This window comes from Balaenoptera physalus (genome assembly GCF_965194825.1).
Source record: "Balaenoptera physalus genome assembly, chromosome: X".
In the NCBI taxonomy this organism is placed as follows: Eukaryota; Metazoa; Chordata; class Mammalia; order Artiodactyla; family Balaenopteridae; genus Balaenoptera; species Balaenoptera physalus.
The window spans coordinates 48,290,257-48,434,435 of record NC_138903.1 but is presented as its reverse complement, the minus strand read 5'-3'; the positions used below and the strand labels follow the sequence as shown (position 1 = coordinate 48,434,435).

At 42.3% G+C, this 144,179-nt stretch overlaps 2 protein-coding genes and 1 pseudogene across 7 annotated transcripts; 1 reads left to right on the top strand and 2 right to left on the bottom strand.

Annotated features, from left to right (window-relative positions):
* Positions 1–35,226: 35,226 nt before the first annotated feature.
* On the bottom strand, positions 35,227–70,273 carry ITIH6 (inter-alpha-trypsin inhibitor heavy chain family member 6; the record flags this gene model as incomplete). The annotated part of the gene is given in 16 exon segments (XM_082445676.1): positions 35,227–39,015; positions 40,361–40,676; positions 40,678–40,729; position 40,732; positions 41,714–41,826; positions 52,429–52,464; positions 53,587–53,679; positions 55,915–56,559; positions 56,562–56,790; positions 56,794–57,004; positions 57,006–57,232; positions 57,236–57,760; positions 57,762–57,955; positions 58,685–58,856; positions 64,899–65,015; positions 70,040–70,273. Coding segments are annotated over 16 exon segments (3,375 nt in total), but the record flags the coding sequence as incomplete, so codon positions are not given.
* Positions 70,274–79,004: 8,731 nt separating this feature from the next.
* Positions 79,005–87,335, bottom strand: MAGED2 (MAGE family member D2). Of its 5 annotated transcripts, none has more exons than XM_082445176.1 (13): positions 87,190–87,335; positions 85,609–85,682; positions 84,751–85,242; positions 83,869–84,177; positions 83,685–83,748; positions 83,346–83,425; positions 82,615–82,709; positions 81,845–81,924; positions 81,709–81,751; positions 81,302–81,364; positions 80,105–80,219; positions 79,326–79,732; positions 79,005–79,139 (listed from the first exon to the last, which is right to left on the bottom strand). In XM_082445176.1, the coding sequence occupies exons 2-12, from the start codon at positions 85,651–85,653 to the stop codon at positions 79,334–79,336; spliced, it is 1,785 nt and encodes a 594-aa protein (XP_082301302.1). In that variant the 5' UTR covers positions 85,654–85,682; positions 87,190–87,335; the 3' UTR covers positions 79,005–79,139; positions 79,326–79,333. The 5 variants fall into 5 exon arrangements, with proteins under 5 accessions (XP_082301302.1, XP_082301305.1, XP_082301303.1 ...); XM_082445179.1 differs by lacking the exon at positions 87,190–87,335 and adding an exon at positions 87,123–87,147; XM_082445177.1 differs by lacking the exon at positions 87,190–87,335 and adding an exon at positions 86,558–86,634.
* Positions 87,336–91,338: 4,003 nt separating this feature from the next.
* LOC309652155 (inter-alpha-trypsin inhibitor heavy chain H6-like) lies at positions 91,339–138,149 on the top strand (annotated as a pseudogene). Its single transcript, XR_014268757.1, has 6 exons — positions 91,339–102,737; positions 103,334–103,344; positions 103,597–103,830; positions 105,946–106,178; positions 111,205–111,321; positions 128,748–138,149. The product of XR_014268757.1 is annotated as an inter-alpha-trypsin inhibitor heavy chain H6-like (transcript).
* The last annotated feature ends 6,030 nt before the right edge of the window (positions 138,150–144,179 follow it).

Here is a 144,179-nt window from a genome sequence, read left to right as displayed (position 1 = left end):
CCCTCTCTGTGAACTTTGGGATTTTTTGTTCTTCTTTCTCTAATTGCTTTAGGTGTATGGTTAGGTTGTTTACTTGAGATTTTTCTTGTTTCTTTTTTTTTAACATCTTTATTGGAGTATAATTGCTTTACAATGGTGTGTTAGTTTCTGCTGTATAATAAAGTGAATCAGCTATACATATACATATATCCCCATATCTCCTTCCTCTTGCATCTCCTTCCCACCCTCCTTATCCCACCCCTCTAGGTGGTCACAAAGCACGAAGCTGATCTCCCTGTGATATGTGCCTGCTTCCCACTAGCTATCTATTTTACACTTGGTAGTATATATAAGTCCAAGCCACTCTCTCACTTCGTCCCAGCTTACCCTTTCCCCTCCTCGTGTCCTCAAGTCCATTCTCTATGTCTGTGTCTTTATTCCTGTCCTGCCCCTAGATTCTTCAGAACATTTTTTTTAAGATTCTATATATATGTGTTGGCATACGGTATTTGTTTTTCTCTTTATGACTTACTTCACTCTGTATGACAGACTCTAGGTCCATCCACCTCACTACAAATAACTCAATTTCATTTCTTTTTATGGCTGAGTAATATTCCATTGTATATTTGTGCCATATCTTCTTTATCCATTCATCTGTTGATGAACACTTAGGTCACTTAACTGTTTTTCTGCCTCAGTTATTCTGTTATTGATTCCTTCTAGAGAACTTTTACTTTTATTTATTGTGTTGTTCATCATTGTTTGTTTTCTCTTTAGTTCTTCTAGGTCCTTGTTAAACGTTTCATGTATTTTCTCCATTCTATTTCCAGGATTTTGGATCATCTTTAGTATCATTACTCTGAATTCTTTTTCAGGTAGACTGCCTATTTCCTCTTCATTTGTTTAGTCTGGTGGGTTTTTATCTTGCTCCTTCATCTGTTGCCTATTTCTCTGTCTTCTCATTTTGTTTAACTTACAGTGTTTGTGGTCTCCTTTTTGCAGCCTGCAGGTTTGTAGTTCCCGTTGTTTTTGGTGTCTGCCCCCAGTGGGTGAGGTTGGTTCAGTGCCTTGTGTAGGCTTCCTGGTGGAGGGGTCTGGTTCTTGTGTTCTGGTGGGTGGGGCTGGTTCTTGTCTTTCTGGTGGGCAAGGCTGTGTCCGGTGGTGTGCTTTGGGGTGTCTGTGAACTTAGTTTGATTTTAGGCAGCCTCTCTGCTAATGGGTGGGTTTGTGTTCCTGTCTTGCTGGTTGTTTGGCATGGGGCATCCAGCCCTGGAGTTGCTGGCCGTTCGGTGGAGCTGGGTCTTAGTGTTGAGATGGAGATCTCTGGTAGAGCTCTCACTGATTGATATTATGTGGTGCTGGGAGGTCTCTGGTGATCTAATGTCCTGATCTCGGCTCTCCCACCTCAATGTCTCAGTCCTGACACCCGGCCAGAGCACCAAGTCCCTGTCAGTCACACAGCTCAGAAGAAAAGGGAGAAAAAAAGAAAGAAAAAAAAAGAAAAATTATTAAAAAAATAAAAAATAATAATAATAAAAAAGAAGAGGGGAACCAAACCAATAAACAAATCCACCAATGATAACAAGCACTAAAAACTAAACTACGATAAACATAAAAATCAGAAACAAATCAGTTGCAGACAGCAAACCCCAAGTCTGCAGTTGCTCCCAAAGTCCACTGTCACAATTTTGGGATGATTCATTTTATATTCAGGTATTCCACAGATGCAGGGTACATCAAGTTGTTTGGGGGGATTTAATCCACTGCTTTTGAGGCTGCATGGAGAAATTTCCCTTTCTCTTCTTTGTTCACACAATTCCTGGGGTTCAGCCTTGGTTTTGACCCCACCTCTGCATGTAGGTCACCCTCAGTCATCTGTTCCCTATCCAGACGGGGGGTGGGGTTAAAGCAACGGCTGATTAAGGGGCTCTTGCTCATGCAGGCCGGGGGGAGGGAGGGGTACCGTAGATATAATTGGAATGTGCAGTGAGCCTATGGTGGCAGAGGCCAGTGTGACATTGCAACAGCCTGGGGCACACTGTGTGTTCTCCCGGGGAAGTTGTCCCTGGATCACAGGACCCTGGCAGTGGCGGGTTGCACAGGCTCCCGGGGTGGGGGTGGGGTTGTCGATAGTGACCTGTGCTTGCACACAGGATTCTTGGTGGCTGCAGCAGCAGCCTTAGCATTTCATGACCATCTCTGGGGTCTGAGCCGATAGCCATGGCTCACGCCTGTTTATGAAGCTCGTTTAGGCGGTGCTCTGAATCCCCTTTCCTCCTGCACCCTGAAATAATGGTCTCTTGCCTCTTATACAGGTCCAGACTTTTTCCTGTACTCCCTCCTGGCTAGCTGTGGTGCACTAGCTCTCTTCAGGCTGTGTTCATGCAGCTAATCCCAGTCCTCTCCCTGGGATCTGACCTCCGAAGCCCGAGCCTCAGCTCCCAGCCCCCACCTGCCCCAGTGTGTGAGCAAACAAGCCTCTCAAGGTGGTGAGTGCTGGTCGACACTGATCATCCATGTGGGAATCTCTCCGCCTTGCCCTCTGCACCCCTGTTGCTGTGCTGTCCTCCATGTTTCTGAAGCTTCCCCCCTGCCCATGCTTGGTCTCTGCCAGTGAAGGGGCTTCCTAGTGTGTGGAAACGTTTCCTCCTTCACAGCTCCCTCCCAGAGGTGCAGGTCCCATCCCTATTCTTTTGTCACTGTTTTTTTCTTTTTTCTTTTGCCCCAACCAGGTATGTTGGGATTTTCTTGCCTTTTGGGAAGTCTGAGGTCTTCTGCCAGCGTTCAGTAGGTGTTCTGTAGGAGTTGTTCCACATGTAGATGTAGTTTTGATGTATTTCTGATGAGGAAGGTGATTTTCACGTCTTACTCCTCCGCCATCTTGAAGGTCCCCCTCTTTATCCTATAATATTTTCTCCATAATGTCTATTAGTCTCTGAAATTAATTATTTTTTTCTTAGGTTTATTGTCTGTTCTCCTCCCCTAATAGCTCCATGAGAGCAAGAACTTCTTTCTGTCTAGTTCACTGTCCTATCTCCAGAGGCTAACACAGTGTCCAGAACATAATAGGAGTCTCCAGGCTTGTCTCCTCCAATCTGTCTTCTACAGCAGCCCCCAGAGAGCATTTCCTAATGTGCAAATTGTGAACATATCAATCTTTTTTTTCTACTTTTTAAATTAAAGTATAGTTGATTTACAAACTTGTGCCAATCTCTGCTGTACAGCAAAGTGACTCACTCTTACACTCTTTTTAAAATATTCTTTTCCATTATGGTTTATCCCAAGAGATTGAATGCAGTTCCCTGTGCTATACAGTAAGACCTTGTTGTTTATCCATTCTAAATGTAATGGTTCGTATCTATCATCCCCAAATTCCCAGTCCATCCCTCTCCCTACCCTCCTCCCCCTTGGCAACCACAAGTCTGATCTCTATGTCTGTGAATCTGTTTCTGTTTTGTAGATTTGTTCATTTGTGCCATATTTTAGATGCCACATATAAGTTATATCATATGGTATTTGGCTTTCTCTTTCTGACTCACTTCACTTAGTATGAAAATCTCCAGTTGCATCCATGTTACTGCAAATGCCATTATATTGTTATTATTTTATGGCTGAGTAGTATTCCATTGTATATATGTACTACTACATCTTCTTTATCCATTCAACTGTTGATGGACATTTAGGTTGTTTCCATGTTTTGGCTATTGTGAATAGTGCTGCTATGAACATAGGGGTGCATGTATCTTTTTGAATTATAGTTTTGTCCAGGTATATGCCCAAGAGTGGGATTGCTGGATCATATGGTAATACTTTTTTTAGTTTTCTGAGGAATCTCCATACTGTTTTCCATAGTGGCTGCACCAACTTACATTCCCACCAACAGTGTAGGAGGTTTCCCTTTTCTCCACACCCTCTCCAGCATTTATTGTTTGTAGACATTTTGTTTTGTTTTGTTTTGTTTTTTGTATTTTTTGCAGACAGGGAGTTTTATTTTTTCCATTCAAGCTTTATCAAATGGACTGTTCAAAAAGCATATACAAGAGCAAAAAATTTCATGCAAAAATCAAACGTGTTTTGTCTTACAGTCACTGGTTTTCTTTTGGAAAATAATCCACATTTGAGTAAATAGCCTAATTCAAACATTTCCCAGTTGTTTCCATTTCATTTCCTTCTTTAAAGTGAGCAACAGTAGATACATTTTAAGTAGCTGATTGTCATCTTTCTCATCTTTATTCTACTGAAATAATATAAAGCTTACAAAATGAAACCATATACTGTCCAGAAATCTGAAAAGATTCATTTACATAATAAATTCCAAAACATAAGAAATCATATACAACTGATATTTTGCAAAATGGATAAAAATTAGAATAAGCTATCTGAAAGCAAACATAAACAGTAATAATTTCTTATCTAAATAATTTTAATCAAATGAATAATATATTCATCTGGTAATAGCCTCTATCTTTCAGAATATAAAGAAAGTGCTCAGATTACATTTAAAAAAATAAGATAACAAAAATCTCACAGAACTGAAATAATTTAAATAAAGATGACAGCATGGGGGATCTCTATTACATTTTTGCTCCCAAGACAGGGAGGCAGGTATAAATTTATCTGAAATCAGAAAGGGACTACAGCACTAAGATTGTAAATGCAAAGCCTCCAGCCTTGAAAAGATATAAACTATCTTTGAAAGGTTCTCATGCATCCTTCTTTAGATGAAAGCCACTAATGTAAAATCAGATTTCTCAGCTAGACTGCTTGTCACCTGACTGAGCCAAGTCACTTTCCATGATTGTCCTTTTCTAGCCCACTATCAACATTCACTCAGCAGGGCTCAAAAGAACAAATAATTGTCTTTTGAAGACACTTTGTTCATTAGGATCAATACACTGTCGACTCTCAGAAAAACAACACACGAAAATAGCAACCGAGTAGAAGAATCTTCGTGCCCACCTCTCTCTGGAGCTTCAGTGGAGCCAACCTAGAATGCCACACACAGGGACAGCACCACGGTTCCTGATAGGGGTCTGAATCCTTTTCCTCTGAAGGAACCCTAAACTGAATTCTGCAGGAAAAAACCAGAGTTGTGGTAAGAAGTAAGATTCAAGCTTCCTCTTCATCTGATACTTGAGTTGTGATCTTAATGAATTCCATTCTACACACTAATCACTAAGACGAAAGTTGGTATAACGCACCTGATGACATCAACCTGGACATTCCAATGCCAAGGGTACCAGGTTTGGACCTATCCTACTTATTTTAATAATACTGAGATTACTCACAACGCTTCTGAAGTTCTATTTTGAAATTTCTTTCAACTCAATATGATTTCAGGTCATTCTTACTTTCTTATTTATGCTTTTCTTAATGTTTACTTGCTTAAAGTATCATTTTCATAAATCATTAAAAAATTAAGCTATCTTCACTTTAGAGGGAAATATTTTTTTATATGTTCTACAGATTCTGAAGGCAGTTCTAAATAGGAGTCTATCAAATGCTCTTGGGAGACTATTTTGAAGGACAAAATTCCAGAGAATGCAAAATCCATGTCATCACTACTCTATCCCCAGTTAGCTAAGTACCTGCTCATGGTAGGTGTTACACACATACACACACTCTCTCTCTGTGGGAAGCATGCAGTCTTAGCTGGAGGTAACTCCTGGAGGAGACAGTATGTTTCTCACAGAAAGCAAAGCCCTTACCCTTGACTTGGAATGCACTCTTTTTCCCAGGCCTGAGGAATGTAAAAGAGGTTAGCAAAGCTATCTCAAGCCAGGAGACCTCAGGGAACTGAGAGTCCTGGTTGTTCCTTATGGCTGGGGACTGTGTGTGTGCCTGGATAGGGGAAGATAATAGTCAAGGATAGTTGTTGTAAACTTGTTGACGTCCATGGTGGCGACTGAACTGAGACGATAAGCAATTCTATGAGTTCATTGTCTAATAATGAGTTCCTCTTCTGTCTATATTAGATTCAGTAAATTCTAAATAAAGTGCCTTGCAACCATCAGTTGTCTTGGTCCTTCTGACCCCATACTCGCGGTGCTATTCAGTCCTTTGCCCCTCTCCGTCGGGACCTGGAAGACCCCCTGTGGTGGCTGGACCGTTGCATCTCTCTCTGAATGAATAAATACAATTTATTTGGATGTTGAACTTCTAGACATCTGATTTTTAAAACCATTGTTGTATGATCCTTCCTTTCATTCTAGCTAGCTGAAATTATTTTCTAATGTTTTATACCTAAACTCAGTGAATTTAAGAGAAAAGTTTAAAAATCGGTAGTGGGATTCAAGCCACTAAGTTTTATAACACGGTTTTTTAAAAGATCAATCAACAGAAAATGAAAAAATGGGCAAAATGGGAAATGAAAAGGACTCAGTGGCCAAGCAGGTGGCAGCAGGTGGTGGTCAGCTGAGAAAGAGCACAGGAAAGTAAGCCTCCTCTGTCCCTCACCACCTCCAGCACAGCTCGACTCGACATAACCATGAGCTGACTTGCCTGCCCCCCTCCAACCTCCTGGCACAGTGCCTGCCACCTTGAAGGTGGGGGACAAGGGACATCTGCTGAATGAGTGAAGGACCAACTAAGAGAAGGGAGAGGGAAAGAAGGACCCGCTTCTGCTGCAGACTAGTAAGTGTGGTGTCTCCTCTCTGGCTCCCAAATCAAAGGGCAAGAACCGGGTGGTTTCACCTCCTGCCCTGGAACAGAGGTCAAGATGATTCCTACTTCACTTAAATGCAATGCGTAGCACAGCTATAAAAGTAGTCAGATAGAAACTAATTTTTAATCAATAACCAAAAACAAGTGTCCTGAGTTCTAAGGAAATAAAAATTAGTCTATATTTACCTTTGATGGGGCTTAGGTCAAGGCAGGAGCCAACAACTTTCTAAAAAAAACTGCACTTCTTAGATTTTGAGAAATAATGCAAAGTATCCCAGTTTTGACAATATAATATATAGCTAAGGTAATCACATAGTTTATTGTCCAAAGTGGAATATTTTGGAGAGTAAAAGGGAGCACGACTAATAATTATTCTAGGAAAAATAACTGTGCCAAGACAGCAGACACGAATAGGACTGTCCTGGGTAAAGAGACATCTGATGTTAACACAACATCCTTTTTTGGAAGTTTGTACTATTTCCTTTTTTTCAAGTTTTCTATTAAACTACATAATATAACATTTGGCAGTAATATAATATTGAACAATGAGTAACAGCTCAGTTTTGTTCCCTTGAGAAGACATTTTCTAAGTGATGAAACAGTATTCCCACCTTCTTCCCCACACCTAAGGTCTTTCAGCATAAACTAATGTTTTAAATGATTCTAAGGAAACAGTTTGTCTTAATATTAACAAGAGAAGTTTACTGTCTCTTGTTCATAAAACAGACTTCCTAAATGATAAACCCCAATTATGAGTCTCGGTCATAATATATTTTAAAAATCTTTATATTAACCATGAAATTCTCACAAATACATTGCCACAAAATATTTTAGAAAAGCTATATAACCATCAAAATTGAAAAGTCTAATCTGCAGATGGTTACAGAGTTTCCCCTGGGTAATGAACTTGCACTGCGGCACACATCAGCAGCACAATGCTGGCAGGAGTGCCCAGGCAGAGAGGCAAATGAGCTGATTCAGTTTCTGAAGAGCAGCATCCGCTCGGAGCACGTCTGCCCCACCAGGCTTGCGTACTGCAGCACGGCGGCCGCCTCGCTCGGGTCTCTCTGTTGCTTCTTATACACACCGTAAGGCATTATGGCCTTCTTGTAAAACACCTGCAGGCGGTCAGGTTCCTTACTGCGACCTTCATCCACTGCTTCTGGGTCCTGGTGGAAACGGCAGTACTTGGAGTTCTCAAGTGAAGGCAGGCACTGCTCATTGGGTACCCAAACATATGTCTCAGGGCACAGCAAATCAGAAGGTGTATACTGACCCTGCTAGTGTTGGAGGGTCTCCTGCAGAGGCAAGGGGTGGCTGTGGCTCACCGTGAGGACAAGGACACTGGCAGCAGAAGTTCTGGGAAGTACTCTTTGGCGTGAGCCCTCCCAGAGTCCTCCATTAGCCCCACCGAAGACCGGGTAGGCTCCAGTGCTCTGTAGACGTTTTAAAGATGGCCATTCTGACTGGTGTGAGGTGATACCTCACTGTAGTTTTGATTTGTCTATTTAGGTCTTCTGCCCATTTTTGGATTGGGTTGTTTGATTTTTGCTATTGAGCTGCATGACCTGCTTGTATATTTTGGAGATTAATCCTTTGCTAGTTGCTTCATTTGCCAATATTTTCTTCCATTCTGAGGGTTGTCTTTTCATCTTGTTTAAGGTTTACTTTGCTGTGCAAAAGCTTTTAAGTTTCATTAGGTCCCATTTGTTTATTTTTGTTTCTATTTCCATTTCTCTAGGAGGTGGGTCAAAAAGGATCTTGCTGTGATTTATGTCATAGAGTGTTCTGCTTCTGTTTTCCTCAAGAGTTTGATAGTGTTTGGCCTTACATTTAGGTCTTTAATACATTTTGAGTTTCCTTTTGTGTATGGTGTTAGGGAGTGTTCTAATTTCATTCTTTTACATGTAGCTGTCCAGTTTTCCCAGCACCACTTATTGAAGAGGCTGTCTTTTCTCCAGTGTATATTCTTGCCTCCTTTATCAAAGATAAGGTGACCATATGTGTGTGGGTTTACCTCTGGGCTTTCTATCCTGTTCCATTAGTCTATATTTCTGTTTTTGTGCCAGTACCATACTGTCTTGATTACTGTAGCTTTGTGGTATAGTCTGAAGTCTGGGAGCCTGCTTCCTCCAGCTCCGTTTTTCTTTCTCAAGATTGCTTTGGTTATTCGGGGTCTTTTGTGTTTCCACACAAATTGTGAATTTTTTTGTTCTAGTTCTGTGGAAAATGCCATTGGTAGTTTGATAGGGATTGCATTGGGTAGTATAGTCATTTTCACAATGTTGATTCTTCCAATCCAAGAACATGGTATATCTTTCCATCTGTTTGTGTCATCTTTGATTTCTTTCATCAGTGTCATATAGTTTACAGAGTACAGTTCTTTTGCCTCCTTAGGTAGGTTTATTCATTGGTATTTTATTTTGTTTGTTGCAATGGTAAATAGGATTGTTTCCTTAATTTCTCTTTCTGATCTTTCATTGTTAGTGTATAGGGATGCAAGAGATTTCTGTGTATCAATTTTGTATCCTGCAACTTTACCAAAGTCATTGATGAACTCTAGTAGCTTTCTGCTAGCATCTTTAGGATTTGTTTTTTAAAATTTTTTTAATAGCAGCCATCCTTGTGGGTGTGAAATAGTATCTCATTGTGGTTTGGATTTGTATTTCCTTAATTATTAGAGATGTTGAGCATATTTTCACGTGATTATTTTTTTTAATGTTTATTTATTTACTTATTTGGCTGCTCCATGTCTTAGTTGCAGCACTCGGGATCTTTAGTTGTGGTAGGCATGCAGGATCTAGTTCCCTGAACGGGTATCCAACCTGTGCCCCCTGCATTGGGAATGTAGAGTCTTTTTTTTTTTAATCAGTCATCAATTTTATACATATCACTTTATACATGGCAATCCCAATCGCCCAATTCAGCACACCACCATACCCACCCCACCGCAGTTTTCCCCCCTTGGTGTCCATACGTTTGTTCTCTACATCTGTGTCTCAACTTCTGCCCTGCAACCTGGTTCATCTGTACCATTTTTCTAGGTTCTACATACATGCATTAATATATGATATTTGTTTTTCTCTTTCTGACTTACTTCACTCTGTATGACAGTCTCTAGATCCATCCACGTCTCAACAAATGACTCAATTTTGTTCCTTTTTATGGCTGAATAATATTCCATTGTATATATGTACCATGTCTTCTTTATCCATTCGTCTGTTGATGGGCATTTAGGTTGCTTCCATGACCTGGCTATTGTAAATAGTGCTGCAATGAACATTCGGGTGCATGTGTCTTTTTGAACTACGGTTTTCTCTGGGAATATGCCCAGTAGTGGGATTGCTGGGTCATATGGTAATTCTATTTTTAGTTTTTTAAGGAACCTCCATATTGTTCTCCATAGTGGCTGTATCCATTTACATTCCCACCAACAGTGCAAGAGGGTTCCCTTTTCTTCACACCCTCTCCAGCATTTGTTGTTTGTAGATTTTCTGATGATGCCCATTCTAACTGGTGTGAGGTGATACCTCATTGTAGTTTTGATTTGCATTTGTCTAATAATTAGTGATGTTGAGCATCTTTTCATGTGCTTCGTGGCCGTCTGTATGTCTTCTTTGGAGAAATGTCTATTTAGGTCTTCTACCCATTTTTGGATTGGGGTGTTTGTTTCTTTGATATTGAGCTTAATGAGCTGTTTATATATTTTGGAGATTAATCCTTTGTCCGTTGATTCATTTGCAAATATTTTCTCCCATTCTGAGGGTTGTCTTTTCGTCTTGTTTATGGTTTCCTTTGCTGTGCAAAAGCTTTGAAGTTTCATTAGGTCCCATTTGTTTATTTTTGTTTTTATTTCCATTACTCTAGGAGGTGGATCAAAAAAGATCTTGCTGTGATTTATGTCAAAGAGTGTTCTTCCTAAGTTTTCCTCTAAGAGTTTTATAGTGTCCAGTCTTACATTTAGGTCTCTAATGCATTTTGAGTTTATTTTTGTGTATGGTGTTAGGGAGTATTCTAATTTCATTCTTTTACATGTAGCTGTCCAGTTTTCCCAGCACCACTTACTGAAGAGACTGTCTTTTCTCCATTGTATATCTTTGCCTCCTTTGTCATAGATTAGTTGACCATAGGTGCGTGGGTTTATCTTTGGGCTTTCTATCTTGTTCCATTGATCTATGTTTCTGTTTTTGTGCCAGTACCATATTGTCTTGATTACTGTAGCTTTGTAGTATAGTCTGAAGTAAGGGAGTCTGATTCCTCCAGCTCCGTTTTTTTCCTTCAAGATTGCTTTGGCTATTCGGGGTCTTTTGTGTCTCCATACAAATTTTAAGGTGATTTGTTCTAGTTCCGTAAAAAATGCCATTGGTAATTTGATAGGGATTGCATTGAATCTGTAGATTGCTTTGGGTAGTATAGTCATTTTCACAATGTTGATTCTTCCAATCCAAGAACATGGTATATCTCTCCATCTGTTGGTATCATCTTTAATTTCTTTCATCAGTGTCTTATAGTTTTCTGCATACAGGTCTTTTGTCTCCCTAGGTAGGTTTATTCTTAGGTATTTTATTTTTTTGCTGCAGTGGTAAATGTGAGTGTTTCCTTAATTTCTCTTTCAGATTTTTCATCATTAGTGTATAGGAATGCAAGAGATTCCTGTGCATTAATTTTGTATCCTGCAACTTTACCAAATTCATTATTTAGCTCTAGCAGTTTTCTGGTGGCAGTTTTAGGATTCTCTATGTAGAGTATCATGTCATCTGCAAACAGTGACAGTTTTACTTCTTCTTTTCCAATTTGTATTCCTTTTATTTATTTTTCTTCTCTGATTGCCGTGGCTAGGACTTCCAGAACTATGTTGAATAACAGTGGTGAGAGCGGACATCCTTGTCTCGTTCCTGATCTTAGAAGAAATGCTTTCAGTTTTTCACCATTGAGAATGATGTATGCTGTGGGTTTGTCGTATATTGCCTTTATTATGTTGAGGTAGGTTCCCTCTATGCCCACTTTCTGGAGAGTTTTTATGATAAATGGGTGTTGAATTTTGTCAAAAGCTTTTTCTGCATCTATTGAGATGATCATATGGATTTTATTCTTCAGTTTGTTAATATGGTGTATCACATTGATTGATTTACGTATATTGAAGAATCCTTGCATCCCTGGGATAAATCCCACTTGATCGTGGTGTATGATCCTTTTAATGTGTTGTTGGATTCTGTTTGCTAGTACTTTGTTGAGGATTTTTGCATCTATATTCGTCAGTGATAATGGTCTGTAATTTTCTTTTTTTGTAAACATGATGATGATGATGGTGGCCCCATTGAATGAGTTTGGGAGTGTTCCTTCCTCTGCCTTTTTTTGGAAGAGTTTGAGAAGGATAGGTGTTAGCTCTTCTCTAAATGTTTGATACAATTCACCTGTGAAGCCATCTGGTCCTGGACTTTTGTTTGTTGGAAGATTTTTAATCACAGTTTCAATTTCATTACTTGTGATTGGTCTGTTCATATTTTCTGTTTCTTCCTGGTTCAGTCTTGGAAGGTTATACCTTTCTAAGAATTTGTCCATTTCTTCCAGGTTGTCCATTTTATTGGCATAGAGTTGCTTGTAGTAGTCTCTTAGGATGCTTTGTATTTCTGCAGTGTCTGTTGTAACTTCTCCTTTTTCATTTCTGATTTTATTGATGTGTCCTCTCCCTCTTTTTCTTGATGAGTCTGGCTAATGGCTTATCAATTTTGTTTATCTTCTCAAAGAACCAACTTTTAGTTTTATTGATCTTTGCTATTGTTTACTTTGTTTCTATTTCATTTATTTCTGCTCTGATCTTTATGATTTATTTCCTTCTGCCAACTTTGGGTTTTGTTTGTTCTTCTTTCTCTAGTTTCTTTAGGTGTAAGGTTAGATTGTTTACTTGAGATTTTTCTTGTTTCTTTAGGTAGGCTTGTATAGCTATAAACTTCCCTCTTAGAACTGCTTTTGCTGCATCCCATAGGTTTTGGGTCATCGTGGTTTCATTGTCATTTGTCTCTAGGTATTTTTTGATTTCCTCTTTTATTTCTTCAGTGATCTCTTGGTCATTTAGTAACGTATTGTTTAGCCTCCATGTGTTTGTCTTTTTTACGTTTTTTTCCCTGTAATTCATTTCTAATCTCACAGCGTTGTGGTCAGAAAAGATGCTTGATATGATTTCAATTTCTTAAATTTACTGAGGCTTGATTTGTGACCCAAGATGTGATCTATCCTGGAGAATGTTCCGTGCACACTTGAGAAGAACGTGTAATCTACTGTTTTTGGATGGAATGTCCTATAAATATCAATTAAGTCTATCTGGTCTATTGTGTCATTTAAAGTTTCTGTTTCCTTATTTATTTTCACTTTGGATGATCTGTCCATTGGTGTAAGTGAGGTGTTAAAGTCCCCCACTATTATTGTGTTACTGTCGATTTCCTCTTTTAGAGCTGTTAGCAATTGCCTTATGTATTGAGGTGCTCCTATGTTGGGTGCATATATATTTATAATTGTTATATCTTCTTCTTGGATTGATCCCTTGATCATTATGTAGTGTCCTTCCTTGTCTCTTGTAACATTCTTTATTTTAAAGTCTATTTTATCTGATATGAGTATAGCTACTCCAGCTTTCTTTTGATTTCCATTTGCATGGAATATCATTTTCCATCCCTCAGTTTCAGTCTGTATGTGTCCCTAGGTCTAAAGTGGGTCTCTTCTAGACAGCATATATATGGGTCTTGTTTTTGTATCCATTCAGCAAGCCTGTGTCTTTTGGTTGGAGCATTTAATCCATTCACGTTTAAGGTAATTATCGATATGTATGTTCCTATGACCATTTTCTTAATTGTTTTGGGTTTGTTTTTGTAGGTCCTTTTCTTCTCTTGTGTTTCCCACTTAGAGAAGATCCTTTAGCATTTGTTGTAGAGCTGGTTTGGTGGTGCTGAATTCTCTTAGCTTTTGCTTGTCTGTAAAGCTTTTGATTTCTCCATCAAATCTAAATGAGATCCTTGCCGGGTAGAGTAATCTTGGTTGTAGGTTCTTCCCTTTCATCACTTTAAGTATATCATGCCACTCCCTTCTGGCTTGTAGAGTTTCTGCTGAGAAATCAGCTGTTAACCTTATGGGAGTTCCCTTGTATGTTATTTGTCATTTTTCCCTTGCTGCTTTCAATAATTTTTCTTTGTCTTTAATTTTTGCCACTTTCATTACTATCTGTCTTGGTGTGTTTTTCCTTGGGTTTATCCTGTATGGGACTCTTCGTGCTTCCTGGACTTGGGTGGGTATTTCCTTTCCCATGTTAGGGAAGTTTTCGATTCTAATCTCTTCAAATATTTTCTCGGGTCCTTTCTCTCTCTCTTCTCCTTCTGGGACCCCTATAATACGAATGCTGTTGTGTTTAATGTTGTCCCAGAGGTCTCTCAGGCTGTCTTCATTTCTTTTCATTCTTTATTCTTTAGTCTGTTCCGCAGCAGTGAATTCCACCATTCTGTCTTCCAGGTCACTTATCCGTTCTTCTGCCTCAATTATTCTGCTATTGATTCTTTCTAGTGTAGTTTTCATTTCAGTTATTGTATTGGTCATCTCTGTTTGTTTGTTCTTTAATTCTTCTAGGTCTTTGTTAATCATTTCTTGCATCTTCTCAATGTTTGCCTCCATTCTTTTTCCGAGGTCCTGGATCATCTTCACTATCATTATTCTGAATTCTTTTTCTGGAAGGTTGCCTATCTCCACTTGATTTAGTTGTTTTTCTGGGTTTTTTTCTTGTTCCTTCATCTGGTATATAGTCCTCTGCCTTTTCATCTTGTCTATCTTTCTGTAAATGTGGTTTTTGTTCCACAGGCTGCAGGATTGTAGTTTTTCTTGCTTCTGCTGTCTGCCCTCTGGTGGTTGAGGCTATTTAAGAGGCTTGATGGGAGGCTCTGGTCGTGGGTAGAGCTGATTGTTGCTGTGGCGGTCAGAGCTGGGTAAAACTTTAATCCACTTGACTGTTGATGGGTGGGGCTGGGTTCCCTCCCTGTTGGTTGTTTTGCCTGAGGCAACCCAACACTGGAGCCTACCTGGGCTCTTTGGTGGGGCTAATGGCAGACTCTGGGAAGGCTCACACCAAGGAGTACTTCCCAGAACTTCTGCTGCCAGTGTCCTTGTCCCCACGGTGAAACAGAGCCATCCCCCGCCTCTGCAGGAAACCCTCCAACACTAGCAGGTAGGTCTGGTTCAGTCTCCCCCAGGGTCCCTGCTCCTTCCCCTGGGTCTCGATGCGCACACTAGTCCATGTGTGCCCTCCAAGAGTGAGGTCTCTGTTTCCCCAAGTCCTGTCAAAGTCCTGCAATCAATTCCCACTAGGTTTCAAAGTCTGATTCTCTAAGAATTCCTCCTCCCGTTGCCGAACCCCCAGGTTGGGAAGCCTGACGTGGGGCTCAGAACCTTCACTCCAGTGAGTGGAGTTCTGTGGTATAAGTGTTCGCCAGTCTGTTAGTCACCCACCCAGCAGTTATGGGATTTCATTTTACTCTGATTGTGCCCCCCCCTACAGTCTCACTGTAGCTTCTCCTCTGTCCTTGGACGTGGGGTATCCTCCTTGGTGAAGTCCAGTGTCTTCCTGTCGATGATTGTCCAGCAGCCAGTTGTGATTCTGGTGTTCTCGCAAGAGGGAGTGAGAGCACGTCCTTCTACTCCGTCATCTTGGTTAATCTCTTCATGTGATTATTGGTTATTTGTATATCTATTCAAGTCTTTTGCCCATTTTGAAATTGGCTGTTTTTTTCCTTTATTTTATTTTATAATGTTACCAGTCCAAGCTTGCTCTGTTTGATGTACAACAGGCCAATAAATTGGGAGACAAGGTGTTTAGGCAAAGAATACGACTTTATTTGGAAAGCTGGCAGACAAATGTCTCCAAAAAACCATCTAATCGGGGTTTGGATGCCAGTTTATTTTATAGAATAGAGGTGGGGGGAGGTGGGGAAGTCAAATAGAAAGGCCGTAAGTCTTCCAAATATTTCCTGGAATGGCCAGCCTCAGGGAGGGGATGTGTTAATTTCTTCTTGCTTGCAGCCATTCACAGCTGGACAGGGAAAATTGGGTTGTTTGCTTTGAAATGTGTGTGTTTTTTTTTAAACTTTTAAACTATTTTGGCAATTTCTCATATTTATTTCTATTACTTATTTCTAAGTTAATTTAGTTGTTGTCAGAGCACACTTCCTTTTAAATTTACCAAGAGTTGTTTTATGGACTAGAATATGGTCTGTCTTGAAGAATGTTCCACATGTGCTTGAAAAGAATGTGCATTTTTGCATATGTTTGGGATTGATGAATAGATAGATAGGTATGTAGATATCAATAGATATAGATAAGTAGATATATATCTAGACATCTATCTATTTATACCAAATGCACACATGCATATGTATATATTCACTCTCCCTTCTCCTTTTTGTTATTTTTTCATATCTACTACATTTACATATGTTATAAACCCAATAATATAGTGTCACAGTTATTGCTTCCATCAGTCTTAAAATTTTTAGAAGTTAATAGAATAAATGAGCAAAAACAATATTATAGGGTTTTATATATTTACCTATGTATTTATCAATTCTTCTTGTAGTTTTTTCATCTGGTGTCGTTCCTTTCAGCTTGAAGCACTTCTTTTAATATTTCTGGCATGGCTGGTTAGATATTCACAAATTTTCTCAGTATTTATCTGGGAGTGTCTTTATTTCACCATCATTTTTAATAATTCTAGTTTTTATTCCACCACTTTTAGTTGTGTCATTCTACTACATTCTGCTCTCCATTATTTCTGATGAGAAGTCAGTCATTAATATTGACTTACACCTGTACATGATCTATCTTTCTTTCTTTCTTTCTTTCTTTCTTTCTTTCTTTCTTTCTTTCTTTCTTTCTTTCTTTCTTTCTTTCTTTCTCTCTCTCTCTCTCTTTCTTCCTTTCTTTTGTTGACCATGCCATGTGGCTTACAGGATCTCAGTACCCTGACCAGGGATTGAACCCAGACCATGGCAGTGAAAGCCTGGAATCCTAACCACTAGGCAACCAGGGAGCTCCCTACATGATGTTTCTTTCTTTTTTATTGCTGCTTTCTTGATTTTCTATCTTTGGCCTTCAGAAGTTTGACCAAGATGCATTTGTGGATCTCTTTGTTTTTACCTTACTTGGAATTTGTTGAGCTTCTTAAATCTATAGATTAATGATGTTTGTTGAATTTGTGAAATTTTCAGTATTTCTTCTTTTCTGCCACTGTCTTTCTCTCTTCTTCTTCTGGGGCTCCTATTATATATGTCTTAGAATGCTTGATGTTGGCTCACAGGTTTCAGAGGATCTGTTCATTATTCTTCAATAAATTATTTTCTCTGTTCTTCAAATTGTATATCTATTGGTCTATCTTTAGATTCACTGATTCTTTCTTCCAGCTTGAATTTACTTTGAAATTCCTCTAGTGAATTCTTCATAACTGTTATTGTTCTCTTTAATGACAGTTTCCATATGATTCTTAAAAAATTTTTTGTAGCAGTTCTAGTTTATGATACTTTCTCCCTGAAAATTATTATTGTTGCAGCTTTTTAAAAATTTGTTTCTTTGTTTAGTAACTTTTCTCCCCTGTGGTATGCAGCCAGTGATATGTCTGTTTTCTTTTTAAAATATTCCTGTAAGTCTGGCTTCTTAGTGGTTGCTTCTGTTTCTGCATAGCTTATTGGCCAGTCAGTAATTGGACTCAGGTTGTGCTCAATTACCTTGAGCCAGTAAGGCTTCCATTCTTTGCCAATGGATCTGTATGGGGGTAGGGGTGTGAATTCAAAGTTTGGGCTGTTTCCAAATCTGCTCCAAGTTTTACTTTCTCTTTTGAGTCACCTATGTGTATGTGCACAGCTTCAGAGTTGGCCAGGAGCCTTATGACTTATATAGCTCTCCCCAGGAATATGTTTGCCCCAAGCATGACTACAACTTCAAGAAAAAGCCTGAGCTTGTAGGTTCTCACCCACTTTCCCACTGTTAAGCAGTGGCTTCCACTGACAGTGCTGCTGGCCAGTGGCGTCAATCACTGCCCCAAATAGAGTGAGTCCCCTTTACAGTGGTAGAGAAAGTTCTGGTGCTCATGGCCTGCACTACCCTGGCAGAACTTCCTCAATTCTCTAGCTGAGGGATGAGGATGGGAGCAGCTCCAGGCAAGAATGCTATAGATTTCTCCGTGTTCTTTATTTTTTTTCATCTTTATTGGAGTATAATTGCTTTACAATGTTGTGTTAGTTTCTGCTGTATAACAAAGGGAATCAGCTATATGTATACATATATCCCCATATCCCCTCCTTCTTGCACCTCCCTCCCTGTTTTTATTCCAAGTTCAGCAGTTTTAAATTTTAAACACTTCTTAGATTGTTGTATGCCTTTGAGCTCTGATATAATTGTTGGTTTTTTTTTTAATTAAATTTGTCTGCTTTAGGGTTACTTTTTGAGGGAATGATTTGTTGATCTCCTCACTCAGCCATAGCTGGAAATCTCTCAAAATTATTTTCATCACACTTTACATAAGATTGAGAAACTGCAGTTATCCATATCAAAGAACATTGTCATTCGATTTATTTGGGGTGGATGTAGAGGGGTTAACGCAGTTTATAGGAGGAAAGGCTAATATCTCCCAAAGGCACCTATTAGTCCCTTGACTACCTGGCACAAACACAAATCTTTATGTTTTGTTTGCTTGTTTGCAATTGTCTTTGTTTATAACCCCTTCTTTTCTGGTCTTGGAATATCTCAGGGGCAGGGACCAAGTCAGAGAGCTCTCTAGTTCTTAAGCTTGTCCAGCAATAACCTGGCATAGATAAGATTTCTATAAATCTTAGAAGAATGAATCCTCCAACTGGGGAAGAAAGGCCAACACCCACTGGAGGGGTGACCCATTGATTTATCCCCACAATGGATTGTCACCAACATGACTTAGCTAGACAAGGTGAAAAACAGCCTTGGAGGAGTTGGGAAGAACAGATTCTAGTTTTTCTCTGCCAGTAACTTGCTGTGTGATCCCAGGCAAAGTTTTTTCCCTTTCCGCGAAACTACTCCAACTGAGAAATGAGTGCTGGAGTGGGTAATTTTGAAAGTTCCTTCTACCTTTGACTTTTTGTGAGGAACAATAATAATATCAAGTACCATTTATGTGTCAGGCCTTAGCTGGGCACTAAAAATGTGTGTATATGGGCATGTAAATACATACATACATACATACATACATGTGTATATTCTTTTATTTCAACCTAATAGCCCTGGAAAATAGGATTGATTCTCTCCATTTTACAGAGCAGAGACTGAGACTTAGAGGGAAGAAGTGACCAACTTGAGGTCACATAGCAGCAGATAAGGAAATGGTGTGTGTGATTACCTATCTGAGTAAGTGACAGTGGAGGAGTCCATTGCTGGACCTCATTTGGTCTGCACCATCCAGTCATTTGTACCATGCATCTTTGCTGCTGGACCCAGAGTGGTCCTTGAGCTCTAGTCCTGGGACTTGAGAGGCACTGGTAATGGTCAACTATCCTCTAGGCATCCTAAGGGTTTTCTGGCTCCAATGTGAACAGGTATTCAGATAGCCACTGACCAGTAGGGACCAGATAAGGGGATTAAGGGAGGAGACTTGATACAATCCTCTCTTCCTCTTCTTTTTCTCTCTGAAGTCTACCCATCTTCGAAGGTCCAGATCAAGTCTCACTTCCTCTGGAAGCCCTCCCAGTCTTAAATATTGTTTTAGAGTATTTGTTGTTAGTTGCCAAAGGGTTCCTATGTGGATGGAACACTCCAACCAGCCTGGGAGGAGACAGGGAGGACAACCCTCTCCATAAGTCTATATTTTCCTCCTAGTGTTGCTAGCTTAGGAAATGCTTATTGAGTAACTAGTTGCAGAATGAGTGGCTCCATTGTAGAAGCCCTGGGTAGGGTGCCATTAAGCCAGGTACAGTGGGTATTTACCACTATTGTCAGTTACAATTTCCTTTCCTGTGCTTGGTAATCCCCTGCCTGATGAGCCCACCTGCCACTACAGAAGCTGAAAAGGCCACCTACTCACTTGCTCAGCCTCTTGCAACTAATGGGCTTGGACACATCACTAGACTCCACCAATTAGATTAACTTATCCTAGACTTGTAATCAGAAGTTAACGCCTAAGGTAGCAGGGACTTCATGGAATCCATTCTGATGCTTGGTGAATGCATCTGAAGCAGCTACATCTTGTTCTTAGAGGAAGTGGAAGGTTTGTAGGGTAGGAACTGCAAATTGTGGCATCTAGTTTCTGGCAGTGTCATGAGCGGTGTCTCCTCTGGGAAAATTCTGAGGTGGTGGGATTCTGGGCATCGTTCCTGGCTATATTGTCTTTGTCTCTGGTTTTCCAACTCTCCCAGACTCTGTGAGCTATCTAGTACTTGTTTAACAAATTCCTTTCTTCTTAAATCAGCCAGAGTTTCTCTCTATTGCTTACAGCTAAGACACAATGAGGGCTCTAGTCCTGGATCTGCCATCGACTTGCTTTGTCCTCCAAAGTAAGTCATGCACCCTCTCTTGACCTCACTTTTATTTTCTGTTAATAGCAGCATTGTCAAATTGCTGATTCTACCCAACTTATATAAAAGATAGAGGGGATTGTGACTGCTATGACAGCAGTCATTTGCTACTATGAAGAAACAGCTACATGAAGATCAGAGGTCATCACTGTGTTGTCATTTTGTGCCATGGCTTCTAAGAGGCTCAAGATTTTTGGTTGCATTGTAGTAGCTTTATCCTGCATGGGTCTTCTGATGCAATTACTATTCCATCATTAGTAGGTACTTATTCATTTGACCTAGTTTACAGTGTTTATTATAGACAAACCATTTATTCTAATGTAGTGACATTCTTGGTGGTCTATCCAGCATCCACTTCACACCTCACCCAATATGTAGAAGCCATGTGGTTGGGTGGGGCCGACCCAATCTTTACATCCAAGAATGGACTCAGATTTGGCCTAAGCCAGTTAGCATAATATTATATCCCAGGACACAATGATTGGTTCTAAAGTAAACTTGTACCCAAATTAGAGTGAAACCTGGGACTTTTGTTCAGTGGTTGTTGCTGCTGGCAGTCACCCTGTGATTAGGTGATTCAAGCTTAGGATAGATTGACTCTGTGGAAGGCAGAGTGGAGAGATAGAAAGAAGCTGGATGGGGCTTCCCTGGTGGCACAGTGGTTGAGAATCTGCCTGCCAATGCAGGGGACACGGGTTCGAGCCCTGGTCCAGGAAGATCTCACATGCCACGGAGCAACTAAGCCCATGTACCACAACTACTGAGCCTGCACTCTAGAGCCCACGAGCCACAACTACTGAGCCCAAGTGCTGCAACTACCGAAGCCCATGTGCCTAGAGCCCATGCTCCACAGCAAGAGAAGCCACTGCAATGAGAAGCCCACGCACCGCAATGAAGAATAGCCCCTGCTTGCTGCAACTAGAGAAAGCCCATGCACAGCAACAAAGACCCAATGCAGCCAAAAATAAATAAATAAATTTATAAAAAAGAAAGAAAGAAAGAAAGAAAGAAAGAAAGAAAGAAAGAAAGAAAGAAAGAAAGAAAGAAAGAAAGAAGCTGGATGTCACCTTGGTGACATCATTGAGCAACTATACTGGTTCAGCATTCATCTGAAACCCACCCTACTTCTGAATTTTTTTCAGTTACTCAAGACAATAAATTTCCTTTATTAAAACAGTTTGAGTTGTATTTTCTCTTACTTTCAACCAAGATCACCCTAACAAAGAAATCTATTAAATCTCAAGATGTTTGGTGAAAGAGGTGAGATTAATTAATGAATAAATATTTTGGGAGGCCCACAGACACCTTAAACTAATGTGGCCCCCTACTGAGCCTACCTCTTCTCCTATGTTCCTCGATCTTAGGAAATGTCTCCATCATTTACCCAGTTGCTCAAGCTAGAAATAAACATGGAAATCATGCTAGACTCCTTTCTCTTTCTCACCTTCAATCAACTCAGTCATCATAAAATTTCCCTTCTATCTCTTTATTATCTCTGCAATATACACTCATCTCTCCAACCCATAGCCACTGCCCTAGTCCCAATACCATGACCCACAAGAACCTTCATGATCTGGCTCCTGCCATTCTCTTACATCTCATCTGATTTTCCTCACCCCCATCCACTACCTTGATCTCTATACTGAGCTGTTTCCTGCACAAATTTGGCAATTTCTTCCTTTCCCTTGTAGAAAGTAAGCTCCATGAGTACATAGACCATGTCCAGTTATTTACTTCTGAATTCTCAGCATAGTGCTTTGTATATACTAGGTGATCAATAATGTTAGTGGAATTAATGAATGAATTAAAAAAAAAAGAATGACTCTTTCAGCCTTTGCTTAAGATAACCCCTATGTGTGAAGTGTTCTTCCCCAACACTGCCTCCTCTTTGACTAATTTTTTCTTTGTACTTCTAGATGAGGCATGGGTATTGCCTCCTCTGGAAAGCCTGCCCTGATCCTCAGGCTAGATTCCTTAAGCTCCTTGGGCTCCCACACCACAGATACCTGTTCTTACCTCTGTCCTAGCACTGGTCATATTGTCATCATTGTCTGCTTCAACATCCGTATCCCCAGGCAGCCTCAGTATTCCTGAAAGGAAGGGCCTAGTTCATGTTATCTGTTTTATTCCTGGGGCCCAGCACAGGGTCTGGCACAGAGGAATTCTGTGATGAATATTTGTTGAATGAAGAGTGGGAATGGTATATCAATTTTGTTTATCTTTTCAAAAAGCTATCTCTTGGTTTCATTGATCTTTTCTATTGTGTGTGTGTGTGTGTGTGTGTGTGTGTGTGTGTGTGTGTGTGTGTGTGTGTTTTGGTCTCTATTTTATTTATTACCTCTCTAATCTTTATTGTTTCCTTCCTTCTGCTGTCTTTTGGCTTTGTTCTTCTTTTTCTAATTCCTGTAGATTGTAGGTCATGTTGTTTATTTGAGATATTTCTTGTTTCTTGTGGAAGACCTATATCACTATAAACTTCCCTCTTATAACTGTTTTTGCTGCATTCTATAGATTTTGGAAAGTTGTGTTTCCATTTTCATTTGTCTTGAGGTATTTTCTTATTTCCTCTTTGACTTCTTTATTGACCCATTGGTTTTTTAATAGCATGTGGTTTAGTCTCCATGTATTTATGCTTTTCTTTTTGTAATTGATTTCTAGTTTCATACCATTTGTGGTCAGAAAAAATGCTTGATAAAACTTCTGTTCTCTTAAATTTCTTGAGGCTTGTTTTGTGGCTTAGCATGTTATCTATCCTGGAGAACATTCCATGTGCACTTGAAAAGAATGTGTATTCTGCTATTTTTTTATGTAGTGTACTGTAGATATCTATTAAGTTCTACTAGTCTATTGTGTCATTTAAGACTACTCATTTTTTTTAAAATGGGGATGAAATACTGCTTACAAATTATTTGTATCACATATATAAAGGTAGAACACAATATAGAACACAAAATCAAAATTTATATCATGTCAAATATAAAGATTCTAAAAGAATTTTGTTGAAGTATAGAAGTAATTCATTTGTTAACAGAAGTCATAATTATTTTTTTATTCAAACAGAGAGTCACAAAAATTATAATCATCCTCATCAGTTCACTCAGTCCCATGTAATTAATTTATTTTTCATCTTGATCTTCTGTTAGCACTTTTAAATTCATCAGTTTTCCATTAGAGTTCTGAAAATGCTTATTCATTCAGTTCAGCAGTATAGTCAGTTAGCAGAAACATGTGCTTGTCAGTCTTTTCCATGAACTCCTTGAAGATGAAACCCTTTTCCTGGAACATTTTTGCAAAAGCATCAGAGTACACCCAGAACTGTCTGTAAATGACAAAAGACTTAAAAATGACCATGCTTAAAGATTTGATGAAAGTTCATAACAATGTAATTGACAAGGAAATTTAGTTATTTCTGAGATATACATTTTAAAATAATAACTAGAATTATGACTTATAACATTATACCAGAACATATAAGATTATTAGGAATTTCATGTAATGTCTGAAACATTTATATTAACATATTTTCATACAAATAACCCAAAGAAAGTTTAGTATTAGTTGTTGTTTTCTTTGTTTTTTAATTTTTTAATTTAATTTTATTTATTTTTTTATACAGCAGGTTCTTATTAGTCATCAATTTGATACACATCAGTGTATACATGTCAATCCCAATCGTCCAATTCATCACACCACCATCCCCACCCCCCCGTGGCTTTCTCCCCTTGGTGTCCATATGTTTGATCTCTACATATGTGTCTCAACTTCTGCCCTGCAAACTGGTTCATCTGTACCATTTTTCTAGGCTCCACATACATGCTTTAATATATGACATTTGTTTATCTCTTTCTGACTTACTTCACTCTGTATGACAGTCTCTAGATCCATCCACGTCTCAACAAAAGACCCAATTTCTTTCCTTTTTTATGGCTGAGTAATATTCCGTTGTATATATGTACCACAACTTCTTTATCCATTCATCTGTCGATGCGCATTTAGGTCGCTTCCATGACATGGCTATAGTAAATAGTGCTGCAATGAACACTGGGGTGCATGCGTCTTTTTGAATTATGGTTTACTCTGGGTATATGCCCAGTAGTGGGACTGCTGGATCATATGGAAATTCTATTTTTAGCTTTTTAAGGAACCTCCATACTGTTCTCCATAGTGGCTGTATCAATTTACATTCCCACCAACAGTGCAAGAGGGTTCCCTTTTCTCCACACCCTCTCCAGCATTTACTGTTTGTAGATTTTTTGATGATGGCCATTCTGACTGGTGTGAGGTGATACCTCATTGTAGTTTTGATTTGCATTTCTCTAATAATTAGTGATGTTGAACAGCTTTTCACGTGCTTCTTGGCCATCTGTATGTCTTCTTTGGAGAAACGTCTATTTAGGTCTTCTGCCCATTTTTAAATTGGGGTGTTTGTTTCTTTAATATTGAGCTGTATGAGCTTTTTATATATTTTGGAGATTAATCATTTGTCCATTGATTCATTTGCAAATATTTTCTCCCATTCTGAGGGTTGTCTTTTTGTCTTGTTTATGGTTTCCTTTGCTGTGCAAAAGCTTTGAAGTTTCATTAGGTCGCATTTGTTTATTTTTGTTTTTATTTCCATTACTCTAGGAGGTGGATCAAAAAAGATCTTTCTGTGATTTATGTCAAAGAGTGTTCTTCCTATGTTTTCCTCTAAGAGTATTATAGATTCCGGTCTTACATTTAGGTCTCGAATCCATTTTGAGTTTATTTTTCTGTATGGTGTTAGGGAGTGTTCTAATTTCATTCTTTAACAAGTAGCTGTACAGTTTTCCCAGGACCACTTATTGAAGAGACTGTCTTTTCTCCATTGTATATCCTTACCGCCTTGGTCATAGATTAGTTGACCATAGGTGCGTGGGTTTATCTCTGGGCTTTCTATCTTGTTCCATTGATCTATGTTTCTGTTTTTGTGCCAGTACCATATTGTCCTGATTACTGTAGCTTTGTAGTATAGTCTGAAGTCAGGGAGTCTGATTCCTCCAGCTTCGTTTTTTTCCCTCAAGACTGCTTTGGCTATTTGGGGTCTTTTTTGTCTCCATACAAATTTTAAGATTTTTTGTTCTGGTTCTGTAAAAAATGCCATTGGTAATTTGATAGGGATTGCATTGAATCTGTAGATTGCTTTGGGTAGTATAGTCATTTTCACAATATTGATTTTTCCAATCCAAGAACATGGTATATCTCTCCATCTGTTGGTATCATCTTTAATTTCTTTCATCAGTGTCTTATAGTTTTCTGCATACAGGTCATTTGTGTCCCTAGGTAGGATTATTCCTAGGTATTTTATTGTTTTTGCTGCAAAGGTAAATAGGAGTGTTTCCTTAATTTCTCTTTCAGATTTTTCATCATTAGTGTATAGGAATGCAAGAGATTTCTGTGCATTAATTTTGTATCCTGGAACTTTACCAAATTCATTGATTAGGTCTAGTAGTTTTCTGGTAGCATTTTTAGGATTCTCTATATATAGTATCATGTCATCTGCAAACAGTGACAGTTTTACTTCTTCTTTTCCAATTTGCATTCCTTTTATTTCTTTTTCTTCTCTGATTGCCATGGCTAGGACTTCCAAAACTAGGTTGAATCATAGTGGTGAGAGTGCACATCCTTGTCTTGTTCCTGATTTAGAGGAAATGCTTTCAGTTTTTCACCATTGAGAAAGCTGTTTGCTGTGTGTTTGTTGTATATGGCCTTTATTATGTTGAGGTAGGTTCCCTCTATGCCAAATTTCTGGAGAGTCTTTATCATAAATTGGTGTGGAATTTTGTCAGAGCGTTTTCTGCCTCTATTGAGATGATCATATGGTTTTTATTCTTCAGTTTGTTAATATGGTGCCTCACATAGATTGATTTGCATATATTGAAGACTCCTTCATCCATGGGATAAATCTCACTTGATCATGGTGTATGATCCTTTTACTGTGTTGTTGGATTCTGTTTGCTAGTATTTTGTTGAGTATTTTTGCATCTATATTCATCAATGATATTAGTCTGTAATTTTCTTTTTTTGTAGTGTCTTTGTCTGGTTTTGGTATCAGGGTGATGGTGGCCTCATAGAATGAGTTTGGGAGTTTTCCTTCCTCTGCAAGTTTTTGGAAGAGTTTGAGAAGGATAGGCGTTAGCTCTTCTCTAAATGTTTGATAGAATTCACCTGTGAAGCCATCTGGTCCTGGACTTTTGTTTGTTGGAAGATTTGTAATCACAGTTTCAATTCCATTACTTGTGATTGGTCTGTTCATATTTTCTGTTTCTTCCTGATTCAGTCTTGGAAGGTTATACCTTTCTAGGAATTTGTCCATTTCTTCCAGGTAGTCCATTTTACTGGCATACAGTTGCCTGTAGTAGTCTCTTAGGATGCTTTGCATTTCTGTGGTGTCTGTTGTAACTTCTCCTTTTTCATTTCTGATTTTATTGATTTGAGTCCTCTCCCTCATTTTCTTGATGAGTGTGGCTAATGGTTTATCAATTTTGTTTATCTTCTCAAAGAACCAACTTTTAGTTTTGTTGATCTTTGCTACTGTTTTCTTTCTTTCTATTCCATTTATTTCTGCTCTGATCTTTATGATTTCTTTCCTTCTGCTAACTTTGAGTTTTGTTTGTTCTTCCTTCTCTAATTCCTTTAGGTGTAAGGTCGAGTGTTTATTTGAGATTTTTCTTGTTTCTTGAGGTAGGCTTGTATAGCTATAAACTTCCCTCTTAGAACTGCTTTTGCTGCATCCCATAGGTTTTGGATCGTCGTATTTTCATTTTCATTTGTCTCTAGGTATTTTTTGATTTCCTCTTTGATTTCTTCAGTGATCTCTTGGTTATTTAGTGACGTAGTGTATAGCCTCTATGTGTCTGTGTTTTTTACATTTATTTCCCTGTTATTGATTTGTAATCTCATAGCATTGTGGTCAGAAAAGATGCTTGATATGATTTCAATTTTCTTAAATTTACTGAGGCTTTATTTGTGACCCAAGATGTGATCTATCCTGGAGAATGTTCCGTGCACACTTGAGAAGAAAGTGTAATCTGTTGTGTTTGGATGGAATGTCCTATAAATATCAATTAAATCTACCTGGTCTATTGTGTCATTTAAAGTTTCTGTTTCCTTATTTATTTTCATTTTGGATGATCTGTCCATTGGTGTAAGTGAGGTGTTACAGTGTCCCATTATTATTGTGTTACTGTCGATTTCCTCTTTTATAGCTCTTAGCAGTTGCCTTATGTATTGAGGTGCTTCTATGTTGGGTGCATATATATTTATAATTGGTATATCTTCTTGGATTGATCCCTTTATCATTATGTAGTGTTCTTCCTTGTCTCTTGTAACATTCTTTATTTTAAAGTCTATTTTATCTGATATGAGTATTGCTACTCCAGCTTTCTTTTGATTTCCGTTTGCATGGAATATCTTTTTCCATCCCCTCTCTTTCAGTCTGTATGTGTCCCTAGGTCTGAAGTGGGTCTCTTGTAGACAGCATATATATGGGTCTTGTTTTTGTATCCATTCAGCAAGCCTGTGTCTTTTGGTTGGAGCATTTAATCCATTCAAGTTTAAGGTAATTATCAGTATGTATGTTCCTATGACCACTGTCTTAATTGTTTTGGGTTTGTTTTTGTGTGTCCTTTTCTTCTCTTGTGTTTCCCACTTAGAGAAGTTCCTTTAGCATTTGTTGTAGAGCTGGTTTGGTGGTGCTGTATTCTCTTAGCTTTTGCTTGTCTGTAAAGCTTTTGATTTCTCCTTCGAATCTGAATGAGATCCTTGCTGGGTAGAGTAATCTTGGTTGTAGGTTCTTCTCTTTCATCACTTTAAGTATATCATGCCAGTCCCTTCTGGCTTGTAGAGTTTCTGCTGAGAATTCAGCTGTTAACCTATGGGAGTTCCCTTGTATGTTATTTGTCGTTTTTTCCTTGCTGCTTTCAATAATTTTTCTTTGTCTTTAATTTTTGCCAATCTGATTACTATATGTCTCAGCATGTTTCTCCTTGGGTTTATTCTGTATAGGACTTGCTGCGCTGCCTGAACTTGGGTGGGTATTTCCTTTCCCATGTTAGGGAAGTTTTCGACTATAGCCTCTTCAAATATTTTCTCTGGTCTTTTCTCTCTCTCTTCTCCTTCTGGGACCCGTATAATGCAACTGTTGTTGTGTTTAATCTTGTACCAGAGGTCTTAGGCTGTCTTCATTTCTCTTCATTCTTTTTTCTTTATTCTGTTCCGCAACAGTGAATTCCACTATTCTGTCTTCCAGGTCACTTATCCGTTCTTTTGTCTCAGTTATTCTGCTCTTGATTCCTTCTAGTGTAGTTTTCATTTCAGTTATTTTATTGTTCATCTCTGTTTTTTTGTTCTTTAATTCTTCTAGGTGTTTGTTAAACATTCCTTGCATCTTCTCGATCTTTGCCTGCATTCTTTTTCTGAGGTCCTGGATCATCTTCACTATCATTATTCTGTATTCTTTTCTGGAAGGTTGCCTATCTCCACTTCATTTAGTTGTTTTCTGGGGTTTTATCTTGTTCCTTCATCTGGTACATAGCCCTCTGCCTTTTCATGTTGTCTATCTTTCTGTGAATGAAGACTACTCTTGCCTTATTAATTTTCTGTCCAGATGATATATTCACTGATTTAACTATGGTGTTAATGTTGCCTACTCTCATTGTATTATTGTCAATTTCTCCCTTTATGTCTGTTAGTGTTTGCTTTGTATATTTAGGTGCTGCTGTTTTCAGTGTGTTTATGTTAATAAGTGCAATATCCTCTTCTTGTACTGATCCCTTTATCATTATATAATGCCTTCTTTTGTCTTTTATTATAGACTTTGTTTTAAATTCTATTTTGTCTGATATGAGTATTGCTACCTTCCCTTTCTTGTCTTTTCTGTTTACATAAAATATCTTTTTCTATCTGTTAACTTTCAGTCTGTGTGTCTTTAGCTCTGAAGTGAGTCTCTTGTAGGCAGCATACAGATAGGTCTTGTATTTTTATTCAATTGGCACCCTAGGTCTTTTGATTGAATCATTTATTCCACTGACATACAATGTGATTATTGAAAGATACATACTGCCATTTTATTACTTGTTTTTCAGTCGTTTTTGTAGTTATTCTCTGTTCATTTCTTCCTTTTTGGTTTGATGATTTTCTTTAGCAGTATTTGCGTTCCTTTCTTTTTAGTGTCTGTGTATCTATTGTAGGTTTTTGACTTGTGGTTACCAGGGTGTTCACATATGTTAACCTGTAACTTTTCTAAAACTGACAGTCATTTAAGTTCAAACACATTCTAAAATATGTACATTTTTTATCCCCCACCCCCACATTTTTTGTTTCTGATGTCACATTTTACATCTTCATGTTTATCCCTTAACTGTTTATTGTAGTTAAAATTGCTTTTACAATTTTTTAAATCTTTTAATCTTCATAGTAGCTTATTTAAATGGTGAAACTCAGTCCCTACTATATACTTGCCTTTACTATTGGGATTTTTCCTTTCCTATCAATTCTTACTTCTTGTTATAGTCTTTTCTTTTCCACTTAGAGAAGACCCTTGAACATTTCTTTACGGTGGGTTTAATATTGATGAACTCTTTTAGGTTTTGCTTGTCTGAGAACTTCTTTATCTATTGTTCAATTCTAAATGGTAATATTGCTGGGTAGAGTATCCTAGGTTGCAGATTTTTCCTTTTCAACACTTTGAATATATTATGCCACTCCCTTCTGACCTACGAAATATCTGCCGAGAAATCAACTGATAGCCTTGTGGGGGTTCCCTTGTATATAACCCTTTGTTTTTCTCTTGCTGCCTTTATAATTCTCTCTTTATATTTAACTTTTACCATTTTAATTATGATATGTCTTGGTGTGGGTCTGAGTTCCTCTTGATTGAGATCCTCTGTGTTTCTTGTACATGGATATCTGTTTCCTTCTTCAGGTTGGGAAGTTTTCACCCATGATTTCATTAAATAAAATTTCAACTCCCTTCTCTCTCTTCTCCTTCTGGAGGCCCTATAAGGTGAATATTGGTATGCTTGATGTTATCCCAAATATCCCTTAAATTGTTCTCATTAAAACTTTTTTCTTTTTTCTGTTCTGATTGGTTGATTTCCAATATTCTATCTCTCAGATCACTTATGCATTTTGCTATATCACCTAGTCTGCTGTTTATTCCTTGTAGTGTGTTTTTTCTTTCAGTTATTGTATTCTTCAGTTCTGACTGCTTCTTTTCTATATTTTTGAGTTCCTTTTAACAATTCTCACTGTGTTCATCTATTCTTTCCCCTAATTCAGTTAGCATTCTTATTATCTGGTAGATTAATTAACCAAGGAGGTAAAAGACCTATACTCTGAAAACTATAAAACATTGATAAAGGAAATTGAAGATGATACAAAGAAATGGAAAAATATCCCATGTTCTTGGATTGGAAGAATTAACATTGTTAAAATGGCCATACTGCCCAAAGCAGTCTACAGATTTAATGCAATCCCTATCAAATTACCTATGACATTTTTCACAGAACTAGAGCAAATAATCCTAAAATTTATATGGAACCATGAAAGACCCAGAATTGCCAAAGCAATCATGAGGAAAAAGAACAAAGCTAGAGGTATCACATTCCCTGACTTCATACTATACTACAAAGCTGCAGTAGTCAAAACAACATGGTACTGGCACAAAAACAGACACATAGGTCAGTGGAATAGAACAGAGAGCCCAGAAATAAACCCACACGCTTATGGCCCATTAATATACAACAAAGGAGGAGAAAAGATATATAATGGAGAAAAGACAGTCTCTTCAATAAGTAGTACTGGGAAAACTGGACAACTACATGAAAAAGAATGAAATTAGAATATTTTATCACACCATATACAAAAAATAAACTCAAAATGGATTAAATACCTAAACATAAGACCTGAAACCATAAAACTCTTAGAAGAAAATATAGGCAGAACACTCTTTGACATAAATTGTAACTATATTTCTTTGGATCTGTCTCCTACAGCAAATGAAATTTAAAAAAACTAAAGAAATAAAATCTAATTAAACTTAAAATCTTTTGCACAACAAAGGAAACCATTGACAAAACGAGAAGACAACCTACTGAATGGGAGAAAATATTTGCAAATGACATGACCAATAAGGGGTTAATATCCAAAATATATAAACAGCTCATACAACTCAACATCAAAAAATCAAACAACCCAATTAAAAATTGGGCAGAAGACCTGAATAGACATTTTTCCAAAGAAGACATATGCATGGCCAATAGGCACATAAAAAGATGCTCGACATCACTAATTATTAGAGAAATGCAAATCAAAACAACAAGATATCACCTCACATCTGTCAGAATGAGTATCTTCAAAAAGTCAACAAATAACAAATGTTGGCAAGGATGTAGAGAAAAGGGAACCCTTGTACACTGTTGGTGGGAATATAAATTGGTGCAGCCACTATGGAAGACAGTATGGAGGTTCCTCAAAAACTAAAAATAGGACTACCATATGATCCAGCAATTCCACTCCTGGGTATATATCTAGAAAAAACAAAAATGTTAATTCAAAAGATACACGTACCTGATGTTCATAACAGCATATTTTATAATTGCCAAAATATGGAAGCAACCTAAGTGTCCATCAACAGATGAATGGATAAAGAAGATTATATATATATATATATATATATATATGCATATATATATATACATACACACACACACATATACATAACTCAGCCATAAAAAAGAATGTAATTCTGTCATTTGCAACACTGTGGATGGATGGACCTAGAGAATATTAGGCTAAGTGAAATAACTCTGACAGAGAATGACAAATACTATATGATATCACTTATATGTGGAATGTAAAAAATAATACAAATGAATGTATATAGTGAAACAGAAACAGACTCATAGATACAGAAAACAAACTAGTGGTTACCAGTGCAAAGAGGGAAGTGGGGAGGGGCAAGTTAGGGGTATGGGATTAAGAGATACAAACTACCATGTATAAAATAGATAAGCAACAAGGTATATTGTACAGAACAAGGAATTATAGCCATTATTTTGTAATAACTTTTAATGGAGTATAATCTATAAAAATATTGAATCACTATGTTGTACATCTGAAACTAATATAATATTTTAAACGAAATATTAAAATATTCAATTAAGAAAAAGGAGTGTGAATGTGCAGCAAGGATAGAGTTTTGTTTGTGCATTCCCACCCACTAACACCTCAGAAAGGCATTCTTCTCCCCTCTCCTCTCCTCTCATCCTATCAGACCAAGCTCCTCAAGTCTGGCTTCAAACACCATCCCTTGCCCCAAGCTGCACTGGTTCTACTGGCCCTGGAAGAAAACTCACATTTCTCATCCACACTCCCTCTTTCCACTTCACTCGTTTTACCCTGCCATCCACTCTCCTCACTAGAGCACTCTCATGCTTACCCCTGTCACAAGGCTCAGGATGAGACCGCTCCCTCTCCTAGTCTCTCCTTTTCTCCTCTTTGTCAATGGCAAAGCAATAGTAAAGGTCCTGCAAGGCCTGGCATCAAGAACACCCTCAGATTCTTTGTGTCCCATTTCTACATCTCCCACTGTTTGTGTATCCCAGTGTCTTTGTGTCTCAACCTTTGAGTGTCACAGTATTTGTGTATATCCCAGCGACATTGTGTCCAAGTGTCAATATGTTTTAGTTTCTGTGTGTCCTAATGTCTTTATGCCCTGGTGTCTCTGTGTTCCAGTGTTTGTATGTCCTAATGACTGTATGTCATAGCTTTTCTCTATGCCCAAGTGTCTATGTGTCTTGGGGTCAGTGTTTGAATATCCCAGCACCGTGTTTCCCGCTGTTGGTATTTACCCTTATGTGTAAATGCCAGTGTCTCTGTGCCCCAGTGTCTGTACATGTCCCAATGAGTATATTGAACAGTGATGTTATCTTAGCATCTGTGTATATCTCAGAGTCTTTGTTTTTCGAGATTCAATATGTCCCAGTGGCTGTATATCTCAATGTCTGTGTTTCCTAGGGTCTGTGAGTTGCAGGTTCCGGGTATGTTCCAATGACTGTTTGTCCTAGTCTCTGTGTCCCAGTGTGTGTGTCCCAGGGTCTCTGTGTTACAATGTCTCTGTGTGTCCCATTGACCAAGTGTGCCTGTGTTTGTGTGTCCCAGTCAGTGGTTCTTATTGTCAGTATATACTAACTCCTATTTTCCAGTGTCTATGCATCCTATTTACTGTATGTTCCAATGTTGTATATTTCCTGATGACAGTATATCCCAGTGTTTATGAGCCTTACTTTCTGTGTGTTCCCGTATCTGTATGCCTCAGTGTTTGTGTATCCCAATGCTTGTGTTTCCTGGTGTCTGTGTTTCATAGAATCTGGGAATGTCCCAGTGTTGGTGTGTCCCAATGTCTGTGTACCTTGTGTGTGTGCACCAATATCTATGTGTTCCAGTGCCTGTATATCCCAGAGTCTGTGTATCCTAGTGACTATGCACCAGTATCTACATTCCTAGTGTCTGAGTGTCTCAATGAATATATATCGCCATGCCACTGTATATCAAAGTTTCTATGTGTCTCAAGTTCTATGTGTCTCAGTGTCTATGTACCACAGTGTCTATGTATACCAATTTCTCTATCTCTGTAAATAAGTGCATTAGTGTCCATGTGCCCCCAGTGTCTGTGTGTCACAGTGTCAGCATGTTGGTTGTATAGCTCAGTTTCCGTGTTTCTGTGTGCCTCAGCTTCTATCCCTGTCTGTGTGCCCTAGTGTTTTCGTACTAGTGTCTGTGTGTTTTAATATCTGTGAAAAGAGTGTCTGTACGTCCCAGTGTCAGTGTATCCCCATGTCTGTAAGTTCCAGTGTCTATGTGTCTTAGTGTCTATGCAAGTCCCAATGGACTGTATGTTCTATTGTCTGTCAATGTCTGTATGTCCCAGTGTTTGTGTGTTCCAAAGTGACTGTGTGTTCCAGAGTAAGCATGTTGCAGTGTGTCTATGTATTTCAGTGTTTTGTGTGCCTTAGTGTCTGTACCCCAGTTTCTGTGTGTTTGAGTCTGCTATATCCCAGTGTCTACATGTTTCAGTGACTGTGTCCCTATGTCAGCATGTTGTATTCTGTCTGAGTTTCAGTGTTTGTGTGCCTCAGGGACTATATCACACTGTCTGTATGTTCTAGTGTTTGCGTGTCCTTGAATCTGTAGGTTTAAGTGTTTGCTACTGTATATGCCAGTGTCTGTATGTTTTCTGGTGTCTGTATGTCCTAGTTTCTGAGGACCCCAATGTTTGTATGTTCCAGTGTGTACCACAACATCTCTATGTGTCAGTGTTTGTGTGTCTCAGGGTCTGTAAGTCCCAGTGGTTGTTTGTCTCAGTGTCTGTGTACCTTGTTTCCCAGTGCCTAGGTGCCCTAGTGACTGTATCCCCATGTTTCTGTACATCCAAGTGTCTATGTGTCTCAGGGGCTGTGTCCCAGTATCTGTACACCCAAGTATCTGTGTGTCTCAATGTTTATGTATCCCAGTGTCTATGTACCTCAATGTCTATAAGTCCCTGTTTCTGTCTACTGACTGTGCAACAGTCTGTGTGTCAAAATGACTGTGTGTCACAGTGTATATATAATTCCCAGTATCTGTAGATCACAGCCTCTCTGTACTCCAATGCTTGGGTGTCCCAATATCTGTTTATGTCCTAACGACTGTATGTTCTAGTGTCTGTGTGTCTTGATGTCTGTGAATGTTCCAGTATCTGTGTTCCTCAATTTTTATATGTCCCATGTTTTGTGTACCCCAGTGACTGTTTCCATGTTGAATATGTCTCTTAGTTTCAGTGTTTTTGTGTACTTCAGTACCTGTAGCCCAGTGTTTGTGTGTCACAACATCTGTTTGATCCAGTTCTGTGGTGGTTCTATGGTGGTTCTGTGTCTCTATGTGCCTCAATAACTGTATGTCCCAGGATGTGTCCCATTTTCTGTGTGTTCCAATGTCAGTGTGCCTCAGTGTATGTATATTCCAGTGTTTGTTTGTTCCACTGTCTGTGAGGTAAAGTGTCTGTGTGTCTCAGTGTTTTTATATGTCCTTATGTCTGTGTGCCTCAATATCTATATTCTATTGTCTGTGTGTCCCAGTCTCAGCATGCTCCTGTGTGTCTCTGAGTTTCAGTTTTTGTGTGCTTCAGTCTCTATACCCCAGTTTCCTTGTGTCCCAGTGTGTGTGTGTGTCCCAGGTTTTATGTGTCCCTGTTTGTGTATTCCAGTGTCTGTGTGTACCAGTATCTGTGTGGCAGTGTCTGGTCCCATTGTCTCTGTGTGCCAGTGTCCCTGTGTGTTCTGACATCAGTTCTAGTGTCTATGTGTGTTGTGTTTGTATATTCCAGTGCCTCTGTGAGTTTTAGGGGTTGCCTATATTTCCCAGTGGCTATGTATATCTTAAAAGCTGTATGAGCAAGTGTTTGACTGTGTTCCAGTGGCTACATATTTTAGTTTCTCAAGGTTTCTGTGCCCCAATGTCTCTGTGTTCTGGTGTCTGTGGTTTCCATTGCATATCGTACGTAGTTCAGTATATGCATATCCTTGGCTCCCTGTAAGTCTGTTAGTTTCTGTGTCTTATTCTTTATGCACCTACCTTATACATCCTATTGGTCTCTTTGTTTCAGTGTCTGTATGTCCACATCTCTGGGTGTCCTGGAGTCTCTGTCTGTATTCCCTTGTTTCTATGTCCTTGTCTCTGTGTGTCCCTGATCTCTGTATGTCAGTGTCTGTGTATCCTTATCCTTGAATATACTTATTCAAGGATAAGGACATGCATATCCTGAGTCTTTGCATATCCTGAGCCTCTGTGTTCTAGTGTCTGTGTCTCCCTGTCTCTGTGTGCCCATGGATCTCCACTTCTCAGTGTCTGGGCATCCAATGAACCTTTCTGTTTGAGTGTTTGTGCATCCCTTTTTCTGTACATTGTTGAGTTTTTGTGTTCCTGAGTCTTTATATGTTCCTGAATCTTTGCACTTTCCTAAGTATTGTGTCCTTGAGTCATTGTTCATCCTTGAGTCTGCATGTTCCTGAGTCTTTGAATGTGATCTAGGATCTAGTGTCTGTGCATCTCCATGTCAGGGCACCCATGAGCCTCTGTGTTCCAGTATCTGTGTGTTCCTATCTTTGTGCATCCCCAAGTTTTGCATATCCCTGAACTTTTGTGATCCAGTGTAAGTGTGTCCTGGAGTCTGTATATTCCTGTCTGGGTGTCTCTCTCTGAGCCTCTGTGTTCTAGTGTCTATATTAATGAATCTGCACATGCCTCCTTCCATGTGTCCTTGGTTGGTGAGTCTCTGAGTCTATGCATCTCTGGGGCTTGGCTCTCCATGTCTGTGATTTGATATTTATCCTACTTCTACATTTATTTTCTCCAGCTTTTGCCAATGTTTCTGTATTATTTTCTTGATGTTGCTGTGTCTTAAGTTGCTCTGTACCTCAGTGCCTCTCTTTCTTAGTCCATTGATCTTTTTCTCTAGATTCCCATGACTGTGTTCTTGTTTCTATGGGTCTGTTTGTCAGGGTGTCTCTCTGTAACTGTTCCTCTTTTCGTCTTGCTCTGTCCCTGGTATGGTTTTGATCTGACTCACCACGTCTGTGTCTCTGTGTCTGTTTGTGTCTGGTGTCTGGATCCATGTCTTTTTATTTTTGACCCACTATCTATGTGTCCCTGATTCACTGTCCCCATCCTTTCATCTGTGGCCTTGGTTGTCTTTTTGTGTGTCTCTATTTCTGGGTAACCAGGTGTATCTTGATTCTGTGTCTTTGCCCATTTGCTTATGTTCTGTGTGTCTGTTTCTGTGTGTCTAGGTTTCTTTATTCCTATCTTGATCCTTCCAGAAGTGTGCCTGTGTTTTTGTCCCTATGTCTAGCCTGTATCCATATGATTGTGTTTGTGAGTTCACATCCCCATGTCTACTTGTTCTAAGATTTCTGTCTCTGAAATCCTGTGTCCCTGTCATTGTGTCACAATGTCCCCATCATTGTGTCACAATGTTCCCATTATTCCTGGGCCTCTATTTTGTCTGTCCTTATGTCTCTGTTACCTGGTCTGAAACTTATCTCTTTGGTGGTGTTTGTCACTGTTGAGGTGTCTGCATCCCCATGTCTTTGTCGCTGGATCTCTAAATATATAAGTCTATGCTCCGGTCTCACTCTTAGTGTGTTTCTCTGCATTTGCGTGTGTCCTTGGGTCTTTGTCACCAAGTCTGGATCTGTGTAACATCTCTGTTTCTATGTCCTTATAGGTCTCTGGTCTTGTATCTCTGTGTTCTCTTCTCATACCCCACCCCATGTCTATATGTCATCATGTCTATGTGTTTCTACCTCTCTGTCTTTGGTGTCTTGGACTGTGGTTTTGACCAATGTCCCCCTGGTTACTTCTGTGTCCCTGTGTGTCTTGACTCCTCTGCTCCTGTGTCTGGATCTCTGTGAATCTCTATCTTTTCATTTGTATGCTGTTATGTCTCATTGTCTTCACATTAGTCATTGTGTGCCTGTCCCTGGGTGACCTCATTTTTGTCTCCCTGCCTCTTTGTTTGTGACAGGGACAGCACCTCAAAATGGGGATGCAGAAGCCCAGCAAGTGGGCATCTGTTTCTCTGGGTTTATGTCCCTGATACTGTCACTCTGGCTTCCTACCCCTCTCTTTGTATGTCTACATGCCCTTATGTCTATTCTCTTTATTTTGAGATCCTTGTGTTTCCATATGTCTCTATCTCTATTTACCCATCCATGTCTGTGTCCTCGTTGCTGTCTTTCTGTGTGTGATTCCGTGCCTTTGGTTGTGAGTAGTATATGTGTGTGTCTACTGCTGTGTCATGGGATCCTTTTTGGTTCATTCATTCAGCAAATATTTACTAAGCACCTACTATGTGCTAGGCCCTGGGGATACATAGATGATTCAGAAAAGGTCCTTGCCCTCAAAGAGCTCACAGTCTAAGTAAGGGATCCAGACAAGTAAATAGATGATTACTACACAGTATGATAGGTGAGCTTGAATGGAATGTGGGGGTGGGCTATGGTAACAGGAGGGGACCAAACTCAATCTATGGGAGGGGTCAGGGAAGGCCTCCTAGAGGAAGTGACAACTAAGACTTGAAGAATATGTAAAATTTACCTGCATGAAGCCAAGGAAGGGAGTCCCACATAGAAGGAAAAGCACATGCAAAGGCCCATTGGTGGGAGAGAGCATGGTTTGTTAGAGGAACTGTAAGAGCTTTAAATATGTCATGGGAGCCAGAGAAGGTCGTGAGCAGGACGGGTGCCTCAGTTTTTTGTTTTAAGGAAGTCACTTCTAAGGCTGCTGTGGAGTATGGATTGAAAAGAGTAGAGACTGGAGACAGTAAGGACTGTGAGGAGGCAGAAGTCCCTAAGCCTCTAAGTCCATAGATCTGCATGTCTTTGTGTGTGTGTTCTGGTATATGTGTCACTTAGTGCATGTGTTAGTGTGCATGTCCCTCTGTGTTTCCACATCCTCGGGGCTTTGTTCCTGGCTCACCCTATGCCCTGGCCTCTGGGTCTCCAAAACTTAGGTCTCCTGCTCTGGGGTTCAGGGGCCATCACAGGACATAGGCAATGTAGGGGTGGCCCAGCAGCCGCTGTACATGAGAGTGCTTCACCAGCCAGCAGGAAGCCCAGTGGGGTGGCAGCCTTGGTGAGTCCTTCAGCAGCCTCTTGCCTAGGATCACAGGCACATCTGGGCCCTGGTGCCTCCTCAAGCTTGGCCCCATAGGCCCTGCCACCAGCTGGATGTCTGCATGCTGGAACTGTCCTGAGGGAGAGAGATGCAACACCAGTTAAGGCAGTGGCCTGAGTCCTACTGACAGCTCTGAGAGGATCCTAAAGCAGGAAACCTAGAAGGAAAAGTGGGAGGGAGGAGGGGCAGCAAAGGCCTGGAGGAGGGAAGAGGCTGAGCATTGTGTGAAACGTGGAGGAGCCAGATGGAACAGTAGTAAGAAAGTAGAGAGCCAAGGTGGATGAGATGGCAGCAGAAGGGGTTCAGTCCGGCTTGAAGGAGATGACAAGGCAGATTGGAGAAGTGAGGAGGTTCAGAGGAAGTAAAAATATCTGTCCAACCCACCATCACTGCCCAAACTCTTTGGTGTATGCCTCTGCCTCAGGTTCTGCTAGTGTCTCCTGACCTACAATCTGGCTTCCTGCAATCCCCCTTTACAGCAGCCTCCAGAGGGATCTTCGTAATAGACCTGACTGTATCTTTCACCTGCTTATGCCTTTTCATGACTCCCATTGCCTTCAGGAAAAAGCCAAATTCCTCATGCTGGCACTCTTGTCTGATCACTCCAGCTCCATCTCCTGCAATCTCCATTCCTTTCCTCTACATGTTTGCTCAGCTTTTCAGACTCGGTATGGGTCTCTCTCCTACAGGAGATCTTTCTTGAACTCCAAAGCTGGGCAAGATGCCTCACCCTGGGTTCCTCCAGCTCCCTGGACTGCTTTCTGTCTAGCACTGATAACTCCCTGGGATCACTATCCATGCCTGGGTCTGTCTTTTTTATATATATATATATATATATATATATATATATATATATATATATATATATATATATATATATATATTTAAATATTTATTTATTTATTTATTTATTTATTTATTTATTTATTTATTGCTGCATAGGGTCTTCGTTGCTGTGTGTCGGCTTTCTCTAGTTGTGGCAAGCAGGGGTTACTCTTCGTTGTGGTGCATGGGCTTCTCATTGTGGTGGCTTCTCTTTGGTGTGGAGCATAGGCTCTAGGCACACGGGCTTCAGTAGTTGTGGCACATGGGCTCAGTAGTTGTTGCTCGCAGGCTCTAGAGCAAAGGCTCCATAGTTGTGACACACAGGCTTAGTTGATCTGTGGCATGTGGGATCTTCCCAGACCAGGGCTCAAACCCATGTCCCCTGCATTGGCAGGCAGATTCTTAACAACTGCACCCCCAGGGAAGTCCTGGGTCTGTCTTCTTCCTAGACCAGGAGCTCTCCAAGGGCACAGCTTGGCTCTGATTCCTCTTTGTGGTTTGAGGGTCAAGGTGCTGGGGGCTCACTGGCCTTTCACCCTGGCAGAGTCTCTCTTGGGACTGGTGCTCTCTGATCACTATCAGCCTCAGTAACACTTTTCCAGCAGGCCACGGGCCAAGGGGCTGAGACCTGAGCCATTGATCACATAGAGCCCCAGGTGGGGTAGTTGCGGGGTGCTGGGGTTCTGGTAGCGGTGCTGGAGGACTAGGAACTCAAGGTGGGGCCCAAGGCAGAGGATAAGGTGGGCTGCAGCAGCCACATGAAGCTCCAACTGGGACCTCTTCAGTAGGGCCGACTGGTCCCAGGACAGAAGCCAGGTACCCTCACCTTGCATGGATATGGAACTGCGGGTGATGGTGATAGTGTAGGCCCAGGATTTGTCTTTAGTAACTGTGATGGCCTGGAAGTAGGTCCTTGTGCCCTGGCCTTGATGGTGCCCCAAGCAGCTGTCCATGTACATGCAGCCCTGGAGGGAGAAGAATGCTTGCTGGGAGCACAGGCTTTCACGTGGTCATTCACATAGTCACCCACAGCACAGGAGGGGTGAAGTCTCAGGGCCTGAAGTTCAGGTGAAGTGGTGCAGATCTGTGGATAGAGAGCTAGCTCCTGAGGAAAGTGCTTCTACCACAGCCCATCTAGCTGCTCCTTCCTGTGCACTGTATGAGCATGTATGTATATGTGTGCATGCTTACCCCAGTGGGGCTGTTTGCATGCATGTGCTTGCCTCTGAGTGTGTAAATGTGTGTGTTTAGTTCTGTTCATATGAGTATCTCTGGACATATCAGTGCATCTGCATATTTGGGGAAGGTGTTATGGTAGAGCGTGTATTTTTTTGGTTGTATGTGTATATGTGTCTCTGGATATGTTGGTGTTATAAGTCTTGGTGAATAGTTTATGTTGTGTGTGTCTGGTTGTGTGTTGGTACATATTGTATATCTGGGGGTGTCAGTGTGCATGCATCTGGCTGTGTGTCATGGTATTTGTGTGCTTTGGTGTGTTTTATATGTCTAGAGTAGCAGAGTATGTGTACCTATGTGTGTTGAATTCTTGTGTATTGGGATGAGTGTGGTTACCAATGCATGTATGTGTGTCTGAGTGTGTTGATATATGTGTCATTATGTATATCTGGGCATGTGTTGTGCATCTCTGTGTATCTGGATGCCTATTTGTATGTTATTATGTGTAGGTGTGGAAAGTGTCAAAATATATGTGCCTGGATGTGTATTTTTGTGAGTTTACTGTATTCCTTAGTGTGTGTGTATGTGTATCTGTGAGTGTCTTGGTGTTAGAGTATATTTGTGTGTGTTTCCATGTGTCTGGGTGTGTACTTGTGTGTTAGTGCGTTGCCCTGCTATGTGTTTGTATTAGCCCACAAATGTCTGGGGGTGTTGACATGTGTATATCTGGCTGTGGAGTTATATGAGGTAGAGTCTTTGGGGCTCTCAACTGCCTTTGGGTCATCTATGAGCTGTAGTAGGTCCCCTGGGCACCCATCTAGTGTGAAGCAGATCCTCTCTTTTGAGCATGGGATGTGGATCACAAAGTGGGTGTCCCCATCCACTGCAAGGCAGGAGGCACAACTCTGAAGTTATGGCCCTAGAAGTGAGGCAGGAGGTAGATGGGCACCCCAGGGTAAGCAATTGGAGATTCATTCCCTGTGGACAGAAACTCCAAGATGAGCATAGCAGGACAATTGAGAGAGGAGGCTGGGCCCTGCTCAGATAGAAGATAAGAGACCACATACTTCTCATTCTCAAAGTCAAGGAGACCTTCCCAACTAGAAAGGCTCCTTGGAGGTCAAAAAGGGAGGGGGCGCCACTCCATAGTAAGTGATGTCAACTACCCATAGGCCTCTTGGGTGGCATCCATCTTGGCGCACACATTGGGAGGATCCTGAGATATACCAAATACGGACTCTGAACCAGGTAAATCAAAATGATTGGCTAAAGGAAACCTGGAAGAAATGCCCCATATAAGTGATTTAAACTACCATGAGGGCGTGACTCTCTTTTTGAGTCAGTCCCTGTGTCTATACATGCGTACTGTACTGTTTTTCCTCCTAATAAATACTTTACTTGTTTCACTGCTTTCCATCTTTGTGGAATTTCTTTTCTGCAAAGCTGAAGGGCCAGAGCCTTGTCACTGACCACTGGTCTAGTGGCTAGGATTTGCTGCTCTTACCGCCACGACCTGACCTCAATCTCTGGCCAGGAACAGAAATCCTGCTTCAAACCGCTGCAGGCTGAGGCACCCGAGATCATATTTGGTTCCGAAACCTGGGAATTCAGGCATTCAAGGTAAACAGTGGGTTTCACCCAGCTGTGGCTTGAGGTCCCTGACTTTTGCTCTTGTTTTCTTTCTCACTCTCCACTTCACTTTCTTTTCAAGACCTGCAGGGCATAACCTCTGTCTGCTCACAGCGTTGTGGCTACCCCCACCAGCATTGGGGGTGGCAGGCGGATTCCCCAGGCCGTGCAGATTCAAATAACACTCGGGTGACAGCTGATGCTATCCTTTGGGACATGGTGGAAACGTGATTTCCAACTGAGAAGGAACCCAAGGGGTCTCTTTTTCTCTCTCTCGCTCTCTCTCTCTCACTGTCCCATATGGAACCCTCCCCTATGCTTTTCTTTCCCAAATTACTTGCACAACAAGGTCTCTTTCTCACTTCGTATCTCCACGCCCTTTTAGGGAAGGATTTCCTAGACATCATTCCTAAACTGCATCCCCGCCACTGGCAAACCCAGTGCTGCCTGTGTGAGACAAAATTGTCAGACGCTTCCCAGTTCTATCTTAGCTGCCAGACAGGGCAAAGGATTTTGGGTTCTTTTGCTGTCTAGTCTCTCACCTCACTCAATGCCCAGAAATTTACTATGAGAATTTCTCCACCTCCCGGCCCTGGAAGCTTGAACCCTGTGGCATCTTCCATAGCGCCCAACTCCAATTTCTCCAAGGGTTCCTCTTTGCATCTATGGGACCCCCTTCACTCCAGGTCTTGGCAGCCTACACACTGCTATCTATCTGGCTGGCCGCTACCCAGAAGCCTGAATTATAAACTTTGTAGATGCTCAGTCATGAGGGGTACACCCCAGCATAGGAAGACTTATCACAGGACATAAGCTCTATAGACAAGGGATCCCTCCTGAGGAAAGTCCTGGCAACTGGTCTGCACTGGTTCGAAGGTCCTCCCCTGGCCATGTTGGGGGAGAAGACTTGCGCAAGTTACCACGGAAGACCAGAGACGTCTGGTCAGAAATCGATGGGAGAGTAGAGGACGCTTGAAACCTCATCAGGTTTGAAGGGAATTTGGGCAATGCCCTGAACCCCTTCAGGTTAAAGCCTCCTGATAAATGTTTCCAGGATGCCAGATTTCATTCTAGGAGCTCTCTCTTGTTCTCGCTTGCAAGTTACTCAACATAGGAGGATCCCCCTCCAAGCAAGAAGAGACACCTCTGGAGTGTATCATTAAGAATTGGAAATTTTTTTAAATAGAAGGGCTAAGAAAGGAAAAACTTAAGTTCTACTCTAACAGTGCCTGGCCTTTGTATAAGTTAGAGAATGGAGAAAAATGGCCTGAAAATGGGTGTCTAAATTACAATACCATTCTGCAATTGGATCTCTATTGCTGCAGGATGGGAAAGTGGACTGAGGTTCCCTATATTCAGGCTTTCATGGTCCTTTACCAAAATCCCACCTTACATGGCTCTTATAATTCAAAACCTGGGGAACCAGAAAACTCTCTTGACATTTTAGATGACTCCCCTTCTGAGCTCTCCCATCTCTCAGGGGGAAACCTAGCTCCTCCTACTCCTGACAGAATCCCTACTTCTCCGGAGCCACCTACTTCTCTTGCTCCCTCTGACTGATCCCAAACTGCACCTCCTTATGTCCCACCAGACCCTCCATTACCCCAAGAGAAGCTAGTCCTTCTTGGGTAACTCGCAGTGGAGCTTCCTATCACCCAGGATCAGGGAAACTATGCCCTCTTAGGGAAGTGGCAAATGGAGACGGGACAATCAGAGTACATGTGCCCTTCTCTTTAACTGACTTAGCCCAATGCAAACAGAAACGGGGCCAGTTTTCTGAAGACCCTAGTAAGTTTGTTGAAGGGTTTCATGACTTAACTTGGAAGGATGTCCAAGTAATTCTATCTATTTGTTGTACTCTGGAGGAAAAACAGAGAATCTGGACAGCAACCCAAGGACATGCCAACCAGCTTGCCAGACACCAACCCAAACATTATGCTATGGGTGGAGATGCAGTCCCAAATCAGGAACTCCCTTGCAATTTTAATTTGCAGGCAGGAACAGAAGCCAGGAAGCATATGCTCCAATGTGTATTAGAAGGGATGAGAAAGTGTATCAAAATGTCAGTTAACTATAAAAAGGTTAAAGGAGTGACCCAAGAAGAAGAAAATCCAGCCCTCTTTCATGGGCAGTTTGTGGAGACTTTTAGGAAGTATACCAACATAGATCCCTCCACTTCTGAAAGTCAGACCCTGCTTGGACAACACAACACTTTATTAGTCAGTCCACCCCTGATATTAAATGGAAACTCCAAAAATTACAATTGGCCCTACAAACACCCATGCCCCAACTCCTAGATGTGGCATTTGGGGTATTTAATAACCGAGATCAAGCTGAGAAGGAAGAGAGAACCCAACATGAGAAAAGACAGGCCAGGGCTCATGCAAAACTGATAGCTGTTGCTGTCAGCCATGCCTTGCAACCTCAGGACAACCCAAGGGGGCCAAGAAAGTCCAACTCTCCATCTGGAGGTAAGACCAACAAGGGGGAATGCTACAAATGTAAGTCAACTGGCCACTGGGCCCAAGATTGCCAGAAAGAGCCCCCCAGGCCATGCCCAACCTGCAAACAAATAGGTCATTGGAAGAGGGACTGCCCTCAGTCCCAAAGGAGAAAGGGGGCTCCTGCTCCCAAGATGGCCATGCTCGACCACTGAGGTGGGCTGGGGATTCTGGTGGCTCCCCCTAATGAGATGTCTATCTCCATTGAGGAGCCCTGGGTAGTCCTTGACGTGGCAGGTAAGAAGATTGATTTTTAAATTGATATGGGAGCCACTCACTCTGTCTTAATTTCTCACTATAGACCTCTTTCCTCCAAAAGCTGTACTGTGACTGGTGTTAATGAAAAGTTTAGCACCCATTACTTTACTGGGCCTCTCACTTGTCAATTTGAGCAGTGGTTGATTTCGCATGCCTTTTTAGTTGTACCTGAGTGTCCCACCCCACCACTGAGGAGAGACCTTCTGAGCTCCCTCAGGGCCATACTCCAGTTTGGAGGCCCCGAGCAGCCCCTTATCTTGACTCTGACTAAGACAGACCAACTGGAAGAGCAAGGTCCTATTCCCAGCCATATTCTACAGGCAGTGGACACTTCAGTATGGGACAAAGGAATCCCTGGAAGGGCCATAAATGCCCAACTGTAAGATTTAGCCATAGACCAGAAGCTGCCTACCCTGACAAGAGACAATACCCTATAAAGTTGGAAGTGAAGAAGAGTTTATAACCCCTCGTAGATAAATTCTTAACGCATGGCCTCTTGGTGCCCTGCCAGTCTCCATGCAATACTCCTATTAGGCTACTTGTTAAGCCAAATTGGAAATATAGGATGGTATAAGACCTTAGAGCAGTAAACAATGCAGTGGTCCCTATACATCCCCTCATGGCCAATCCTTATAACATATTAGCCCAAATCCCTGAGGACACTAAATGGTTTACTGTACTTGACCTCAAAGATGCCTTTTTTTTGCATCCCAGTTCATCCCTCATCACAATATCTATTTGCCTTCTAGTGGACTAACCCCGACTCAGGCCAAATGCAACAATATACCTGGACAGTATTGCCTCAGGGGTTTTGGGACAGTCCACACTTTTTCACCCAGGCCCTAGGAAAGGAACTAAGGGAAATACACTTGAAAGAAGGGACTATTATACAGTATGTAGATGATATATTAATATGTAGTCCCTCCATGGAGGCCTCAGATCAAAATACCATTGAAATCCTTAATATCCTTGGGGCCTGGGGTTACAGAGCCTCTCAGATAAAGGCACAAATCTCAAAGCAACAAGTTAAATATCTGGGATATATTATAAACCTGGAGGTAGACAGTTATCTCCAGATAGAAAACAAGCTATATTAGGCCTAAGCACACCAAAGACAAAGAAACATCTCCGTACCTTTTTGGGCATGGCAGGATTTTGCAGAATTTGGATTCCAGGATTCAGGCTAATGGCTAAGCCCCTATATGAAGACACTAAAGGCCCAGATACAGAACTATTACTTTGGAACAGGGAATAAGAAAAGGCTTTTAATGATATCAAGCAGGTCCTCACCAGAGCCCCTGCTTTGGGTCTCCCCAATTTGAAAAGCCATTCATCTTGTACGTGGCTGAAAAACAGGGGACAGCTTTTGGTGTCCTTATACAGAATCTAGGGGAAGTTCCTCAGCCTATAGGCTACTTTTCCAAGCAACTAGACTCCATGGCCCGAGGTTGGCCTGGCTGCCTCCGGGCAGTAGCTGCCACTGCTTTATTAGTGGAAGAAGCCAACAAGCTCACCTTTGGACAGCCACTGGAAGTCCAGACCCCTCATCAAGTGAAAGGGATTCTAGATATAAAAGGCCACAATTGGCTAACTGGAGGCCGTCTTATTAAGTACCAGGCTTTGCTCCTTGACTCCCCAGAGCTAACCCTCAAAACTTGTCGCACTTTTAACGCCACTACACTAATGTCCGCTGAAAACCCAGAGCTAACACATTCTTGCCTCAAAACCCTTGACCAGGTCTATGCCTATAGGTCTGACCTAACAGGCCAGGCCATAGAAAACCCTGAGGAAGAATGGTTTACTGATGGCAGTAGTTTCATTAAAGATGGAGTTAGGAGGGCAAGGTATGCTGTTGTGAGCATGCATAGTGTCATAGAAGCAAAACCTTTGCCACCTAACACCTCAGCCCAAAAGGCTGAACTGATAGCTCTAACCCAAGCCTTAATCCTAGGGGAAGGAAAGATTGTAAATATATACACCGACTTAAAATATGCCTTCCTCGTTTTACATGCCCACACAGCTATCTGCAAAGAGAGAGGACTCCTAAATGCAAGAAATTTCCCTATAAAATATAGGGCTGAGATTTTATATCTCATAGAAGTGGTTCAAAAACCAAAACAGATAACAGTCATTCACTGCCATGGGCACCAAAAGGGAACTTCTCAAATTTCTCAAGGAAACAACAGGGCAGATCGGGAAACAAAGAAAGCAGTCTTGATGCCCATAACCGAAATGGCATTAATCCCATCTCTTACCCCTTCTAATGTTATACCCAGGTACTCAACTTCCAAAGAGAACTGGGCATGAGACAGAGGAGGAACTAAGGGAATGGATGGTTCATGGCACATAGATCAGAAATTGCTCATACCTCTCTCTGACCAATGGAAAATTATTAAAGGGCTACATGATTCTCTCCATCTGGGGAGAGATGCAATGTCTATAATCGTTTTCCGTCTTTTTATAGGGAAAAGACTCCCGGAGACAATTAAAAGAGTTACTTGAGCCTGTGCCCTTTGTGCCACCCATAATCCAGGAGGCAACTTCAAGCCTCCCCCTCTTGTTAACCCAGTCCAGCGATGTAGGACTTACCCAGGAGAGGACTGGCAAATAGATTTCACTCAGATGCTCTCTTTCCAGGGTTTCAAATACTTACTAGTCTTTATAGATACTTTTACTGGATAGATAGAGGCCTTCCCTACTAGAACAGAGAAGGCAACTGAAGTGGCTAAGGCTCTCCTAAAGGAAAGTATTCCTAGATTCAGGTTGCCCCGTCACCTTCAGAGTGACAATGGACCTTCGTTTGTAGCAAAGATCACTCAACAGCTTTTGCAGGCTTGAGGGTTTAAATACAACCTCCGTTCATCCTGGAGACCGCAGTCTTCAGGAAAAGTGGAACAGGCTAATCATACTCTAAAGAAAACCTTGGGCAAACTCCATCAAGAAGGGTCAGAGTCGTGGTATTGCCTGCTGCCAATAGCCCTCTTAAGGGTCAGAGCAGCCCCTAAAACAACCACTAAGTTAAGCCCTTTTAAAATGACATACAGAAGGACATTCCTTACTCTGGACATGCTAACTGACCCAGAAACCCAGGTTCATCTTAAATACATTATAAACCCAGGCCAGGTGCAGAGGCTATACAAGAGCATGGTAACAGAGTACAGCCCTCTCCAGATGACAGTCCCAGTCACTCTGTTGTAAAACCTGGAGATTGGGAACTTTTAAAGACCTGGAAAAATGAGTCCCCTGGTCATCAGCTACTCCCAAAATGGAGGGGTCCTTACCTAGTCCTGCTGAGCACTCCTACAGCAGTTAAACTCCAGGGGGTCACCAGCTGGGTTCATCTGTCCAGGATTAAACCTGTTTCCACTGATACGTTACAAGAACCTGAAGACCCACATTCCAGCCATTCCTGTGAATCCACCCCTTCTTCTGAGTCTCCACAGGATCCAGAGGACCCAGGAAAGACTGAAAATTCCAGGTGGATGAATGAACCTCTCCAAGACCTGAAGCTTTTATTTGAAAAGGACAAAAAGACTTCTTAGACCCTAGGCTAAGTACCCATAGTCACTATCTTCCTTCTTGCCTTCCGCTACTCCAATCCACTTACAGAATAATTGATAGGCTCTGGTAGATTTAGATAACTATTGTCTTCTTTGCTCCCACCTTTGCTCTTGGAATTTACTAAACTTCTCTGCCCATGCTAGGTGATTTAAATATGACTCTGACTGGTGCTACTATGAAGCCTTAGCTTTTCTATGCCTATTTCCCTTATCCACAGGATGGACAGCAACTCCGGTTTACATTGCACAAACTCTTGCTTCCTCCACTCTATTGACAGAATGCTGGATTTGTTTACCCTCAGCTAAGTCCATTGTGGACCAGAGCAACCCTCTTGTCCATCCTGTAAGGAATTTTAGCCAAGTTCCTGATGGAAAATGGTCTTCTACCAGAGACCCAAGGCTCAGAACGGTAATGTACGGAGTCAGACTTGTTCATTTTCCTACTGAAGAAAATTCTAATGTCTCTTGCCTAACCCTCCCCTTAGCAACAGAAGGAGAATATGAGGTCAAACTGGGAGGATGAAGAACTGGCATTAAAGCACCCCAGCGTTTTATAATGCCCCCCCAAGCCAGAATTCCAGTTACTTATTTGTGCTCAAACTCTAACTCACTACCCAAAGGAAGAACGATCCACACAGGAGAAGCAGATAGCAGGACGGATGTGGATGGAACGGGTTGGATTTGTAGCTGGAGAAATTTTCCATAACAATAGAATTGGATGGCTAGGTCTTTTTGTTTTAAACATCTTTATTGGAGTATAATTGCTTTACAATTTTGTGTTAATTTCTGCTGTATAACAAAGTGAGTCAGCTATATGTACACATATATCCCCATATCCCCTCCCTCTTGAGCCTCCCTCCCACCCCTCTAGGTGGTCACAAAGCACCTAGCTGATCTCCCTGTGCTATGCAGCTGCTTCCCACTAGCTATCTATTTTACATTTGGTAGTGTATATATGTCAATGCTACTCTCTCACTTCGTCCCAGCTTACCCTTCCCCCTCTGGATGGCTAGGCTTTAAAACTTTGGGTGAGTTAGTCTACTGTGCCCTGCCAGGATACATTTTCATATACCAGGTAGATAAAAAACCATGCACCACTAATTGCCTACAAAATAACTCCATGCCCACACAGTGTATGCTGGGAACCTTGATTACCCCTTTCTTAATCCACTCCTTAAACGAATCCAAGCACTGGACCACTTCATTAAAACTGTTCACTCAATTAACTCGAGGTTTACCTGGTGGCATCCCAGATGGAGATGCCTATTTCTTTGGGTGTACATTGTTACCATGGTGGGGAGTAGCCGCCCACCAACATGTCCTTTGAAACTTGTCTCATACTCTTACTGCCATAGGTAACAGTACTGCTAACTCTCTCACTAATTTACAGAAGTCTCTAGATTCGCTGGCCAAGGTGGTACTTGACAACCGACTGGCCCTGGATTATCTGTTGGCAGAGCAAGGAGGGGTACATGCAGTTGTCAACACTTCTTGATGCACATACATTAACACCTCTTCCCAGGTAGAGACCAACATTGAGAAAATTCGACAACAAGCCACCTGGCTTCAGCAGACAATTAACCACCAATCCTCGTTATTCATTATGGGCAGGAAAATTGAAAAGTGGTTCTCCAGCTTGTTTTCCTGGATCCCACAAGATATTAAAACCTTTCTAATGCACTGTGATAATCTAAGTGGGAGGGAAGTCCAAAAAGGGAGGGGATATCTGTATGTGTATGGCTGATTCATTTTGTTGTGCAGTGGAGGCTAAAACAACATTGTAAAGCAACCATACTCCAATAAAAATTAATAAAAAAAGAAAGGGATTTCAAAAATGTAACAGGAAGTGGCTTTAAAAGTAAAAGTATAGTAATATTCTTAAAAAGAAATTACAAATAGAATTAATATTAGATTCTAATTAAGTTCACTCAAAAGATAAATTAAATTTAATTAATTAATTAACTTTCTGGTATACAAAAAGTTTGGTATTCCTTTATTGGTTCTAGTAATTATAATTACATGTATTCATTAGAATTCTTTAATCTTAAAAACTTTAATTTCTAGTAATATCTAAGAATTAAGCAATTGTGAACTGTCATTCCTTTCTATACCAGCATTATTTTTTTTTAAATTAATTTTATTGGCGTATGGTTGCTTTACAATGTTGTGTAAAAATAAAATCATGAACCAAAAAAGAAGAAACTCTCTGATGGGAGGTTTCCATTTTCTTATAACCTTCCTTGTTTCAGCCATACTGATTTATGTTATATTTTGCCTAGTGCTCTGTTGTCTTCCATACTGTTGCAAATCTGCAACCAAGATCTTTCAGTCCAAGAAGGAGACCTGGAACCAACAGGTTCAGAACTTCCATTTTAGAAATAGAGAAATATACTAAAATTTTAAGCCTGAGATTAACAAAGATATGCTGACCTTGTATAACCAGCTTCCTACCCTTGCTTGAGTCTCTGATTATAGTAGTCTTTTATTAGTCTTTAGCCCCTGCTTCTCTAATCTAATTATTTAGTTTGTTTCCTCTAGGGCATCACAGGATAATGGTGGTGCAGGGACTCCAACCACTCCCCATAGCCAATCCTGCCGAAATAACAACAGAAATCACCCTGGGGCCCCTTAATGAGACAGGGCAAGAGTTCTGTGACCCCAACTAGGTAGAGTCTACAAGCCCCTTGCCAGCCTGAAGAAGCTATGGAAGAGAGACCTTTGTCCTTCATCTTCCCCATAAATATTTCTTGGGGGCTACATCTCTCATGGGGTATTTGAGGAAGGAGGTAGATGCCCCCTCCAGGGTAAGCAATTGGAGATTCAATACCTGTGGACCGATACTCCAAGATGAGAATAGCAGGACAATTGAGAGAGGAGGCTGGGCCCTACCCAGATAGAAGATAAGAGACCACATAGTTCTCATTCTCAAAGTCAAGGAGATCTTCCCAACTAGAAAGGTCCTTGGAGGTCAAAAGGGGAGTGACGCCAAACTACCCATAGCCCTCTTGGGTGGAATCCATCTTGGCGCACACATTGGAAGGATCCTGAGGTATACCAAATACGGACTCTGAACCAGGCAAATCAAAATGATTGGCCAAAGGAAACCCAGAAGAAATGCCCCATATAAGTGATTTAAACTACCATGAGGGCGTTAATCTCTGAGTCCACCCTGTGTCTATCCACATGTACTGTACTCTTTTTCCTTCTAATAAACAATTTACTTGTTTCACTACTTTCCATCTTTGTGGGAATTCTTTTCTGCAAAGCCTAAAGGACAGGGCCACTGGTCTAGTGGCTAGGCTTTGGTACTCTCACTGCCACGACCTGACCTCAATCTCTGACTGGGAACCAAAACCTTGCTTCAAGTCACTGCACGCTGAGGTCACTTGAGATCAGAAGGAATGGGAGAGGAGGGGAGGGAAGGAGAGAGGAGAAGGTAGGAGGCCATGTCTATTTCCCCAGAGAGACAGTCCAGCCCCAATCCTAGTGCGCAAGCTGTCCTGTACTCAAACAGGACAGCAAGGGTGGCTGGCTTACCCGAGGATGAGAAGGTGAAGATGCTTGGCAACGTGCCTACAAAAGAGAGGGGGACTGTGTTGGTAAGAGACTGATCTATTACGTTCCTAGGTACTCTGGGGTCCCCTGGCCTCTCAGTCACCTCCTCCAAAATAAACCCCAAAATCCTGAGCTCAGCATTTAAGTCTTTTTTGATATCTAGTCCCTGCCTAGCTCTCCAGGCTTCTCTGCATGCTCCAGCCAAACTGAACTGACTATTCTTATGAGTTCCCTGCCTTATCTTGCTAGTGACCCTTTGCTTCTGTTTTTTCCTGCCACCTGGAATGTTCTCCTTCCTTTAGCTACTAAGGATCAATTTCTAGTTATTCTTCCAGGCAAACTCAAATGTTATTTTCTCTTGCTTTCTGCCTGTGGTAGGTAGAATTCTAAGATGCCCCCCAAGGTTCCCCAGTATACACACCCTGTAAAATCCTCAGGGTGTGATATGGTGAGTTATCACTCCCATAAATAGGTCATGTTATGTGGTGCAGTTGATGAAATAAGGAGATTATCCAAGTGGGCATGACCTAATCACATGAGCCCTTTAAATCTGGGTCTGGAGACCAGAGACAGAGATGTCAGAGGGATTTGAAGTATGAGAAGGATTTAACAGGAGGGAGATTCTCCATGGCTGTCTTTGGAAGATGGATGGGGTCACGTGGCAAGGAATGCAGGAAGCCTCTAGGACCTGAAAGTGGCCCCAGGGGCCTCTAGAAGCTGAGAGTGACTGCTAGCCAACAATCAGAAAAAAACAAAAAAAAAACAACAAAGAAAACAAACAAACAAAAAAAACCCCCAAAATCCCACAGCGATCTCAGTCTTAATACAAAGAACTGAATTCTGCCAACAACCTGAACGAACGTGGAAGACGATGAGAACTCAGTCTGATAGACACCCTGATTTTAGTCTTATGAAATCCTGAGCAGAGAACCTAACTAACTCTTGCCTAGACTTCTGGCCCATAGAACTGTGAGATAATTAATGGGAGTGTTTTAAGCTACTAAGTTTGTGGTAATTTATTATGCAGCAATGGAAAATTAATACATTGTCCCTCCTCTGGGCTCACACAATACCTGTGAAAATTCTAACTGAATGGAAATGAAAGCTCAGGGATCTTTGTCAGGGGAGCTCTTTGTTCACTTTTTGCTAGCCCTGCAGAACTTCCCTGAGATTCCATGCTGTCTCCAGCTCCTCCCAGGATCTCCTCATAATTGCTGTCCCAATGTGGATTTTCTGCCAAGTGTAAAAGAAATAAGAGAAATCCTTCACACTCGGAGGGCAAAGATGTCCTCGGCCCACCAAAGGGGAGACTCTCCTTCTGACCAGAAGAGTCTTCATTGGCTTCCCAATCTGACCTGCACATTGCCAAGACTGAGACCTTATGTTCTCCATAACACCTTAGTCTTTCAAGCTCAGTTATGTTCAAAATTCTTCCTTATAGCATTTACGCATGCATTCATGTGATCATTTATTTATTCATTAATGCACCGTTCAAGCATCAGGGATATGGTGGTGAAAAAGTCAGTCATGACTTCTGACCTGGTGAAGCTCATATTTTGGTTGGGAAGGCAGGCATGAATGAAATTATAATTACCAATGGTGACAAATGCTATAAGAAAAAAGAACAGATTGATGGAGGGAGTTGCAGATCCTTGACGTAGTCTGGGGCAGTAGGAAGGGGTGAGAAGGACATTTGACCTGAGATTTAAGGCATGAGCTGGAGTTTGAGTGGCAATGGAAGAGATGAGGGTGGTAGGTAGGGAGCAGGGCAAGGCAGGTCAGAGCAATTTTCAAGCAGGGGGAACAGCTTGGAAGAGGTCCCTGAGTGGAGGCAGGGATGGGGGTAAGGCCCATTGGAGGAACAGGAGGCCATTGGGGCTTGAGTTCAGAGGGTGAGTGGGAGAAGGTGAGGTCAGAGAGGTATGGGATAGAGGGCAGATCATGCAGGGCCTTGAAGCTCATAAAGAGGACTTTGGACTTTATTCTAGGTATGATAGGAAACCTTTGAGAGGAGTTAAGTAGGGAAGGGACATGAAGTGATCTATGTTTTTAAACGATCGCTTTTGGCTTCCCTGGTGGTGCAGTGGTTAGGAATCTGCCTGCCAATGCAGGGGACACGGGTTTGAGCCCTGGTCCGGGAGGATCTCACATGCCACAGAGCAGCTAAACCCGTGTGCCACAACTACTGAGCCTGTGCTCTAGAGCCTGTGAGCCACAACTACTGAACCTGCATGCCGCAACTACTGAAGCCCATACATCTAGAACCCGTGCTCCACAACAAGAGAGGCCACCGCAATGAGAAGCCCACGCACCGCAATGAGGAGTGGCCCCCGCTCGCCGCAGCTAGAGGGAGCCCGCGTGCAGCAACGAAGACCCAACACAGCCAAAAATAAAAATAAAATAAAATAAATAAATTTATAAAAAAACAAAAAATGATCCCTTCGGCTGCTGGGGGAGAATGGCCAAGAGAATATCTCAAGAGAGGAAGCAAGAAAACCAGTGAGGAGGCTGGAACAGTTTTGTTGGTGAGGCACAATGGTAGTCCGCCCTAGGATAGTGACAGTTGGGGTAGTGAGAAGTGGGTGCATTTGACAAACATATTAAAGATAACAGTGTCAGGAATTGAAGATGGATGGGATATTGGGAGGGAGGGTGGTGAAGGAGAGGGGTATGTCAAGGATGTCATGCCCAAATTTCTATCTCTATGACTTATTGTCACCACCAACTGGTTCTGATCCTACCCTAGAAGGTCACCCCAGGAAATGTCACTCCTCTCAGGAAGGCGAATTGTGAAGTGGTGAATCACATTCAGCATGGGACCAGATTATGTAGGTTCAAATCTCTTACTAGCTATGTGATGTGGAACAAGTTACTTCACTTCTCTGTGCTTCAGTTTCCCCATGAGTAAAATGCAGATATTAAGAGTTTTTTGGTGAGGATTAAATGAGGACTACAAGTACAATATGTAGAGCAGTACCTGCACATAGGAAGAGCTAAAAAATGTAAACTGTTATTATTTCACAGTCTTTGGGAAATTTAAAGACAACTGTCATCACCTTCCCCAATTTTTATATCCCTTTCATTAAGCAGGGCTGTTCATAGAGCACAAAAGAACCAATCAGAGCTGACTTGCCCAGTGATGCTCCAATTTATAACCCCACATCCCTTCTCTGCTTGGGAAGCATGAGCAATTCTCTTGTCCAACAAAGCAAATGTCAAAGCCATAGCTTGGCCAGTCCATTTCTGTGCATTCCCGAGTCTTAACATCCCTTCTCTCCCAGGGCCTCTAATTCTGTGCCTATGTGCTGAGGCCCAGAGAAGTTAAGTAGCTGGTTCAAAGTCTCAAAGTAAGCAAGCAAGCAGCTTGAATCACAAGAATCTGCACAAGCTTTGTATACTTCTAGTTCCTGGTTCTCTCTATTCATACTGCCCCCCCTTGTGGTTTGACCTCTTGTCCATGGCACTCACCATCTTTGTCAGGAGTGAGGAAGGTATAGAAAGCCGGTGGGTTCAAGGACTCCACAAATTTGGACTCCTCCATTAACTCAGACAGCAGCTGTAGCTCCTCAGGGATAAGGAGCAGGCTGACCGCCTCAGGGAGGGTGCTAGAAGGCAGCAAGACTGGCAGGTTTGGGGGATTGCCTTCTGGCATAGGCCTGGAGCTATTGGGTAGGCCCATCATCAGGACTCCTGACACAGATGGTCCCAGAATTTTCCTGGTGCATTGGGGCTCCGGCAACAGGTCATGCTGATGCCAGAGCCTTCCAGGGGGCAGCAGAGAGGGCAGGGTGGGGTGAAAGAGAGTAGGGAGGTGTTCTCCAAGGACAGAAATTGTCATGGAACTGCTGGGACTTGTAGGACTTGAGATAGTGCTCGGAAGTATGCTAAGGCTCTGAGGAGGTGAGGACCTGAGTTTGTCAGGCCTGGGGGGTAATGAGATTTTGAGTTTATTGGGGATTATTGTTTTAAGTTTGGAAAGTGATAAGCTTAGGGGAGTTTGGTGAGGTGGGGCACTAGGTTTAAGAGGTGATGGGATTTTAGGGGTCTTGGATAAGAGGATCCCTGGTCTAGGGTACGGCAGGTTGTTTGAGGTCTTAGGAGCAGGAACCCTTATGGGTATTTGACAACCTGATGTGTGGAGACTCCAGCCCTAGGCTGTGACAGGCTTTTGGGTGACTGTGATGTGAGTACCCCAGGTTGGGGGTGTGATGGGGCATCTAGTTTAGGCTGTGATGGAGAACCAGGTTTGGAATGCAGCAGAGTAACATGTTTCATAGAGCCAGCTTTGGGCTGGGCTGGGGTGCTAGGATTCAGAGGTGGGACTTGTGTCTTGGAATTCATTGGTCATAGGGTACCAGAATTCTGATGTAATGGTGTGCTGGGCTTCAGAAGCAATAGGCCACCAGAATTTGAGGGCACAATGGCAGCAGGTGGTATCCTAAATGCTGGCTGAGCCAAGTTGCCAGAATCCTGTTGTGCTGGAATTTGGGGCTTTGGGTGTGTGAGGGTGGATGGGGTACTAGGGCTCTGACCCAGTGGCTCCAACTCCTTGGAACTGGGCAGGAGTAGTTGAGGATAAGTAGAACTTTGGTTTCACAAGCCTTGATTTGGGAGAAACCTTGGGAACCAAGGCTGGCTGGGCTGTGCCTGTCCTTAGGCCATGACTGCTGGTGGATGACGGCATGATGGTGCCTAGTCCATCTGCGGTGGAAGTCTGTTTCCTGACTTCTTCAGTGGCTTCTTTGGGCTGCACCATGACCAGTGAAGTCAGAGGTGTGACAAAATCTTATTCAAAGGACAGGTTGAGGACTTTGGTAGCCAGCAGGTGGTGAGTGCTGGCATCGTGAGCTTGGAAGTGTGCCTCCAGCAGTTCTCCAAAGGTGATGTCGGCCCAGAGGCAGCATATGAAGTGGGCTACATTGGGGGCTGGCTCCCCTGGGCAACCAAAGACCTTCTGGCTGCTGTTGGTGGCCACCTCACTGTGGTGGGCCACGAGAAGCTGACCCCTGGGGCCACGGGTTGCCAGGTAGATGTCCAGTTCCTGCTCGCCTGGTTGCACTTGGCCTGCCACCACCAGCTCTGAACCACCAAAGTAGTTGGGGAAAAAGGCCCAAGGGGAGGCGCCAATCAAGCCACCCAGGTAGTCCAGATGCCCATCTACCAGCAGAGGCATGGAGATCTCTTCATAGAGGCCCTCCAGCTGTAGGGCTGTGTTGGTGTCCTCATATATGCGCCAGGCTGCTCCTTGGTTCTCCAGGGACAAGCGACGCGGCAGTGGGAAGTCAGCATCATCCCCAAAGGCCAAGCTGACCTTGGGACACTCTGTTGTCCAGTGCCTGATGGATGTTGGAGAGGATCACACTAGGAGTCGTCACTCCAGCCGTGGGCTCCCCATCTGTCAGGAAGATAATGAGAGTGATCCTCCCCACACTGGGGCCCCTCCCAGGCTCCTGGTTGCTATGGTTCAGCACTGAAGCAGCTGCCAGCAGAGCTGCATTGATGTCAGTCCCTAATTGGAGAGCAGACTGTGAGACCATTTTTTCTAGTAACTTCTACCCCCATTGGACACACTGGGTACCTCACCAACCTCCCAGGCTCAGTCATACCTCCTTATCTTTGCTCACACTGTTTCCGCTGCTTATCCTTCCCAAATCCCCACCCCCACTCAGTCTCCCTGAGATCTGACAGTGGGGCCCACATGTCCTTGGTTTTTATCACTCCCTGTCTCAGACTGCTCTGACTGTTTCCTGGAGGGATGTCTCATTCGCTAGTCAGATTGGCAGATCCCCAAGTATAGCATCTCCACCTCCATGCTACAGGGGAAAAAAGGGCTGAGTTGTCAGGAGGTGGTGGGTGGGGGAGACTTCAGTAATCGTCTGAGAGAGGATTGATCAGAAGCCAAAATCAGGGCAGCAGCTTGCTCAAATACTTAGAAATAAATATCTAGATTATTGATACAAAATAAAACAAAAGTTTCAGCAAATTCTTTTGAGTATGTGCTTTAAAGAGGAGGAAATTCAGCCCTAAAGAGGAATGTGTCCTAAAATACATGGATATTTAGCTGTGCTCTTTCCACTAGGCAAAGAAACACAGAAGGACAAAGGGACATATTTGTGTAAAATGTAACAGTGATATTTCAGACATTATGAGAGGTGAAGTGGATGGGTGCATGAAGGGAGGGTTTCAGGAATTTCCCATGTCACCACAGCCTGCCAATTTGGGTGGGTAGGTCTAACACAACCAGCAGCTTCCATGTGCCCCAGGTAGTCCTTGGCACTGTGGACATTCTGGATGGTGGTCTGGATGGAACCTCTGGCTTTCCAGACACTAACTGTGTCAGAAAAGGAGATGATGTTGAAGTAGTCGCTGGCCAGCAGGTTACCAAGGATCACACTCATGGCCTTTTTAGTCTGTGGGATACAGATGATGTGAAGGAGATGGACCAAGACTTGAGGTCTTGTTCAAGACTGAAAGGCTCTTTCTATACAAGGTACTGAGGTCTAAGTGTTGTATGGTTTTAATGTTCTCTGACTCCAGCACTTTAAGTCTAGGAGTCTTAGGTCAAAATGCTCTATAGGCTCTAATGGCTCAAAGCCTAGAACTGTACTGTCCAATGGTAACTGCTAGCCACATGTAGTTATTTAAATGTAAATGTAAGTTAGTTAAAATTAAAGAAAAAGTTAAAATTCTGTTTCTTCATTTGCAGTAGCCACATTTCAAGGGTTCAAGAACCTCATGTGGCCAGTAGCTACTGTACTGGACACTGTTTAGAACATTTCCATCATCAAAAAAGTTCTACTGGACAGTGGTGGTCTAGAAGGTTCAAGTTCTATGCTTTCAGAGAGCTAGGATTCATGTGTTCTATGGTTTCTGAACCCATGATCAAGGATTCAGTGATTCGAGGGCCCTAAAGTTTAAGAGCTTTACGATTCCAGGTATTTATAGCTACCTTTCAATGACTTTGCATGCTTTGGTTCTCTGTTCTCTCTAATCTGTTCTTCTACCTCAATTTCTGTTTCTTCCAGGCTGGTCTTCTCACCAACCTCCAGATAACCTAGATTCCATTTCGTCTCCACAACTTTGTCCTTTACTTATTCATATCTTCATAGTTCCTTCAGTTGCTCTTTCTCTGGGCAGCCCTTCCTTGATTGCCTAGTCTGATCCATGCCCTTCGCACCCAGATATTCCCTGTCCCACATTATTTGCTGACTATCTTACGTGGAATATTTTCATTCTCCATACAGATCTTGAGTCCTCTGAGAACAGGGCTTAGATTGCTACTTCCTCTTGGCTCCCTTCTCCATGACAATATTTAGTATAGGGCTACGCTCAGGGAATACAATATGTAGGTTCTAGTATTAGGGTACCATTTATAGGATACTTGCTATGCTCCTGGCACTGTACTTTAGATGCATCAGCTCATTTCATCTTCACAGCAACACAATGAATAAGGTACTAATATTATCCTCATTTTACAAGAGATGACATTAAGGCTCAGAGAGTGGAGTGGCTAGCTCAGGGTCACACACCTAGTCATTGATGGACCAGGGACTCAAATCTGTATTTTGGAGGTGGTAAATCCAGTGATTTTAAGCATAATATACACCTTCAACCTTTTATAGAGGTGTGGATTCTAGAAACCACAGGAAGGACATTTGTGGCTTGCCTTTCTCTACATCTTAAACTGATAGAAGATGCCTTGAATGCTTTTAAGTGGATCAGAAACTTTCCTGCCACAAGATGAACTCAGGGGATAGGTCACACATTCTGGGATCAGGAGCTGAGCACCAGGGACTTCCCTGGTGGTCCAGTGGCTAAGACTCCACACTGCCAATGCAGGGGGCCCCGGTTCAATCCCTGGTCAGGGAACTAGATCCCACATGCCACAACTAAGAGTTCTCATGCGGCAATGAAGATCCTGCATGCTGCAACTAAAAAAAAAAAAGATCCCACATGCTGCAACTAAAAAGATCCCGCACGCCACAACGAAGATTACACATGCTGCAACTAAGACCCGGAGCAGACAAATAAATAAATAAATAAATATTAAAAAAAAAAAAGGAGCTGAGCACCATATTCCTGCTTCCATTAAGAGGGCTGACACATAAAGGATGGCCTTCCCTGAGAATCTCCTGTTATCCAGGAACAGATTACGTTTTTAAAAGTATGTTGTTTAATCTCCTATTACTTTGAGATTTTCCAGCTATCTTTCTGTTGCTGATTTCTAGTTTTATTCCATTTAGTCTGAGAGCATACTTTGTATGATTTATATTATTTTAAATTTGTTAAGGTGTGTTTTATGGCCCACAATGTAGTCTATCTTGGCAAATATTCCACGTGAGCTTGGGGCAAATGTGCATTGTGCTGTTGTTGGATGAAATGTTGTGTAGGTGTCAGTTAGATTCAATTAAATGATGGTGCTGTTCAGTTCAACAATGTCCTTATGGATTCTCTGCCTGCTGGATATGTCCATTTCTGATATAGGGAAGTTGAAGTCTCCAACTATAATAGTGGATTTGTCCATTTATCCTTGCAGTTCTATCAATTTTTGCCTCGTGTATTTTGGCACTCTAATGTTAGGTGCATACACATTAAGGATTATTATGTCTTCTTGGAGAATCGACCCTTTTACCATAATATAATGCACCTTTTAATCCCTGACAATTTACTTGCTCTGAAGTGTACTTGGTCTGAAATTAATATAGCTGTTCCAGCTTTCTTTTGATTAGTGTTAGCATGGTATATGTTCTTTGCATCTCATTACTTTTATCTATCTGTGTCTTTATATTTAAAATGGGCTTCTTGTAGAAAATACAGTTGGTTTTTGTTTTTGTTTTGTTTTAATTGACACTGACAGCTTCTGTCTTTTTTTTTTTAATTTTTAAAATTTTGTTATGGTAAGAACACTTAACATGAGATCTAGCCTTTAAAATTTTTTTTTAATTTTTATTTATTTATTTATGACTGTGTTGGGTCTTCGTTTCTGTGCGAGGGCTTTCTCTAGTTGCGGCAAGTGGGGGCCACTCTTCCTCGCGGTGCGTGGGCCTCTCACTATCGCGGCCTCTCTTGTTGCGGAGCACAGGCTCCAGACGCTCAGGCTCAGTAATTGTGTCTCACGGCCCCAGTTGCTCCGCAGCATGTGGGATCTTCCCAGACCAGGGCTCGAACCCGTGTGCCCTGCATTGGCAGGCAGATTCTCAACCACTGCGCCACCAGGGAAGCCCCTAGCCTTTTAAATTTTGAAGCAATTTTTAAGTCGGCTGTACTGTTTTTTTTTTTTAACATCTTTATTGGAGTATAATTGCTTTAAAATGGTGTGTCAGTTTCTGCTCTATAACAAAGTGAATCAGCTATACATAAACATAATATATGGAAGCTTCTGCCTTTTAATTGGTGTATTTAGACAAGTCATCATTAAAGTGATTACTGATATAATTAGATTAATACTTGCTATATTTTTAACTGTTTTCTCTTTGTTTCCCTCTTTTTTCCTTTGTCTCCTACTCTTTTCCTGCCTTCTCTGGTTTCAGTCGAGTGTTTTATATGGTCCCATTGTCTCTTGTCTCTTAGCATATCCATTATGTTAAGAAAATTTCTTAGTGGTTGCCCTAGAGTTCGAAACATGCCTTTACAACTAATTCTAGTCCACATTCAAATAACACTATACAGCTTCATGAATAGTTCAAATACCTTGTGACAGAGTAGTCCAATTCCTCTATCTTGTCCTTTATAACATTGCTGTCATTAATTTCAATTATCAGTAAACTATATTCACTGAATACATTTTTGCTATTATTATTTTGAACAAATCATTATCTGTTAGATCAATTAGTTAAAAAATAAAATGTATTATTTTACTTCTATTTATTCTTTCTCTAACAATCTTCATTTCTTTATGTAGATCCAAGTATCTGAGCTATCCCATTTTCTTTCTCTATGGAGAACTTCTTTTAACATTTAGCTGTGCAAGACAGGTCTACAGGTGACAATTCTCTCAATATTTGTTTGGCTGCTAAAGTCTTTATTTTTCACTTTGGAAGGACAATTTTGCTGCATACAGAATTCAAAAAGTGAGTGGTTTTTCCTTCAACACTTTGAATATTTCACTACACTCTCCTTTTCCTTGCATGGTTTCTCAAGAGAAATTCAATGTAATTCTTATTCTTGTTCCTCTATAAGTAAGATATTATTTTCTGTGGGCTTTTACAGGATTTTCTCTTTGTCTTTAATTTTCTGCAGGTCGAATAGGATATGCCTACATGCACATTTTTTGGTATTTATCCTGCTTAGTGTTCTCTGAGCTTCCTGGACCTGTGGTTTGATGGATGTAATTTGTTTTGGAAAATTTGTATCTGTTATTCCTCCAAATATTTCTTCTGTTACTTTCTCTCTTTCTTTTCCTTATGGTATTCCCATTACACATGTTACACTTTTGTACATGTACACAGTTCTTGGATATTTTGTTTTTGTTTTTTTTAAACATCTTCATTGGAGTATAATTGCTTTACAATGATGTGTTAGTTTCTGCTCTACAACAAAGTGAATCAGCTATACATATACATATATCCCCATATCTCCTCCCTCTTGTGTCTCCCTCCCACCCTCCCTATCCCACCCCCTCTAGGTGGTCACAAAGCACTGAGCTGATCTCCCTGTGCTATGTGGCTGCTTCCCACTAGCTATCCATTTTACATTTGGTAGTATATATAAGTCCATGCCACTCTCTCACTTCGTCCCAGCCTACCCTTCCCCCTCCCTGTGTCCTCAAGTCCATTCTCTACGTCTGTGTCTTTATTCCTGTCCTTCCCCTAGGTTCTTCAGAGCTATTTTTTTTTAATATTCCATATATATATATATTTTTTCATTCTTTTTTCTCTTTGCTTTTCAGTTTGGGAAGTTTCTATTGTCATATCTTCAAGTTCATTGATTCTTTCTTTGGCCATGTTCAGTCTCCTAATGAGCCCACCAAAGGCATTTTTCATTCCTGTTACAGTGTTTTATATTTCTAGTATTCTTTTTAATTTTCTTAGGATATCTATCTCTGCTTAAATTTGCCATCTGTTCTTGTATGTTGCCCACTCTTCCCATTAGAACCCTTAGCATATTAGTCATCCTTATTTTAAATTCCTGGCCTGATAATTTCCAAACTCTGCCATATCAGTTTGGTTCTGATGCTTGATTCATTTCTTCAGATTGTGTTTTTCCTTTTAGTACTCTTTGTATATTTTTGTTGAAAGCCAGACATGAGGTATGAGGTAAAAGGAACTGAGGTAAATAGACCTTTAGTGTGAGGTTTTATGTTTATCTTGTTAAGAGTTAGGTTGTGTTTGTTGGTTGCTGCATTTGCGGGTGTCAGAGGCTAAAATTGTTTCTAGAGTCCTTGTTTTTGTTTCCTATGTTATCTTGGGTTTACCTAGAGACTCTTCCATAAATAGAGTACAGGCTTCCAGTTCTTTCAACTGTAACCTCCTGCTTTTACACAGGAACCCAGCTGATATGGTGGTCATGCATGGGGGGAGGAGAAACATTCTATAGTTCTAGGATTAGGTCTCAGTCTTTTAGGGCACCTAGCCCCTGGAATATGCTCATCATAACTTCTTTCAGCTTTTTTCCTGCCTTAGATGAAATGGAAAGACTAAAAAGGTTTGGAGTTGGGTATATCCCTTCCCATACATTAAAGGCTAGAGGAGACAGTTTTCAATACTTCCCTTCTCCCAGTATGGTTATATTCTCATAAAACACAAGTCAGTTAGCCTTAGGTCCCATGGACTCTGTGGTTCAAAATGTAAAGGTAAAAAGGTTACACTGTCCCAAGACACTAGAACTGTATATTTCTAGAACCCTAGAGTACTATGGTTTGAAACGCTGCTTCCAGAACTTTATGGATTCAGGCTCTAAAGTCAAAATCTCTTTGGCCTATGGCTCCAGGATTCTGTTTCAAGGGTGCTCTTGTAGGTGGGGTACAAGACTGAAGCCTAGATGGACCCAGGACTCTATGGCTTCTAAGCACTATAAGGCCAGTGCACTGTATTCTTCTGACTATATAGTCAAACAAAACCAAGCAAAACAAAGCTGTGGTCCCTTGACAGTTCTGAATCTAAAATGACTACAATTTTAATGTTTTTGACTCAGGCTTTATGATGCCAGAGTACTCTAGCCCAAAGTCTCTATGACTCTGGGCCTTTATGAGACCTGGAGGTTTGTGGTTGAGGCTCATGATGGGTTCAGGCCCCATAGTCCTATGTTTCAGTGTTCCTAGGATTCTGTGGCTCCATGTCTACATGGCTCCTGATATGTAAGGTACCAAGACTCTAAGGTAGGCCTAGGCCTATAAGGTCCAAAGGTGATGGGATGGCAGGGTGTCTTGTCTCAGGGAACCACTGTACCAGCACTCTCTGCTTTCTGAGCTTTCTAAATCAAGAGCTATGAACGATCCCCAGGGTCCTTGTTACCTGCTTCATTTTGGTACCAAACATGGAGCCGCTCGCGTCAATAACAAGCACCACGTTTTTCTCAACAGGTGGAAGGCTTCTGGGTGCAAAGTAATGAACAAAATAGCCATCGCAAATCTGGGAAAAAAGAAGTGGAATGAACAAAAACTGTGAAAGCCAGTCTAAATCAAGTCCCCTCTTATTTTGCTGCATAAAACCCTGCTCTTTTCCTTCCTAGGCCTTATCACTGTTGCTATTAAATAGGCATTTGTGGGATTGTTTGCTCAATGTCCATCTCCTCCACCAGAAGTGTATCTCTGCTGGTCAGGCTGCCAGCCCAGGGCCTGCCCCTGAGCTGTGGAGAAAATGAGACTGGCTTGTGGCCCAAGGCTCCAGGGATCAGGATCTCTGTAATATGTGAGTTCCTGTCTGTGAGAGCTGGGCTTGCATAGTCTTGAGGGCCCCTAGGGACGTTTTGCCTGGGCTCCAGGAACTGAGAGTGTTGTTTTAACCTCCCTCTATAGAGTGAGCCTGAGGCCCGGCTCCATTGCTGCCAGGGGCTGGGAGTTTGCAGGGCCTCCCTCTCCTCCTTAAACCTCCTTTCTGCTGTTGCTGGGCAGAGCAGGGAGGGGAGGAGGGAGCAGAGGCTGAGTGAGCTATTTGTTCAGAGGGGATTGGTTAGACCAGGTGCAGATGCCTTGGGCTATCGGGGATATGATTGGCTGCTGACCCCCTTCCCCCACTCCATCTCTCCTTCTGCAGAGCCTGGGGCCTGGGACAGTTGAGGGAAGCGGAGGGGGAAGCTGGAAGGGCCCCCAGGACCAGTGGCAGCTCAGCCTAAGGAAGTATAGGCTTGCTGAGGGTCTGTGCTGCCCAGGAGCCTGAAGCAAGTTCTGTCCTGGGATAACCAGCTTATTCTCCTCTCAGCCCTTCAGGCATTCTCTGGTCACAAAGCTGGACACACTATCTCCTCCCGTCTTGGAGGGCGGGAGGGGGGTGGTGGAGAGCAGGAAGGAGATGGGAGGACATCTTGCTCTTCCCCTCCACCCCAGCCTTTGAATTAATTCACAAGCACAAGCGTAGGCTTTGTCTGCACTTTTTCCTGGCACTCTACAGCAGTTCCCCAAGCCCTGGGTCAACCATCCTGCAATTGCCCAAGCCACAGGCAGAGTCCAGCTGTCCTTCTGTGTTCTTCCCATACCTGGGTAGGTGAGAGCTTCTGGGAAAATCACATTCCTACCTCTCCATGGTCCCAGGCTCACCAGTGGCCCCACACCTCACATCCTATTATATAAACCAGAGGCATGACCCAGGTCACCAACCTCTCACACTCCCTTCAGCTGTCATGCCACCCCATTCTCAGGAAATGCCTCCCCTCCCTCCTCATGAAAAAATTAAGGGCACCAGGCCATGTCCCTTGGACTGCCCACCCCACCCTTGCACAGGGTCCACACACCTATATGCCTCCTCCCTCTACTGAAAGACAAAACAATCCTTCCCTGACCCCATGCATGCCCAGCCTCCAGTACCTCCTCCACCAGCCAGACTCCTACTCTCCAACCCAGCCCATGCACCTGACTGGGTCTTCTTTAGAGTTTAAAAATGTTAGGGTTTCCCTGGTGGCGCAGTGGTTGAGAGTCTGCCTGCCAATGCAGGGGACATGGGTTTGGGCCCTGGTCTGGGAGGATCCCACATGCTGCGGAGCAACTGGGCCTGTAAGCCACAACTACTGAGCCTGCGCGTCTGGAGCCTGTGCTCCGCAATAAGAGAGGCGACGATAGTGAGAGGCCCGCGCAACCGCAATGAAGAGTGGCCCCCGCTCGCCACAACTGGAGAAAGCCCTCGCACAGAGGCGAAGACCCAGCACAGCCAGAAATTAATTAATTAATTAATTAATTTAAAAAAAATTATGTTGGTGTCTTTTCCATCCACTAAGACAACCTCCATTCATCCCGATCCCACCCAAACTTCAAATCAGCTCCTTTCTTCCCAGTAGCATGCCAAGGTAATGAACTCGACAGCTGTAATGCTCTTCTCACCTCCGGTTTACTCCTCTGCCCACTGCAGACTGGCTTCCAGCCCCACCGCTGATCCATCTCTCACCAAAGGTAGCAACGACCAGTTGGTTGGAAAACTCAGTGGGTGTGTTTCAGTCCTCATCAGACTGCACCTCCCTGATATATTATTTCACAATTGACAATCACTTCTGGTCCTCAGAAGAATCTTTTCCCCTGAGATTCAGAGATGATGAACGGTCCTTATTCTCCTACCAGCTCTCAGGCCCATCGGATTCAGTCTCTTTCTTCATCTGCATTTCCCCCCCTGTCCCTTAAACAGTGTTGCCTAATATTTGTCTGTCATGGCATGCAAAGAAAATGATTACGTTTGTGTAGCACAGTGGAGGGAAGTGGTGGGGATTTAGAGCCCTGAATAGGCTGATGGCAGCTCGTGGGGCCAGATACCCCAAGGGCTGTGGAGATCAATAGCTCCTAGACTGGGAAGCTCTACCTTAGCAACTGCCGTCCTGGATCTGTTCTTCCGACTCTATACATTTGGCCTGGGTCACCTCCCTAGCTCTCTTGGATTCAACCCCTGAATCTCCACTGCTGACCCCACAGCTCTTACCCCAGTCCAATGCTCTTCACTCTTCCCCCTCCACAACTTCATACCCACTCACCATTGGACCTGTTCCCTTGGATGGCTGAAGCCTCCAATGTATGCTGCTCAAACAACAAATTCATTACCTTCCTCCCGTCTCACCCTTGCGTGTCTTTGTCTTTTAGAGGCACCATCATGCACATGGTCACTCCAGATACAAACCTGAGTGTCACCCCTGAATCCTCCTGTGTCCCTCACTCCTCACATCCAACCAGCCACAAATTCATGCTGCTTTGATCTGCTGGATATGTCTCAGGTCCACCCCTCCTCGCCATCCCAAACTAACGAAGCCCAAATTTAGGGTTCCTTTCCCTCGGGTTTCCCTGTTTCTCCTGCGGCCCCTCCCATCCATGCATCGTTGTAGCAGCTGCACGGTCTGGTCTTTCAAAACACAAACCTCATAGCGTCATTCCCTCTCAGGGCTCCCTGGGCATGTTCAACATAAATTTTATGTTCCTTATCAAGCCCCTGTAACACTCATGGCCTTCAATCTCACCTCTTAGCATTTCTTGGGCCTCAAATCAACACTCCAGGAACTCCAATCTACTTGTAGTTCCCTACACACCCCTGGATATTTCCAGCCTCCATTCTCTGTATCATGCAGCCCTCAGTTTACTAGACTGCCTTTGCCTTCTGAGAGCCCCCTTCCCAACTTGGTACACTTCTTTGAATTCTTTAAGACCCAGGTCAGGCTCCCTGACCTCCTCACCCCTCATGATGGCTTCCATCATACTTATGTTGTCATTGACAAAGCACTTCTCATCTTGCGTCATTCTCGTGTCTCTCTGTTTCACCTGGAGACAGTGAATAAGATCTGTGTGTGATTCACTTCAGGGTTCCTGACATCAGCCAGCAGTGGGCATACCGGATTAGGTGCCCATGGAGTGAATGTGTTGGGCTTTGAAAGGCGGGCATACTCATGTAAAATGGGAGGTGAATTGAGGGGTTCTTGGTTGGGGGATGCAGGAATCATAGCACACAGTGGATGGGAGTATCAGTCGTACTATTTAATGCCTAGTTCCGTCTGTTCTATCTGTATCTTTACTCCAGGCAATGGTGGGAGAGGTAAAGAATGAACAAGCAGACAAATGCCTCAGTTCACACGTGCGTGCACACACACACACACACACACACACACACACACACACACACCCCAGAACACCAGGTTAAGGCCCTGCTGCCACCTACTGGCATGATACCCTCAGCTCCTATTCTGAGAGGGTGAATTCCTTCTATTCCCCTTACACATCAGGCCTCTGTTATACCTCTGTGCCTCTGCATATGCTATTCCCCTCTCTCTGCATGCCCTCCCCTTCATCCTATCGGTCCAGGTGGAGGTAAAGTCTATTCAGTTTTCCTATGCTAACTTAAAGGCCAACTCGTTCAGGAAGGCTCTCATGAAACCCTCCTCAGTGGTATCCATACGTAACCCATTACAGATTTATACACAGCCCTTAGAACCTTTTATGACTGCTCTGGCTCTATGTATTGGGTTACCTCAGGATGGGACATTTCCAAAGGGAGATTACGGCTGTGTCCAACTCATTCCTGACTTCCCAGAGTCACTGAGGGCAGGACTGGGCTAGAGCAGTTTCCTGCTTGATGGAGATGAGTCTACATATGAATGAGTAAGTAAGTGCATGAGGAGAGGTGTAACCAAAGCACTATACTAGCCCAGAGCAGAGAGAGGAATTGTACGTGGGGTGGGGTCATCATGGAGGTGGCCCTGAAGCAAGGTTTTCAGGGATGAGGAGGACACTCACCAGTGGAGAAAGGAGGGAGAAGACATTCCCAGGGCGGCAGATAGTATGAGCACATAATCAGGCACAGATGACTGGCGGGTGCAGGTGATTTGGGACATTGGTGTGTGGTGTGGCATGGTGTGGGGCAGCTGGAGGATGGTTTGTGTGCTGGAGGCAGTGAGAGGTGTGGTGGGAGAAGCAGGCTGGGACCAGACACCTCAGGCTGCCATGCAATTGTTGTTGTCAAGCCAAGGGTCCCGGATCAGCCTCTACCCCTCTGGTAGAGCGTGGGACCTCTGCACGTTCTTCGTGAGTGTGTGAGCTCAGAATTTAAGGGCTCCCTGTTTAGGCAAATGGCTCAAGTGAGGCAAATAGAATTTTTAAAACTTAGAGACATCCAGAAAGCCCAAGAGAACATGAGAGTATCAGAGCTGCAGAAAGTGGGAGAGACTAATCACTGGCCAATGGTTGCCTTTCCAAAAGGTCTGGTTAAGAGTGGGCTATGACTTGCTTCAGTTACGAATGTATTCAACTGGATCTTGATTCAGTTTATACAGTTCCGGGTCTCCAACTCTTTGGGGGACATATGTGCTTCACCAGGTGTGAAGTCATGTGTCGCTACACACCGTCCTGTCCGTGTTCACTAGTCCTCACTGATCCCTAGGGAGAAACAAACGCGCACCTTGTGGAGGCCAGCGCCTTGTTTCCCAGGCCTGTCTGACTCCAGAGCCCACGCTCTTTCCATTCTCCTGGCCCTCTCACCTGCACGTCTCCAACGATGTCCTCCATGACTACATCATACTGGACCACGAAGTCGGCCCTGATGCCTGAACTGGAGAAGGCAGACTGGTCTTGCAGTGTCGCGCAGACGGTAATTCGGACACTGGTCTCTCCCCTCTCAATCCTGGTGGATGGGGGCGAGTCAGCCTCACCTGCATGGGTGGGGAGGGGGTAGGTGGGATGGAGAGCTCGCCAGGCAGAAAGCCAGGTAAAGGGACATCAAAAGAGGCAATATCTGGGGAGGGTGAGAAGTAAGCCCTGCACCACCTGCTGCCCCTTTTGCCTGCAACGCCCCTCCACCTGCCCAAATGCTACATTCCTCTCCCAATCCTACAACCAGCTCCCCCTACTCTGCCTCTTCCACGAGCCCAGCCTGACAGACCCAGCCCCCACTCAGCTCCCAGGCTCTGGCAGCCTGGCCCTCACCCACAACTTCATCCTGGCTCATTTGCCATCCATCCCGGGAGCCCAGTCTCTGGAGGAGTGTCACGTCCCCAGGAGCCTGGATCTCCTCCCGGAGAGACCGTGTCGTGTGTGTTGTGGAGAGAGACAGATACACAGTCAGGGCCTCGGTCTCCTCCCATGCCCCTTACTGCTGTGGGAAACTGCAGCCCAGCAACGTTCTCTTCTAGATAGAATTTCATGTGTTTTCTTCCCCCTCTGGCTTCTTGACTCTCAGAATCACGTGTGTGAATAAGACTTTTAGCGCCTCATGAAATCACAGATGAACTTCTGGTCCCGGATGTTTGCTGAGCTGGCCACAAGATCAACTCCTCTGGAATTTCAGCCCAAGACAAATGTCCATTTAGACATGCCTCTGTGCCTCCTTTTTTCCAGAAAATGGAAACTAGGGAATTCTGCTCCCCGCCCCCCTTTCCTGCTACAGCTGTCAGGAAGCTTAGGGGCAAACTGAGCCCCCATACTCTCTGAGGCGCCTGCTTACATACATTCCCTTGGCTTCCTTCCTTTCAGAGGTCTTTGTTCTGTTTTATCCCCACAGGATTGGCTCTCCCCTCCGTTTTAACCTTTAAGGAGAAGGGGGGGAGGGAGCTGCCATTTATAGCTCAGGGTTTAAGCGTGCAGGCTCCAAGGACTCAGATGCTGCCTGTGGGCCCCTGGACAAGTTATTCACACTCTCTAAGCCTCAGGCTCCTCATCTGTAGCACAGGAAGGATAATAGCTCCTCTTTCATAGACAGTGTTTGTGCGAATTCAATGAGATCATTTATGTAAAGCATTTGGAACCATACTTGGATCTTAGTAAGTGCTCGATAATGCTAATGATTACAATTATCATCAGGTCTTCATTACTCTGTACCGGTGATTTGCAGAGAGGAATTTTCTCAAATTCTCACAGTGGTCCTGGGCCATCGATTGCATGTCGCCATCGTACAGACGGGAAAAGTGAAGCAGAGCCAGTGAGTGATTTGCCTGCTGCCCCACCTTTGGAGAAGGTCAAAGCTGGGATTTGAACCCAGGTCTGTGTCTGTCTCTCTCCTGTCTGTATTCCATACTGTCTCTCTGGGTCAGCAGGGTCCAAGAAGGTAGGACATCCGAAGCTAAACAGTTTAGTGAGAGTGGTCACATGACATGGGTGATTTCTCTGTGCCTGTCCACTTGTCCCTCAGCGGAGGCGTCTAGGCCGGATCAGTGGTTCTCCAATCTGACTGGACATCAAGTTCACTTGCAAATGGGTCAAAAAGATAGGTTCCTGGGCCCCTCCCCAACCTATTGAAGCAGACTCCAGGAGGGTAGGGTCCAGGAATCTGTATTCTGACAGCTCACATAGCGATTCTACTGTAGCCAGTGTGGCCTTCAAACACCTTGAGATGAAAACAAACAAACAAACAGACAAACAAACACCTTGAGATGAAGTTTGAAGCAAGCCTGGCAGCCAGGATGTCTCTCTGGCATACAGGGCCTGAGATGATGTCCTCTGGGGCAGCCTGCACTTCACACTGTCCTCCCATTGCCCTTCCATTCTCAGTGGTGATTCCAGAGGAAAGCAAGTGTGGCCTCTGCATCCTTTAGTAGAATAAATAGGAAAAGGTTACTGATCAACTCATTCAGTCATTCACTCATTCACATTTACTGATTCATTCATGCATTTGCTCACATTACATTCACCCACTCTTTCCTTTACTCACACATTCACTCATTCCCCTTTTCTTTCCCATTTACTCTCTTCATCAGTCAGAATGCCATCAAAAAGCAGATGGCTCACTCAATCAGTAAACTGAAGATAAATTAGCGAAGACATGTCTCCTGGGGCACAAAGTACTCTGTGTGCTACCCGTCTACTATCTAACGTGACGCTCACGAAGACCAGGTTGGGTGAGCTAATGCTCTTCGCATGTTACAGGCAGCAGGCATGAAGCCAGAGAGGGCCAGGGACATGCCCCAGGCCACACAGGGACCCTGTGAGGGAGCCGGGGTATTTTAACCCTTGTCGCCTGTCTCCCAGTCAGGACTCCTTCCACCAGAGCACACTGACTGCTGACTTGTATTCCATAATTAGCATGCGTGTACACAATGCCTATATTTGTACATAAAAATGTGTGCCTGTAACTGTACATTTGTGCAGATGTTCCTCACACAACATCTGTGATTAATAACATGCCTATATGCAGAAGAAGGGTGAATCACTTGCTCATCTGGGCTCCCACAAACGCAAGTGGTTCCTTTTGGTGCTGTCACTGTTTCCCCTCACTGTTCTTGAGAACAGGCCACCCCAGTACCCAGCACGGGCCATGAACACTGTAGTCACTAGCAGAGGTTTGTGGAATGAACAAGTAAATGTCTGAGTGAGTTGAGTGAGCGTCTGTGACAGATTGGGATGATGCGTGGGGCCTGTGACAAGCCCCAAGCAGAGAATCAAAGCACAAGTTTCTAGAGTTTTGGAGCATAAGCCATGCTCTTTGTCAAATAATTACCCTCCTTTTGAGAAACAGCTACTGGCACCTGATGATTGAGTTAAATCACTGGCCCTGGTAGAGTTTGAACACCTAACCATGGGACCCCAAGTGACCACGCAAACTGAGCTGCCCATCCTAAGCTTGGTGTCATCTGATCCGCCAAGCCATAAATTTGGACAGGCAATAACAACACTCCAGGGCTTCCCTGGTGGCGCAGTTGTTGAGAGTCTGCCTGCCAATGCAGGGAACACGGGTTCGAGCCGTGGTCTGGGAAGATCCCACATGCCACGGAGCAACTAAGCCCGTGTGCCACAACTACTGAGGCTGCGCGTCTGGAGACTGTTCTCCGCAACAACAGAGGCCGTGATAGTGAGAGGCCCGCTCACCGCGATGAAGAGTGGCGCCCGCTCGCCGCAACTAGAGAAAGCCCTCGCACAGAAACGAAGACCCAACACAGCAAAAATAACTAAATAAATAAATTTATAAAGTTCCTACCAAAATTCTAAAAAAATAAATAAATAAAATAACAACATTCCATCACCAAAAAGTAGCGGTATAAATAAAGTCAGTCTGGAGCAGGTCCGGAAAGCAAAAGCGAGTTATAGGAGGCACAAACTCCCATAGTCCCTACTCGTGCCACATTGCTTGCTCTCCCTCAGCTCACTTCTAGGCCCTTGTGGTGAGTTCCCAATAACCAGCTCACTGAAGAAGAAAAAAACCCAGGAGCATGGTTTGCAGATGATGCTGTATGATAAGTAGGGACTAACTGGAAGTTAACAGCCCCACTTAGATGTGACCCTGATGGGAAGTAAGGAAGGGAAATTCTCCTAGGAGGCAAAACTCGGAGCTGTGCGTCTGGTTGATCTCTTAATTCAGAAAGTGACCTGGCCGGGGCACTGATCAATGCCAATTAACAGTCTTGTCAGATGGTCAGACACTGGGAAGGAACAAGATTGGAGACCTGAGCAATAACAACAAGGCAGCAAAATACTTAGAGAGCACTTATTATGTGTAAGGCACAGTCTAATTGCTTTGCATACGTATATATGAGGAGTAAGTGAACGGATCTTTCGGAATGGGCTGAGTGTGAGAATATTTGTGTCTCGTGTGAATGCTTACAAAAGGGAGCATGATAACCCAGCCTGTCGAAATCTGTCAACCTCTTTCTCTAGACATTCCAGTGCTTGTTAGATGAGCCAGTGAACAAAACTGCCATTGTAGAAGGGATGGATGTTATGCAGGGATTTGACATGGATTTACCATCACATGGGTTGACTTGGCTACCAACACTGTTGAGTGCCCAATTTCTCAACAGCAGAAACCCCAATATGTCACCATTTCCTGGGGAGACCAACAAGTCCTTGGATGACAGAGGGATTGGACCTCTTCCATCAGGGAGTGGGCATCAATTTATCCTTATGGAAATAATCACATATTCCGGAATGGATTTGCCTTCCCTGGTGCTTTTACCAGCACCACCATCCTTGGATTTTCTAATTACTTTATACACTTTGTACATCATTGAGATATCCCATACAATTTTTTTTTCTGGTCAAGGAACACATTTCACAGTGAAAGAGGTAAGACAAATGGTCTAACGACGATGGGTGATCACCCATAAGCAACCGCCTTTGCAGAAGGGTGGGATGGCCTATGGAAGATTTAGTTCTGGTGACAGTTAGGAAACAACACTTTGTGAGGTCTGGGGGCTATCCTGCAGAATTCAGTGTATTCTGTGAATCAACAACCAATATATGATGCTCTTTCTCCCATAAACAGAATACATAGGTCTAGAAATCAAAGGGTGGAAATGGGAATGGCACCTCTCATCACTTCACTTAGTGAAACAATTGCAAAAATTTGATTCACAGGAAGTTGAGACTTCCACCTGGCCATTTGGAGTTCCTCATGACATTGAACCAATAGGCAAAGAAAAGGGTGTTTACTATGTGGCTGGGATGAGTGGTCCCAACTATCAAGGGGAAATAGGGAATCTCTCTGCTACACAATGGGGTAGGGAAGAGCATGTCTGGAACTCAGGAGATTCATTGCATGATCCTAGCACTGCCATGTTCAGTGGCAAAAGGTCAATGCATATTACAGCCAGCCAATACAGGTAGGACCCCCAAGAGCTCAGATTCCACACAGTCATTGTGGAGGCAACCTCTAGGGTCTCAGGAGCATAACACACAACTTGCAGTTCAGGATTGCTGGACCCACTGGAGCAGGGCTTAATCTACCTTCTATATATGAATATATGAGTCCCAGGAAATCCCCTAGTACCTTCATCCACATCATACACAGTGATGATCCAAAGATTATCCAAATGATACAATACCCATACACTCACAGGACATGGTGGTTCAATGTACAATCTAGTTCATAGCTTGTAGCATATCTAGAATGGGTTGCGAGGTAGGTAGAAAAGGAAAGGACATCACCCAAAAATTCCTAGACTGGAGGCTGGAGATAGTAGGTAATAAGATTTGGGGTCATCTCCTTTTGAAGGGATGAATGGCAATTGTACATGGATTAATAGTATTATGTTGAACCAAAGCATTTTTGAAAGTGTAAGTTTGGAGAAAAATATTGTTATCCATTTTGTTTTCACAAATGGTTGGTCTCTAGTAGATATTTGTTTTCTTTTCCTCCCTCCCTCCCTTCCTTTCTTTTCTTCCTCTCATTCCCCCTCCCTCTCTCTCTCTCTTCTTCCCCACACCCCACTCAGCATTCATTCTACCTTTTGTTTTATTGAGTCCAGGTGAAATGTTGCTGTAGGGTTTCTATTCTCAATGCAGGGGTAAAGGGCAGATAGGATGGTGGGTAATCACCCCCCAAGGGAGTGAAAATTGGTCTTTGTGGGGGACAAAAATCACAAAAAACTTTCACAAAAATTACAATAGTTTGTGGCCCTCTAAAGCTCAGCCCTACCTGAGGAATCTTACTCTTTAATATTTAATTTCTGTTACTGGATTTTCTTGGGTTTCACATGAGAAACAATGAGGAAAATACACAAAATGTATGCAAGATCAACACTACAGAACCATGGCAAATAGATGGCTATGATTGGAAGACTTTCAATCTATTGCTCATTCTTGCAGAAGTGACCTGCTTGTGCCTGTTGGCTGCCATTGACTGCCTTTATGTTTGATCCTCAGTGGCTCTGTGTGTTGTTTGGGCTTTGAGAATTAAAGAAAAATGGCTTTTATTTAATTCTACAAAAGTTATTCAATCTATCACTAATTATGTCAAGTACTGAAAAGAAAAATGTTGATGATACCTGAATGAATATCCAGCAGCTAGTTAAGTTTTCTCATATCCAGCAACACTTAAAAGTTAATTACACTAAAAATAATTTTTAAGAAATTAATTTAAAACTTCATTTGTTTTACTTCTGCTGAAAAAATAAGTTTTGAATAGTATTTTAAAATTTTGATTACACTGCTAATATCATCAGTTATATAAATTGCTAATTTACATATGTACTCTGATACCTTACAGTGTAAATAGGTTACATTTAAAGTTGCTCAGCAAATAAAGTTAAATGTTCATAGCTTTTACAAATTGTTAAACTTTTAAACATTTTATTTAGTCATTATAAACCCTGTATTGAATAAAATATCTTCTTATGTATAAAGTGCAAATGTACATAGTTATTAAATAGATATACAGTTTATCTGTGGTATTCAAATTTCATGGGGGGTAGCAATTAGGACAAAAATGTCTAAATAGGCTTCTTGGGGAGTGATAATAAAAAATAGATAAACTGCTCTAGGGCCTTTTCCCACTCCTAGCCAAATGGAGGATATATGATACATTCTAGAATTATTTGGAATTAATGATATACTGTGGGAGTTCTTTCATTGTAGTAGTGGCCTCCAAGCTGATAAAGGTGACAAAAACCATGAACCAGGGTCTATCCCCATTTCCCCTGGCACTCCCTCTTCCTAGTTCTGGCCACTCCCCACTTGCCTGGAACTGGACTTGATTTCTTCCTCCCTGCCTCACATGCCTTCAGTCCTTACACTTGGGTAGTGAGAAAAAGTCCATCACTTGTCCTGTCAAGGTCTAAGCTTTGTAGGAAAGGAGAAGAGGTAGGGAGCCCTGCAAACCTAGTGGTCTGCAGAGGGAAGGTAAGTGGGAAGGTCAGAGTTCTTCATGACTGATTCACCCTTATCTCTATCAAGCACTTTGAACTAAATTTTTATTAGAATCATAGTCCCCAAATTCCTTGTCACCCCTCACCATCACCGCCCCCCCCCCAGCCCATTCCATTTTCAGATGGACATCACCTGGAAGTCTGAGAGGGCCCTGGACGTGGTACCCACCCACTAGAGAGTCCTTCCTAGGTCTAAGCTGCCTCTGGCCTTGTCTACCTCTCCCAGGTACTATCCACCCTGAGACCATGGCCTATGGAATTAATCGAAGAACCTTTGCCTCCAGTGAAGAACACCTCGTCAGCAAAAGCAGGTCTCAATTCATGACCACAGGCAAGGAACTAACTTGCTCCAGGTGCAGCTTTTTCTTTTTTAGATCTTGTTCCCTAAGCAGCAAACCTTGTTCCTTTACTGCTTACAGAGTCTACAGGAGGGGAAAGGCAGCTGTTACTAGAGCCTCATTGTCTGCAAGACTCTGTCCCAGATAAGGAGTCTGGTAATGTGGCAATTAGATGATGAGAGCTTCCTGGAAAGAAAGGTCCAGGGAAATACTCCCCAAAACAGGGCAAAGGTGGATCTCTGATTGCCTGCGGGCCGCATGCCTTAGTGGGCACTGGAGCTGGGAGGACATCTTCAACTACACGAGGGGACTTTGGCACTTGCCTCACAGTGCTCTTCCCTACCCCAACTCCTGCCTCCATCCTGGGTGATTTCACTGTCCAAATGGATAACCCAACCAATACTCCATCTTCGCAGGCCATTGACCCCTCATGTCTAGGAACCATCACCTTCTCTCCCGTTTAACCACCTACTCCTTGGACCTTCCCATCACCCAGAGTTCTCTCTGCTGTCTTCTTAAATATAATCATCCCATTGTCTGACCATCTGACTAGTGCCCCAGTTTATCCTTCCAGTTCTCTCAACATTCCTTCCCAGACACCTAGAACATGGCACGTAGCAGGCACTTAGTATATTCACTTAATGTTCTGCCTTGTTCATAGACTTCAGAGGCTCCTGTCCACAAACCCCTGCACTGTCTCCCAGTCTGTCACACAATCTCATCTTCCTCACCAAGCCTGCCTGGGTCCCATGGTCCATCTCTTCCACCATTCTGTGAACCTACTATGTGTCAGACACTGTGGATACAGTAACGAAGATTCAGACTCACACTCACTGCCCTTGGTCTTGTCCTTATTCCACAACCAAACAACAGAACGAAAACCTTGGAATAAACTAACACTCATCTTGATTCCTACAAGATTACTGAGCACCTTGCCACGGGGAAGGGGTCTCCCAAAAACCATGGGCTCCATGCTCTACTGGGGCCTCCCCACTGCCTAACATCCTTCCACAGTCCCCTCTCCAAGTCCTTTCTGTACAGTCCCTTCCCACAGGTCCTCCCCACCCACCTCCTCAGGGACTGGGCTGCACGAGTCAGCCTTCAACATCTCCCTGTCTTTTGGCTCCTGCCTGCCCAAGTCTCTCTCTTTTCCCAAGAAAATCCCTACTTGTTCCTGTATCTCCCTTTAGCTACCTCCTTCTCCCTCCTTCTTGTCTCACCCAAATTTCTCAAAAGGAGAGTCTATACTTGTTCAATCTCCTCTATTTTTCTGCTCCAGACTTGCCCACCTCAGGGCTCTTCTTCGAAGTGTGCCCTCTATGCCTACAATCCCCATGACTCCTCACACCACTGCAATCCTGCCTGCTCTATAGGCTAGAGATGGGGCCCAACCTATCCCAGAGAAACATGCTAATTTTGCTCTACTGAATTTGACAATGTCACCTAAAGCTAAGCACAGATTGAGGTGGAAACTTTCCCAATTCATTTTAAAATGTGATACCAAAATGTGACAGCCCACCAAAAAAAGCAATAAACTCAGAAATGGCAAATAGATTTAATGTAAAATGTCAATTTCGATTGATTGATAGTGGCTGCCTAGAGTGCTGTGTTGAGTAGGTTTCTGAGGATGCACCCTGGCTCGAAGAGAAAGACTGCTGGGATTAGGAATATCTGAAAACACAAGTAAAAGAAAATCAAAAAGTCAATTGATATCCACCAAAAAAGAAGGAATAAAATGCCAAAAGTAGTGTTTTCTCACACTCTCCATGTGGTCCTCCAACCTTGGCCTTCCTATAACCACCCAGCTCCTCATCCCATTCCCATGAGGCCCGGCTGCCCCCAAGTCTAAATAGATACCTGAAATCTCACTTGTAGGAGAAACCACAGGCACCAGAGCTGCCACTGGTGCTGGCACCAGCTCCACCAAGGCCCGCGAACAGCCCAAACGTGAGAGTGGCTGTCAGGCTGGTGCTAGCACCAAAGCTGCCACTGGCACTGGCACCAGCGCTGGCACCACCACTCTCCTGGGCTTTGGCTTTAGCTTCAGCTCCCGTCTGGATCCGGGCTTTGGCCCAGGGTCCAATATCAGCTTCGTCCCAGTTGCAGGGCCCAGCAGCATTCTCAGAGCCGAGCCCAATGCCCATCCGAGCTCTAATCTCAGCCCTTGCCTTGGCTTCAGCTGCAGCCTCAGCTGCAGCCTTCATATCTGCTTCCATTGCCTCTCGGTACTGAGCTGCCCATTCCTTGGGATCCTTCTTTTGTACCTGAAATAGGAATAACAACCATCTGAAGGATCAGAATCTGAGCATTGAGCGCCTACAGGATGCAAATTATAGTAATACAATAAATACTACTAGTAATTATACACCTAATATTCCATCCCTGCTCTGACACTTACTATCTCTGCGACCTTGGACATAACACCTGACAACCTCTCTGAGCCTGAGTTTTCTCATCTGCAGTAAGGCAGTGACATGTCAGTTGTAAGGATTAAACTATTCAGATAAAGTGTTTGCACATTAATACAGGCTTCAGAATGTTCATGCATGAGCTGCAGGCTGCTCTGCACACAGCCTACCCCAAACAGTGGCACCCCATGCTCTTGGTATGCCAAGCTTGGACAGCTCTCCAATTACCTTACAGGCAAACTTGAGGACTTTCATCTTGCTGGTCTCATAGTAAGAGCGCAGGCCCCAGAAGAACTCATACTCAGGCGGATTACTATTAGGGACTCTGGCATAGTCCAGGTACCTTGAAAAGAGAGGTTCAAAGCCTTTATGTCTGTAAGACCACTCATGGCCCACTCATGCATTTAGGTGGCAAACTCCCCCACTAAATACTGCAGCTTTTCTTCCAATATTCAGCCCTCACTGGTCCCGCCCAGCAGCCACGTGGAGGGGCAGGGGGCACGTGTAGGGTATTTGTTCATAGGAAGGCCACGAGTTTTGTGCCCCTTGTCACAATAACCCAGGTTCCTGTTGGGTGTGTTGTAAACAGAGGAGCCATTTCTTCAGGCCCCCTGCTCTGAGCACACCCCACCACGGGGCTCGTCCGTGGCCTGGCTGAACCCGGGGACAGTCCACCCTAGAAAATGACTGTACGGGAAGAAACAGTCAACCAAGAGCAGTGGACTCCATACATACTCTCGACCATTTGTGTGTGAGCCCACAGGTGTGTGCTGGTACACCTGTATGAGTGCCCACATGTTCTCCAAGGACCAAGAACAGGGTGGGCCCTGGCCAGAAAAGTCAGGAGGTCTGGGCTTCAGGTCCAAATGGATCCTTTACCAGCCGGGGCCATGCTCAGACTTCCACTCTCCGAGCCCTAGGCTCCTCAACTGATACAGGGGATGAGGTGACAGCAGCTATTCTGCAGGGTAGTTATGAAAATGAAATGAGATGTACTAGTCAAGACCCCAGCACAGTACCTGGCTGCTTAAAGCTACCATTCTATGGCATTTCTTTATGGAGATTAATTTCTATGAAGCCCTAGCTAGCATAGTAAAAAAGAACCAAGGTATTGGGGCCAGGATCTAAATACAACTCTTCCGTTTGCTACCTGTATAATAACCCTGAGCAAATTACTTCACCTCTCTGAGCTTTAGTTTCCTCACGTGTACAATACTGGTGATGACAATCCCTCCCTTGAAGAATTGTTCCAAAGGCATATGTGAGAGTACAAGTAGGTCAGGAAATGTGTGCTTCTGTTCTCTGCCACTACCTCAGGAATAAACTACCACCTGCATACGCACACGCACGTGCACCACAGCTTTATTACTCAGTTCTAAGACAGGCAAAATGCATGGAACACAGGAACACTAGACAGACACTTACTTCTGCTTCACAAACTCATCAGTAATGAGCTTCTTCACATCCCCAAAAAGCGAATGATGTATCCTGACAGCAGAAAATGATAAAATACATACATACATACATAATTGCATACATAGATAAATATAATCGGGGCTGTTGCACTTCCCAGATGTGGGCAGAGACATTTCCAACATGGAAAAGAGGCTTCCAACATAAGATGGAAGCTCCACAGAAGCCCAAGAGTCAGTGAGACAGACAGCAGAGTTCAGGACCATTTCCCCATCCACCCAGGTCAGAACCCTGGACCCTCTACCCAGTCCAGCAACCCCGCCCACTCCACCAGACCACCAGGCTGATGCAATCCTGGGACCATCTTCTCTTGCCAAAGGACAACACAGACAGCAAGCACTGACAGAGCCCAATCATACCCAGGGCGCAGCCCCAACTTGCGCAGCACCTCCCAGATGACAGCTGCAAGGGGAGGCAAAAGGAAACAGGGATAGAAAATGAACATGTGGAATTCCGACCATGATCCCCCATTCAGCTGCCAGCCCAGCCACTCACCCTCACTGGACCTATTTCCGTTCATGAAGATGATGCTAAGAAGCACCATGAGGAGACCCAGCTTTGGTGAGTCCTTGGTCCTAGGGGAATAATGGGACAGAGAGAAGGTTTACATCCAGCAGCCATCTGCAAAAAAAACACACCAGCCAGCTCACTAGGCTAGCTTCTCCCAGATTCTTCAGATATGAGAGAATTCTGCCCAGTCTGTGCTTCAAGCTCTATGTGACCCTGGGCAAGGCACTTAGACTCTCCTATTCATAAAATGGGAAAATCACATTCTCCTCTCCCCAGGTTGCTGAGAGGATAGAATTGTACTTGTACTTGTCAACCCAGTACAACCCGGACACCCAGCCAATGTGAGTCCCTTCTTTCTCTTCCAGACCCCTCAGCTCCAAAAGAATTCTAGGCACGGCCCCACTGATGTTCCTGCCCTTCAACCCTCATGATTCACCCATATCAGGAAGCCCTCCCTTAAGAACCACTCTACCAAGGTCAATAGGAAGAGACAAGCAACAACAGGGAAGCTTCTGGAGATACAGAAAACTTGACAGTAGGAATGACCTGCCTCAGGCTTCTACATCCTCCAGTCAATCATAATCAGGTATCACTATTGTGTGCAGGGCTCCAACTACGTGCAGGAGCTAGAATAGGGGTTTTTAGGCTCTGTCTTTCCTGACTTCCTAAGGGGATGTGGGGAGAGGACAGGGATGGAGTAGTACCATGGGCAAAAGCAGAAGCCTCCCTCCCACCGCAGCCCTTTCCCAGCTTACGTTCCTAGTATGCCTGCATCAGTGGGCTCTAAGGTGCTGAGAAGAATATACAAGTGGTCATTCTTATCAATTTCCTTTAATTGGATCCCAAATACCTGCGGATGGGGAAAACAGCTTGTGAGATCACAGAATTCAGCTTCCTGGGCATCCCACAGCTCCCCCTGTGCCTAGGGGTGTGTGTGTGTGTGTGTGTGTGTGTGTGTGTGTGTGTGTGTGTGTGTGTGTGTGTGTGTGTGTGTGTGTGTGTGTGTGTGTGTGTGTGTGTGTGTGTGTGTGTGTGTGTGTGTGTGTGTGTGTGTGTGTGAGACAGAGAGAGAAACATCAGTGAGATAATGCACTTAAAGCACTTAGTTTAGTGGCCAGCACATGGCAAACAGGCAACAAATGCATTACTTTTAATCAACATCATCTTTGTGATTAGTGGGAATCTAGGCAGCCAGAGAGTGGGGAATGAAAGGGAGAGATGAGCATCTGAAGTACATTATAGGACATGTCCAGCAGTGGACAGAAGTCAGGACTAAGCTGGGTGGCTTGGGTCCTAGCTGTGATTTTACCACTGACTTGCTGTGTGACCTCAAGCTAGTCTATGCCCCTTGCTAGGCCACTGTCTGCCCATCCTCACAGTGATGGGGCTGGATTAGTCTCTGTGGTACCCCCCAGAAGAGACATGTACACCTTTGTTTGATTCAAGGCTACCCCATTGCACCCATCCCCCAGGTCCGCCCCTTCACCTTCTCCAAGGAATAGCCTGCTCGTTCAATGATTTCAGGGTACACATCAGTGTATTCTTTGATGATGTCCTTCAGCATGTCTGCAAGGGGAGAGTGTTGCGAGCACCTGGGCAGAAGTGAAGCCGGGTGGCCCCCATACCCAAACTAAAGACCCTTTACCAACCCTGCTGTGGGTGGCACAAACAGGTTCTGAGCTAATGAACAGAGGTACTACTACTGCCAAATTAGAACTTTAGGAGGACATAAGTGGGAGCAGGAGAGCAAGAAATGCCCTCAGCACATGGGGGAGAGGGCAATGGAGAACAGAGCTGGGGGAAAGGAGGGTTAGTAGAACTCTACCTGAGCGTTTGATGGGAATCTTCGTCTGGTCTTTAACCAACAGGTACTTCACCAAATCATTGGCCTGGGAGAGGAGGAAAAGATGGAACGATCAAAACATGCTTGCAGAAGACTTGAGAGGATGGCAGAGAAGAGGGCAGGCAAAGCAGTGAATAACGCTGAGTGGAGAGGACAGGTTTCTTACCCTCCCTTGCAAAAGGGCTACATCCCGAGGTGGTGGTGTTTCAGGCTCTTGGGATGACTGGAGCTTGGCGGCTCTGCGGCGAGCCTTGCCCCTACGGGCCTTAGGTGACCTCAGAGAAAGCAAAGCTCTCCGGGCCCAAGCAGCCAACCGAGTCCTTGATGCCCTGCGGGCCCAAAAGGCTATGGGGCCCCTTGAAGCCCTGCGAGCCATTGAGGCCATTAGGGCCTTTGAGATCCTTCGGCCGCCCGTGGTTCCAGAAGCCTGACTCTGATCACTGCTGCCATCCTCTTCCCCATTCAGATGCTTCACCTGCATCAATGGAGAGCAAGCACAACATTGCCAGATGGTGCAGATGGTCCTTTTTCCTCATCTTCTCTCTTCCTGAAGTCCCCTCTAATCCCATCCTTGTAGTAACAGCCTGAGTCTTGGATTTGTCTTTCACTGTTTTCCAAGCAGGAGTTTCACCTTCCCACCAGGCCAGAAGCAACCCAAGGGTGGGGCCTGAGGCTTCTCCTCCTCCTCTGTGCACCACTGGCTCTGCTTATACCACCCTGGACACGTCACTCCACCTCTCTGGGACTCAGCTTCCTTCTCTACAAAACTAGATTACTTTCAGGATTTAATGAGATAACCTGTGTGAATGTGCCTAGCTTAAGGCCTGACATATGGTAGCTAATATGTAAATATAAACTGCATTTCGTTCAGATTGCAGCTGTTCGTATTCCTGTCTCACGTGCCCACCAGTCTGTAAGCTTTCTGAAAACAGGAATTATATCACATTTCTCTTAGTGTCCCGCCACAGCCTTGATGAGCAGAGGGAACTTTCTAAAGGTTTACAGAACCATGAGCCAACTGAGAGAAATAGAAAGACAAGGGTCTTACCTTTCGGGCTTTCTTGGCCTTGACCTTGGGCCGAGTATCCTGATTCTCCTGAGCCTGTGCAGCTGCACCCTCAGGCTCAGGTTCATCTGCCAGAGCCTGAGAGGCAGCAGCCTCAGTCTCCAGGGTCTTTGTATTGACCTTCGTATCAGCCCCACAGCTGACCTTTTTGGTCTCAGTAGCAGGCACTGTCACAGCCTGAGGGTCAGTATTCTGCATCTTGGTTTCAGCTGCCGGATTCTTCGTTTCAGCTGCCAGAACCTGGGTATCAGTCAGCTTAGTGGTAGCTGAGGCCTGAGTGGCAGATACCTCCTGAGCCTCTGTGGCCTTTGAGACCTCTGTGGTCTTTGAAACTCCTGCAGCACTTGAGACCTTCATGGCCTTTGAGACCTCTGGTGCCTTTGAGGCCTTCGGTGTCTCTGAGACCTCCAAGTTCTGGGTCACTGTCAATAGGGTCTGCATCTTCAAGCCACGGTCCTCTTCTGAAGCTTCAGCCTGCAAGAGGAAACAGGGAAGCTCACAGACCTTCTCCCCACCCCCAACTAGGCAAATGGCCCCAAAATTCCAGGGCCTCACTTCTCTGACCCATACTAACTCCCGCTTGCAGTGTGCTCTGACCACCTCAGCCCAACAAGGTCTCCCTTTCCTCTGAGCAGAAGAGGGGCGGGCCTACTCTCCCTCCCGCCTTCCTTCCTCCCTCCTTCCTTCCCTCCTCCCTCCCTCTACTTGGGGGAGGGAGGCGGCAACGAAGCAGGGAGGTAGATGGAGAAGGGCTGGGGAGGGGAGGTGCCAAGAGATTTGGGGCAGCAACAGGGGCTGGAGAGCAAAAGCAGCTAGGGAGAGGGCAGAAGGAGGGCTTACCTGGAAGTGGGTTGGACCCGTACCACTCTCGCTTGTGTCAGACATGTCTCAAGTTGGCCTGGCAAGAGCTGAGCCTGAAGAAGAGAAGGCCTGGGTCAAGAGGCGAGCTCACTTAACGTCCTCTCTCCTGCTCTGCCTGGAGGCTGATACCCACCTTCCCTAGGGTCCCAATCCCAAACCTTCCCCCCACCCCCCAAGGACTCCGTTCTCAAATTCAGTAATCCAGAGCGCCTAGATCTCAATTCTCTGCAGCCGTACCCTCCCCTACTCCAGGAAGATGTGCCAGCGCGGCAGCTCTGAGGACCCCGCCCCTTTTCCCAGTGCACACCCCCCCCAGCCGCAAGTCGACAGTGCGCATGCGCATCCGTTGCAGGGCCCATCTCAGCCCCGCCCGCTTTCCCAGCAGAAGCTCTTTCTTTGATGTCCACCGTGCACATGCGCATTCGGCAGCTGGCTCGTCTCCAAGCTGGCCCTTCACTACACGCCCCTTTCCAGAGACCCATAGTGCGCATGCGTAATAGAGACTCAGTCCAGTACCTTTTTCCAACACGCCCCTCTCCAAGTTCGTAGTACCATTCGGTCCCGCCCCCTCCCCGACAAGCCTCCCTCTCAAATTATCGCAGCGTCTGGTGGTCCAGGCCCCTCCCCTACCGACATCCAGCCCAAGTCCACAGCACCGTCCGGTCCCGCCCTTTTTCATTATACGCCCCTCTCCAAACAGGGGCCAAGCGCATCTTGGTTCCGCCCCTTCCCTAATACACCCCCCTCCTCAAATCAGTATTGAGCTAGTGATTCCATCTTGGGCCCAGCCAAACAGGGTCCTGTGCCCTCCCTTCCCGGCCGGATGGATCCGGTACGATCCGGTCCTTAGAGCAGGATTTCTCCAGATCCCAGAGGGTGGGGCCGACCCCTCCCGGGCTCGGATCCAGAGCTGGGCCTCGCTGCTCACCTCGTCTTTCTACTACTCCTGAGTGCGTCCACTCCCTCTAAGCCCCTCATAAACTCAGAGACTGCCCTCCCCCCTCCAGGCCGGAAGTGGTCCCGCCCCTTTCCGCCTCCCTAGGGGGCCTCCGTCCCAGCCAGTCTGCCCTTCCCCCCGCCCGCTCCTCATTCCTTATCCCCCACTCCGTACCACTCCGTATTCCCTCTGCCTTGCTCCCTGCTCCCTATTTCTCCATCGCCGTTCCTGTTTACCCCACAGAATTCCTTATTCCCATTCCTTACATCCTCCTTCATGCTACCATTGCACCCCCTCCCCCAGTATTCCTTAACCCTTCTCTACATCCCCTGTTTTCTTCTCTGAATTTCCACCTCCCCTCAGTATTCCCCTTCCCCCTCATATTCTCCATCCACTACTTAACACGCCCGGTTCCCAGTTTTTCTCCCCCTCTTCCTCAACTAGCCTCTGCTCTCCAGTCCATACAGCCTCCTACTCTCTCGGTCGTCTTCGTTGCCTACATCCCACTCCGAGTAACCTCTCCCCTAGCTTCAGTGGTGCAGTAAAAATTGCCCACCTGCCTGGCTCTAGGTTCGAGTGGACTGGAACCACTGTCTGGAAACCCCGATCTCAACGTCCCTCACCTTGTCCTCTAGCGAGTCCGGAATTCGTCTGCCCTCTCTCAGTCCCTCTCGAAGTCTCAGCCTCCTGGACTAGAGCTGCAGCCAGCCCAGCCCAGCCCAGCCCCTTTCCGCAGCCCCCTGCCACCCCCCTTCTCCTTCCTCGGGGGTGGGGCAATGGGGCCCCGCTCGGGGCTGTCTGACGCCGAAGCCCGTGTTTATGCCACTGTACCAGGCTCGGTCTGAAGCCATTCCAAACCAAAACCACCGCCTCAAAGCGATTCATTCATTGAATATATTTATTTTTATGTATATATATTTTTTTGCTTATTGCAAAAGTAACGTGTTGTAGTTGTGAAATTTCAAATTATGCAGAAATATGTAACATACCAATGAAAGGCCACCCTTATCTCATGCCCCAGAAACAACCACTATTAACGTTTTGATATACATTCTTCCAGATTTGTTTCTATTTATATACTAATTATTTGGGTTTTCTCCCCACAAATGGTACACTATACCTACTGTTCTGTGACCAGGGTTTGGTGTTTTTTTTTCCAAGTTATATATTCTAAACAGCTTTCCATAGTGCATATTTTTCTTAACTGCTCCATAATCTTTTCTCTGTAAATGTCCCATAATGTATTTAACCAGTCCAAGATACATAGACATTTAGATTGTTTCCATTTTTTATTTACTATTACAAGCAGTGCTGACTCCATTTTGATACAAAACTTGTCAACTTTAAAAAGATACACAGAATAACATTTCCACCAGCAATGTCTCTTGCACGTTTATGTGTTGCATATACTACAAATATTTTTCATGTTATTTAGGATAATATTTGCTATACAAAAAGGTTTAATTATTATGTAGTGAAATGTATCAGGTTTTCCTTTACCATGACTAGATTCTGCTTCATGCTTAGAGATGCTTTCCACACTCCTATGTTATAATAATCACTGCTTTTATTCCAAGCAGTTTTATGGCTTAATTATTTACATTTAAATGTTTGATCACTCCAACATTTATTTTGTATAAGGATTAATTATTTTCCAAAAATATAGCCTCATCCCTACACCATGTGCAAATTAATCCATCTTTTCCCCCACTGATTTGAAATGGCACCTTTACCACGTAATAAATTCACATATGTATCAATAATTGGGTCTATTCAAGAGAACAAAATAAGATGTATAAAAAATTGAAAGTAGACAACATTATCATTAATTACAGAGTATATGAATGCAGACCTGGACACCCTGAGAGCATCAATTAATGTTGTTAGAAACCAAAATAAAAGTCAACACAGTGGTCAGTTATAGAATTAATATTCAATATGTTTCCTATATCAAAAGTAGTTCAAATGGTTATGTCTTCTGCTTTATGAAGTCACCTTTTCCTCTATTATGCAAATAAAATATGAATCCCTATGTTCTATGGACAATTCAACATACACATGCACACGTATACACATACTTCACAGATATTCATGGTGGGCTTCTGTTCTCCTGACTTTTTCTCTAAATTGTTGCTCCCTCCAAGTTTGTGACATCAGCTCACCACTTTCTTGCCTCCTAGGTTCTCTCCCCCCATCTACAGGGCTTTATTTCACACTAGACACAGCCCTTCCTTTCTTCCAGTTCTAGTATCCCAAATTCCCATCCCTTTCAAATCATGGCAAGCCTTGAATGCCAAGATAAAGACTTTGGTCTTGATCCTGAGAACACTGAGAGGTTATTGAAGGGTTCTAGGCTTGGATGCAACATAGATTTGTGTTCTAGAAAGAACACCACTCTAGCTGCCTAACCCATTAGGAGTATGAATTAGATGTCTTCCTGGAAAAAGGGAGAGTAGTCATCCAGGTAAGCAATGATTGTGGTTAGGCCTAGAGTGGTAGCAGTGGAGATCATGAGAAGTGATTGAATTCAGAAGATATTAAAGAAATAAAAAGCAAGGCTTTATGAATAATTGGATGTAGGGAAAGGGGTGAGGAGGAGGGAAGTGTCAAAGGAAACTCTTGGGAATCTAATTTGAGAGATCAAATGTGTAGATGGTAACCCCTTTCACTAAGATATGGAATACTAACGGCTCTTCCCTGGGCCTGGGAAGAATAAAAACCTTAGAAGAGACGGGGCCCAGGGAAGAGGCCTGGAGGCCAACAGCAACCTCAGCATAGGTGAAGGAAAAGGAGCCCAGGAGAGAGGCAGATAAGTAATGACCAAGGAGACAGAGAGAAAAGCAGGAGAAAGTAATGCCACAAAACCAAGGGAAGAGAATATTTCAAAAGGTGGGAGGGGTCAATAGTGTTGAATACTACCCAGAGGTCAAGAAAAGTCCTGAAAAATGTATAGGGATTGTAGCAGTCAGGTAGTGGTCTGGTCTCTGGTGACCTCGGAGGGGATAGTTTCACACTTGTGGCATAGGTTGATAACTGTTTACTCCAGTATACATTCTCCTCTCCTTCCCTATAAATAGAAAATCTGAGTTTTACCTGGACACATGGCCTCCTGGAATAAAGGCCATGAGGATAAGGGTCACACCCTAAGGATAGTGGAGGAGTAAACTGAGAAGAATCGGGATCTCTAACAATTTCATAGGGCCACCATACAAACTTTGGACTGCCTAACTCTGGATTTCCTTTAAGTGAGATAAATACATGTATGTCTTATTGAAGCCACTGTTTGGGAGTCTGTGCCATGCAGCAGTTTTATGACTGCAGTGAGTTGAGATGTGAATTGCAGGTGAGGTATTCCTGACAATGAGCATAAACTACTCTTTCAAGAAATGTCTGACTCTGATTTTGAGACTCTCCCAAAATCTAGCCCTGACTAGTTTTCCAGGCTTTTTCTTGCTATTTTTCTGAGTACTGCGTATATTCCAAACAAACACTTCACTATTACCAGATGTGCCCTGCCTTCTCTTACTTAGGAGCCGTTGCTCATACGATTTCTTCCCTATGGAACGCCCTCTGTTATATCTACCCTCTGTTACAACCTCCATCATTTTAAATTCCACAGCATTTTAAGTCCTGGTTGTGGCCTTTGGGATCCTGGGGTAACTTTAAAAGAATATAGAGTCAGATACTTAGGAGATATTGGACTCAAGGGACTCAGGCAAAATCTCAGTCCATGTCCATCAGAGAGGCATTCCCAGAGACTTTCAAAGCCAAACTTCCCCAGTCCCCTCTCAATGCCAAACACCTTCGTAGCATAATACCATAACCACTCATCTTATGATCTGGGGATCAGAGGACAGGATGAAACCTTAACAGGAGAGAAAAAAATAAATTCACTTACAATCTTCATCATTTGACTAGAGAGATTTCCTCCCACCTTCTCTCTTTGTAAACTCTTGGAATCTTTTGAACTTCAGCATCTGCCCATAAACTCTGACGAAACTAGGTCACTGGGTCCCAGACCGGTTTCCAGCATTCATAAATCAGCAGGCAAATACCTGAAATCATATAGATCCTACATATTAACTGGGAACAAAGATGAAAAGCTGAGTTATCACCAAGCAGCTCTGTTCAGGAGATAAGGAAAGGCAGGCTAAAGACTGCTTACTGCAGAATGTCAGGGGATGAAACTGCCTAGTACCGGGGCATCCAAGATTTCAGACACCTAAAGCTTACATGAGAAGCCCAGAATATCCTCACCACCAGTCCTCTCCTAACACATTTCCCTTCCCTCAAACTATATAAAAATCAGTACCTCTGAATGTTGGAAAATTCTGAAGGCTGGGAGTAAGTGGCAAAGCTTTCCTTCCAAGGCTACCTATCACTTCTTTAGTCATCTAAGTTGTACAGCACAGCCTAGCAACCAACTTAATATTGGACATCAGGCTTTCCTGTTCTTCACATTTGCTAAGCCTTTCCCATCACTGGGAAAAGCTTCTTAACCAACCCTTCTCCTGGACCCCACTCCCTATCACTGTTGGGCTCTTTCTGTTCCCAATACACAGAGAAAGCAGCTCCCCTCCTTTCCATTTCCAGGCTCATGTGCCCTCTCCCTTGAGCTGCTGGTGAATTCTCATTGTTTTCTTCCTTTTATGTACAGGGGAATTTAATTCATTTTGTATCACTCTAAGCCCTGAGAGCTATTCTTTCCACAGCCAAAATGACTACATTTTATTAAACCAAAGGCAAATTTCCCATAGACGAGGAAACCGGCTACCCACTTTTGAACTAACACTCCTTCTCCCCTGCTCTTTGCACATTGAGTCCTTCATCAGCACATACCTCTGAGGCAGGTTCGGGCCTCACATGCAGACACTGAGCATCAAGTATATATTATGCAGCTCTACAGAGGTGGCTCTTTCTCTTGAGGGGCTTACATTTCTACTGTATGAGCATTAGCCTCATTTTATGGCGGACAAATTGGGGATGAGGGAGGTAACTTGCCCATGACAGAGCAACTAATGAATGGCAGAGAGAGGACTTGAACCCAGGCCAGTACGATGCCAAATACCAGAGCCTCCACTACTACGCTCAAGTACTGCCAATGTTTTAAGTCCCATAATATCCTTTCCAACCCTCTTCATAAACATATGCAAGGCACATTACAGTGTGATTTTCCTCCATGGAGGCAAGTCTAATTGGATATCTACATACCCATTCTGATATTGTCATAAAGTGTCATAGGATATATAACTATTTTGTTGTAAGATCAACATGAAGTTTTTAGGATCTTATTTTTATTAAAGTAATGCACATACATGGCAACAAATCATACAGAAGGAGCACATGATAAAAACCAATGGTCCCCTGCCTTGACTCTCCCCATCTCCATCCCACCCCCCTCAAAGCAACCTTTTAACAGTTCTTGGGCTTCCCTGGTGGCGCAGTGGCTGGGAATCCGCCTGCCAGTGCAGGGGACGTGGGTTCGAGCCCTCGTCAGGGAGGATCCCCCATGCCGCAGAGTGGCTAGGCCCGTGAACCACAACTACTGAGCCCACGTGCTGCAACTACTGAAGCCCGTGCACCTAGAGCCTGTGCTCCACTATGAGAGAAGCCACCTCAATGAGAAGCCCGCACACTGCAAAGAAGAGTAGCCCCTGCTCTCCGCAACTGGAGAAGGCCCGCGCACAGCATCGAAGACCCAACACAGCCAAAAATAAATAATAAAATAAAATAAATAAATTTATAAAAAACAAACAAACAAAAAAGAACAGTTCTTGCACTTAGTTCTGCTGGTGGCTCCCTTTACAACTCTAGATAACATGTATATACTTTGTCTCTTGGTTTATAAAATTTAGACAATATCCTGTTGACTCCCAAGTATGACAATGAGGGCTTTGTTTCTGTACACTGCCTCACTTTTCCCTCCACTCCTCTGCAATGTTTAACGCTGATATTCCTTTTTTGTTCCTAGTTAACTTTGTAACTTGAAAAAATATGTATACTCAAACCTCTATTCCTTATTCCATCCATTTTTGACAGATAATTTTGACTACCCACTTTTTAGGACAAGGATGTTAGAGCCACCACCCTCCCTCTGCCCATTCAATGACCCACATTGTCAGTTTGATCTTTCCTTCACATTGTCTAGGTTATTAACATTTACATTCTGTTTTGCAGCCACAACCAGCTCTTCCCTGCTTTGTCTTCATGTTGACTGTAAAACCTGAAAACCAGTCATGATTTACATTATCATGACTATGTAAATATCTTTCAAAACCCAGCCAAGTAGTGAGCCAGGAATACAGCTCCTTCTCTACAAGTCCTATGTCACAATCTTTCGGCCTCTCCAAAGAGAATGTTTCTACTATCAAGGTCAAAGGGAGTCCCTCTTATATTCCATCAGCTGCTTATAATCATGTTATGTTTTATTTTGCTTTGTAGTTAGACCATGATTTTCTTGAACAGGTACACACACACACACACACACACACATACACACACGGATTCTCTAATAGCCTTTCTTTATTCCTTGAATTATTTGCCTTTATTGTATTCATTCTTTAAACAAACATTTATTGAGTATCTACAATGTGCCAGGCACTGTTCTAGAAGCTGAGGATACAGCAGTGAAACAGATCCTTGTCCCCATGGAGGTGATATTCTAGTGAGGAAGAAAGAGAAAATGATCAGATAAATAAGTAAAATATATAACAAGTTTAAGTGTTATCAGTGCTATAGAGAAAAATAAATCAGGGTAAAAAGGATAGGGAATGCCAGTGAGAGTGGGAGGTTACTGAAGTTTTAAATAGTTTGGTCAGAGAAAGACTCACCGAAAAGGTAGCATGTGAACAAAGACTTGCATGAAGTGAGAGAGCTAGCCAAGTGGATACCTGGGGAAGGAACATTCCAAATAGAAAGAACAGTCAGTGCAAAGGCCCTAGAGCAGGACTGTGCCTGGCATTGTTTGTCTCGTGCCTGCCATTTTTGAAGAACATAAAAGTCAGTGCTGCTAGACTAGTGGAGGAAGGCAAGGAGGGAAGTAATAGAAAATGAGGTCAGATAGGTAATGAGGGCCTGATCTTATAGGGCCCTGTAAGCCAAGCCACAGTGGGATCCACAGGAGGGTTTTGAGCAGAGGTGGGAGAGTATCTGACTTGGGTTTTAAAAGGATCCCTCTGGCTGTTGTGAAAATATACTGGTGAAGGGGGGGCGGGGATGACAAAGTAGGAAGCTGAAGACCATTGAGGAGGCTGTTGTAGTAATTGCTTGGGTTGGATCCACTGTTACCTGGGTTCACTGTTCTGGGCACCTGTTCTGGAAATCCTTCTTCAGCTTTGGAAAATTAACTTCTAATAAGTTTTTGACAAATTGTCCTTTATTTTTTCTGTTCTCTCTGGCTAGGACTCCTGTTATTCAGATGTTGAACCTGCTGGATTAATCTTCATCTCTTAAATTTTCTCTCCTACTTTGTGTTTCTTTGTTTTTTGGCCCTGCATCCTGGGAAATTTCCTCAATTTTATTTCCCAGTCCTTCTGTTGATTTTCTTTTAATTTCAGCAACTTACTTTCCATCCCTAAGGAGTCTTTCTTTTCTCTGATTGTTCCTGTTCTGTGGCATTTACTTCTTGTTTTATTCAGATTTTACCTTCTTGAAATTTGCTAAGGATATTATCATTTCTTTTCTGAAATTCTCTTTCCTTTCCAAAATTCCCAAATTTCTCTGGGGTCAGTTGTTCTATTTTCTTATTTTAGTCTTTTGCTTTCATGCTGCAGTTTCCCTTAATTTGCCTGAAGGCCCTTGGTTATCCATCCCAAGTAAGGGAAAAGGACTTGTAGCTGATGTGGGTTTCTCTGTTGTTGTATAAGCAGAGCTGTTTTTCTAGCTAGGGCTCTCTCCCATGAGGAAATTCTGACAGGAAACCTCATGTGGACTTGGGGGAGGTGGCAACTGACAGGCCATGGGTCACCAAATACAAGAATGAGGAGGCTTTGTTATGCGGTACCAAATGCCATAGGACAAGTCTGAATGTTCCCTACGCAGTTTGTAAAATGTCTTTAGAGATTTTGCCTGAAGGTAAGTGCTGGGGCTGCATGTGCTCTATGTGGGTGGAAAGGGCAGAGGGATAGGGGTTCTGACTGATGCTGATGCCCCGTGTGCACACCTTCAAGTAATTTTCTTTCTCAGCTCCAGTTCTCACTCTTGCCCTCCACAGTTCCTGTAGACACAGTCCAGAGCATCTCTGGGTTCCCACAGACAGACTGACGCCCATCAACTGAGCATCTCCCCACCCCTCCCCCACCTAGGTCTCCGGAGGGACAGGGAGCTTCCCATACTTTCGAGATCAATCAGGTCTCATCCAGCTCTAGTCCTAGCAGCTAATGTTTACTGAACGCTTACCATGTGCCAAGTACTGTGAAAGTACAACCTTTTTTAATCTTCATAACAACTTTATGAAATAAGTGCTATTATTATTCTCTTTTTATAGGTAAGGAAACTGAGGCTGCAGAGCAATTAATTAAATTTCACAATATTACACTGTCAGTAAGTGGCAGAACTGAGACAAACCCAGATGGTCTGAGTCCAGTAGCTCTATTTTGAACCACTATCTTATTTTCTCAGTCCTACCCTAGCCTGTCTTGGCCTCTGAATATTCTGGAGATAGTAAGGCTCATATCTGTAGGAGTCAATTTTTATGGGACCCTAAGTAAATCCTTCCTGTCTCAAGGCTAAAATCCATGCCAGAAAGGACCAGGATTGGGGCCTTGCTCCACCAACCCCTCTCTCATATCAGCTACCTTTTTAAGATGATCAGTGCTAAGTGACCTTTCTCTGGCCTCAGTTACTGGGCTCCTGTGGATGTTTATAGGAAAGAAAAACCCCACCCTGGGCCAACAGAGCAAACAGACAGACCCAGAACTCTAGTATGTTTAGTTTCCATTCATCTTACAGCTGGATGATGGGAAAAAGGGAGGCATGGAACTGGCCCCTCTCCAGGCAAGATGCCAACCCCAGCTCTTGGACAATCCTGGCTTGTGTGGATTCAATGCCACATTCAGAGTCTTCCCCACCCTTCAGGATAGTCCCTCCCTCTCAAGAGAAGGGATACCTGAAGGCTTAAAAGAGCACGAGTTTGGAGATTGGGCTCAGACCTTCTGGATGTGAGCAACAGCCCCAGGCCAGAGGTGGCATCATGTCTAAGTGGAGATGCCTCATCCATATCAGCTTTTTGCTGACCATTCTCCTGGAACTGACATACCAGGGACCTTCTGGGCCCTCCTCATCAAGCACAAAGGTTAGATCTGGGATGAGGGAACAGAGCTCCAGGATTTGCAAGGAAATTAGCTCCTTGGGGGCAACAGCGGAAGGTTATTTGGTCTGCTTTCTCAGTCCTAGGAAACTAGGGCCAGAGGAAAGAGTTACTATTTTCTGAGCATATGTCAGGTGCTCCACCAGGTATTTTAGAGTTATTATTTCATTTAGTCCTTACAGCATCCCTGTAAGCTAAGCTCTACTATTATAGCTAAGTAGATAGCTAAGCTATCTACTATTATAGAAGAGGAAACTGAGGCTCAGAGGTTGACACAGTTAAGAGGTGGCAGAACCAGAATTTGATTCTAGTTCCATCTGACCCCAAATGCCTTCATTTCCCACTGCCCCACACTGAGAATGAACTAGACGTGTGGGTAGATGAAGGGATCATGGCTTCAGGAAAGGTCAGGAAGAAGATCGATATGGTACTTGCTGTGTGGCCTCAGGCTCTGGGCCCAGTTAACACATTCGTAAAATATGAACAATAATATTATGTAGCCCATAGAGCCGATGTGAGGATTAAATAAGATCATGGATGCCAAATGCTTATCATGCTTTCAGTGTCTGATTGTACTTATCAGGTGCAATTATTTTTCTTTTTTTCCTCTTTTGGCCCTGCCGTGCGACATGCGGGATCTTAGTTCCCCAACCAGATCAAACCTGTGCCCCCTGCAGTGGAAGTGCAGAGTCTTAACCACTGGACCTCCAGGGAAGTCCCCAGGTGCAATCCTTTACACCTGAGTTCCTAAAAAGGGAATAGATATAGATATAGTTATAGACACATATATCACAGTGTCTTGCACAGAGTAGAGCTCAATGAATGACAGCCACTCTGTTATATTCTAAAGCCTTGCTACTCAAAGTAAAATTCATAGACCAGCAGCATCAACATCACCTGGGAGTTTGTTACAAAGTCAGAATCTCAGTCCCCACCCCAGACTTGCTAAATCAGAATCTGCATTTTAACAAGATGTCCAGGAAATTCATGTGCACATTAAAGTTGGAGAAGCACTTGTCCAGAGGTCCCTTGATTTGTGATCCTCTGTGAGCCTTTGGGTCTGAGACTTGGTAAAGCTCACTGAAATATTAGGCAGATCCACAAAATGAATGACAGAGGCTGTTTTCCCTCTCTGGGCCTCAGTTTCTCCACTTGTACCTTGAGGCCTGTCCAGGAGTCCTGGGTACTAGTACATGTAGGCCAAGGATAGCGTCTACCTAACCCACATCCCTGTCTTCCCTCAGCTGTTGATGAAAAGCTATTCCATGCATTCTACTGTGATTTTTCCGCTACGCCCACACCTTGGTCACCTCTGTCCTGTTCAGTCCGCACGCCAAGGCTCATGAAGTCATCTTTGACCTGGATCTGCCTCGCCTCACCTTTATCTCCAATTTCACCATGTAAGTCTGCTTCCAAACTCACTGTTTTATTCATTCTTTTGTTCATTCTTTCAGCAGAGCATAGTGATAAAGAGCATGCACTCTTGAGTTTGAATCCTGGTTCTGCCAACTAGGGGACTCAGGACAAATCATGGCACTTATCAGAGTCTCATTTTACACATCTGTAAAATGGGGATAAAATTAGAACCCACCAGGCTTCCCTGGTGGTGTAGTGGTTAAGAATCCGCCTGCCAATGCAGGGGACATGGGTTCGAGCCCTGGTCCAGGAAGATCCCACATACCATGGAGCAGCTAAGTCCGTGTGCCACAACTGCTGAGCCTGTGCTCTGGAGCCCGCGAGCCACAACTGCTGAAGCCCGCATGCCACAACTACTGAAGCCCGCGCACCTGGAGCCTGTGCTCCGCAACAAGGGAGACCACTACAATGAGGAGCCCACGCACTGCAACGAAGAGTAGCCCTGCTCGCCGCAACTAGAGAAAGCCCGCACCCAGCAATGAAGACCCAACGCAGCCAAAAATAAATAAATTAAAAAAAAATTAGAACCCACCTGAGAGGATTAAATGAGCTAATATATGTGAAAATATATGCTAAAATTAGTGACGGGCAGATAATATTTCCTTGATAATATTTGCTTGATTATTTTTTTAACAAGCATTTCCTGATGCTGACTGTGTGACTTACACTGGGCTGGGTATTACGGAAAGAGGAAGATGAACTGCACATGGTCCTGCTCCCAAAGAGTTCACAGTCTAATGGGGGAAATAAAAATGAAAGCAGAAGGCTTCCCTGGTGGCGCAGTGGTTGAGAATCTGCCTGCCAATGCAGGGGACACGGGTTCGAGCCCTGGTCTGGGAAGATTCCACATGCCGCGGAGCAACTGGGCCCGTGAGCCACAACTACTGAGCCTGCGCATCTGGAGCCTGTGCTCCGCAACAAGAGAGGCCTGACAGTGAGAGGCACGCGCACCGCGATGAAGAGTGGCCCCCACTTGCCGCAACTAGAGAAAGCCCTCGCACAGAAACAAAGACCCAACACAGCCAAAAATAAAATAAATTAAAAAGTACTCGTTACCTGAAATTTAAAAAATTTAAAAAAGAAATGAAAGCAGATAATTTTAATAAAGTATGCTGGGAAGAAAGAGAAGCGTGAATGCGGGATGGTGGGAATGGCGAGGCCTAACAGGAGACAGTGGTCAGTTCCCCAGCCCCACGCAGAGAAAGCCTCACAAAGATGACCCCTAAACTTAGGTTCAGAATATGAGCTGTTCATCGGGCAAGCAGGCTGAGGGCAGGGCTGGAGAATCCAGGCAAAAGGAGCACAGGAATAAATGTTTCCTCATTAGGGGAACTGGAAGGACTTCAGTGTCACCAGAGTGTAGGGCACAAGCAGAGGTAGAGAGTGGTCAAAATTGAGACTGGAGAGGTAAGGAAAGACTAGGTGGTAGAGGGCTGCCAATGCCAGACCAAGCACCTGGCCCTTACCTGATGGTCTCCAAACCATCTTATGTGTTTGCACGCCCATCAGGAAAAAAATTGATCATGTACTTCCCAAATATATATTATTTATTAATTTATAAAGTCTATAAATATACTATTGAACAAATATATTAGGTACATTATGAAGCATATGGAAAAATATACATAGACAATGTAGGAGAAAACCCTATAAGTAGAGTGTTAACATTGTTTTCCCACTCCCTCAGTGTGTGTTGGAGTGTACACACTCCAGCACCCCCGGAGTGTGTGCACCCCACTTTAGAAATAACTGTGGCCCATAATGAGGAAACATGGCAAGGTTTTAAGCAAGGAGTGACAATAGTGAGGTGGGGTGGGCTGGAGGGGCCAGCTGGGAAGCAGGGAGTTCAGTAAGGAGCCTGGGGCAATATCCGCATAAGGGCTGCTGAGGGCTGGAACAGTGCAGTGGGGGTGGGATTTGAGAGACCATAAGGAGGGAGAAACAACCTGGTGCATACATGTGGGGAGTAAGTAAAGATAGAAGGTGCCCACCTGATTTCAGCTTGTCTGACCTGGTAGATGACAGTGCCTTCTTTGAGATGGTAAACATGAGAGGAGGAACAGATAAGGAGAAGCTTGGTGGAGCCTCATTGGCTCATATAATACCTTAGTGTGAATTAGAAAATGGCCCCGAGCGAGCTTCGGGAAGAGTTACTCAGATTTAGCAGATGAATGAGGCCAGCATGTGCAGAGTTTCGGCCTTTGCTCAGACCCCCTCACCAGAGGTGGGCTTTGTGCTATAAACAATCTGTAAGCCTCTGTTAACAGCAGCCCTAGAGCCTGAACTTTGTCATCAGGAACCTCCTGGCCTTGATGGACAGATGGCACTTCCCCAAAGAGAGGAAAGGTTGGAGGAAGTAGGCAGTGTGCCCCTGGCAAGGGAGTTCATGGGAGAGGTGGTGAGGTAGTCAAAGAAAGCTTCCTGGAAACAGGATTTCCATATGGGTAAGACTGGAAGGGACCAGGATCACTGTGTGTGGGTGACCCAGGAAGATCAAAGGCAAAAAAGACAGCATGGGTTTGGAGTATGGGGGCTCACCAGAGAGGTTGCTGGTCAAATGATACAAGAGCTAAGCAGCCAGACAGAATGTGGATTTTTGCTCTAATAGCAAAACCTCCAAAATAAATTTTTTAATTAAGCAAAGCATTTTGGAGGAAATGTTTTGGGCAGACTCCATGGAAAGTATGCTTGCTGGAGGCAGCACACACACAGAAGCCCCAGTGTGCTGCTGCCAGACCAGCCCCACCCTACACCCCCGCAACCCCCAGGAGACCTTGAGGCAATGCCAACTCAGCCCACCCCCACATGAGCCCAGCCACAGCAATAGTCTGTTTCAGCTGCCTAGAAACACTTTCCACCTGAGTGGTCTTTTCTGCAGGTTGCATATCCTCCTCAAGTGTTCCTAGAAACTGCTGCTTTGGTCAAGTAACTTCATTCTACCCCAACCACCCCCAGTACCTGTGCCTTCCATTTGTAAAATAGAGACTGTTGTTCCTGCCGCTTACAGAGTTGCAGTAATATTCTCTAGGACATGGAACTATCTATCACTCCTCAAAGACCAGCTCTGACCCATCCCCCCCTTCAAGATTTATCTTGGACTCCCATTCTCCATATCTAGTCTTCACTGTCATATGAGCTCATTGAGTCTAGTGTTCAAAGCCCTTTATTCTCTAGGCCTACACAACCACTCCAAACTTCTCTCCATAACTCCTTTCCCTACCTCTCTGTTCCAGCCAAATCTAACTACTTGCTGTTCTCTGAAACATGGTCCCTGTGTTTTCCTGCTGTCTGTATGGAATGCCCATTCCACAAATAATTGTTGAGTGCCTACTATGTGCCAGGCAGCATTACAGGTACTGGGGTTACAGCAGCAATTAATACAGACAAAATCCCTGCCCTCAAGGAGCTTACAGTCCAGTGGAGAAGGCAGATAAGGGAAAAATAAACAAGGAAGTACATGTCAGTTTATGGATAAGTGCTACAAAGAAATAGAAAGTAGAGCAAGGAAGATAAAGAGTGAGTGGGAAGGCGCCGTTTAGGAGTGATGAAGGATGTCTCTCTGAGGAAATGACATTTGAACAAAGACCTGAAAGAAGAGAGAGTATAAGATTTGCCAGTATCTGGAGGAAGAGTGTTCCAAACAAAGGGAACAGCAATTGTAAAGGCTCTTAAACAGGAGTGTGCTGAAAAAACTCAAGAAACAGCAAGGAGGCCTTGGTGGCTGGAGAATAATGAATAAGGTGAAGAGAAGGAGGAGATGGGGTTAAAGAGGTGACAGGGGGCCAGATAGTATAGGACCATGGAGGCCCTGGTGAGGACTTTGGCCTTTACTCTGATTTGAGACAAGAGCCACAGAGAGTTTTGAGGAAAGACGGACATGGTCTGACTTAGGATTTAACAGGATCTGTCTGACTGCTGTAAAGAGAACAGATAATAAGGAGGTAAGGCTTTAAAGAGGGAGGCCAGTTAGTAGGTTGTTGCATTTATCCAAGCAAGAAATGTTGGTAGTTTGGATTAAGGTAGTAATTGTGGGTGTGGGGAGAAGTAGTCAGATTGTGGACATATCTAAAAATAGGGTCAAAATTCCCTGATGGATTAGAAGTGGTGTATGAGAGGAAGAAGGGAGTCAAGCATGACTCTAAGATTTGCAGCTGAACAACTATTTCCTGAGATAAGGAAAACCAAGGGAGGAGCAGATTTGGGAGGTGGGGGAGATACAAGGAACTCAGTGTGGGATATGTTAAGCTTTAGGTGCCTATTGGAAATGCTAGTGAAATGTCAAGTAAGCAATATATAGGTCTGGAGTTCAGGAGACAGGTCCACACTAGAGATACAGATTTGGGAGTCATCTGTGTGCAAATGATATTTAAACCCATGGGACTAGACGACCTCACCTAGAGAGTGACTGTAGAAAGAACAGAGAGGAAGGTGAGGTCTAGAACAGAGCCTAGGAGTGTCCCAAAGATTTAGAATCAAGAAGAGAAGGAGCCAACAAAGGAGACTGAGGAGGCATGGCCAGTGATGATCATCTGTCCAAATCTTCCCTAATTTGAACTCCCCCACCACCAAGGCCACCTCCTCTAGGACCTTTTCTGGAAGACTTGGGCAAAAGTGCTTCCTCCCTTCTTTGAACTCCTTTATACTTTATTATCTTCCTTAGAGCAATAGGAAAAACTGGGGTAAAACAAGTTTGAATTAGTATCTCATTGGTCTCTGAGCCCGCTAAGGTCAAGGCCCCTTCCCTAGTCAATCTCAGATGCCTTTGCAGCAATTTGCATTCCGCTTTCACAATTTTTACTGCCTGTGCCACCCACCATATTATTTACTTAATATAGTTTCTGTAAATAGATACACTTAAGATTACCTAAGTTAGGCTTATCCTAAGTAACAATATCTATGAGCTCATGTGTTCAACGTGCTAGTTATATTTTTAATAAACATTACAGTAAATATATAACAATTGTAATAAAAATGTTCAGTTGTGTCCCACCTAAAATTATTTTATGTGCCAAAACATGGAATTCATTCAACACTTTGGAAAACATAAAGTCTTAACACCAAGTCAACCATATACCAACTGTGTGGTCTCTATTTCCCCACCTGACAAATGGAGATAATGATAACTGCTTCACCTGGTTTTATCTCCCTGGACTCTCCTCTCTTCTCTTCTTCCTTCTCTCACTCTGGCTTCACAGTTCTATTTTGCTCTTTTTCTCTCCCCATCCCTCATCCTCCTCCTCCATCTTCTTTGTATGTCTCTTTCTGTCTATGTCACTAACCATCTCTTTTTTCCTTTCTCTGTTTCTGTCTGTCCTTCCTCTTTCCTGCTCCATCAGGACCATCAACAATAAAGTCTACATTGCAGAAGTCAAAGAGAAGCACCAGGCAAAGAAAATCTATGAGGAAGCGCATCAGCAAGGAAAAAATAGCTGCTCATGTAGGCATCAGGTAAGGCTCCAACCAGTCTGAAACATGACAAGTTCATCTTAGATGTGTGATCAGGGGCTTACACATGTTCTCACTTGGCCTCAATCTCTACCTCTGTAAAGTGGGGATAATGATCTCTACTTCATAGGATTACATGGAGATGAGGTGAGTTAATGAATAGCAAAACCTATAAGAGAGTAGGTGTTCAATAAATGGGAGTTTACTTCACCACTTCCACTTTCCTCCTGCCAGCAGGATGTGGCTTATTTAAGAACTGGCATCTTCCGGTAAGGTTATGTTCAAGTGAGATTTCTCTAAATCAAATCCTGTTTCCTAACTGAGTTCCATTCTGCTGGCAGAAGTGTATTGTCTTCCTTCAATGTTTCCTCCCAGCCTCCAAAAGAGTTTCATCAAGCACGGAAACTTTAGGTTTGGCTACTGCATACTGAGGAATTAACGCCATATAAACAAGCTTAGTCTAAAGCATGGGGGAGGGGTAGGTGTGAGGGGTTATTTGAAGGGAAAGAGGCATTGTGTGTAAGTTGAAACCTCTTTTTATAAAACAAATCATTAGTCCCTTATTGTTTTATTGTAGATTCAGATTTTCATTAACATAGTTTCCTTATGGGTAAGCTGCCTGTGATAGAATTTCTTAGGCAGAATATTTAAGAGGATGAATGAGGGAGAGAGACAGTTTAACAAGTGGGTGAGTGAATAACTAACTGTGGTCGAGGGACTTAGTTGAAACAGAAGCCTGGCCAGGTCTGCTGGGGCCAGAGAGGGGGTAGCCAGAACTAGGTCATCTGACAGCTCCCCTCTTCCTCATGAGATCCCATCTCTTTCATCCTCCTCCCTTTCAAGACCAGGGACTGAGAATCAGAGAAGTTTCGCATCTTCACCAGCCTGGCAACAGCCAAAAAGGTGACTTTTTTTCTCGCCTACGAGGAGCTGCTGCAGTGGCACCAGGGCCAGTACCAGCTGGTGGTGAGCCTGAGACCCCGACAATTGGTGACAAGGCTGAGTGTAGAGGTCACAGTGCCAGAAAAGACAGGCATTGGCTATCTTCACATACCACCTCTGAGGACCAGCCGCCTGCCCACCAACACCCACTCAAGTATGTGAGCAGCACTACAGGTCAACCATAAGACAGGCCTTCCCTAAATGGGAAGCTGCCCCTTTTCCCGCTGCTTCCTTCTAATACCACTTCTGCCCTAGGTTCCTTTCCCATTCAAACAAGGAGAAGAGGGCATGTTTGGAGTTGAAAATATTTCGGTTACAAACTTGGTCTCATCCTTGCAAGCTGTGGGAAACCAGCAAGTCCCACATTTCCCGCAGTGGTGATTTCCCTCCTGAAATTGTAAAAAGTGGAGAAGGGGTTGTTGGGTCAGCTCCATGAAATCATATGTTGACAGTGCTAAGGGATGCAGAGGCCACACTTGCTTTCCTCTGGAATCACCACTGAGAATGGAAGGGCAATGGGAGGACAGTGTGAAGTGCAGGCTGCCCCAGAGGACATCATCTCAGGCCCTGTATGCCAGAGAGACATCCTGGCTGCCAGGCTTGCTTCAAACTTCATCTCAAGGTGTTTGTTTGTCTGTTTGTTTGTTTGTTTTCATCTCAAGGTGTTTGAAGGCCACACTGGCTACAGTAGAATCGCTATGTGAGCTGTCAGAATACAGATTCCTGGACCCTACCCTCCTGGAGTCTGCTTCAATAGGTTGGGGAGGGGCCCAGGAACCTATCTTTTTGACCCATTTGCAAGTGAACTTGATGTCCAGTCAGATTGGAGAACCACTGATCCGGCCTAGACGCCTCCGCTGAGGGACAAGTGGACAGGCACAGAGAAATCACCCATGTCATGTGACCACTCTCACTAAACTGTTTAGCTTCGGATGTCCTACCTTCTTGGACCCTGCTGACCCAGAGAGACAGTATGGAATACAGACAGGAGAGAGACAGACACAGACCTGGGTTCAAATCCCAGCTTTGACCTTCTCCAAAGGTGGGGCAGCAGGCAAATCACTCACTGGCTCTGCTTCACTTTTCCCGTCTGTACGATGGCGACATGCAATCGATGGCCCAGGACCACTGTGAGAATTTGAGAAAATTCCTCTCTGCAAATCACCGGTACAGAGTAATGAAGACCTGATGATAATTGTAATCATTAGCATTATCGAGCACTTACTAAGATCCAAGTATGGTTCCAAATGCTTTACATAAATGATCTCATTGAATTCGCACAAACACTGTCTATGAAAGAGGAGCTATTATCCTTCCTGTGCTACAGATGAGGAGCCTGAGGCTTAGAGAGTGTGAATAACTTGTCCAGGGGCCCACAGGCAGCATCTGAGTCCTTGGAGCCTGCACGCTTAAACCCTGAGCTATAAATGGCAGCTCCCTCCCCCCCTTCTCCTTAAAGGTTAAAACGGAGGGGAGAGCCAATCCTGTGGGGATAAAACAGAACAAAGACCTCTGAAAGGAAGGAAGCCAAGGGAATGTATGTAAGCAGGCGCCTCAGAGAGTATGGGGGCTCAGTTTGCCCCTAAGCTTCCTGACAGCTGTAGCAGGAAAGGGGGGCGGGGAGCAGAATTCCCTAGTTTCCATTTTCTGGAAAAAAGGAGGCACAGAGGCATGTCTAAATGGACATTTGTCTTGGGCTGAAATTCCAGAGGAGTTGATCTTGTGGCCAGCTCAGCAAACATCCGGGACCAGAAGTTCATCTGTGATTTCATGAGGCGCTAAAAGTCTTATTCACACACGTGATTCTGAGAGTCAAGAAGCCAGAGGGGGAAGAAAACACATGAAATTCTATCTAGAAGAGAACGTTGCTGGGCTGCAGTTTCCCACAGCAGTAAGGGGCATGGGAGGAGACCGAGGCCCTGACTGTGTATCTGTCTCTCTCCACAACATACACGACACGGTCTCTCCGGGAGGAGATCCAGGCTCCTGGGGACGTGACACTCCTCCAGAGACTGGGCTCCCGGGATGGATGGCAAATGAGCCAGGATGAAGTTGTGGGTGAGGGCCAGGCTGCCAGAGCCTGGGAGCTGAGTGGGGGCTGGGTCTGTCAGGCTGGGCTCGTGGAAGAGGCAGAGTAGGGGGAGCTGGTTGTAGGATTGGGAGAGGAATGTAGCATTTGGGCAGGTGGAGGGGCGTTGCAGGCAAAAGGGGCAGCAGGTGGTGCAGGGCTTACTTCTCACCCTCCCCAGATATTGCCTCTTTTGATGTCCCTTTACCTGGCTTTCTGCCTGGCGAGCTCTCCATCCCACCTACCCCCTCCCCACCCATGCAGGTGAGGCTGACTCGCCCCCATCCACCAGGATTGAGAGGGGAGAGACCAGTGTCCGAATTACCGTCTGCGCGACACTGCAAGACCAGTCTGCCTTCTCCAGTTCAGGCATCAGGGCCGACTTCGTGGTCCAGTATGATGTAGTCATGGAGGACATCGTTGGAGACGTGCAGGTGAGAGGGCCAGGAGAATGGAAAGAGCGTGGGCTCTGGAGTCAGACAGGCCTGGGAAACAAGGCGCTGGCCTCCACAAGGTGCGCGTTTGTTTCTCCCTAGGGATCAGTGAGGACTAGTGAACACGGACAGGACGGTGTGTAGCGACACATGACTTCACACCTGGTGAAGCACATATGTCCCCCAAAGAGTTGGAGACCCGGAACTGTATAAACTGAATCAAGATCCAGTTGAATACATTCGTAACTGAAGCAAGTCATAGCCCACTCTTAACCAGACCTTTTGGAAAGGCAACCATTGGCCAGTGATTAGTCTCTCCCACTTTCTGCAGCTCTGATACTCTCATGTTCTCTTGGGCTTTCTGGATGTCTCTAAGTTTTAAAAATTCTATTTGCCTCACTTGAGCCATTTGCCTAAACAGGGAGCCCTTAAATTCTGAGCTCACACACTCACGAAGAACGTGCAGAGGTCCCACGCTCTACCAGAGGGGTAGAGGCTGATCCGGGACCCTTGGCTTGACAACAACAATTGCATGGCAGCCTGAGGTGTCTGGTCCCAGCCTGCTTCTCCCACCACACCTCTCACTGCCTCCAGCACACAAACCATCCTCCAGCTGCCCCACACCATGCCACACCACACACCAATGTCCCAAATCACCTGCACCCGCCAGTCATCTGTGCCTGATTATGTGCTCATACTATCTGCCGCCCTGGGAATGTCTTCTCCCTCCTTTCTCCACTGGTGAGTGTCCTCCTCATCCCTGAAAACCTTGCTTCAGGGCCACCTCCATGATGACCCCACCCCACGTACAATTCCTCTCTCTGCTCTGGGCTAGTATAGTGCTTTGGTTACACCTCTCCTCATGCACTTACTTACTCATTCATATGTAGACTCATCTCCATCAAGCAGGAAACTGCTCTAGCCCAGTCCTGCCCTCAGTGACTCTGGGAAGTCAGGAATGAGTTGGACACAGCCGTAATCTCCCTTTGGAAATGTCCCATCCTGAGGTAACCCAATACATAGAGCCAGAGCAGTCATAAAAGGTTCTAAGGGCTGTGTATAAATCTGTAATGGGTTACGTATGGATACCACTGAGGAGGGTTTCATGAGAGCCTTCCTGAACGAGTTGGCCTTTAAGTTAGCATAGGAAAACTGAATAGACTTTACCTCCACCTGGACCGATAGGATGAAGGGGAGGGCATGCAGAGAGAGGGGAATAGCATATGCAGAGGCACAGAGGTATAACAGAGGCCTGATGTGTAAGGGGAATAGAAGGAATTCACCCTCTCAGAATAGGAGCTGAGGGTATCATGCCAGTAGGTGGCAGCAGGGCCTTAACCTGGTGTTCTGGGGTGTGTGTGTGTGTGTGTGTGTGTGTGTATGTGTGTGTGTGTGCACGCACGTGTGAACTGAGGCATTTGTCTGCTTGTTCATTCTTTACCTCTCCCACCATTGCCTGGAGTAAAGATACAGATAGAACAGACGGAACTAGGCATTAAATAGTACGACTGATACTCCCATCCACTGTGTGCTATGATTCCTGCATCCCCCAACCAAGAACCCCTCAATTCACCTCCCATTTTACATGAGTATGCCCGCCTTTCAAAGCCCAACACATTCACTCCATGGGCACCTAATCCGGTATGCCCACTGCTGGCTGATGTCAGGAACCCTGAAGTGAATCACACACAGATCTTATTCACTGTCTCCAGGTGAAACAGAGAGACACGAGAATGACGCAAGATGAGAAGTGCTTTGTCAATGACAACATAAGTATGATGGAAGCCATCATGAGGGGTGAGGAGGTCAGGGAGCCTGACCTGGGTCTTAAAGAATTCAAAGAAGTGTACCAAGTTGGGAAGGGGGCTCTCAGAAGGCAAAGGCAGTCTAGTAAACTGAGGGCTGCATGATACAGAGAATGGAGGCTGGAAATATCCAGGGGTGTGTAGGGAACTACAAGTAGATTGGAGTTCCTGGAGTGTTGATTTGAGGCCCAAGAAATGCTAAGAGGTGAGATTGAAGGCCATGAGTGTTACAGGGGCTTGATAAGGAACATAAAATTTATGTTGAACATGCCCAGGGAGCCCTGAGAGGGAATGACGCTATGAGGTTTGTGTTTTGAAAGACCAGACCGTGCAGCTGCTACAACGATGCATGGATGGGAGGGGCCGCAGGAGAAACAGGGAAACCCGAGGGAAAGGAACCCTAAATTTGGGCTTCGTTAGTTTGGGATGGCGAGGAGGGGTGGACCTGAGACATATCCAGCAGATCAAAGCAGCATGAATTTGTGGCTGGTTGGATGTGAGGAGTGAGGGACACAGGAGGATTCAGGGGTGACACTCAGGTTTGTATCTGGAGTGACCATGTGCATGATGGTGCCTCTAAAAGACAAAGACACGCAAGGGTGAGACGGGAGGAAGGTAATGAATTTGTTGTTTGAGCAGCATACATTGGAGGCTTCAGCCATCCAAGGGAACAGGTCCAATGGTGAGTGGGTATGAAGTTGTGGAGGGGGAAGAGTGAAGAGCATTGGACTGGGGTAAGAGCTGTGGGGTCAGCAGTGGAGATTCAGGGGTTGAATCCAAGAGAGCTAGGGAGGTGACCCAGGCCAAATGTATAGAGTCGGAAGAACAGATCCAGGACGGCAGTTGCTAAGGTAGAGCTTCCCAGTCTAGGAGCTATTGATCTCCACAGCCCTTGGGGTATCTGGCCCCACGAGCTGCCATCAGCCTATTCAGGGCTCTAAATCCCCACCACTTCCCTCCACTGTGCTACACAAACGTAATCATTTTCTTTGCATGCCATGACAGACAAATATTAGGCAACACTGTTTAAGGGACAGGGGGGGAAATGCAGATGAAGAAAGAGACTGAATCCGATGGGCCTGAGAGCTGGTAGGAGAATAAGGACCGTTCATCATCTCTGAATCTCAGGGGAAAAGATTCTTCTGAGGACCAGAAGTGATTGTCAATTGTGAAATAATATATCAGGGAGGTGCAGTCTGATGAGGACTGAAACACACCCACTGAGTTTTCCAACCAACTGGTCGTTGCTACCTTTGGTGAGAGATGGATCAGCGGTGGGGCTGGAAGCCAGTCTGCAGTGGGCAGAGGAGTAAACCGGAGGTGAGAAGAGCATTACAGCTGTCGAGTTCATTACCTTGGCATGCTACTGGGAAGAAAGGAGCTGATTTGAAGTTTGGGTGGGATCGGGATGAATGGAGGTTGTCTTAGTGGATGGAAAAGACACCAACATAATTTTTTTTAAATTAATTAATTAATTAATTAATTTCTGGCTGTGCTGGGTCTTCGCCTCTGTGCGAGGGCTTTCTCCAGTTGTGGCGAGCGGGGGCCACTCTTCATTGCGGTTGCGCGGGCCTCTCACTATCGTCGCCTCTCTTATTGCGGAGCACAGGCTCCAGACGCGCAGGCTCAGTAGTTGTGGCTTACAGGCCCAGTTGCTCCGCAGCATGTGGGATCCTCCCAGACCAGGGCCCAAACCCATGTCCCCTGCATTGGCAGGCAGACTCTCAACCACTGCGCCACCAGGGAAACCCTAACATTTTTAAACTCTAAAGAAGACCCAGTCAGGTGCATGGGCTGGGTTGGAGAGTAGGAGTCTGGCTGGTGGAGGAGGTACTGGAGGCTGGGCATGCATGGGGTCAGGGAAGGATTGTTTTGTCTTTCAGTAGAGGGAGGAGGCATATAGGTGTGTGGACCCTGTGCAAGGGTGGGGTGGGCAGTCCAAGGGACATGGCCTGGTGCCCTTAATTTTTTCATGAGGAGGGAGGGGAGGCATTTCCTGAGAATGGGGTGGCATGACAGCTGAAGGGAGTGTGAGAGGTTGGTGACCTGGGTCATGCCTCTGGTTTATATAATAGGATGTGAGGTGTGGGGCCACTGGTGAGCCTGGGACCATGGAGAGGTAGGAATGTGATTTTCCCAGAAGCTCTCACCTACCCAGGTATGGGAAGAACACAGAAGGACAGCTGGACTCTGCCTGTGGCTTGGGCAATTGCAGGATGGTTGACCCAGGGCTTGGGGAACTGCTGTAGAGTGCCAGGAAAAAGTGCAGACAAAGCCTACGCTTGTGCTTGTGAATTAATTCAAAGGCTGGGGTGGAGGGGAAGAGCAAGATGTCCTCCCATCTCCTTCCTGCTCTCCACCACCCCCCTCCCGCCCTCCAAGACGGGAGGAGATAGTGTGTCCAGCTTTGTGACCAGAGAATGCCTGAAGGGCTGAGAGGAGAATAAGCTGGTTATCCCAGGACAGAACTTGCTTCAGGCTCCTGGGCAGCACAGACCCTCAGCAAGCCTATACTTCCTTAGGCTGAGCTGCCACTGGTCCTGGGGGCCCTTCCAGCTTCCCCCTCCGCTTCCCTCAACTGTCCCAGGCCCCAGGCTCTGCAGAAGGAGAGATGGAGTGGGGGAAGGGGGTCAGCAGCCAATCATATCCCCGATAGCCCAAGGCATCTGCACCTGGTCTAACCAATCCCCTCTGAACAAATAGCTCACTCAGCCTCTGCTCCCTCCTCCCCTCCCTGCTCTGCCCAGCAACAGCAGAAAGGAGGTTTAAGGAGGAGAGGGAGGCCCTGCAAACTCCCAGCCCCTGGCAGCAATGGAGCCGGGCCTCAGGCTCACTCTATAGAGGGAGGTTAAAACAACACTCTCAGTTCCTGGAGCCCAGGCAAAACGTCCCTAGGGGCCCTCAAGACTATGCAAGCCCAGCTCTCACAGACAGGAACTCACATATTACAGAGATCCTGATCCCTGGAGCCTTGGGCCACAAGCCAGTCTCATTTTCTCCACAGCTCAGGGGCAGGCCCTGGGCTGGCAGCCTGACCAGCAGAGATACACTTCTGGTGGAGGAGATGGACATTGAGCAAACAATCCCACAAATGCCTATTTAATAGCAACAGTGATAAGGCCTAGGAAGGAAAAGAGCAGGGTTTTATGCAGCAAAATAAGAGGGGACTTGATTTAGACTGGCTTTCACAGTTTTTGTTCATTCCACTTCTTTTTTCCCAGATTTGCGATGGCTATTTTGTTCATTACTTTGCACCCAGAAGCCTTCCACCTGTTGAGAAAAACGTGGTGCTTGTTATTGACGCGAGCGGCTCCATGTTTGGTACCAAAATGAAGCAGGTAACAAGGACCCTGGGGATCGTTCATAGCTCTTGATTTAGAAAGCTCAGAAAGCAGAGAGTGCTGGTACAGTGGTTCCCTGAGACAAGACACCCTGCCATCCCATCACCTTTGGACCTTATAGGCCTAGGCCTACCTTAGAGTCTTGGTACCTTACATATCAGGAGCCATGTAGACATGGAGCCACAGAATCCTAGGAACACTGAAACATAGGACTATGGGGCCTGAACCCATCATGAGCCTCAACCACAAACCTCCAGGTCTCATAAAGGCCCAGAGTCATAGAGACTTTGGGCTAGAGTACTCTGGCATCATAAAGCCTGAGTCAAAAACATTAAAATTGTAGTCATTTTAGATTCAGAACTGTCAAGGGACCACAGCTTTGTTTTGCTTGGTTTTGTTTGACTATATAGTCAGAAGAATACAGTGCACTGGCCTTATAGTGCTTAGAAGCCATAGAGTCCTGGGTCCATCTAGGCTTCAGTCTTGTACCCCACCTACAAGAGCACCCTTGAAACAGAATCCTGGAGCCATAGGCCAAAGAGATTTTGACTTTAGAGCCTGAATCCATAAAGTTCTGGAAGCAGCGTTTCAAACCATGGTACTCTCTGGTTCTAGAATTATAAAGTTCTGATATCCTTTGGCAGTATAGACTTTGTTACTGAAAGAACCACATAATTCTTTGGAGCAAAGCTATGGGATGCAATATCCCCTGAATTTTAGCATCTTGGGTACCTGGGTGCTTAAGATCTCATGAAGTTATTGGACATTAAACTGTGGAAGGTTAAGATTTTTTTTTTCACATCATAAGTTCCAAATCTCTAAGCCTAGATATCCTAGGCCAGAGTGATTTTTCAGCCACTTAACCATAGTATCTTTTGACTAACACTGTCTTCATATCCAGTCTACTGTTAAATATATTTAGTGATTACCTAATTTTGGGTATGTTATTTTTTTAGTTTTAGAAATCAGCATTAGTGAGTTCAAGAGATCACTAGAAAGTATCTTAATTGAGGCAAAGACACCCAAGATAATGAAAATAATATAGTAAAGAGTTATAAACATGTGTCAGAAAGCCAAATGATGAAATAAATTTTATTTTTATTTATTAAAATTTATTTATTATTTATTGGAGTATAGTTGATTTACCGTGTTGTGCCAATCTCTGCTGTACAGCAAAGTGACTCAGTTATGCACATATATACATTCTTTTTTTAAAATATTCTTTTCCATTATGGTTTATCACAGGATATTAAATATAGTTCCCTGTGCTATACAGTAGGACCTTGCTGTTAATACATCCTATAAATAATTTACATTTGCTAATACTACACTCCCAGTCATTCCTTCCCTCATCCCCCTTCCCCTTTGCACCATGTCTATCCTCTATGTCTCTTAGTCTGTTTCTCTTTTGTAGATATGTTCATTTGTGCCAGATTTTAGATTCCACATAAAAGTGATAATGATTAAATAAATTAATATATAGATTCTAATAGCTTAGAGAATACCAGTTAGGGAAAACAGAAAGAAAACTAGACCTAGGTACACCATGAGCAAGCTGTTTAAAACCAATGGAAGTGAAAAAAATGTCAAGAGCATCGAGAAAGAATTATTATCTTTAGGAAATAGCAATACATCTTAGAAATGAACTTTGAAAAGAAACTATGGAAGTCATAGGCAATGCAATGACTTTTTTAAAGGAATTATATATTTAAGAAAATCCCAAGCTATGTTCTGTACCCAGCCAAAATGTTCTTCAAAAATTAAGGTAAGAGATTAACCAAGATGGCGGAGTAGGAGGACGTGCTCTCACTCCCTCTTGCGAGAGCACCAGAATCACAACTGGCTGCTGGACAATCATCGACAGGAAGACACTGGAACTCACCAAGGAGGATACCCCACGTCCAGGGACAGAGGAGAAGCCACAGTGAGACGGTAGGAGGGGCGCAATCACAGTAAAATCAAATCCCATAACTGTTGGGTGGGTGACTCACAGACTGGCGAACACTTATACCACAGAAGTCCACCCACTGGAATGAAGGTTCTGAGCCCCACATCAGGCTTCCCAACCTGGGGGTCCGGCAATGGGAGGAGGAATTCCTAGAGAATCAGACTTTGAAACCTAGTGGGAATTGATTGCAGGACTTCGAAAGGACTGGGGGAAACAGAGACCCCACTCTTGGAGGGCACACACAAAGTAGTGTGCACATCGGGACCCAGGGGAAGGAGCAGTGACCCTGGGGGAGACTGAACCAGACTTCCTGCTGGTATTGGGGGGTCTCCTGCAGAGGCGGGAGATGGCTCTGTTTCACCGTGGGGACAAGGACACTGGCAGCGGAGGCTCTGGGAAGTGCTCCTTGGCGTGAGTCTTCCCACAGTCTGCCATTAACTCCATCAAAGAGCCCAGGTAGGCTCCAGTGTTGGGTTGCCTCAGGCAAAACAACCAACAGGGAGGGAACCCAGCCCCACCCATCAACAGTCAAGTGGATTAAAGTGTTACGGAGCTCTGACCACCACAGCAACAGTCAGCTCTACCCACCACCAGAGCCTCCCATCAAGCCTCCTAGATAGCCTCAACCACCAGAGGACAGACAGCAGAAGCAAGAAAAACTACAATCCTGCAGCCTGTGGACCAAAACCCACAGTTACAGAAAGATAGACAAGATGAAAAGGCAGAGGGCTATATATCAGATGAAGGAACAAGAAAAAAACCCAGAAAAACAACTAAATGAAGTGGAGATAGGCAACCTTCCAGAAAAAGAATTCAGAATAATGATAGTGAAAATGATCCAGGACCTCGGAATAAGAATGGAGGCAAAGATTGAGAAGATGCAAGAAATGATTAACAAAGACCTAGAAGAATTAAAGAACAAACAAACAGAGATGACCAATACAATAACTGAAATGAAAAGTACACTAGAAGGAATCAATAGCAGAATAACTGAGGCAGAAGAACGGATAAGTGAAGAGGAAGACAGAATGGTGGAATTCACTGCTGCGGAACAGACTAAAGAAAAAAGAATGAAAAGAAATGAAGACAGCCTAAGAGACCTCTGGGACAACATTAAACGCAACAACATTCGCATTATAGGGGTCCCAGAAGGAGAAGAGAGAGAGAAAGGGCCAGAGAAAATATTTGAAGAGATTAGAATCGAAAACTTCCCTAACATGGGAAAGGAAATAGCCACCCAAGTCCAGGAAGCGCAGAGAGTCCCATACAGGATAAACCCAAGGAGAAACACACCGAGACACATAGTAATCAAAATGGCAAAAATTAAAGACAAAGAAAAATTATTGAAAGCAACAAGGGAAAAATGACAAATAACATACAAGGGAACTCCCATAAGATTAACAGCTGATTTCTCAGCAGAAACTCTACAAGCCAGAAGGGAGTGGCATGATATAGTTAAAGTGATGAAAGGGAAGAACCTACAACCAAGATTACTCTACCCGGCAAGGATCTCATTTAGATTTGATGGAGAAATCAAAAGCTTTACAGACAAGCAAAAGCTAAGAGAATTCAGCACCACCAAACCAGCTGTACAACAAATGCTAAAGGAAATTCTCTAAGTGGGAAACACAAGAGAAGAAAAGGACCTACAAAAATAAACCCAAAACAATTAAGAAAATGGTCATAGGAACATACATATCGATAATTACCTTAAACGTGAATGGATTAAATGCTCCAACCAAAAGACACAAGCTTGCTGAATGGATACAAAAACAAGACCCATATATATGCTGTCTACAAGAGACCCACTTTAGACCTAGGGACACATACAGACTGAAAGTGAGGGGATGGAAAAAGGTATTCCAAGCAAATGGAAATCAAAAGAAAGCTGGAGTAGCTATACTCATATCAGATAAAATAGACTTTAAAATAAAGAATGTTACAAGAGACAAAGAAGGACACTACATAATGATAAAGGGATCAATCCAAGAAGAAGATGTAACAATTATAAATATATATGCACCCAACATAGGAGCACCTCAATACATAAGGCAACTGCTAACAGCCATAAAAGAGGAAATTGACAGTAACACAATAATAGTGGGGGACTTTAACATCTCACTTACACCAATGGACAGATCATCCAAAATGAAAATAAATAAGGAAACAGAAGCTTTAAATGACACAATAGAGCAGATAGATTTAATTGATATTTATAGGACAGTCCATCCAAAAACAGCAGATTACACGTTCTTCTCAAGTGCACACGGAACATTCTCCAGGATAGATCACATCTTGGGTCACAAATCAAGCCTCAGTAAATTTAAGAAAATTGAAATCATATCAAGCATCTTTTCTGACCACAATGCTATGAGATTAGAAATGAATTACAGGGGAAAAAACGTAAAAAAGACAAACACATGGAGGCTAAACAATACGTTACTAAATAACCAAGAGATCACTGAAGAAATCAAAGAGGAAATCAAAAAATACCTAGAGACAAATGACAATGAAAACACAACGACCCAAAACCTTTGGGATGCAGCAAAAGCAGTTCTAAGAGGTAAGTTTATAGCTATACAAGCCTACTTAAAGAAACAAGAAAAATCTCAAGTAAATAATCTAACCTTACACCTAAAGAAACTAGAGAAAGAAGAACAAACAAAACCCAAAGTTAGCAGAAGGAAAGAAATCATAAAGATCAGAGCAGAAATAAATGAAATAGAAACAAAGAAAACAGTAGCAAAGATCAATAAAACTAAAAGCTGGTTCTTTGAGAAGGTAAACAAAATTGATAAGCCATTAGCCAGACTCATCAAGAAAAAGAGGGAGAGGACTCAACTCAGTAAAATCAGAAATGAAAAAGGAGAAGTTACAACAGACACTGCAGAAATACAAAGCATCCTAAGAGACTACTACAAGCAACTTTATGCCAATAAAATGGACAACCTGGAAGAAATGGACAAATTCTTAGAAAGGTATAACCTTCGAAGACTGAAGCAGGAAGAAACAGAAAATATGAACAGACCAATCACAAGCAATGAAATTGAAACTGTGATTAAAAATCTTCCAACAAACAAAAGTCCAGGACCAGATGGCTTCATAGGTGAATTCTATCAAACATTTAGAGAAGAGCTAACACCTATCCATCTCAAAATCTTCCAAAAAATTGCAGAGGAAGGAACACTCCCAAACTCATTCTATGAGGCCACCATCGCCCTGATACCAAAACCAGACAAAGACACTACAAAGAAAGAAAATTACAGACCAATATCACTGATGAATATAGATGCAAAAATCCTCAACAAAATACTAGCAAACAGAATCCAACAAAACATTAAAAGGATCATACACCACGATCAAGTGGGATTTATCCCAGGGATGCAAGGATTCTTCAATATACGCAAATCAATCAATGTGATACACCCTATTAACAAATTGAAGAAGAAAAACCATATGATCATCTCAATAGATGCAGAAAAAGCTTTTGAGAAAATTCAACACCCATTTATGATAAAAACTCTCCAGAAAGTGGGTATAGAGGGAACCTACCTCAACATAATAAAGGCCATATATGACAAACCCACAGCCAACATCATTCTCAATGGTGAAAAACTGAAAGCATTTCCTCTAAGATCAGGAACGAGACAAGGATGTCCGCTCTCACCACTATTATTCAACATAGTTTTGGAAGTGTTAGCCACAGCAATCAGAGAAGAAAAAGAAATAAAAGGAATCCAAATCGGAAAAGAAGAAGTAAAACTGTCACTGTTTGTGGATGACATGATACTATATATAGAGAATCCTAAAACTGCCACCAGAAAACTGCTAGAGGTAAATAATGAATTTGGTAAATTTGCAGGATACAAAAATAATGCACAGAAATCTCTGGCATTCTTATACACTAATGATGAAAAATCTGAAAGAGAAATTATGGAAACACTCCCATTTACCATTGCAACAAAAAGAATAAAATACCTAGGAATAAACCTACCTAGGGAGACAAAAGACCTGTATGTAGAAAACTATAAGACACTGATGAAAGAAATTAAAGATGATACCAACAGATGGAGAGATATACCATGTTCTTGGATTGGAAGTTTCAACATTGTGAAAATGACTATACTACCCAAAGCAATCTACAGATTCAATGCAATCCCTATGAAATTACCAATGGCATTTTTTACGGAACTAGAACAAATCATCTTAAAATTTGTATGGAGACACAAAAGACCCCGAATAGCCAAAGCAGTCTTGAGGGAAAAAAACGGAGCTGGAGGAATCAGACTCCCTGACTTTAGACTATACTACAAAGCTACAGTAATCAAGACAATATGGTACTGGCACAAAAACAGAAACATAGATCAATGGTACAAGATAGAAAGCCCAGAGATAAACCCATGCACCTATGGTCAACTAATCTATGACAAAGGAGGCAAAGATATACAATGGAGAAAAGACAGTCTCTTCAATAATTGGTGCTGGGAAAACTGGACAGCTACATGTAAAAGAATGAAATTAGAATACTCCCTAACACCATACACAAAAATAAACTCACAATGGATTCGAGACCTAAATGTAAGACTGGACACTATAAAACTCTTAGAGGAAAACATAGGAAGAACACTCTATGACATAAATCACAGTAAGATCTTTTTTGATCCACCTCCTAGAGTAATAGAAATAAAAACAAAAATAAACAAATGGGACCTAATGAAACTTCAAAGCTTTTGCACAGCAAAGGAAACCATAAACAAGATGAAAAGACAACCCTCAGAATGGGAGAAAATATCTGCAAACGAATCAACGGACAAAGGATTAATCTCCAAAACATATAAACAGCTCATTCAGCTCAATATTAAAGAAACAAACACCCCAATTCAAGAATGGGCAGAACACCTAAATAGACATTTCTCCAAAGAAGACATACAGACGGCCATGAAGCACATGAAAAGATGCTCCACATCACTAATTATTAGAGAAATGCAAATCAAAACTACAATGAGGTACCACCTCACACCAGTTAGAATGGGTGTCATCAGAAAATCTACAAACAACAAATGCTGGAGACGGTGTGGATAAAAGGGAACCCTCTTGCACTGTTGGTGGGAATGTAAATGGATACAGTCACTATGGAGAACAGTATGGAGGTTCCTTAAAAAACTAAAAATAGAATTACCATATGACCCAGCAATCCCACTACTGGGCATATACCCAGAGAAAACCGTAATTCAAAAAGACACATGCACCCGAATGTTCATTGCAGCACTATTTACAATAGCCAGGTCATGGAAGCAACCTAAATGCCCATCAACAGACGAATGGATAAAGAAGAAGTGGTACATATATACAATGGAATATTACTCAGCCGTAAAAAGGAACGAAATTGAGTCATTTGCTGAGACGTGGATGGATCTAGAGACTGTCATACAGAGTGAAGTAAGTCAGAAAGAGAAAAACAAATATCGTATATTAACACATGTATGTGGAACCTAGAAAAATGGTACAGATGAACCGGTTTGCAGGGCAGAAGTTGAGACACAGATGTAGAGAACGGACATATGGACACCAAGGGGGGAAAACTGCGGTGGGGTGGGGATGGTGGTGTGCTGAATTGGGCGATTGGGATTGACATGTATACACTGATGTGTATAAAACTGATGCCTAATAAGAACCTGCAGTATAAAAAAACAAACAAACAAAACAACTAATACTAAACTTTCATTGTGTTATTTGTATGGAAATATGTTAATATAAATGTTTTAGACATTACATGAAATTTCTAAAAATCTTATATGTTCTGGTGTAATGTTATAAGTCATAATCCTAGTTATTACCTTAAAATGTATATCTCAGAAATAACTAATTTTCTTGTCAACTGCATTATTATGAACTTTCGTCAAATCTTTAACGGTGGTCATTTTTAAGTCTTTTGTCATTTACAGACAGTTCTGTGTGTACTATGATGCTTTTGCAAATATGTTCCTATAAAAGGGTTTCATCTTTAAGAAATTCATGGAAAAGACTCTGACAAGTACAGGTTTCTGGTAACTGACTGTACTGCTGAACTGAATGAATAAGCATTTTCAGAACTCTAATGAAAAACTGATGAACTCATAAAAGTGCTAACAAAAGATCAAGATGAAAAAAAAATTAATTACATGGGACTGAGTGAACTGATGAGGATGAGTATAATTTTTGTGACTTTCTGTCTGAATTAAAAAAAAAATCCAACAAGGACTCAGAGGCAAAGAATATACAAATCAATTTTCAGTGCAAAGTAAAGGAGCTGTTACAGTGGAGGATTACTGGACTGAATGTCAATATTATGACATAGTATGAGTGTGTTTCATGTTTGGTAATTGCAATCATTGTTGCTTTTGTTGTGGTCATCCATGTACAATGCTTGGTGTCAGTCTATTTATCTCTTGTAAAAATAAAATAGTGTGTGTGTGTGAAAAAAAAAGATAGTATGAATAAAGGGAAAATGTGCATCAGTTGCAAGATGTGCATAAATGTTAGAGACACTTGGAGAATTGACTCTCAACAACTACCTCCTAGTATTATTCCAAACACATACTATATCTTTATAGGAGTTGTAAACTGAAAGCCCAAGAGGGGCCATACAGGAATAGTAAATGAGTTAACTGAGCTAAGTGCTAATAATAGGGAGTGGAAGGCTCTGTGGTGAAGAATTCAAGAGAGTATGCCTCCCCCCAACCCTACCTAAATACATTCAGGTTGAAAAAATTTTTAAATATAGTGCTTGCCAAATAAAACTATGGTCACTGCTCACACTCACTTAAAGATGAGCACAACCCTTTCTTTATACATTTGTGTTAGTATATTCTCTACAAGAATTTTGAAAAAAAATCAACCTACTTACAGTTTTTAAGTTGTTTCTGATTTTTCACCATAAATATAAATATACTTTTTTATGACTTTTTTGAATTTTTAATTTTTTATAAAATGTTTAGAGGTTATACTCCATTTACAGTTATTACAAAATATTGGCTATATTCCCTGTGTTGAACAATACATCCTTGTAGCCTACCTTACACCCAGTAGTGTTTACCTCCCACTCCCTTACCCCTACCTACCTTGCCCCTCCCCCCTCTCCCCACTGGTAACCACTGGTTTGTTCTCTATATCTGAACACACTTATTTTTTGATAAAATTAGGTAAGAAATAGTAAACATTTATAAGATGAGAATTAACTAACAGGAATATTTAATTATATGATTTGACAAATTTGGTTTTAATACTTAATTGAATAAAACATCATTTATCTGTAGGTTTCAGTCAGTGTATCTCAAAAAATTTGGGAGTCTCCCAAATATTCCATTATACACAAATATATAACATATATTAAATATGTATTCTACTTATATTGAAAAGAAAAATCCTCACTAATTTATATTGATTCATCTGTTCTGAATTCAGAATATCCTAATGCGGGCCAAAATATCCAATATCTAATGCTAAGTCTTACTAAGCAAGATAGGAAGCCCTATGGGTTAGTGTGCTTTGATTTATTGTTAAAGGAGATTTCTCCCAAACTAGCATTTTCATTTATGCTCTTGTTTGATGCTCTGGAAATATAACCCAGGGGAAAGTATCGTGCTAATATTTGGGTTGGATGAGGAATATGTACATCTTTTGTAAAGTAGGATAATTATTATTATGAACATAAGCTCATTCTTACACAGATCAATTGTGAAAAAGGTTTCTTGAGATTCTTGAAATTGACTTCTCAAAAAATCCTTCAGTGATGTAAGGATGTTTTCATGCATTTCCAGGGGTACTGGTATTCTAGTTTAGACACTGCTGGGGTATGAGTGAAATGGGTAAATGTGGACAAAGGGTAAACTTCCAGTTATAAAATAAATGAGTGTTGCAGATGTAATGACAGCATGATAACTGTAGTTAATAGTACTGTATTGTATATTTGAAGGTTGCTAGGAGAGTAGATCTTGAGGGATCTAATCACAAGGGAAAAAAATTGTAATTATATGTGGTAATGGGTGTTGACTGGACTTAGTTTGGTGATCATCTCACAATATATACATGTATCGAATCATTATGTTGTACACCTAAAACTGAAAATGTTGTATGTCAGTATTTCTCAATAATAACAACAAAAAAGAACCATCAAAAAAATAAATAAATAAAAAGAGAAAAAAAAATTAAGGTAAAATTATGACATTTTTGGACAAGTACTGATAGAATTTATTTCCAGCAAACTCAAGCTACAATAAGTAGTAGAGGATGTTCTTTAAGTTAAAGTAAAATGAACCTAGATGGACAAACAGAATTGTAGAACGGGTTGAAGTTCCCTTGGAAAAGATACACATATGAGTAAATGTAAAAGAATACTGACTGTTTTTTGCAACAATGTTAATTACTTGCTATAGGATTTATAGTAGGTAGAACTAAAAATATTTTTAAAGTAAAGTGCATAAAGGAAATAAATGGAGTTAAATGGTTTTATGGTTCTTTCATTCTTTGAGTAGTGGTTAAACTACTAAGTTAAGGTAGACTATAATAAGGCAAGAATGCATAGTGTAGTATTTAGGGTAAACATGACAACAATACAACATTATATAACTAAAAATTTAATAAATGAGATAAAATGGAACAATATGTACTAATTAATCCAAAAGAAGTCAGGGGAGGAGAACTAAAGATACAAAGAACAGATGGGACAAATAGAAAAGTAGTATTAAGATATTAGGTTTATGGGAGGAGACAAGATGGTGGAGTAGAAGGACCTTGAGCTTACCTCCTCTTACAAGAACACCAAAATTACAGCTAATTGCTGAACAACCAATAAGAAAAAGACTGGAACCTACCAAGAAAGATATTCTACATCCAAAGACATAAAGAAGAAACCCAACATGATGGTAGGAGGGACACACTCGTGATATAATCAAATCCCATACTCCCTGGGTGGTCCACCCACAAACTGGAGAATAATTATATTGTAGAAGTTTTCCCACAAGAGTGAGAATTCTGAGACCCATGTCAGGCTCCCCAGCCTGGGTGCCTGGCATCAGGAGGAGGAGCTCCCAGAGCATTTGGCTGTGAAGCCCAGTGGGGCTTGATTGCAGGACCACCACAGGATTGTGGGAGATAGAGACTCCACTCTTGCAGGGCACACACAAGGTCTCATGTGCACAGGGACCCAGGGCAAAAGCAGTGACTTCATAGGAACCTGGGCCAGACCTACCTGCTGCTCTTAGAGATTCTCCTGGGGAATTGGGGGTGGCTGTGGCCCTCTCTGGGGTCATAAAAGCTAGTGGCAGAAATATAAGGGAGTGTTCATCTACTTGAACTCTTGCTGGAGACAGACATGTTGCTTGGGTAATTAGCACCAAGACCTGGCTCCATCCAACAGCCTGTAGGCTCCAGTGCTGGTATGAGTCAGGTCAAACAACCAACAAGGCAGGAACACAACACCATCCATCAGCAGACAGGCTGCCTAAAGACTTTCTGAACCCACAGCTGCCTCTAGACATGCCCCTTGAGATGGCTCTGCCCACCAGATGGCCAAGATCCAGCTCCACCCACCAGTGGGCAGGCACTGGCCCCTCCCACCAGGAAGCCTGTACAAGTCTCTAGACCAGCCTCACACACCAGGAGACAGACACCAGAAGCAAAACAAAACAAAACAAAACAAAACACCCCAAAAACCAAAAACCAAAAACAAAACCCTACAATTCCTCAGCCAGTGGAACTGAGTCCTCAAACAGGTCAGGACCTACCCTGGGACCAGTTGGTGCCTGGCACATGGGTGAAGAGAGGGGAGTGTACTCCTGGGATGTGTAGGCCACTTCTCCAAGGTTGAGAAACATTGGAGAAACATATCTAACTTTCCACATACATAAAATATAAATACAATTAGACAAAATGAGACAGCAGAGGAATATGTTCCAGACAAAGGAACAAGGTAAAATCCCTAAAGAACAACTAAGTGAAGTGGAGATAAGCAATCTACCCAAGAAAGAATTCAGGGTAATGATCATAAAGATGATCCAAGAACTCAGGAAAAGAATGGATGCACAGAGTGAGAAGGTACAAGAAGTTTTTAACAAAGAATTAGGAAATATAGAGAAAACCAAAGTTGAAGAATACCATAACTGAAATAAAAATCACACTAGAAGTAATCAATAGCAGAATAAATGAGGCAGAAGAGTGGATAAGGGAGCTGGAAGACAGAGTGGTGGAAATTACTGCTGTGGAACAGAATAAAGAAAAAAGAATGAAAAGAAGTGAGAACAGTTTAAAAGACCTCTGAGACAACATCAAATGCACCAACATTTGCATTATATGGGTCCCAGAAGGAGAAGAGAGACAGAAAGGGCCTGTGAAAATATTGGAAGAGATAATAGCTGAAAAATTCCCTAACATGGGAAATGAAACAGTCACACAAGTCCAGGAAGCACAGAGAGTCCCATACAGGATTAACCCAAGGAGGAACATGCTGAGACACATATTACTCAAATTGAGAAAAATTAAAGATAAAGAGAAAATATTAAAAGCAACAAGGGAAAAGCAACAAATAACATACAAGGGAATCCCCATTAGGTTATCAGCTGATTTTTCAGCAGAAACTCTGTAGACCAGAAGGGAATGGCATGATATATTTACAGTGATGAAAGGGAAAAACCTACAACCAAGAATACTCTACCCAGCAAGACTCTTGTTCAAATTTGACAGAGAAATCAAAATCTTTACAGACAAGCAAAAGCTAAAAGAATTCAGCACCACCATACCACCTTTACAACAAATGCTAAAGGAACTTCTCTAGGCAGAAAAGAAAAGGCCACAACAGGAAAGAAGAAAATTACAAAATAGCAAAACTCACCAGTAAAGGCAAACATATAGTAAAGGTAGGAAATCATCCTCACACAAATATGATATCTAAACCAGTAATCATGAGAGGAGGTGAGTTCAAATGTAGGATATTTGAAATATTTTGTAATAACCTATAAGGGAAAAGAATCTGGAAAATTATGTATATATATGACTACATATATAAAAGACTGTATATACATATATATATATACATACATATATATAACTGAATCATTAATCATATATATATATATATATATAACTGAATCATTCGGCTGTACACCTGAAACTAACACAACATTGTAGATCAACTATACTTCAATACAATTTTTTTAAAAAAGATATTAGGGTCAAACTGAACTGTGTCCTCATTACATTAAATATAAATACACCTCACACGTCAGTGAAAAGACTTAAAAAGATAGAATTCAATTATATGTTTTATTAAACAATAGATAGACCTTAAATATAAGGACACAGGCTGAAACTAAAAGGATGGCTGGTGTCTTGTATTAATGTCAGACCAAACAGGCTTTGAATCAAGACAAAGATAAAGAGGAACATTTTGTAATGATAATCATTTTGTAATGATATTCAATTGTAAGATATAACATTTATAAATTTGTATGCACCAATTATCACAGGCTTGATATATATAAAAAATTAGAAAAAAATAAAAAGAGGAAAAAAAATAAACTTTATCCTCAATAAATGTTAAACTCCCCCCACCAAAAAATTGATAGAAATAAAAGGAGGCATAAATTCACAATCATAAGTAGAGATTTTAGCATGCTTCTCTTAGTAACTGATGACAATTAGTTAACAAATATGTAAGGATATGGGTGATTTGAACAACAATATTAACCAGTTTTGACATAAATGACATCTATAAAGCACTACCCCAAATGATAGCAGAATACACATTCCTTTTAAGTGTGCATGAAACAATTTCCAAAAGAGACCACACTCTGGGGTATGTCATTTTTCAAAAAATTTTAGAAAACACATTAAAATCACAACGAGATACACTACACCTATTGGAATGTCTTAAAAAACAAAACCAAACTAAGGCAAACCAAAAACTCATAATACTAAGTGCTGGTGAGGATACAAAAAGAAACTCTCAAATATTTCTGGTGGGAATGCAAAATAGTACAGCCACTATGGAGAGTGGTTTGGGAATTTCACATAAATTTCGAAAAAAAAACCTTACCATATAACCTAGAAATCTTATTCCTAGCCTATATTTTTTCCAATAGAACACAAAACTTAAATTCACATAAACTTTGTAAAGAAATGTTTTAGTGGCTCTATTCATACTTACCAATTAAAAGGAAACAACTCAAATGTCCTTCAACTAGTGAATGGTTAAATAAACAGTGCTACACCCATACAATGGAATGCCAGGTATTTACCCTAGAGAAATGAAAACTCATGTTCACATGAAAATCCGTATACAAACATAGCAGATTTATTTATGATTGCCGAAACCTGGATACAACTCTAATGTTCTTCAATTGGTGAATTAAAAAAAAAAAGCTTTGATGCATTCATACAATAGAATACTACTCAGCAGCAAAATAAACAAACTACTTATACATGCAATGACATGGATGAATCTCCAATGTGTTGTGGTAAGAGAAAAAAGAAAAACTACAGATTCCAAAGGCTACATACTGTGTAATTCCATACATAAGACCTTCTGGAAAAGGCAGTGTTATTGAAAAGCAGATCTGTTGTTGTTAGGACCTAGGAGGGGTGGAGGAGTTGACTACAAAGGGACAATATGAGAGAGTTTTTTTGACGTATGGAATTGTTCTGTATCTTTCTTTTGTTTTAGATTATGTGACTATATGTATTTACCAAAATCATAAAATTGCAGACCAAAAATAGTAACTTCTACCCAATTCAAATAACAGAAGTAATAAGAAGTACTTATTATGAGAAACTTTATGCTTGTAATGCTTATAACTTCAGTAAAAAGATAAAATTTCCTAAAAAAATACAACTTACCAAAATAGACACAAGATCAAATCAAAAGTGTGAATAACTCTCTATATGTTAAATAAATCGAATCTGTAATTGAATTCCTTTCTACCAAGAAAACTCAGATGTAGGTGGATGCATTGGCAAATTCTTGGAACATTTAAGAAAGAAATATTTACCAATGTTACATAAACTCTGTCAGAGAATATAATAAAGATGAAACATTTTGCAAATTGTGTTATGAGACCAGACTTACCCTGATACCAAAACCTGACAAAGAAACTATAAGAAAAATATGTCATTGACTTTCATGAATGTGTAAAAATTGCAAGCAAACTATTTGTAAATTGAACCCTACGACACATGAAAAGGCTAATACATCATGACCAAGAGAGATTTATTTCAGGAATGGAAGTTAATGAAACAGTCAACAGAGTGAAGAGGAAATCTACAGAATGGGAAACCTTATATCTAATAGGGGGTTAATATCCAAAATATACAAACTACTCCTACAACTCAACAGAAAACAAAACAAAACAAAATAAAAAGCAAACTAACAACCTGATTTAAAAGTGGGCTAAGGACTTAAATAGACATTTTTCCAAAGAAGACATCAAATGACCAACAGATTCATGAAAAAAATATGCTCAACATCAGTAATTGTCAGGGAAATGTAAATCAAACCCACAGTGAGTTATCACCTCACACCTGTCAGGATGGCTAGTGTGTGTGTGTGTGTGTGTGTGTGTGTGTGTATGGAGGGAGGGAGAGAGAGAGAGAGAGAGAGCAAGTGTTGGTGAAGATGTGGAGAAACTGAAACCCTTGCACACTCTTGGGAATGCAAAATGGTGCAACCTTTATGGAAAAGAGTATGGAGATTCCTCAAAAGGTAAGAATTTCCACTGCTGGGTATATATCTGAAGGAAACAATATCACTATCTTTTTTTTTATGCTTTTAAAAAATACTTCCCATTTAGTGAGTGCCTACCATATGTCAAACATTTTATACATTTTATCTCTGGTCCTAATACAAACTTGGCCAAATATGTTTGGGTTTTTTTAAAAATAAATTTATTTATTTATTTATTTATTTATTTATGGCTGTGTTGGGTCTTCGTTTCTGTGCGAGGGCTTTCTCTAGTTGCGGCAAGCGGAGGCCACTCTTCATCGCGGTGCACAGGCCTTTCACTGTCGCGGCATCTCTTGTTGCGGGGCACAGGCTCCAGACGTGCAGGCTCAGTAGTTGTGGCTCACGGGACTAGTTGCTCCACGGCATGTGGGATCTTCCCAGACCAGGGCTCGAACCCGTGTCCCCTGCATTGGCAGGCAGATTCTCAACCACTGCACCACGAGGGAAGCCCCAATATCACTATCTTGAAGAGATATCTTCACTCCCAAGTTCATTGCAACACTATTCACAATAGCCACGATGTGGAAACAACCTAAAGTGTTTATCAATGCAAAAAACAAAGCATGAATCATAAAGGGTAAACTTTATGAAATGGACTTTGTCAATATTACAAACTTCTGCCCTTTGAAAGACACTATCAATAAAATGAAAAGGCAAACCACAGACTGGGAGTATATATTTGCAATGTATGTTAGAAAAATACAGAATAAATAAAGATCTCTTAAAAGTCAACAATAAGAACACACAAAACCAATTAAGAACTAGGATAAGCAATGCTAAGTGAAAGAAGCCAGGTTCCAAATCATATAATATGACATTTTGGGAAAGCAAAACTATAGGTTGGAGAACAGATTAGAAGTTGCTAGGAATTAAAGTTGTTTGGAGGGTTTGACTACAAAGGTTTAATATGGTGGAATTTTAGGGGGTCATGGAACTGTTTTGTTTCTTTTTATCATAAGGGTAATAATATGCATCTGTGCATTTGTTAGAATCCATAGAACATACACCAAAATATAAAATTTACCACATGTAAATTAAAAACAAATTAAATATTGGGCTAAATATTTGAACAAATGCTTCACAAAAGAAGATGTACAAATATGCAGCAAGCATGTGAAAGATGTTTAATATCACCACCTCTCAGGTAAATGAGAATTAAAACCACACTAACAGACCACTACACAACCACTGGATGAATAAAATTAAAAGACTGAAAATTCCAAGTGCTTATGAGGATGTAGAACAAGTGAAACTCTCATGCATTGTTGGTGGGAGTGCAAAATGTTGTGGCTACATTGGCAAACAATTTGGAAAAAATCGTAAGTTTAAATATACACTTACCATATGACTCAACAATCTCATTCTTAAGTATTCACTCAAGAGAAATAAACTCATGTCCATAAATGACTTGCACAGAAATGTTCATAGAAGCTTTATTCATAAGAGCCTCCAATCTGGAAAAGAGCCTAACACTTTTTGATGGGCAAATGGATAAACATAATGGTATCTTTATATAATGTAAAACAACTCAGCAATAAACAGAATAAACTTATGTATGCAAAATCATGGAGAAATCTCAAATACATTATGATGAGTTAAAAAAGCCACTCTCAAAGGAGTATATAGTATATAATTCCATTTATATGATATCCTTTTATAAATTCCTTTTGTAAATTCTTTTATAAATTCTATTTATGTGACAAAATAATCTTTTTTTGACAGAAAGAAGATAAGTTGTTGCCTAGACATTGGAGCATGAGGGAACATTTTTGGGTGATGGAAATATTCTATATCTTGATTGCAGAGGTGTATACATTGTCGAACTCATTAAACTGTAAATGTAAAATGGCTGCATTATCCTGTATACAAATCATGCCTCAATAAATTTGATCTTAAAAACGAAATGATTGTTATTCTTTGCATTACCATAATAAAGCAAAAAATGGCCATCTCAGTAGATGTACCAAGAGAATTGATAAAGTCAATACCTGTTCAGGATTAAAACTCTTGGCAAGCTTGATTTCAATCTGATAAAGGGTATTCGCATCTTACTTAATTTGTATCTTACTTTGCATTTTTATCTTAATTTCTCACTATTATTTCTTTCATCAGAGTATTTTAGTTTTCCACATATAAATCTTGCACATATTTTGTTAGGCTTACACCTGAGTGTTTAATTCTTTTCGTGCTAATGTAAATGGCATTCTGCTCTAATTTCAAATTCCTGTTGTTCACTGCAGGTGCATAGGAAGGCAATTGAGTTTCGTATATTAACCTTGTCTACAGTCTTGCTATAATCATTATTTCCAGGATGATTTTCTGCTGATTATTTGGATTTTTTTACATAGACAATTATGCTATCTACAAAAACAACAAACAAACAAAACCAATTTTAGATCTTCCATCCAACTATGTATGCCTTTATTTACTTTTCTTGTCTTATTGTATTAGCTAGGACTTGCAGTATGATGTTGAATAGGAGTGGTGAGTGAGGATATCCTTTCCTTGTTCCTGATTGTGGGAAAGCATCTCTAGTTTCTTGCCATTAGGTATGACGTTAACTGTAGGTGTTTTTGTAGATGTTCTTTACCGAGTTGAGAAAATTTCTCTCTATTCCCAGTTTGCTTAGAGTTTTTATCACAAATAGGTGTTGAGTTTTGTCAAATGCATTTTTTGCATCTGTTGATTGACTTTTCTTCTTTAGCCAGCTGATATGATGGATCACAGCAATTGATTTCATTAGTTGAAGCAGCCTTGCATACCTAGAATAAATTCCACTTGGTGTGTAATTCTTTTTATACATTGTTGGATTCTATTTGCTAGTATTTTGTTGAGGATTTTTGAATCTATGTTCATGATATATATTGGTCTGTAGCTTTCTTTCTTATAATGTCTTTGACTTGTTTGGTATTAGGGTGATGCTGCCTTCACAGAATAAATTAGGAAGTATTTCCTATACTTTTATTTTCTGGAACAGATTTTAGAGAATTAATATACTTTCTTCTTAAATGTTTTGTAGAATACACCAGTGAACTCCTCTGGGTCTGGTGCTTTCTGATTTGGAAGGTTATTAGTTATTCATCCAATTTCCTTAATAGAGATAAGCCTGAGTGACATCAACAAAATGATGTATTGGGAAACTCCAGGCCCTGGTTCTCCATAGAAACATTAAAAAAAAAACCTAGATATTGACAAAAAATGCCTTTATAGGAGTTCTGGAAGACAATAAAAGATCTACAATACCCAAGAGATTGCCCAGTCAAGAAAATGCCACATTCAAAATGGTAGAAAATTCCATGATATATTTGTTTGCTTTTATGCCACACCCTCCCAGGCTTGGCATGTCCTGGTCTGGAGGAAGCAGCAGCCTACTTCCCAATATCCTCTTTTAAATTAGAGGGAGCAGAGCAGACTTTATTTGCCACAATTTAACTAGTCTGAGGGCTGTCTAATGGACTGTTCTCTATTTTGCTCAACTTTGTTCTCAGGCAGGAGAAGCAGTGGGGACACCTTGGGAAGGCTGCAGGAACATTGACAAGTGAAACATACACCAGACCATCAAAGTCTTCAAGAAAAGACTCTTTCAGAAGTTATGATATTTAAAAGCAACCAAGTATGTGGAGAAATTTCAAAAAGCTACACAGAGGCTGAGTCAAGACACATGCTCAAAAAAGGTCCAAGGAGATATTAAGCTTTTTCCTCATGCTTATCAGAAGCCTCAGAACCAAGGCTCAGCTGATTAGTGAAAGACTTCCCCAGCACAGAGCCAGTCTGCAAAGATTGAGAGAGTTGGCAGTTTTTTTCAAATGCCCAATTTTCAACAACAACAGCAACAATAACAACAACAAAATTAAAAGGCACACAAAGAAACAGGAAAACATGGCTCATTCTAAGGGAGAAAAGTAAAGATGGAACCAGAAACCATCCCTGAAGACATGCAGGCTTCAGACTTATTAGACAAAGACTTTAAAACAACTGAATTAAATATGCTCAAAAAGCTAAAACAACAACAACAACAAAGAGAAGAACTAAAGGAAATCAGGACAATGATATATGATCAAAATAAGAATATCAACAAAGAGAAATTATAAGAAAGAAACAAAAATTCTGGAGTTGAAAACTATAACAACAGAATAGAAGCATTCACTAGCGAAGATCAACAGACTTGAGCAGGCAAAAGGAAAAATCAGTGAGCTTGAAGATAGGACATTTGAAATTAGTGAGTCTGAGGAGCAGAAATTAAAAATAGAATGAAAACAATGAAGAGAGCCTAAGGGACTTATGGGACACAATAAAGCAGGACAATATACGAATTATGGGAGTCCCAGAAAGAGACATGAGAAGGTGACAAAGAGATTTTTTGAAGAAATAATGGCTAGAAATCTGCCAAATGAAAGGAAAGATATGACTCTACAAGTCCAAGAACTCAATAAATGTCAAGCAAGATAAACACAAAAAAATACATACCAAGAAATATAATTCAATTGTTGAAAGCTAAAGACAAAGAGAGAATTTTGAATGTAGCAAGTGAGAAGCAACACATAACTTATGAGTTCTCAATAAGATCATCAGCCAATTTATCAGTAGAAAACTCAGAGACCAGAAGACAGTGGAATAACATATTTAAGATGCTGAAAGAACTGTCAACTGGGAATTCTTTCTTTTTCATGTTTAAATGGACTTTATTCCCCCCACCACCACTTTATTGAGGTATAATTGACAAAGAAAATCATATATATGTAAAGTGCACAACTTGATGAGTTGATAAACATAAACATTGTGAAATGATTAACACAATCATTAATTAACACATCCATCACTTCACATATTTTTGTGTGTGTGTGGTGAGAATGTTTAAGATCTACTCTCTTAGCAAATTTCAAGTATACATTAAATGTTATTAACTATAGCCACCATGCTGTACATTAGACACCCAGAGTTTATTAATCTTATAACTGAAAACTTGTATCCATTGACCAGCATATCCCCATTTTACTAGCCTCCCAGCCCCCATTAATCACCATTTTACCCCCTGTTTCTATGAGTTTCACTTTATGGAGCCTAGGTCCACTGTAGGAGCCCCACCGTTAATGTGCCTGTGAAGTGTGGGGTGTGGCCCTGCCATAACAGCCTCATTCTTAGCATGTTCATAGGGGATACAGCAGAGCTCTGGGATTGTGCAAGCACCAGAGGGTTACCCACACGTGGAAGCAGAGCTGAAATCTAAGTGGATTCCTGGTGGGTGTGCGACTTCAGCAGATTCATGCTGGTGGCTTTGTGAGTGCAGCACCTGGGAAAATCTGAGCTGATTACTGTGCTCTCATGGCTGGGTTGTGTTGGGTGCTAGCAGCAGCAGGCTTTGCGGGCACACAGGCAGAAGCGAGGCTGAAATCTGAGCTGATTACCAGCATCCCCACAGTTTAGGAGGGGCCGAGGGCAGTGCCAACAACAGTGTACTTTGTGAGCAAACACACTGGGTGACAGGTGATGTCATAGAGTTTTATGTCCTGAGGGGCAGCTCCTGGGGAGGAAAACACAGCAGCTCCTTTTCCAGTGGGAGTGCTCCAGTCCCACTTATCTCACACCATAGTGTAGAGGTGGGACCTCTACTCCAACAACTGGGGAGCAAACCCTGCTCCTGACAGAGCAAAGAGGAGGTCCCACCAAACATCCACTGCAGGCTTTGGTCACCACAATGCCAATCACACCACTAGCAAGGGACTAATGAACAACACATTCTGAGAAAGGACATGGCAGGCATCCATACCAAATACAGCCCTTGCACCAAAATATTGAACTCACAGCCTACACAAGGATGTTCCTACATAAAAACAGTCCTTCAAGACCACAGTAGGTAAATGTATCTCCTAAATTCATAGAGTCAGAGGAATATAAGTAAAATGAAAAGGCAGAGGAACCACTCCCAATTAAAAGAACAAGAGAAAGCCCCTAAAAGAACAATGAAACAGAACTCTCCAGTCTACCAGACCCGAGTTCAAAAAGGCTGTAATAAAAATGCTGAAGGAATTAAGAAAGTCTGTTGATAGAAATGCAGATCACTGTGACAAGGAACTAGAACTTATAAAGAGGAGCCAATCAAAATTAGACAACTCTATTGCCAAGATGAAAACCGAACAAAAGGCAACAAATGAAAAACTAAATAATACAGAAGAACAAATAAGTGGTCTGGAAGATAGAATAATGGAAATTAAACAGAACAGGAGATAGAAGCATATATATATATATATATATATATATATATATATATATATATATATATATATACATGCACCCAATACAGGAGCACATAAATATATAAAACAAATGCTAACAGACATAAAGGGAGAAAATGACAGGAATTCAATAATTGTAGGAGACTTTGCACCCCACTGACATCAATACACAGGCCATTCAGACAGAAAAATCAATAGGGCAACAGAAGTCCTAAATAACACAATAGACCAGTTGAACTTAATTGATATCTACAGGACACTACATCAACAAAACAAAACAAAACAGAAAACACAGTCTTTTCAAGTGTTGATAGAACATTCTCTAAGGTAAACCACATACTAGATCACAGAACAGCAATTTTAAATTTAAGAGGATTGTCATTATTTCAAGCATCTTTTCTGACCACAACAGTATGAAACTAGAAATCAACAACAGAAAGAAAAACAGGAAAAAGAACTAACGCAGGGAGACTAAACAACATGCTACTAAAAATGGGTCAATTATAAAATCAAAGAAGAAATCAGAAAATACCTTGAGACAAATGACAATGAAAACACAACCTTACAAAATTTATGGGGTAAAAGCTGTTCTAAGGGGAAAGTTCATAGTGATACAGGCCTTCCTCAAGAATAAAGAAAATTTTCAAATAAACAACCTAACCTACCACCTAAAAGACTTAGAAAAAACAGCACACAAAATCCAAAGTCAGCAGGAGGAAGGAAATAATAAAGATCAGAGAGGAAATAAATAAAATAGAGATAAAAACAATAGAAAAGTTCAATAAAACCAAGAGCTGTTCTTTTTTAAAGGATAAACAAAATTGACAAACCTCTAGCTAGGATCACCAAGAAGAAAAGAGGATCCAAATAAACAAAATAAGAAATGAAAAAGCAGAAATAACATCTGATACCACAGAAATACAAAGAAGAAAAAAAAGAAAGAAAGAATACTATGAACAGTTATATGCCAACAAACTGCACAACCTAGAAGAAATGGACAAGTTTCTAGAAACAGGCAGCCTCCCAAAACTGATTCAAGAAGAAACAGATAATTTGAACAGACTGATCACTCAAAGCAAAATAAAATTTCTAATAAAAATAACTCGTTGCAAACAAAAATCCAGGACTGGATGGCTTCACTGGGGAATTCTACCAAACATACAAGGAAGAACTTATATCTATCCTTCTCAAACTATTCCAATGCATTGAAAGGAGGGAACACTCCCAAATTCTATGAAACCACCATCACCCTTATACCAAAGCCAGACAAAGAAACTACAAAAAAAAAATTACATATACAATGGAATATTACTCAGCCATAAAAAAGAACAAAATAATGCCATTTGCAGCAATATGGATGGACCTAGAGATTGTCATACTACATGAAGTAGGTCAGACAGAGAAAGACAAATATCAAGTGATATCACTTAATGTGGAATCTAAAACAATGGGTACAAATGAACTTATGTACAAAACATAAGTAGAGTAATGGATGTAGAAAACAAACTTATGGTTACCAGGGGATGGGGAGGGGGAGGGATAAATTGGGAGATTGGGATTGACATATACACACTACTATATATAAAATAGATAACTAATAAAAACCTGCTGTATAGCACAGGGAACTCTACTTAATACTCTGTAATGGCCTATATAGGAAAAGAATCTAAAAAAAAAAGAGTGGATATAAGTATAGATATAACTGATTCACTTTGCTGTACACCTGAAACTAACACAACATAGTAAATCAATTATACTCTGATAAAAATTAAATAAAAAATTATAGGCCAATATCTTTGATGAATATAGATGCAAAAATCCTCAACACAATATTAGGAAAATGAATCCAACAATACATAAAAAGGACCATACACCATGATCAAGTTGGGTTTATTCCAGGGTCACAAAGATGGTTAAACATATGCAAACCAATTAATGTGATACACCATATTAACAGAAGGAAAGACAAAAACCACATGATCATCTCAATAAATGAAAAAAAGCATCTGACAGAATTCAATATCCATTCATGATAAAAACTATCACCAAAGTGGGTATAGAGGGAACATATCTCAACATAATAAAAGCCATTTATGACAAACCCACAGTCAACATAATCCTCAATGGTGAAAAGCTGAAAGCATTCCCACTAAATTCAGGAACAAGTCAAGGATGTCCACTCTCACAACTTCTATTCAACATAGTATTTAAGTTCTAGCCCCAGCTGTCAGACCAGAAAAAGAAATAAAAATATCCAAATTGGAAGGGAAGATGTATAACTGTCACTATCTGCTGATCACATGATACTCTATATAGGGAACCCTAATGTCTCCACACAAAAACTATTAGAACTAACAAATGAATTAAGCAAGGTAGCAGGATACAAGATTAATATACAGAGATCTGTTGGATTTCTTTATACTAACAATGAAATATCAGAAAGAGAAAGTTTAAAAAATCTTGTTTAAAATCATGTCAAAAAATAAAATATCTGGGCATAAACTTAAGCATGAAGTGAAAGAACTATACTCTGAAAACTATAAAACATTGATAAACGAAATTGAATATAACTCAAAGAAATGGAATGATATCCCATGCTCTTGGATTGGAAGAATTAATAATGTTAAAATAGCCATACTACCCAAAGCAATCTACAGATCTAATGTAATCCTAATCAAAATACCCATGACATTTTCCACATACCTAGAAGAAATCATCCTAAAATTTATATGGAACCACAAAAGACCTAGAATTGCTAAAACAATCATGAGAAAAAACAAACAAAGCTGGAGTCATAAGTCTTCCAGGCTTCAGACAATACTACAAAGGTACAGTAATCAAAACAGCATGGTATAGGCACAAAAACAGAAATATAGATCAATGTAACAGAATAGAGAGCTCAGAAATAACCCCACGTAACTATGGTCAATTAATCTACAACAAAGTAGGCAAGAATGCACAATGTAGAGAAGACCATCTCTTCAACAAGTGGTGTTGGGAAAGGTAGACATGTAAGTCATGTAAATTAATGAAATTAGAACACTCCTTCACATCATACAAAAATAAACTCAAAATGGTGTAAAGACCTAAATGTAAGTCATGACACCATAAAATTCTTGGAAGGGAACATAGATAAATCCTTCTGTAACATAAATCATAACAATATTCTCTTAGATCTGTCTCCCAAGGCAAAGAAATAAAAACAAAAATAAACAAATGGGACTTAATTAAACTTAAAAACTTTTGCACAACAAAGGAAACCATCAACAAAATGAAAAGACAATGCATGGAATGGGAGAAAATATTTGGAAATGATATCACTGATATTGGGTTAATATCCAAAATATAAAAACAGCTCATATGATTCAATACCAAAAAAAAAACAAAACAAAAAACCCCACAAACAGCACAATAAAAAATGGGCAGAAGACCTACATAGACAGTTTTCCAAAGGAGACATACAGATGGCTAACAGGCAACTGAAAAGATGCTCAACATCGCTAATTATTAGAGAACTGCAAATCGAAACCACAATGAGGTATCACCTCACAACAGGCAGAATGGCCATCATTAAAACGTCTAGAAATAATAAATGCTGGAGAGCATATGGAGAAAAGGAAACCTCTCTAAACTCTTGGTGGTAATGTACATTGGTGCAGCTACTATGGAAAACTGTATGGAAGTTCCTTAAAAAAACTGAAAATAGAGCTACCATATGATCCAGCAATTCTACTCCTGTGTATATAACCAGAAATAACAAAAACTCTAATTTGAAAAGATACATGCATCCCAATGTTCATATGAGCACTACTTACAATAGCCAAGACATGCAAGCAATCCAGTGTCCACCCACAGATGATTGGCTTAAGAATATGTGGTATGTATGTCAATGCTACTCTCTCACTTTGTCCCAGCTTGCACTTCTCCCTCCCCGAGTCCTCAAGTCCATTCTCTACGCCTGCAACTTTAATCCTGTCCTGCCCCTAGGTTCATAAGAACCATTTTTTTTTTTACATTCCATATACATGTGTTAGCATATGATATTTGTTTTTCTCCTTCTGACTTATTTCACTCTGTAAGACAGACTCTAGGGCCACCCACCTCATTACACATAACTTAATTTCATTTCTTTTTATGGCTAATATTCGATTGTATATATATGCCACATCTTCTTTATCCATTCATCTGTCGATGGACACTTAGGTTGCTTCCATGTCCTGGATATTGTAAGTAGTGCTGCAATAAACATTGTGGTACATATCTCTTTTGGAATTATGGTTTTCTCAGGGTATATGCCCAGGAGTGGGATTGCTGGGTCATATGGTAGTGCTATTTTTAGTTTTTTAAGGAACCTCCATACTGTTCTCCATAGTGGCTGTATCAATTTACATTCCCACCAACAGTGCAACAGGGTTCCGTTTTCTCCACACTCTCTCCAGCATTTATTGTTTGTAGATTTTTTGATGACAGCCATTCTGACTGGTGTGAGGTGATACCTCATTGTAGTTTTGATTTGCATTTCTGTAATGATTAGTGATGTTGAGCATCCTTTCATGTGTTTGTTGTCAATCAGTATATCCTCTTTGGAAAACTGTCTATGTAGGTCTTCTGCCCATTTTTGGATTGGGTTGTTTGGGTTTTTTTTGATATTGAGCTGCATGAGCTGCTTGCATATTTTGGAGATTAATCCTTTGTCAGTTGCTTCATTTGCAAATATTTTCTCCCATTCTGAGGGTTGTTTTTTCATCTTGTTTATGGTTTCCTTTCCTGTGCAAAAGCTTTGAAGTTTCATTAGGTCCCATTTGTTTATTTTTGTTTTTATTACCATTTCTCTAGGAGGTGGGTCAAAAAGGAACTTGCTGTGATTTGTCATAGAGTGTTCTGCCTATGTTTTCCTCTAAGACTTTTATAGTGTCCAGTCTCACATTTAGGTCTTTAATCCATTTTGAGTTTATTTTTGTGTATGATGTTAGGGAGTGTTCTAATGTCATTCTTTTACATGTAGCTGTCCAGTTTTCCCAGCATGATGTATTGAAGAGACTCTTTTCTCCATTGTATATTCTTGCCTCCTTTGTCAAAGATAAGGTGACCATATGTGTGTGAGTTTATCTCTGGGATTTCTATCCTGTTCCATTGGTCTATATTTCTGTTTTTGTGCCAGTACCGTACTGTCTTGATTACTGTAGCTTTGTAGTATAGTCCGAAGTCAGGGAGTCTGATTCCACCAGCTCCATTTTTTTCCCTCAAGATTGCATTGGCTATTTGGGGTCTTTTGTGTTTTCATACAAATTGTGAAATTTTTTGTTCTAGTTCTGTGAAAAATGCCAGTGGTAGTTTGATAGGGATTGCATTGAATCTGTAGATTGCTTTGGGTATTATAGTCATTTTCACAATGTTGATTCTTCCAATCCAGGGACATGGTATATCTCTCCATCTATTTGTATCACCTTCAATTTCTTTCATCAGTGTCTTATAGTTTTCTGCATACAGGTCTTTTGTCTCCTGAGGTAGGTTTTATTCCTAAGTATTTTATTCTTTTTGTTGCAGTGGTAAATGGGAGTGTTTCCTTAATTTCTCTTTCAAATTTTCATCATTAGTATATAGGAATGGAAGGTATTACTGCACATTAATTTTATATCCTGCTACTTTACCAAATTCATTGATTAGCTCAAGTAGTTTTCTGGTAGCATCTTTAGGATTCTCTATGTATAGTAACATGTCACCTGCAAACAGTGACAATTTTAATTCTTCTTTTCCCATTTGGATTCCTTTTATTTCTTTGTCTTCTCTGATTGCTGTGGCTAACACTTCCAAAATTATGTTGAATAATAGTGGTGAGACTGGGCAACTTTGTCTTTTCCTGATCTTAGAGGAAAAGGTTTCAGTTTTTCCAACATTGAGAACGATGTGGGCTGTGGGTTTGTCATATATGGCCTTTATTATGTTGAAGTGAGTTTCCTCTATGCCTTCTTCCTGGAGAGCTTTTATCATAAATGAGTGTTGAATTTTGTCGAAAGCTTTTTCTGCATCTTTTGAGATGATCATATAGTTTTTATCCTTCAATTTGTTATTATCACATGGATTGATTTGTGTATATTGAAGAATCCTTGCATTCCTGGGATAAACCCCACTTGATCATGGTGTAAGATCCTTTTAATGGGCTGTCAGATTCTGTTGGCTAGTATTTTGTTGAGGATTTTTGCATCTATGTTCATCAGTGATATTGGCCTGTAGTTTTCTTTCTTTGTGACATCTTTGTCTGGTGTTGGTAACAGGGTGATGGTGGCCTCATAGATTGAGTTTGGGAGTGTTCCTCCCTCTGCTGCATTTTGGAAGAGTTTGAGAAGGATAGGTGTTAGCTCTTCTCTAAATGTTTGATAGAATTCGCCTGTGAAGCCATCTGGTCCTGGGCTTTTATTTGTTGGAAGATTTTTAATCACAGTCTCAATTTTAGTGCTTGTGATTGGTCTATTTATATTTTCTATATCTTCCTGGTTCAGTTTCAGAAGGTTGTGCTTTTCTAAGAATTTGTCCATTTCTTCCAGGTTGTCCATTTTATTGACATATAGTTGCCTTTAGTAATGTCTCATGATCCTTTGTATTTCTGCAGTGTCAGTTGTTACTTCTTTTTCATTTCTAATTCTGTTGATTTGAGTATTTCCCCTTTTTTCTTGATGAGTCTGGCTAATGGATTATCAATTTTGCTTATCTTCTCAAAGAACTAGCTTTTAGTTTTATTGTTCTTTGCTATCGTTTCCTTCATTTCTTTTTCATTTATTTCTGATCTGATTTTTATGATTTCTTTCCTTCTGCTAATTTTGGGTTGATTTTGTTCTTCTTTCTCTAATTGCTTTAGGTGTAAGGTTACGTTGTTTATTTGAGATATTTCTTGTTTCTTGAGGTAGGACTGTATTGCTATATACTTCCCTCTTAAAATTGCTTTTGCTTCATCCCATAAGTTTTGGGTCATCGTGTTTTCATTGTCAGTTGTTTCCAGGTATTTTTTGACTTCATCTTTGATTTCTTCAGTGATCTCTTGCTTATTTAGTAGTGTGTTGTTTAGCCTTCATGTGTTTGTATTTTTTACAGTTTTTTTTCCTGTTATTGATATCTATTCTCATAGCGTTATGTTTGGAAAAGATACTTAGTATGATTTCAGTTTTGTTAAATTTACCAAGGCTTGATTTGTGACCCAAGATATGATCTATCCTGGAGAATGTTCCATGAACACTTGAGAAGAAAGTGTATTGTGTTGTTTTTGGATGGAATGTCCTATAAATACCAAATAAGTGCATCTTTTTGAATGTGTCATTTAAAACTTGTGTTTCCTTATTTATTTTCATTTTGGATGATCTGTCTATTGGTGAAAGTGGGGTGTTGAAGTCGCCTACTGTGATTGTGTTATTTTTGAGTTGCCCTTTTAAGGCTATTAGCATTTGCCTCATGTATTGAGGTGCTCCTATGTTGGGTGTATAAATATTTACAACTGTTATATCTTCTTCTTGGATTGATCCCTTGATCATTATGTAGTGTCCTTCTTTGTCTCTTGTAATAGTCTTTATTTTAAAGTCTATTTTGTCTGATATGAGAATTGCTACTCCAGCTTTCTTTTGATTTCCATTTGCATGGAATATCTTTTCCATCCCCTCACTTTCAGTCTGTATGTGTCCCTAGATCTGAAGTGGGTCTCTTTTAGACAGCATATATATGGGTCTTGTTTTTGTATCCATTCAGCCAGTGTATGTCTTTTGATTGGAGCATTTAATCCATTTACATTTAAGGTAGTTATTGATATGTATGTTCCTATTACAATTTTCCTAATTGTTTTGGGTTTGTTATTGTAGGTCTTTTCCATCTCTTGTGTTTCCTGCCTAGAGAAGTTCCTTTAGCATTTGTTGTTAAGCTGGTTTGGTGGTGCTGAATTCTCTTAGCTTTTGCTTGTCTGTAAAGATTTTCATTTCTCCATCGAATCTGAATGAGATCCTTGCCAGGTAGAATAATCTTGGTTGTAGGTTTTTCCCTTTCATCACTTTAAATATGTCCTGCCCCTCACTTCTGGCTTGCATCGTTTTTGCTGAAAGATCAGCTGTTAACCTTTTGGGTATTCCCTTGTATGTTATTTGTTGCTTTTCCTTTGATGCTTTTAATATTTGTTGTTTGTATTTAATTTTTGATAGTTTGATTAATATGTATCTTGGCATGTTTCTTCTTCGATTTAGCCTGTATGGGACTCTCTGCACTTCCTAGACTTGATTGACTATTTCCTTTCCCTTATTAGGGAAGTTTTCAACTATAAACTCTTCAAATATTTTCTCAGTCCATTTCTTTTTCTCTTCTTCTTCTGGGATCCCTATAATTCTAATGTTGGTGTGTTTAATGTTGTCCCAGAGGTCTCTGAGACTATCCTCAATTCTTTTCATTCTTTTTTCTTTATTCTTCTCTGTGGTAGTCATTTCCACAGAGACATTTATTCCACATTTCCATTTATTTTATCTTCCAGGTCACTTGTCCTTTCTTATGTCTCAGTTATTCTGCTATTGATTCCTTCTAGGGAATTTTAAATTTCATTTATTGTGTTGTTCATCATTGTTTGTTTGCTTGCTCTTTAGTTCTTCTGGTTCCTTGTTAAATGTTTCTTGTATTTTCTCCATTCTATTTCCAGGATTTTGGATCATCTTTACTATCATTACTCTGAATTCTTTTTCAGGTAGACCCCCTATTTCCTATTCATTTGTTTGGTCTGGTGGGGTTTTACTTTGCTCTTTCATCTGCTGTTTAATTCTCTGTCTTCTCATTTTTCTTAAGTTACTGTGTTTGGATTCTCCTTTTTTCAGGCTGCAGGTTCGTAGTTCTGGTTGTTTTTGGTGTCTGCCCCCAGTGGGTAAGTTTGGTTCAGTGGGTTGTGTAGGCTTCCTGGTGGAGGGGACTCATGCCTGTATTCTGGGGATGAAGCTGGATCTTGTCTTTCTGGTGGGCAGGACCACGTCTGGTGTTGTGTTTTGTGGTGTCTGTGAACTTATTATGATTTTAGGCAGCCTCTCTGCTAATGGGTGGGGTTGTGTTCCTGTCTTGCTAGTTGTTTGTCATGGGGTGTCCAGCACTGGAACTTGCTGGTTGTTGAGTTGGACTGGGTCTTAGCGTTGAGACGGTGATCTCTGGGAGAGCTCTCGGTGATTGATGTTACATGGGACTGGGAGGTCACTGGTGGACCAATGTCCTGAACTCGGCTCTCCCCCCTCAGAGGCTCAGGTTGACACCCAGCTGGAGCACCAAGACCCTGTCAGCCACACAGCTCAGAAGAAAAGGGAGAAAAAAATAGAAAATAAAATAAAGTTATTAAAATAAAAAATTTTAAAATATTATTAAAATTTAAAATTATGTAAAAAAAAGAAAAGAGCAACCAAAGCAATAAAGAAATCCACCAATGATAATATGTGCTATAAACTATACTAAGATACACTTAAAAATCAGAAACTAGTCAGTCGCATACAGCATACCCCAAGCCTACAGTTGCTCCCCATGTCCACCACCTCAATTTTGGGATGATTTGTTGTCTATTCAGGTATTCCACAGATGCAGCGTGCATCAAGTTGATTGTGGAGATTTAATCCGCTGCTCCTGAGGCTGCATGGAGAAATTTCCCTTTCTCTTCTTTGTTCTCACAGCTCCTGGCGGTCACCTTTGGATTTGGCCCCATCTCTGCATGTAGGTCGCCCTCTGGCGTCTGTTCTTCACCCTGAAACGAGGGGGTTAAAGGAGCAGCTGATTAGGGGGCTCTGACTCACTCAGGCTAGGGGGAGGGAGGAGTACGGAATGTGGGGTGAGCCTGTGGTGGCAGAGGCTGGTGTGATTTTGCAACAGCCTGAGGTGTGCCGTGTGTTCTCCCTGTAAGTTGTCCCTGCATCATGGGACCCTGGCAGTGGTGGGCTGCACAGGCTCCTGGAAAGGGAGGTGTGGATAGTGATCTGTGCTTGCACACAGGATTCTTGGTGGCTGCAGTAGCAGCATTAGCATTTCATGCCCGTTTCTTGTGGCCGTGCTGATAGCCGCGGCTCACGTCCATCTCTGATGCTTCTTTAGGTGGTGTTCTGAATCTCCTCTACTTGCGCACCTCAAGACAATGGTCTCTTGACTCTTAGGCAGTTCCAGACTTTTTCCCAGACTCCCTCCCCGTTAGGTGTGGTGCACTAGTCCCCTTCAGACTGTGTTCACGCAGCCAACCCCAGTCCTCTCCCTGGGATCTGACCTCCAAAGCCCGAGCCTTAGGTCCCAGCCCCCACCCACCCTGGCAGGTGAGCAGACAAGTCTCTCAGGCTGCTGAGTGCTGGTCGGCACCGATCCCCTGTGTAGGAATCTCTCCACTTTGCCCTCTGCACCCCTGTTGCTGTGCTCTCCTCTGTGGCTCCAAAGCTTCCCCCCCGCCCACACCCTGTCTCCTCCAGTGAAGGGGCTTCCTAGTGAGTGGAAACTTTTCCTCCTTCACAGCTCCCTTCCAGAGGTGCAGGGTCCATCCCTATTCTTTTCTCTCTGTTTTTTTTGCCCTAACCAGTTACGTGGGGAGTTTCTTGCCTTTTCGGAAGTCTGAGGTCTTCTGCCAGCATTCAGTAGGTGTTCTGTAGGAATTGTTCGACATGTAGATATATTTTTGATGTATTTGTGGGGAGGAAGGTGATCTCCATGTCTTACTCCTCCGCCATCTTGTAGGTCCTCTATATCCATTGTATATGTTTTGATTGGAACATTTATTCCATTTACATTTAAAGTAACTATTGATGGTTATATACTTATTGCCATTTTGTTAACTGTTTTTTTATAAGAAAAAAATTTTATTTATCTTAAGAATATTTTACTTTTTAATTATATATGTTGCAAAACTTTTAAAGACAGCTTAGAATGGGCCTCTTTTTTCAATGTAAAATGT

Excerpts from the sequence above, each read along its gene's own strand:
- MAGED2 (XM_082445176.1), bottom strand. The coding sequence starts at position 85,653 with ATGTCTGACACAAGCGAGAGTGGTACGGGTCCAACCCACTTCCAG. Across the intron at positions 82,710-83,345 it reads CAGGCTATTCCTTGGAGAAG|GTATTTGGGATCCAATTAAA; the intron begins GTGAAGGGGCGG and ends CCCCATCCGCAG. Across the intron at positions 81,752-81,844 it reads CGGAAATAGGTCCAGTGAGG|CTGTCATCTGGGAGGTGCTG; the intron begins GTGAGTGGCTGG and ends CTCCCCTTGCAG.